Source organism: Oryza glaberrima, chromosome 7 (assembly GCF_000147395.1).
Source record: "Oryza glaberrima chromosome 7, OglaRS2, whole genome shotgun sequence".
Taxonomy (NCBI): Eukaryota; Viridiplantae; Streptophyta; class Magnoliopsida; order Poales; family Poaceae; genus Oryza; species Oryza glaberrima.
The window spans coordinates 7,117,103-7,260,594 of record NC_068332.1 but is presented as its reverse complement, the minus strand read 5'-3'; the positions used below and the strand labels follow the sequence as shown (position 1 = coordinate 7,260,594).

Genomic DNA, 143,492 nt, shown 5'->3' with positions numbered 1-143,492 from the left:
AGGTATTGGCTGATTCCCGCTGATACCATCGGATACTCATCAATAGTAGAGCGATACCTACCAGATATCAGGTGATTTCTACTAGGTATCAGGAGCCAGGCACCGAGGCATCATCGTCAGTGGTCGTGTCCTCCGCGTTTGAGCATGTCCTTCACCGTCACTCCACATGCTGGAGCTCGGTGGTGGCGGCCCTACATCCCATGACCGAGATCATCACCGGTGCAGCCACATCCTCCGCCATCCACATTCCACGCCAGAGCTCGTCACCAGCGGCCGCGTTCTCCTCCACCACGCTCCACGCCAGGCTCGTCGCCGATGGCCGCGTCCTCCGCTGTCCATGCCCCACGCCGGAGCTCGTCGCTAAGGCTGCATCCTCCGCTGTACACACCCCACATCATCGAGTGTTTGCATCGGCACGGTCATAGGCGGTAGCTACGAGCAAGCCACAACCACGACCATGAAGCCATCATCATATCGTCTTGTCACCGACTCGCCATGCGCATACTCATTCTCTTGCCGTATCGCCCCGCTGGGCATCGTCAACGCTCTTCATCGTCTTGCCGGAGCAGAGCAACAGCAACAACAGGAGTCATGCATCATCAACAGCTCTCACCGAAGCAAAGCAACAACAGGAGGCACAGCATCAGCAGTGGCGCACGCGGAGGAGAAGACATGGCTCAAGGAGATGGTGCGGGAGGAGGCGATACCATCCCACTCGCTCGAGATGGTATCCCGTGGTATAACATACAAGTATGTCACATCATCACCCACAAGCAATTACTATTGTATAGTATATTAAATCTCATACAAACATAACACATATCTAGAATACCTCGTGGTATCTAAATTTTTCACTAAACATTATGATATCTACCAAATTTCATAGTAAAAAATGTAGTATTTTTGGGTAATTTCTTAATGATGATAAAATTGCTTATGCTATAAGTTTTTGTAGCAACAAAATTATAACCATATGAAAGTAAAATGTCAATTCAACGATATTATTTTCAGCAAACAAAATTCAATTCATATTATGATAGTTGTTGGTTAAATATTTTAAAAAGTTGAGACTTAAAATGTGTGTGTGCTTTATATGATTGGGTGTAGGGAGTAGCTATTTGTATTCTGCCTTTGTTGCAATGCTAGTTGCCCGTTAAATGAGGCTGGCTCGGTCGGATGTGCTACTATAATAATAATAATAAATTAACCAGAATAATAATGTTCATAGATTGCACATATAAATGGTATAATAATTTCGGATTTTCCCAAAAAAATTTATTTGAAACACAAACAATCTATCCCAATATAACGATAACATATCGGTTTTGAATTTGAAGTACTAACTCCAGCCGTTCACTAAAATTGTTCATACAATACAATATGTATTCGCCTCTTCTATTTAGTTGCCGATTGATATTTCCCCGAATCTGAAATTTTGGAATGCCATATTAGCCCCTTGTGATCGAAATAACAACCTTTTCTACCTAGTCTCGTATATAAATCCTTGCTCCCCCATTGCATGTCTCGAGACGTTTTTGCTGCATGCATTAGTTCGATTTTTCTTTTGCGTCAATTTGGGCAAAGAAGATGATGTTAACCAATAAAATTTGGGGAAGTCGTTGATATATGACTCTACCGGTAAGAGTTCAATTCTTGGCGAAGTCGTTGTTATATGACTCTACCAATAATAATTTAAATTTTGATAGTACATATAAAGGACGTAACTACACAGCTACCACTAAGTTTATCTAAACCAGCTACCACTCTATCTGTAAGAGACACCATCCACCTATACTTCAAATACAATTTTCTCTTAAACTACTCATCCGATCTACGATCCGACTACACCGTTGTGTTTGTAACAATTAAATCTTTACAACAAGATCTCACATGATTATATTTTGATGAAAAATCAAAAATTACTTTTATAATATGTCTAAATTACTTTTAGATTTCACTAAGTTACTTCTTAGATATATAAAAGTAAATTCAGTAAAACCTAAAAGTAATTTACATATATTATAGAAGTAACTTAGAACAAAACGAAGATAACTTTGGCATATCATTTAAAGTAAATCCGTTGTAGAGATAAAAACATGACTCTATCTAGAAATTGAATTAATCAGCACAAATTATGGAATTAACTAAAAATAAAAACAATAATAAAAGTAATCACCTCAGAGCATTATGAATATATAGGAAGTATTTTAATCAAAAGTAACCTATATATATGATAATTATATATATGATAATTTATTCAATGAAAAAAGGAATTAATTAAAGTTACTTTCTTTTTCTTTTTATTATAAGTTACTTCTATAATATATGTAAATTACGTTTAGGCTTTACTGAATTTACTTTTATATTTCTAAGAAGTAACTTAGTGAAATCTAAATGTAATTTAGACAAATCATAAAAGTAATTTGTGATTTTTCATCAAAATATAATTATGTGAGATCTTGTTGTAAAGATTTTAATTATTACGAACACACCGGTGTAATCAGATGAGTAATTTAAGAGAAAATTTTATTTGAAGCTTAGATGATAGAAATATTTCCCCTACTTACTTCATGGATTAGTGCTATAGTAAAGTAAGATTCTTCAAGTTAGCATATATCTAAATAGAGGTCACTCGTTACGACTAAATCGAGAGTGCTCTCGATTTAGATTTTGCGACATAAAAATATTACTCCGTACGTGAATTTGCCATTTAGTAAACTAACAACAATTGGGCTGGGCCATCTTGGGCCAGAGGGAAAGGCCGAGAGGTAGACCAAAGCCCATCAATCATAGAGGAGGCACAAAAACATAGCCATGAGATCGAATGGTGTCACGCATGGTGTACGTAACCCTAAGCGCCGGCGCGGTCGCGGACAATGTCGCGGCCGATCCTTCGCCGGCCTGCGCAGCCCTCTCCTCTCCCATCTCCGGCGCCCCGTCCGCCGCCACGACGCCACCGACGTCCCAGCATTTCTTCGTCCCCGCCACCTGATCATAGGCCCACGATCAGGCAACTCCTCGGATGCCACAAACGGCGCAGCCGGCGAGATCGCGGCGAAGAAGCACCTGTACCTGGCGATCGATGACCGGAAGAACGCGTACAACAGGACATCTCTACGACGGCGGCGACGCCGTCGACCCATGGTGTTGGCGGAGCTCAGAGCCGAACACGCAGATGTCATGGAGTCCCGTGCGAGAAAAGCACGCCGTACGTGCACCCCGGGGGACGCGCCTAGCTTCTTCCTCTCCGCGATGAACCCGTTTCGGTCGGGCGGCGTCGACGTCGAGGGCACCTTCTTCTACAGCAAGGACAGCGACGTCTGCTGGACGCGCCGCGGCGACTGGCTGCTGCCGTTCAGAGGCCACGGCCACTACGACGGCGAGCTCGGCTCGTGGGTCGGCCTCCACACTACTCCGACACCAACAGGCTACGCACCGACGGGCGCCTCTGCGCCTGCCACGTCGTGTCCGCCTCCGCCGCAGCGAGCGGCGAGCCGGCGCCAGAGGTGAAGGTCGGGAAGGATAAGGTGTTCGTCCAGGTCCCTGCAGGCTGGGTGCACGAAGAGGCAGCGCCCCGAGGGCGACGACGAGGAAAAGTGCCTGTGCGACGGGGACAAGTGCGTGCTCCACCTGACCAGGGTTAAACATATCGGTTTAGCCGATTTGATCGGTGCTCACAAAAATGCTGAAATTTAAAACAAAATTTAGTTGAATTTGAAATAATATTACCAAAATTCAAACAAAAAAAATATGGCCGAAATAATATCGTAACGGAGGGGTCCAAAATGACCGAAATTTTTAAAATTTTGTTCCAGAATTTCCAATCCTACGCCTGACCACGTTGCAGGTGGCGTACGACGGCGACGGCGAGCTCACCGCCACTGATCGCCGGCTCGCTGGCTGCTACAAATTCTCCAAGTATGAGATGAACTCCCATACGAGCGTTCTGGATATAACGGACAGCTACGAGCCTACGACAGTTCACTAAAGAATTTAGTAGCTCACGGTGAATCTGAGGGTTCAAAATTCCGAAACGAAATTTCGGTCTATTGGATCCCTGATATGATATTATAATGGACAAAAAAATATTTTTTTTAATTTGGCGATATTTATTCAAATTTAACTAATTTTTTTTATAAAAAATCAAACAATTTCTGATCAAAATTTTTGAAATTTCGCGATATCGGCACCCACAATACATATGCCGAAAACCAGAGATTGAACCCTAATGGCCATACGTGTATGCCTTATTTGAAGAGTCATTTTAGTGTCAATTAATTTGTAGCAGTGATCCAGTCAAAAGGAACAAAAATTTGCATAGAAAAACACCATTATGGATCCTTATTCCTCAGATCAAAATTGCTCTCAGGGGCCCACCATTTTAGCACCCTGCTGCCTGCTGGACCTAGGCCACCCAGGCTAATGTTGCTTGAGTTGCTTGCTTCCTCGTTAGCTTCCCTGGAGTTTGTGTTTTTCCTCAGTAGCTCTCTTCGTCTTCGCACGCAGCCACGCACCGTGTGTATTCGTTCCTCTTTTTTTTTTTTAGCCGCTGCTGCTAGCAGCTGGCTGGTTGTAAACTAGTACTCCATCTGTTTTAAAATGTTTGACACCGTTGACTTTTTAGCACATGTTTGACCATTCGTCTTATTAAAAAAAGATACATGAACGTATATTTAACAATGAATCAAATGATATGAAAAGAATAAATAATTACTTAAATTTTTTAATAAGACGAATCGTCAAACACGTATTAAAAAAGTTAACGGTGTCAAACATTTTGAAACAGAGGGAGTATTTGCTTCCTTCTAATATGTCGACACGCAAGCTTTTTGCACGTTAAAAAGATCAAAGTTACTCTAGAACAATTAATTTATATTTCATCATTTGTTACTAATATTTATTGACAAAACAATAAGTGCCAGCCTCCTACCATTTAGGTGATTCCTAAACGCATTCTACAGCTCTTTCCGGCTCCTCTCCACTGAATTGCGCCCTATTGTCCTTCTAGGTTCCCACATGCCTCTCTTTCATCGAGTGGCATAGCCAGGAATATAGAGGCCCTAGCAATAGATGGGTGCATATGTCTCCTTTGTTTAGTGCCAAAGCCTACGCATAGAGCCCCCGACTAGAGAGGGACACCTAGAGAGGGAGTACTCCTTCCGTCCCAAATATAATAAATTTTGGTCGGATGTGATATATTCTAGTATTACAAATCTAGACATGACGCATATCCAGATTCGTAGTACTAGGAATTGTTACCTTCAATCAAAATCCCTTGTATTTTAGGACGGGGAAAGTATAACGGAAGATGATACCTGCTCATATAGTTCCTCAAAGACACCTTGTCATTATGACAAAGGACGTGCTCCTACAAGCACAACCAAAACCCATAAAAGCTAGCCGCCAAAAGCGAATTCCTATTGGTTATCAATACTTTTCACTGCAATTGTAATGCATAACCATTTGGGTGGCCAAATTCTTTAAACGAATGAAGGAAATTTTATAAATTTTAGGCTCCTAAAATAACTTTGAGCGTACCGTGGCCATGGCACTAAAGTTAAAAGTAAGTTGTAGATGTGAAATAAAATCTTAATTATAAAGATTTGATTTGAAGGATAAAAGTAAACCATAAATAGACAAAGAATCCCCCGGAGATCAAAATACATAGAAGAACTGATCTCCAAAAATAAGAAAATTGAGATTATGCCATCGTAAAAAATAGGCTTTGCCAAAATGCCATCCTGCAAATAGGATTGGATAAAATGTTGTGAACAGGGTGATTTCACCACCATTCCACCATTTCATACAAATTAATAAAATGATTTTGCTTTTTTTTTACATGAGAACTGACAAAAGTGCCCCTCTCTCCCTATCTATTGTTTACTCTCATTGTGGCCGAGAAATAAGCTAGACTATTGACGCCACGTAGCAGCACCAATGCTGAGTCGCCGCCACCACTCAGCACCTAGCTCGTGCAGAATGTAGACGAGCACATCATCCTGCAGTAGGTTGAGCTTGTCAATCCGTCACTCCTCGGCTTCTTCCATATGAGGCTTAGAATCATCAAATGACAAGGAGCTAGGGCTAGGGTTTGCGACTACAAATTAAGTAGTGTCAGCATTAGGGTTGTTGGGGTTACCGGTACGGTGGTGGTGAAGCTGAAGGAGAATGTGATCGACGGTCACGTCCGATGAGCTTGATGGTACAAGGCAGAGGTACGCAGTTCCTAGCTTCACTACGTACAAGGTCTTGCGGTCTCAGTTGATGTCATTGCGTCACAAACCTAGAAAATGATCTGCTTGGAGGTCCCATAAAAAAATTGACCATGATGAAGGGGCAATAGGAATGGGACGGCCCACGTTTATGTGGCATCCTCACAAGATTTCCACATGTTTTGACCTTGATGACAATGATATAAGCCCATGGCGAGCTCATGCCTCCCTCCCGAAGCTCATACTCAAGCTCTACCGGGGGGCTTAGACCTAGTTGAAAAACCATTTTAATTGGAAAGAAATGGCTTTCTAGCGTAGATGTCTAGCCGTTTAGGTTGTTAATACTAACATTTTATCCAACTCTATTTATGGAATGGTATTTACGTGAAACTCAATTTTTCTAGGCAAAATTTGCCACAGGGCATCCAAAAAACCTGTAATTAGCTGGTGGACACCGCAAAAACACGAAATTGCTGCCGGGCAAAAAAAACTGGTAATTAGCTCTCGGACACTTATGGCCTTATTTTATTATTTTCGGGAAAAACGGAGAGAGAAACTGAGGTGAGAGTACGATTCTACCCCTGTACTACTTCGCTGAAGATGGTCGTCACAATCCATCGCCGCCCTCACCGAAGCTAGTCGGCAGTCCCTCCGTGGCGGCGGAGGTGGCAGCACTGAGGCCGTGAGCGCGAGGATAGTGTGGCAGTGAGCGGCGCCGCGGGTGGGAAGGCCTTGGTGGCGGCGCACCGGAAGGCCTGCGGAGCTCGTCGGCGAGGTACGGCATCTCCCTCTCTTTCTCCAGCTCCTCCTGCGCCCCTCTGGGCCTCCCGCCTCACCTCCTCCTCGCCTCCCCTGACGTCGTCCACGCCGCAGGCGAGGCCGCCCCTGACGAGCTTGTCGCAGACCTTCTCCAGCCGCTCCCTCGACCTCCTTTCCCTCTCCAGCTCCCTCCGGGACGCCGCAAGCTCCCTCTCCGCGTCGGCCAGTGCCTTCCCGAGCTTGGCGTTCACCCTCTCGGCGCGTCGCCTTGATCTCTGCTCGCCGTCGAGCTCCGCCGCCGCCACACGCACCATCGCCGCGACCTTCTCCCTCTGCCGGCTCCTCCACTCCCGCGCCTCCTCGACGAGCTGCGCCCTCATCCGTGCCGTCTCGTCGCCGTGCCGCCGGTCCTCCGTGGCGAGGTGCCGTACGTGGGTGCATGCCAGGTCGAGCTCGGCGCACAGCGCGGAGAGCAGCGACGCCGTCGACGGGTTTAGGCCATCGTCAGGGCCCCAGATGCCGACGAGAGCCTTGACGAGCTCCTTGGACGTGGCAAGGCTGCTGCATATCTCCTTCAGTTGCGGCACATCTCCTTGGACATGTAATCTAAACGGCGGCGGCGACAGGCGCTGCACTCGCTGGCGTGCGGCGCGGTGAGGAAGCACAGGCTGGAAGAGGACAAGAAAAGAAAATAGGTGAGAGACTGACATCCTTGACCCACATAGGACAATCTAGTCTTTTTCGATTGTTTCTCTCTCCATTTTCCCCGAAAATAATAAAATAAGGCTGCGAGTGTCCGATAGCTAATTACCAGTTTTTTTGTGCCTGACAGCAAATTCGTGTTTTTCCGGTGTCCACTAGCTAATTACAAGTTTTTTGGATGCCCCGTAGCAAATTTTGCTATTTTTTTATGTGGCGTAATTCTAAATAGGATTATCTTAAAAAAAACTGCAGCAAGTTTTTTTAAGGAAAAACCTTTTCAATCTAACTATAGTATTATAGTATAATTGTAATATAATTCCACTATAATTGTAATATGACTTATATATAAGTGTTAGAATAATATATACAACTTTATATCTAACTTATATAAAGATAACAATATAGTTATAGTGTAGTTACGTGGTAGTTATAATGTAACTATACTGTAATTGCATTGTAGTTACACTATAACTATTACTATATTTATATTTGAAAGGTTTTTTTTATCAAAAAACTTGTGACAGTTTTTTAATAATTCCGATTCTAAATTTCTCCAAAAAATACTAACCAGCTCGCAGGAGACAGAGACATGACCCATCCGCAGAAGATCTCCAATTGCCAGGTCAGCCTCCCACGGCCCCACCCACCACGCAGCCCCCACCCCGACTACGTTCCTAGACCCTGTCTTCCACGTGATTCAGTGCACCACGTCACTGATAGTTGGGCCCCACCCAACTGTCGGTCCACTGCACCCGTGGACGGGTAACCCGCAGCCTTAAATCCCGGCTTGTGTCAGAGCCGCTCCGAACCCCCCTCTCTCCCGCCGCCGCCGCCGACACAGCCGCTGACCTCGCCGCCGCCGACGCTGATGGAGATGGCCGCCCCCGTCTCCCCCGCGCCGCGCACCGTCGAGGACATCTTCAAGGACTTCTCCGGCCGCCGCGCCGGCCTCGTCCGCGCCCTCACCGTCGGTAAGTAATAACGACGAACACCTCGCCCGCCTTTCTCTCTATCTCTCTTCGGTTGTCTCCTCTTCTGGATCTAACGAGCTCGCCGCCCGTGCGGGGGGTTTTTGTTTGTGCCGCGCAGATGTGGATGAGTTCTACGGATTCTGCGACCCAGGTAAGACCGAACCGGATCGGATCTGATGAGGGTAGAGAGAGTTCGGGTGGTGGTTTTGTGTGTGGGGTTTGATTTGGGGTTTTGGGGATGTGAGCAGAGAAGGAGAATTTGTGCCTGTACGGGCACCCGAACGGGCGGTGGGAGGTGGCGCTGCCGGCGGAGGAGGTGCCGCCGGAGCTGCCGGAGCCGGCGCTCGGGATCAACTTCGCCAGGGACGGGATGCACCGCCGCGACTGGCTCTCGCTCGTCGCCGTCCACTCCGACTCGTGGCTGCTCTCCGTCGCCTTCTTCTTCGGCGCGCGCCTCAACGGCAACGAGAGGTACCAGCCACACGCTTTTCCTCCATTAGATCTCGTGAAAATTGACCATCTATGAAGAAGAAAAGATCACTTACTTGGAGCGTATAATTCGATGGGTGCAAGTGCAATCGAACTCTGTTCTTGCCTTGTGGGTTGTGGGTGCAGTGTAATGCCGTTCTTGTGCTTGCCCCGTGGGGGTTTATGGATTTGCATATTTTATTTCAGCTCAACTGGTCCATGTGTGCGCTTGTGCTGTGTTGCACATGTTTATTGTGCTTTATTTCACCATTCTTTTTTCTCTTTGCTGTGAATGGGGGCCATGTTTCTCACTGTGTTTGCTTTATTTTCTCTCTTTCTTTTCTTCGTTTGCTGAATTGATTTTATTTTTTTCCATAAAATTGCAAAACAGTGCTGTGTGTACTTGGTGATGATTATTACTCCTACCAGTAGTAATTGCCTTTGAAATAAGTTCCCGGGCTGTCTGAAAATTTGATCTTTCACTTGAACATGTTTTGACAGATTTCTTTTCAGTTTTCACATCCTTGTCAGAAGTTGGGGGGCTGACGGTGATAGGCTCTGTGTACTTCACAGTACATTGAAACTTTGAAAGGTCTCAGTGTCTGCACAAATTTTTGTTTCGTGTTACAATTCGAGTGTTGTGCTATATGGATGACCTTTCATCATAATGCTTTTTAGTCATTTGGGTTTTGGATACCTTAATTCATGTTTTTCAAGAGTACCTATTTTATGGACCATGGCAGTAAAAGTGTTCGCAAATTAGGATACAACTAATAAACAATCAAATGGGCAAGTACCATTCTTATTCAACTTAACATGCCATAAATTGAATTCTTTCTTTCTATTGAGCTTCAGTTGTGTTTGCTCTGTTCCTTCGTTCTTCCTTAAGAAACTTTGGGATTACAATTTGCTTTGCGTCCTTAATTTTCAAGTTCTGCAAATACTCGTTGAATATTTTTCTCGCTACATTTTAATTCCTAAAATGCAATGTGTCATATGGAGTCTTTTGATGGATAACCAAAGGGTAGATGAAGTTTTATGTGCCTAAATTATTAGTACTGTTAGGTTGAATCATTAATTGGCCTCTGGTCCTTTTTTAATGTTTTATGCAGGAAGTTTTATGTTTTTTGCTTTGGTCTACTTGAGTACTTGACTGCCATGCAAACCATAAGTCGTAATTCTGTGATATTGCAATTTTTTTCTTAGCAAAAGTTATCTTGTTTATTCTGTTTTTCAGTTTGATTTTTTTTTTGGTTCAGTTAATCTTGCTAGTTTCCTGGTTGAACTTTGCATTTCTATTCCAGCCATTTTTCTCTTCTCTTTTCTCCCTGAGATGAGGCTTTGACGCTTTGTGAGCTTAAGTTTCTATCATTTTGGCATAGTAATTCTGCCTGCTTTCATTGTACTCTAGTATCTATTTTCCTGCACACTTTCCACTTCTATTTGAATTTATTTTTCTTCTGTTTCATCTTACTATCTGTTACTGTATCAGGGCAGTAGAGTGCTAAACTGTGAAGTGCTGCCATCTGTTCTTTCATGTGCTTCGTTTGTGTTGCACAAGGAGCTAAATCAGTCACAAAATTTGTATTATCATTATGTAATGGGAAGCATTATCTGTTCCTTATCTGTTTGTTTATGTTGCTTTCATGTTTGTTTATAGTGTTTCGTTGCTTATCTGTTGTCTTTCGAAGGATTCATATTGTACTCTGGATTATTTTTTAACTCCCAAGGAAATATTGGGTCATGCCTCAAAAGTGTTTTCTTTCTTTATGTACAAATTCTATTTTATTTGTTGCATTACTTCATGGATATCTTATTTCCATATTTTTGTCTATCCTGCCCAGGGCTAACCTGTTGAAACATAAAACTTGTGCCATGTGTATTGGTGTCTTGGATTCATATTCTGATTTGAACATCCCTTTGCATCAACCATTATCTCTGTTAAGAACCCAAAGTATCATATCATGGTTAACAAAATCCTTTTCCTGGATCCAATGTGTTGCTCTCTTGATTGTCAGGAAGCGCTTATTCAGCTTGATCAATGACCATCCAACCGTGCTTGAAGCACTGTCTGATAGGAAGCATGGAAGGGATAATAAATCTGGTGCCGACAATGGCAGCAAATCCAGGCACTCAGGAAAGGTGCCGTGCCAGTGCTCTTAGTTTTTATTTTCATCATGAACCATTTCTGAACTGTGCCCATTTGAGTTTTTACGAACTGAAAGCTGGCTTTGTTATGCAGCGAGCAAATGACGTGCAGACAAAAACCTCGAGGCCAGCAGTTGTTGACGATGGGTACGATGAAGAAGAACACAGTGAAACCCTATGTGGAACCTGCGGTGGCCGCTACAACGCCAACGAGTTTTGGATTGGGTGCGACATTTGCGAGCGGTGGTTCCACGGCAAATGCGTTAGGATAACACCAGCGAAAGCGGATCACATAAAGCACTACAAGTGCCCTGATTGCAGCAGCTCCAAGAAGAGTAGGCAATAAAAACCATGGAGCTGCTGCTGTGGCTCTCTACTGCTGACTCAGCTGATCAATCAAATGATACTTGCCATCCCTCTTCCAGTCCCAAGTTGGCGGCAGATGTGAAGAATTTGCTCTAGAACATTGCGCACTGTTGTGGTAGATGCTGGAAAACAAAAAAGAAGAAACTTTACAGGATAGTTTGTTTCATAAACTGGTCGGTTACTGTTGTGGTTGTTCATTTGAGATATGGATACTGTTACATTGTAGCCTTTAGAGGAAATTTGTTCATGCCTTGTTTCTAATTTGGTATGTCCTTCCCTTGCTGCATGACATTGATTTCTCTCTACAAGTTTCTGTCTGTCACTGTGCATATATACTGTGGTTTGTCTCGGTGTGTACTGTGGAACAGTCCTGTCTGCTGGGATATTTGGTCCTTGGTTCGTCTACTCTGTGGTGCATCAGGGAGGGATTCAGGGTTTCTAGTTTTTGGAGGGAATCTGCAGGCAGGGATATGCTCGTTTTCAGAGCAGAAGCAATTATCAAGATCACGGGAATGCTATTCCCAATCTGATACTCCCTCCTGATAATCTCATAATAAGTTCACTTTTAGCTTTTCCATTTGTTATAAGTTCATTTTTAGAGCAATATTATATCGGAGTTTGTGAACGTTGGGAATATAATTGTATTGGAATATAATTGTATCGAGAGTAGTTAAATTGAAGAATAGTTACATTAGCATTTGATAAAGTAGGGGTATAGTCTTTTTAGTTTTGTATTATATATTAGTATTAGTATGTGTGGGATGGATGAAAAATGAATGGGAGTGCCTAGCAATCATTCGAATGATTTTTTCATTCATCTCACTCGGATTTTTCAACATATGGATTTTTCAACATATGGATGTGCGCCACGTTGCAGAGGGAAACAGGCTAGCTTAATCGTAAGTTCGTAACAACGGACCCAATATGACAGTTATAAGTCCCAAAGATGTTTAATAAAAAAAATAAAAATATCATCAACATATGCATCAGCAAGCGTCAAGCAAATACGTATAATCTTTCCCAAAAAAATGTTTTTGTTTCCTAAACTGAAAATATGAAGCAAAGTAACTGAACGTATAATCTTTCCCAAAAATTTGTTTTGGTTTTCTAAACTGAAAATATGAAGCAAAATAACTTATTAAAAGCCTAAATTTTATCCTCAAAAATTAAAAGTAGACCATTATGTTAAACTACCAACATGATTTCCGTTTTCCTCCGTCAGCGCGCTACCTCCTAGCACTCCCCCTAAGAGCATCTACAATCACTAACTGAGGGTACTCTAGGTGTACTCACATCTACGATGCAGGGCCATGTCTGGGTAGCCCAATGAGTGTCCCAACCCAAAACAGCCCATTTCTCTCATCTTCCTCTCTTTCCTATTCTACCCCTCTCTTCCCTCTCTCTCTCTCCCTCCGCACGACCGCACGCGCATTCCTCTCTCCCTCCACCCGTTGTTCCACTCACAGCCTGCTTCCCTCTCTCCCGCCGCTGCTCCCGCCGCCGCCTGCCACCTCCGCTCGTCTCCTTCTCCCTCTCTCTCTCTCTCTCTCTCTCTCTCACTGCCACCACCGTCTCCCGCCGCCGCCCCCGAATCGAGCGCATGGGACGGAGGCGGCAGTCATCATCGTCGTCGTCTGGTAGCTGGAGCAGCAGATCCGGGGCGGAGGCGACCGACGGCGAGCGGCGCACGGGGCGGAGGTGGCAGTCGTCGTCGTCCGGTGGCCGAAGGCGGCAGATCCGGCCGCTCTCTCCCTCTCTCTCTCTCCCGTGGAAGGTGGCGGCGGCGACCCCGGAGGCGGCAGATCCGGCGCCGCTGTGGCCGGATCTGGCCCCCCGGCGGATGGAGCGGCGCCGGCCGCGCCGCATCGAGACGGTGGTGGTGCCGGCGGTGGCCGCATCGACGATGGCACCGTCATTCTTCACCGCACTCGCCGACGCCGCCCCTCCTCGCCCTCCCTTCTTCTCTCTGACAGCGAGCAGCCGCATCGAGGAGACGGTGGTGGCATCAGCGGTGGCTGCATCGATGATGGCGCCGTCGCCTTCTTCACCGCGCTCGCCACCTCGCTCCTCGCCCTCCCTTCTTCTCTCCGGCGGCAAGCGGCGCCTTCGCCTCGCCCTTGACGCGCGGGCCGGTGACATAGGGGAGAGGGGTGGAAGAGGAAATCAAAGCTCTGGGGTGCGTCGCCTCAAGAACCTACCTACGCAATGGGTTGCTTCGCCCCGTCCCCCTGGAAAAAGCGAGCGAGCGACGCGTCCCCTAGCTAGGGCGTGCGTTCCATCCCAGGGGGACGACGCAGACGAAAAGCCTAATGGACAGCGCTAGGGAGACGGACCGAAGCACTACATTGGTGATGGCCTAAAGCCGCGCTGATCTCCCACGTGCGGGAAAAGCGCTCCCCCCTAAAGCCATGCCGATCGCCCACACGTGGGAAGGAAAGGAGGAAGTACAAGGTGAGAGCGACGATATTGGGAGTGGGCAAGGGCGCCGTTTTCTCCGACATATCAACATAACTCCAAAAATCATGTAGGGGAGTAGGGGATCTGTTGGAGTACTTTTTTTTTCACTAAAATACCTGAAAATTGGTTTTGGAGATGAAATAGGAGGACCATTAGTGATGCTGTAAGAACTTTAAAAAAATTACGATGGTCAAGGAAAATATAGTTTATCTTAAATATAGTTTATCTTATGGCAATAAAATATTTAAATTAAGTTGAGTTGTCTCTACGTATAGCTTAAAATGATACTCCCTCCATTCCTAAATATTTGACGTCGTTGACTTTTTTAAACATGTTTGACCGTTCATCTTATTCAAAAACTTATGTGAATATTATTCAAAAACTTGAGTAGTAGTAGTATAATATTTAACAATGAATCAAACGATAGGAAAAGAATTAGTAATTACTTAATTTTTTTTATAAGACGAACGGTCAAATATGTTTAAAAAAGTTAACTGCGTCAAATATCTAAGTACATAGGAATAGTATTTTTGCATATCCCACCAAAATAAAATGACCAAATGACCCAATTTGTCGGGGGTACCTTCAGCGCATGTTGCTAGATTGTGCAAATTTATCCCCTTTTTTTCAAATAATGAAATAATGGATTAATTCGTACGCTCCCTGAATTTATAAACGGTGTTTAAAAAACTTTCTATACATTAATTTCTAAGAATATTGTTTTAAATCTATTTTCTATCTTCATAACGTTTAATTCATTTATATCCTCAAATAATTATAATAAATCATTCGACTATTCGGTCATTCAGCATAAAAAAATAGAGCCGTGGACATGCGAACCCACATGCTGACATGCATGAACAATAATCTTTCATCAATTTGTGTTATTTGCGAAATCAATTAAATTTTATCCATAAGATGCCTAGTGGCAGCTGTAGATATGTGGTATGGTCTACTCTCTTGCAGATTGCGAATAGTTTATCATTAGGTATTAAGCTTAAAGGGCTGTTTAGATTATAGCCAAAATAAAGCTTACCAAATTTTGTCATTACCAAAAGTTTGATAATATTACTAAGTTTTGGCAGGATTTCTTATGTGTTTACCAAAGTTTGGTAAAAAAAATAAATAGTTGCATATTTTTGGTAACTTTATTAAAAATTGATATAGTTTGAAATATCATGAACAACCTCTAAGTCAATGCTTGCTTCACGTGTTTTACCTGCAAGTTCACACACACACACAAAATGCATATTTGTATCTCAAGTTCAGTAGGCATGCAAGTCAAAACTGAATCCCTCCATGGTTTAAACTTTAAAATGGCATTTATAATTTTACTGCTGTAGGTTGGCATTTGTTATTTGCAATCGCTTTCATACGGTCAGAGATGCTTGTCATATTCTACCCTTTGGCCTCCATCTGTTTCTCGTTTTGCTTTCGTTACGGATAATATGGGAATATTTTAGAGGACAAAGTGGTCATCCGGTGAGCCAAGTTTCATAATTGTTTAACCCGTTTTATGGTGTGGAGTGTACCCTTAGCATTGCGACATGAATGGCTGAAAAATCATAGTTAGATTTTTCTAAAATGCAGTTTAGTCATATTTTAAGCAAACAGCCAACAGAAAAGGCATGTGAAAATGGAAATTTTAATATCCACTCTTCGAAAAATAACATGTAAATAGCATGGGGGTTGAGCTGTCAACAGCAGAGAGAGCACTCCCCTGTTACACCCATAAAAAATTCTATGAAAAAAAGTAAATATTATTGCTACATCCGTCCCATAATAATTATAACTGTAAGATTCAAATTAATTCTAAAATAGTTATTAGTTATTACAATAGAGTAGTAATTATCCCATCAATCACTCTCATTCAAAATTTTCACTATTTTACCATCATTCATCCTCCCAGTCCTACCTATATATATTATTAAACCTTAATATATATTAAACAACCTAGAATTAAAATTATTTTAGGATGGAGATAATATTATACGCGTGTAAAACCTCAAATTTAAATTTAACAATTTTAAGAGTATAAATCTATCATAATTTTATCTTTTTTCTTTCTATTACGATAAATTTCAAGATGAGACTTAGATGAATGTTACTTGTAAAAACAAATATAATTTTTATTGATATCTGTTAATTGGTGTAAAGTTTGTGCATTCATGATACATTCCAATTTTGTAAAAGCTTACTATTTTACTCATGAACTTTAAGCAGCATAGATGAAGGGTGTGTTTAGTTCACGTTGAAATTGGAACAATGTGATGGAAAAGTTGAAAGTTTGTGTGTGTAGGAAAATTTTGATGTGATAAAAAAGTTGGAAATTTGAAGAAAAAAGTTTGGAACTAAACTTAGCCGAATTTTAGGGAACATTTGGTTTGGTATGAACTTTGGAATTCATGATCCGACCCGTTTGTTGCCAATTCAGGTGACCAAATTTCAGTACGCCAACCATTTGCAGTTGTTTTTGACGAACCTAACTTCAAACAAATGCAATTTGGAGCAACAATACTATTATCATAGCCACTATCAGAGCAAAAACAACTACTACCTTAGATGAGGAATTAATAAATAATCCAAACTGGTCCCCTGCTGCTAGGTTGCTGATTAAGATGAGTGATTAAGCATCAATTAAATCAAGACGACTAGCTCCCCACTCACTGCCAGGTGGGCCCACCTTGTCGGATTAGGGGAAAGTCCCTCACTGCCATACACAACCATTGCCGGATTAGCTGTCCATCGATTACAAAAATCCCAAATCTTTTGGCGCCGCCGTCGCTGTCGCCGACGACACCACCGCCGCCGCCGTCCTCGTCATCTCCAGATCGCCCTCTCCTTGATCCCCACTTGCATCGCCCCGGAGGCGCGGTGGACGAGACGACGGCGATGGCCGGAAAGGATGAGGCGGAAGGGCTCGAGGCGAGGCTGCTGCTGCTGCCGCCTGAGGCGGCGGCGGAGGAGCCGACGAGGTGTGGCGGCGGCGACGGCGGCAGCGGCGGGAGGAAGCGGAAGAAGACGTACCTTGATGTCCTTGGCGTGTGCTGCTCCGCGGAGGTCGCGCTGGTGGAGCGGCTGCTCGCGCCGCTCGACGGCGTCCGCGTGGTGTCCGTCGTCGTGGCGTCCCGCACCGTCGTCGTCGAGCACGACCCCGCCGCCGCCCCGGAGTCCGCCATCGGTAAGCCACCGCGCGCGCGCGCGCCATTAATCCTCCACGCGATTCTCGCGCGAGATTCTCACTGAATCGAGTCGTCGTCGTCGTCTTTGTCTTGGAGTGCAGTGAAGGCGCTGAACAAGGCCGGCCTCGAGGCGTCGGTGCGAGCCTACGGCAGCAGCGGCGTGGTCAGCCGGTGGCCGAGCCCGTACATCGTCGCCTCCGGCGTCCTCCTCACGGCGTCCTTCTTCGAGTGGCTCTTCCCTCCCCTGCAGTGCCTGGCCGTGGCGGCCGTCGTCGCCGGCGCGCCGCCGATGGTGCGCCGTGGGTTCGCCGCGGCGAGCCGGCTGTCGCTCGACATCAACGTCCTCATGCTCATCGCCGTCGCCGGCGCGCTCTGCCTCGGCGACTACACGGAGGCCGGCGCCATCGTCTTCCTCTTCACCACCGCAGAATGGCTCGAGACGCTGGCCTGCACAAAGGTAGGAGTACATGTCAATGTCCTCTTCACCAAATCCATGGCGATCTTGGCACGAACCCGGACGAACACTCACGTTGCGAGGTGTGCAGGCGAGCGCCGGGATGTCGTCGTTGATGGGCATGCTGCCGGTGAAGGCGGTCATCGCGACGACGGGCGAGGTTGTCAGCGTGCGCGACGTCCGCGTGGGCGACGTCGTCGCGGTCAGGGCCGGCGAGATCGTCCCCGTCGACGGCGTGGTGGTCGACGGCCAGAGCGAGGTCGACGAGAGGAGCCTCACCGGCGAGTCCTTCCCGGTGCCGAAGCAGCCGCACTCCGAGGTCTGGGCCGGCACAATGAACTTAGACGGTAAACAAACAAACAATCAAAAAAATCTCTCATCTCTTAGTTTCAGAGTTCCCAAATGTACGGAACTCTGAAACGTCCGTGTCGTTGAATTGTCCGTCTTTTCTCATCAGCTTAAGTTCTGGTAAACTGGTTGACGCATCCAACTCAATAGTCACAATAGCACACATTTGTTCATGTCATGATCAATGGGATTGAGAGGCTGTCACGTTTCAGGTTACATTGCTGTGAGAACTACGGCTCTCGCCGAGAACTCGACGGTGGCGAAGATGGAGAGGCTGGTGGAGGCGGCGCAGAACAGCAGGTCGAAGACACAGCGGCTGATCGATTCGTGCGCAAAGTACTACACGCCGGGTGCGCAATCGGCATCGCCTAAACTCTCAACATCTCCAATTTTACAACACAAAATTCATCAGTAACAAAGACATTTCTGTTCTTGGTGCGTTGCAGCCGTGGTGGTTGTTGCAGCAGGAGTGGCCCTGATCCCGGCTCTGCTCGGAGCAGATGGCCTTGAGCAATGGTGGAAGCTGGCTCTGGTGATGCTTGTGAGCGCGTGCCCCTGCGCATTAGTGCTGTCGACACCGGTGGCATCCTTCTGCGCAATGCTGCGCGCTGCGAGGATGGGGATCTTCATCAAGGGTGGAGATGTTCTTGAATCACTTGGGGAGATCAGGGCCGTCGCGTTCGACAAGACCGGGACGATCACCAGAGGAGAGTTCAGCATCGACTCGTTCCATCTGGTTGGGGATCACAAGGTTGAGATGGATCATCTTCTTTACTGGTAAGACTGAGAAAGAAGATTTCATTTCAGCTCTTGGAATGCAGCTGCTACACTGAACAAATTTGACAGATTTTCAACTGTTGTCGGTTTACGACTTGTCGAAAAATCCTTAGTACTTGTGATGGTTTGAATTGACTTGAACAGTGAAATGCTTGGCACAAATTATGTCTTTGGTTATTGCAGGATTGCAAGCATTGAGAGCAAGTCAAGCCACCCAATGGCAGCTGCACTTGTGGAGTATGCTCAATCCAAATCCATCCAACCAAACCCGGAAAATGTCGGCGATTTTCGGACATATCCCGGGGAGGGGATCTATGGAGAGATCCATGGAAAGCACATCTACATTGGGAACAGAAGGACATTGGCAAGAGCGTCATCACCTCAGTCAAGTGAGCAAAACACATCATTTGTAGTAGTAGTACAGTTCCTGACAATTAAGCTTCAGAATTAGCTGATCAGCTGAAGCTGAGCTGACTGAACTGAAATCTGTGACGTTTACAGCTCAAGAAATGGGTGAGATGATCAAGGGCGTGTCGATCGGCTACGTGATCTGCGACGGCGAGCTCGCCGGCGTCTTCTCGCTCTCCGACGACTGCCGGACCGGCGCGGCGGAGGCGATCCGGGAGCTTGGATCGCTGGGCATCAAGTCGGTTATGCTGACCGGGGACAGCAGCGCGGCGGCGACGCACGCGCAGGGCCAGCTCGGCGGCGTCATGGAGGAGCTCCACTCCGAGCTCCTCCCGGAGGACAAGGTCCGGCTCGTCGGCGGCCTCAAGGCGAGGTTCGGCCCGACGATGATGGTCGGCGACGGGATGAACGACGCGGCGGCGCTGGCGGCGGCGGACGTGGGCGTGTCCATGGGCATCTCCGGGTCGGCGGCGGCGATGGAGACCAGCCACGCGACGCTCATGTCGAGCGACGTGCTCAGGGTCCCGGAGGCCGTCAGGCTCGGCCGGCGCGCCCGCCGGACCATCGCCGTCAACGTGGCCGGCTCGGTGGCCGTGAAGGCCGCCGTGCTCGCGCTGGCCGCGGCGTGGCGCCCCGTGCTCTGGGCCGCCGTGCTCGCCGACGTCGGGACGTGCCTCCTCGTCGTGCTCAACAGCATGACGCTGCTCAGGGAGGAGTGGAAGGGCGGCGCCAAGGAGGACGGCGCGTGCCGCGCCACGGCGAGGTCGCTGGCGATGAGGTCCCAGCTCGCCGCCGACTCCCAAGCACCCAACGCCGCAGACGCTGGCGCCGCCGGCCGTGAGCAAACGAACGGCTGCCGTTGCTGTCCGAAGCCGAGCATGTCGCCCGAGCACTCGGTTGTCATCGACATCCGAGCCGACGGCGAGCGTCAAGAAGAGCGGCCGGCCGAGGCGGCCGTCGTTGCCAAATGTTGCGGCGGAGGCGGCGGCGAGGGCATCCGCTGCGGAGCCTCCAAGAAGCCAACTGCAACGGTCGTTGTTGCCAAATGTTGCGGGGGCGGCGGCGGCGGCGAGGGCACCAGGTGCGGCGCGTCCAAGAATCCGGCAACGGCGGCCGTCGTTGCCAAATGTTGCGGCGGAGGCGGCGGCGAGGGCATCGGCTGCGGAGCCTCCAAGAAGCCAACTGCAACGGCCGTTGTTGCCAAATGTTGCGGCGGCGGCGGCGAGGGCACCAGGTGCGCCGCGTCCAAGAAGCCGGCAACGGCGGCCGTCGTTGCCAAATGTTGCGGTGGCGATGGCGGCGAGGGCACCGGATGTGGTGCCTCCAAGAGGTCGCCGCCGGCTGAGGGAAGCTGCAGCGGCGGTGAAGGCGGTACCAATGGTGTTGGTCGTTGCTGCACGAGCGTGAAGAGGCCAACCTGTTGCGACATGGGAGCGGCGGAGGTGTCCGATTCTTCGCCGGAGACGGCGAAAGACTGCAGAAATGGGAGGTGTTGCGCGAAGACGATGAACTCCGGTGAAGTGAAAGGATGATGTTGCAAGATTGACCAGTAATTCACTCTACGAAATGTTAAGTTTTAACTGATCATTATTGTGTCATTTTCCTTGGGCTGAAATCATCTTGTAATGCATCAATGATTGTTGTACAGTACTAGTATCATTGAAAACTGCCAAATAACATGTAACATTCGAAATCCTTTTTTTCAATGTTGATACGTAGTTCACGATTGCATACCAACCCTCGTACATGTACATCGCACTCAATAGCCACAAGCGTGTCCCATTTGAGATAGATTATTGACAGAATTATTGGTTTGGAGTATCTACTTTACTAGATGATGTCCCGTGTCTTGCTACGGGATATATGTTAGATATCTATTCTATTATATACTAAAAGTCCATTAAACTTCCTACAAACGCTCCTAAGCCACCACGTGGCACTCCTACAAACGCTCCTAAGTCGCCACGTGGCACAATCTAATCTCACCGTCGATTTTCACTAAAGTTGGTGGACCCATTATTTTACACCATTAGATTAGATCTATTGTTGATAAATACTTCCTCCGTTTTTTAATAGATGACGCTGTTGACTTTTTCTCACATGTTTGACCATTCGTCTTATTTAAAAATTTTATGCAAATGCATAAGATATAAATCACACTTAGAGTACTATGAGTGATAAAACAACTCATAACAAAATATATTATAATTATGTAAATTTTTTTAATAAGACAAATGGTCAAGCATATGAGAAAAAGTCAACGGCGTCATTGTTAACAGTGAAATTTGGTAAGCCCGGAGTAATCATCGGCTTAGAGTCAACATCAGCTTTGAAGTCCTGAGATTAGCTGATGAGAGTTGTCAAGATGTCAGTTGTCGAATTCTTGCCATATTCGGTTAAGGAAATTGATTAAGGAAGCTTATCTAGAAGAGACCGAGTTCAAATAGGATGCGGCATGGCAAGTTATCTATTAATTAGGAATAGTTTGTTAGTTTCCTTTTATCTTTAGGAAAGTGTGTTTAGTGTCCTATAAGGACTTTATCTTTTCCTTTTATCTTTAGGAAAGTTTCTTTCTTGTCCGACAAGGACTTGTATCAACCCATGGGTATAAATATGTACACCCGGGGTCTATGTAATCTATCCTCACGATTAATACAATTCGGCGCATTGCCACCTTTTACCTTTTCTACTTTATTTTATCGTCCGGTGGGACTTGGCACCTGACGCAGGGCTGCATCAGTGTTCGATCTCCGGCGAAGGGATAAGTCCAATGTTCCGTCGGTCCAGGCAATTGTATCATCTACGTCGGCGTCGTTCAAGGCTGCATCAGTACATTCGACCTCTTGGATTGCTCTGGTTTGAATGATATATTTGCCTACCCATTTATCATATGTCTCTGTTAATCTAGTCTTAGCATATCAATTTAGCTCTATCGGTTGCTTCTCGTTTTAGGGTTTCTACCGATATCGGCTAAATCGCGTTGCTAGATTAGATTAGCTTAGACATCTACCACCCTAAAAATCAGTCAACGGCTTGATTGTCTGGATATTGTGTTTCTTTTCATACTTAGTGCTGCATCAGTTAAGTTTGATCTACTAAGTCGTGCTTAGAACCGTAATCTCTAGCATGCTTTTTGACTGCCAATAAGGGTTTCATCGGGGTTTCAGCCGGTCAGTTATTTGGACGTTGCGTATGTTCCCCCGCCCTCTTCTAGACTTTATACACTTGTAAAAATATGTTCGGCTCATAAGGATTGCATATACATATAAGTTGGATTTAGCCGATGACAACAAAGGTTTCACTGTTTAATCTAATCTCGTAGATTTCATGACATCGGATCACCAGCCGATGTGTGCTTTAATCTTTGGATCAATGCTTATTCTATCATATCAATGCTAGCCGATTGGTTTATACTAGACTATATTATTGTTATATTTTATTATCAGTAGCCGATTGCTTATATATCATTATTTACTAAAGTGTTAGAATCTACATTGGATGTATAGCCGATTGCTTAAACCCTATCGCTATCGGCTGGTATCGGCATCGGCTATTATCGGCTATCGGCTGGAACTACTCCATCGGCTTGTCAGCCGATCGGCTGTTTTATCTGCTGTTTACATATTTTGTCAGTTGCAGGATCAAACTGACTGGCACGCCCGTATCTCATCAAGATTTGGACCTGTACAGAAGCTAAGGAGATCTCCCAGGCCAATGTGTTCGATTTTTTCGTCAACAGTCATCTATTAAAAAACGGAGGTAGTAATAACTTCCTCATGTTTATAACGTACAAGCGCTACTACTGTCCGTACGTATTTGTACGATGCAAATGTTACTGTTGTTCTTTCCATACGTACAAACGTACATGATTGTGAAAACAAAACGATAAAACTTTCCTAGTCTTCACTTGAAGAAAAAAAATACACATGTACATTAAAGACAGGAAAAACATACATTCATAAAAATCAATGGTCTTTAAAATATGATTTTCTACAATATAAAGATATATTACTTCACAAATATAAATATGTTTAGTTAAATTAACATGTATAATAAATATTCAATGAATTTTCTTCCAAATCTATATATTATATACTGAAAGTACATTAAACTGTGTACACACGCCTTTACACCACTACGTGGCTCTTACATAAATTACAGAAATCCTAGTTATTATATACTAAAAATCTGTTAAATGTCCTGCAAACGCTCCTACATTGTCACGTGACGCTCTAATAATGATAGAGAAATCCTAGAAATTTAGAGTAAAAAAAGAAAAGCATCCAACCTTCAATTTTCAATTAAATTAGTGGATCCGTTATTTTAAACATTGGATTAGAGCTCTTAGAATTCCCATGCTGCTAATATCTATCAAAAAAAAAAACATAACGTGCTTACGTCATACGATCGTCTCCCACCTGAAAAAAAAACTTAAATACCTACACCATATACGATCGAGAAAAAGATAAAGCCAAAAAATAAAAAAAAACATGCACACATATATAGGGGTGAAAACGGGTCGGGTTCGATCGAATCTCACCCTTCCCACATCCTAACCCATATTTTATAATTGGAATCGGGTCGGACACGGATAGTGCCGAATACGGATAGAAACTCGGATAATGTCGGGCAAAAATACGGAACTTATACATACCAAAATAGATATGTACACTATCGGTTACGGATATTTATTCCGATATCAAGTCGAAGCAACAATCTTATATATCATATAGGCAATCACTATTTAACAATTTCATATATCACATAATATGATTATATTAGGTCATTAGGACCTTAGGAAATAAATAGGGTACAATACATCATAGTATAACCAATACATAGTACCAAAAAGTACCTCACAAAAACGTAATACGTGTAATATCCGTATAATTATCCGGGTAACACCCGGATTTTTTACCGGATAATCTGTATCCGTCGGATACTATATTCCCGAACCCGATCTCATATCCGTCAAAAAAGTCTCAGGTACTTGAATTTGTCCTGAAAGTAATGTGGCCGGGCGGGCGAGTGGGACATACCCACGCCATTTTCACCCCTACACGTATATAATAGAATGGGAAAGAAATACTAATAAGGAAAAATCATCAGTGCCAGCACTGATTTGTGGTCAACAACCTTTAATCTATGATTTTATTAAAAATAATACTATACAGATATGCATAGTTAAACTTAATCATAAACTTATTGTAGTGATAAATATATCATGACAAATGACGCCAACATGTAATAGCAAATGAGATCATAATGTTTCAAATAATTTCATATCAAATTTTATGGTGTCAAATATCACTTGACAAATATACACCGTTAATTTGAATCTACATATGTAAAAATCAAAATAACAAAACCTAGCATTGTTTTTTAAGTACATCGATCTATTCAGGTTTATTTAATTTTGGGAGAGAATGAGATTCTCAAAGTATTTGGAATTTTCAAAACTTTTCTTATTTGAGCTGTGAGAAGCACAATTAATAGATTTATGAGAAAATAAATTAAAGTTTATCCAGTGATAATAAAATAACAGAATTTAGATTTGGTTAATTTTTAAGTAGATCTTTTTAAGTTTATTTTGGGTGAGATTGAGATTCTAAAAGTATCTGAAATTTTTCAAAACTTTTTTATTGCTATTTGAGGAGTGAGATGCATACATGATAGATAGATATTTCTTATATGCCACTAAAAGTTCACCGGTTTCCTTATATGCCATCGTAAATTAGCTATTCCCGTATATGCCATCAAACGAAATTTTCGCTCACCTATATGGCATCCACGTCACCCAAGAGTAGAAATAGTGTTAGGCTTTTTTGAAAAATGACAAAATTGCCCCTGGACTCCCTTTCCTGCTATGTAAAGAACAAATCAGGATGTGTTGCAGTTAAAACTATGACTATAACTTTAGCAATCATTATTGATTCAACACACAACCAATTTACCAAACAAATCAGGATGTGTTGCATTTAAAACTATGACTATAACTTTAGCAATCATTATTGATTCAACACACAACCAATTTACCAATGACTGGATGCAAAGTTTTATTTCTCTTCCATTTTTATAGTTTATTTATAGATTATAGAAAGAAATAGTTTGTATTCTTTTTTAAATGGCACTAAGAACAATAATTTAATTAGTCCTAATCTAATGTATCTAACTGGATGTAAGCATTCAGTTTAGAAAAAAAAAATCTCTCGGCTTAGCAAACTGATTGTGTGCCTAATTTATTCACAAAAATAGTTATGCTCAACTAAAAAGGTTAAGTGCTTAATTTAGTCTCACCATGGAAGTAAGTAACTTCATGATACCGACATTAGTTGAATAACATCAAAATATGCATCACCTTTTTTAATTCGTGTTAAGAAAACTAAGACAAAAGAAAGGAAAAGAAAGCTAAGGGTAATTTCTTACTTTCAATGCCACCTAAAATAGTCAGATGACGTGGATAACATATGAGGAATTGAAAAAAAATCATTTAGTGGGATATACGGGAATAGCAAATTTTCAATGGAATATGAGGAAACTGGTGAACATTCAATGGCATATAAGGATTTTTTAAATAAATAAATAAGATTTTAGACAGTTATTTTGCTACAATACAACCCTTAATTCATCACGAGAATTACGTATTTGCCAAGTAGTATTGGCAAAACATGAATAATACAATAAAATAAGCATAAAACTACTTATGTTATATTTTTTATGGTTGATAAAAATTCTAATATACCGGGTATAATTGATGGTTATACACCACTAAACCTAACTGTAAGTGCACTCTAGAGAATTAGTTGGTGTAAATAAGTTTGTGAAAATAAGTACATTCTTAGAATTAGTAAATGAGTCTCATATAGTTGAAAACAACATATGATGGAAACAAATCTACCGCTAAAGTATAAATCTTTATCGAAATATAATTAATGATAAGGTGTTTTGCAGATTTTCATGGTGGTACGTCTCTTTAGTTATAGTTTTTATTAAGTACTGTTGAATGATTAACCCCACTCATTTGAAAAACATAATATTGTATGTATTCCTTATAATTTAAGAAGTACTTATTACTAACTTCATATACACATTTTGCCTATTCTCTACCACAAATCGACTCAAAACTTAAAAAAAAACCATTTTTATCACCTCCTTTATGTCCCTCTTTGTCCTTCAATGCAGGGTGCAGTACTTGCTATACCATTGTAAATATTGCATGGGCATGTACATGGTTGTGTTAAAGGTGGTGTCCATGAAAGGCCACCATAGGCAATGTAACTAAAGTGACATAATTACCATATAATCATTTGTGATTGTACCGATATTGAACTAAGTGTTAAAATTGTACTCTAGGATGGTTTTTAGGGGTATGGCTACATCGACGCGGGACCCATATGTTTCAAGGCATTACATACGAAAGCCTTGGTTGGCAGATACAGTCGACTTCATCCATTAAAGAGGCATTCATGTTTATTTTAACGGTGTTATCGTATTATTCGGTAGATATATAAGGTATATTTAGACTATTTATACATAGATGTGAAAATAAGTTATGAACACCGGGTTATGTAGGTAGATGAATTTTTTTAGTATATTAATAATGTGTCATTTGTTTTAGTGATACTAATACAGTTTCATTTATTAAAAAGTGCACCTAACTCGATCTTAAAACAATAACAATGATAGAAAGTAGCGGTGACAAACGATCGGTTTATATATTACCAGGACAAAGGGACTTTTTTTTAAATGTAAGAGATATTCTTATCACATTAGTAGTATACTAAAATCTATCATCTATTTTACGGTAAATATATTTCTTTTTCTATTATAGGATAATCTAAATTCTCTTACAGTATATACATATATAGTGATGTATAATTCCTTTTAGCATTTTTTAATAACAAATAAGATGCCCGTGCATCTGTGCGAAATTCCTTTCCGATTTATGTTCTGGAAACACAAACTATAATACATGCCCGCGCATTCGCAGGGGTTACCTTCCTAGTTGGAGAAATGATACAATGATTTGGTTTGAATATGAATATGATTTAGCATGTTTATGTTTAGTTTAAGAATGAAATAAATTGTAGATATAATTACTATATGCTTGCATGTTGTGTTTTGTGTGTTTAATGGGTTGATGTGGCAGCTTGCATGTATGTTTTAGAAGTGTCAATAAATACTAAGTTTACATGTTGAACTTTAGATGTTTACTGGATATTAACTTTATAGAAAGAAGGGATAATATGAATAGATTAAATATTTTAAAAATAAGCCAAGCAAATAACTTATAAGCGGTCTAAATAATAGAGTGATTTTTTTAGTAAAACATATTTTAGATAAATAGAGAAAATAATCAATAATAATAGGCCCCGAAAAGAACAAGGCATATGACAAGTACATGACACAGCAAAGACACATATTAGAAAAGTACAAGTCATATGACAAATGCATGACACACGATTAATGCAAACACATAGAGTACAAAGGGAAAGGGTAAAAAGGTGCTATATTTATAACATTATATTTTTCACCAAAAAAATTATATTTTTTTAACTCCATAAATTACCTACACTTACATTAACTATATTGTAAATTTAAAAACCTACATTATAAGTTTCAATTTTTACATTGTAATTTTCTAATACATAGAGTAAAAAGAATAGGATTAAAAATAATTTATTATGTACTTAAAAGAGTACATAGAAAATATAGACATATACTTATTATGTAGAAGAGAAAATCACATAGAAAAAAAGGACTCAAATTAAGTGAAAAATAAGTGAATCAAATTTTAGGGCCTGTTCACTTTGATGTCATTTTCAACCTTACCAAATTTTGGTAAAGTTACCAAAAAAGTGGCTACATTTAGTTTGCTACCAAATTTTGGTAACTATATAGGAGATCCTGCCAAAATTTTGGTAAGTTGTCAAAATTTGGTAAGGATTTTTTTAGCATTAAAGTGGACATGCCCATAGTTTTAGCAATCCCGAAGGGGAAAACAAAAAAGATTTCATTGTGGGAATAAGTTCCATGTTTATTTACAACGGATTTTCGGCATGTCATCAGTTGATTTACCGGTTATGAGATTCTCCTTGGGATCCATGCTCAAAATGGATATTGAACTGAAATTCCAAACAATCCCACGTGGATGGGCTGTTATTCAGGCCCATCCAAACAATACCTTAATGGGCTCATTAGCAAACCCCAACAGGCCAACACTGCTACATCAACTCAGCCCAGATACGAAAACAAAGTCCAGAACAGAAGGCCAAACAAGGCTCTGCACTCTGAATCTTACACATCTCCTTTGGTCAGAGTCAAGCTCTGAATCTTAGCAGCCATGTCGTCCATGAATTTCTCATCACTCTCCTGTTGCAGGATCTTCCATCTTTCTGTTGCTTCCTGGACGGGTCAAAAGATATACATCTCCATCAGATTCAGCAGGCGCGGATCTCGTGGACTGCAAAGCATGGCGACACAATGTCGACATTGCTTGATAACCATGCACACATTCTTCAGACTCTCAGAGTTTCAGATTCAACAGAGTCTGCTATCTCGTTTCAAACCCACAAAGTTAGGCAGGTACAGCCTCGATCACAATCAGTACCCCAGTTTTAGTCACACAACAACAAAAAAAAGAAAAAAAAAACTACACACACCTCTACACATTAACAATATATAAGTTCAATCAGAACGCTACAAATACTACAAAATTGCGACGGCGAGTACATTCACTTCCATTTTTTCTTCTCGACCTATAATTTAATTTCCTCTACATTAGTCCCTGAGTGACACTTGTCTAGGCCCATTTGGCGAGCATGGACATGAGGCCGGCGCCGGCGAGCATGGCGAGGTTGATGCCGAGCTGGAGCTTGCCTCTGCTCTGCACCCTGGGGTTCATGAAGTCCTCGGCGAGGAGGTCGACGAGGGCCATGTAGATGAGGATCCCCGCCGCGACGGAGTTGAGGATGCCCTCCACCACCAGCGCCGTCGGGCTGCTCTCGTTGTACACCGACGAGATGCCCACGCCGACGGCGATCCCCACCGGCGTCGTCAGGCAGAAGAAGAGGACCATCGTCACGATCGACCTCACCTTGAACTTCGCCTGCATACATTTTCAGGAGAATTAAATTAACTCATGCTGTGTTATTAAATACATTTTTCAGGAGTAGTATGCAAAAGGTTGATATTGCCGGAACTAGGCAACTTGTAAATTAAGCCATTCCATTTGTATACTTCTTCGGGCCGTTCTAAACAGAGGTTGGAAACCGCTGATTAGCCGCATTGTATATATAATTAAGTATTAATTATTAAAAATTTTAAAAAATAAATTTATTTGATTGCGTAAGCACATTCTATATAAAAAGTTTTCGTACGAAACATATCGTTTGTAGTTTAAAAAATGTGATAAAAGAAATCGAGAAGTAACTAATTAAACCGATCTCTGATTTGAAACAGGCCCTTAAGCCCTATTCATCAGGTTACATTTCAGCTTTTCTGTTCTTTGTCTTATACATATACCAGTCCGAAATACTATCAAATCATGTAAAGTTTCAATGCTTTAGATGATCACTACTTTGACTCATCTCGAGCCAGTTAGTCACATAGCCTTCCTTGGTCAAATCATCAAAGTAATATAGCTCCCTTTTCCCTCTTTACATATATATTGATTTTCAAGAATAAAGTGCCCTATCTTTTCCATAGAATCAAGCAAGTGGATTAGTAGCTTAGTCTTTTTTTTGCCTCTTTTGATGGAGACCATACAATACAAGACCAAATTTCCAGCTTCCAGTGCGCGAAACATAAAAGATTAGCACGAAAACACTAAATCATGCTACGACAAGTTTAGTGTAAATAAGTTTCATTCATCGGACTTTATAGTACAAATAAATTAAATATTTTAAAATATAAATAAATAAATAAATACTTCTAAAAACAAGTGGTGTAAATAATATAGTACTAGAAGATTTTTTTTTATAGAAAAAACATATTTTGAAGACGCTGAGGAAATAATTTATGACAATAATCCGGTGAAACAGCTGAACTACATGAATGATTTGAGCCAACAAGGCTATATCTTTTAAGATGCCGTGCAAGATACCATTTTTACATATATGAATTTTGGGTAAAAAAAAAACACCATGTAGTAAAAGAAAAAGAGAGTAGAAATATACCTGCACGATGCAGCCACCGAGTCCCATGCCCTCGAACATTTGGTGGAAGCTGAGGGCGACCACCAGCGGCTTGATGGTTTCCGGATTCTGTGACGCGCCGAGGGAGATGCCAATGATCACCGAGTGCACCACAATCCCTAGCTCTAGAACCTAATTAAAATCAATCAATTGTATAAGTCAATAATGATACACAATATATATTATTCTGAATATTGCACTCGTTTGTTAAATTCTGTACGCCTTTTTCTTTGCATTTTACATCACCGAAAATGATATATGTACGACACATTGAATTTGAAACCTTTGGGTGCATGTGCCCTCGTTTTTCCGCGATTCGGCTCTTTCTTCTATCACTCCATAATACGGCGAAAATTTGATCTTTGGTATAAATGCTATTTTCGAGAACGCCAATTTATGATATATGGTGGGATCTCTTATGAAAAAAAAAATATATATGCAAAAGAAATGAATACACTTAAATTCCATTTTAATTCTGCAATATTTATTTGAAACGTACGTACTACTCCCTCTATCCCTAAATATAAGGGATTTTGATTGGATGTGACTTATCCTAGTACAATGAACTTGGACAGGATTTATATCTAGATTTGTTGTCTTAGAATGTGTCATATTCAACTAAAATCCCTTATATTTAAGGACGGAGGGAGGGAGTAGTAATGAAAGTGTGGAAAATGACAGTAAAAAAAACAGAAGGTTACTGAGACTGCTGTTTCTTACCTATGGGTTAATTAAACCAGGCTGGCGTCATGAATGAATGAATGCATGGTAATTAGCTAGGTGTTACGTTAATTAAAGGAGGTGGCCTCTCACCTGAGAGATGACACGATGCCGGAGAGTTGTCTCCTTGTCGTCCTCGCCGACGGCCGCGAGGAGCGCCGACGAGCCGTGCGCGTGGCCGTGCGTCGCGTGGGTGTGCACGTGCACCTGTCCCTCGTGCTCCTCGCCGCCGCCGCCGTCGCCGACGACGTAGTGGTGGTTGTGCTGCTGCGTCGTCGCGGCGGCGCTCTGCTTCTCCTCGTCCGCGACGGCGGCGGCGGCGTCCTTCTTGGATTGCGCACGCGTGAAGTAGCCGGTGGCGAGGGTGTCGACGACGAGCGTGCCGATGGCGCCGACCATGGCGCCGAAGCCGGCGAAGGGGAACTCCTTCCACGGCCCGCCGGCGGGGAGGCAGTCGTCGGTGAGGTTGTCGAACGCGTCGGGGAGGATGTGGATGAACCCCGTGGCGAGGATGACGCCCGCCGCGAACGCCTTGACGAGGAAGAACACGTCGCCGTCGGGGCGCAGCGCCGGGACGTGGCGCCCCAGCGAGGGGAGGCCGCACCCCAGCGCGCCGCACACCAGGATCGAGAAGAAGGCCGCGATCTTCAGCCCCCTCGCCCGCGCCTGGTCCCGCCCCGCCGCCGCATCCTCCTTCCCGCACCCGCCGTCGCCGCCGTCGCCGCGCGCCGCCGTGGCGAGCAGCAGCGCCACGGCCGCGGCGAGGAGCACGGTGGCGGTGGTGGTGGTGTTCGTCCGCATGGCCGCTCTGCTGCTGCTGCTGCTGCTATCGCGGGTTTTATAGATTCGGATGGTGAAGGTGAAGGGAGTAATTAGGGTTTTAATCACCTTGGATTAGTCGATCGGTTTGAATTAAAAGGTGAAGGGTAGTAGTAACACAGAGTGACGACACTTACAGTAACTCACGGTGAATTATTTTAGTTGACGGAGATATTTTAATTTTGTTTTGGCAAGTAATTACGGCGTAGAATTACTAATTACGCAAGGATGACGACACTATTTGTCACGAAGTGTTGACATGCTGAGTAGGAGAGAGAAGTGTAGCATTCGAGGGTACGTTTCAGAATTTTAGGCCGTGAAACGCGTAACCTCCGCAAGTGTAGCATTCCACCGCCGTCGCAGTCTTCTCCGCCATATGGATGAAGGTAATGGGTTCGAGGAGTCTCATATATCATTAAGGGTATGTTTAGTTGAGGAAAAGAAAATTTTTAGGTGTCATATAGGATGTTTGACTAGATGTTGGAAGGGGTTTTCGGACACGAATAAGAAAACTAATTTCATAACTCGCCTGGAAACCGCGAGACAAATCTTTTAAGCTTAATTAATCCATCACTATACACGTGGGTTACTGTAACACTTATGGCTAATCATGGACTAATCAGACTCAAAAGATTCATCTCGCGATTTCCTCCCTGACTGTGCAATTAGTTTTTTTTATCTATATTTAATACTCCATGCATATGTCCAAAGATTCGATACGATATTTTTGGGAAAAAATTTTGTGAACTAAACGGGGCCTAAGTAAGTAATACTCTCTCTGTTCCTAAATATTTGATACCGTTGATTTTTTTTTAAAATATGTTTGAAAACTTGTGTGAATATTATTCAACAACTTGAGTAGTAGTAGTATTTAACAATGAATCAAATGATAGAAAAAGAATTAATAATTACTTAAATTTTTTAAATAAAACGAATTGTTAAACATTTTTAAAAAAATCAACAGCATTAAATATTTAAGGATGAATGGAGTATTATATTTTTTTTTGCGAGGAGAGGGAGTATCTATTATATTATTAAAACAGCCTTGAAAAGAGGCACCACGTTCGATGTGGGGCTAGAAATTCTCATATTAATAAGAGAAAAAGAAAATGAGAGTCCAAGTAGAAATACAATCTAAAAATAGCTGAAATTTGCAATTAAAAATAAGCAATATTGAAAGAAGAGTCCATATAAGAACCCAATACGAGATTAATTAAAATTTAAAATAAAAATAAAATAAAATACAAAATTAGAAAAGAAAAGGAGAGCCCAAGTAGCAATACAATTTAAAAATAACTGAAATTCAGAATTGAAAATAAGGAATATTGAGAGAAGAGTTCATATAAGAACCCAATACGAGATTAATTAGTATTAAAATAAAAATGAAAATAAAAATAAAATATGAAATTAACAAAAAGAAAGAAAATTTCAAGTAGGAATATAATTTAAAATTAACTGAAATTCGAAATTAAAAATAAGCAATATTGAAAGAAAAATCCATATAAGAACCCAATACAAGATTAATTAAAATTCAAAATAAAATAATATCCAAAATTAGAAAAATTTAAAAGAGAGTTCAAGTAGGAATACAATTTAAAAACAACTGAAATTCAAAAATAAATAATAAAAATATTAAAAGAACACTATACAGTATTAATTAAAATTTGAAAAAAAAATTCTGAAATTAGAAAAAGAAAAAAGATTTCAATTAGGAATACAATTTATAAATAACAAAAATTGGTGATAAAATATAAAGACTATAGAAAGAAAGACCATCTAAAACACATGACGAGATAAATTAAGTAACAGGCCTATAAAGGAGTAGAGTGGTGGCGGTTGATACGATATATAAAAACTATTAATAAAACGCAAAATAGAATCCTAATGACGATTAAAAGGAGGAATGACAGGCAGGCCGTGAAGCAAACGGGCAAGACATTTGGTGGAATTTCTAGAAAGTAAAAAAATAAACCCCACTAATAATCATATTCGATTTTCAAAATCTCAATGACAATAAAAAGGAGAAGCAGTGGGTGGGGTGTATAGAAGTACAGTTGCAGAGCCGCCGATGGTTAGCGGGACTTTTAGAAAATAAAAAAGAATTACAACGATAGTTATGTTCGATTTTTAGAATCCCACCGACACTAAAGAGTAGACGGCAGATGGGCCGTAGAGGAGTATAGTGGCATCGTTTGATAAGACTTCTAAAAATTATAAAAAATAAAACCCAATAATACAATAAACTCTAAAAACTACATGTTCCAATTTTTAAAGGTTCAGAACTTCTGAAAACTAAAAAAAAAACCCAATAATAATCATGTTCGATTTTAAAATCTTAATGGCAATAAAAAAGGGAGGTAGCAGGTGAGCCATATAGGAGTACAATGGCAAAGCCGTTGACGGTTTGACGAGACTTCTAGAAAGTAAAAAATTAATCCGAACAATAATTATATTCAATTTTTAAAATCCCGTTGACAGTAAAGAGAAAAGACAGTAGACGGGCCGTAGATGAGTATAATGGTAGCATTTGACAGGACTTCTAGAAATTATAAAAACGAAACTGTCAAGGTTATGGATACCACATACCTAATAGTAGTTGACTAAATCTCAGCAGGACCCACCACATACCATGTCCTATACGGAAACAACCTACGGATATAGGAGGAGTTCCGGATAAGGGAAGACAACCAGAGTTCTACATGGAAACGACAAGGACTACTCGGATTGTATCTATATTGGATTCCCTAGTTCTAGTTGGACAAGTGGACACCTATGGGTATAAATACAAGACCCCCTAGGAGGAGAGGGGACACACCCACCATAGAAGACACGGAACAATAGATCAAAACAAAAGCCACAACATACAGGCCAGCATACGCCAAGACAAGACGCCGGATATCGACTTCAGGGATAAGCACGGCTAGTCCCCTATGGTGTCTTCAGGCATAAGCACGACTAGTCCCATAGTAGGAATATCAACATACATAGCGTTGTCTCTGATCTCGCCGGGCATGAACTCGAGGAGGAAGGCTGCCCTGTTGTCAACTACGAGTCAAACCTTCAGACCGCCATATCGACAACAGTTAGATAGGCTACCCCAAATATTGTACTTGTGTGATTATGGTGAATAAGAGCAACGACCGACTTCGGCCAACAGGATGTAGGGTTATTACCTGATAATTCAGGGGCCTGAACCTGTATAAAAATCCTCGTCTCTGTCTCTTTTACCTCAGTCTCGCATATATCCTAGTACCAATGATCCCCATACTATGCAAATACCGGAATCGCGACATCAAACGTCGACAGAAACCCAATGAGACAATAAACTCTAAAAACTATAAGATTATTAAGATTCAATTTTTAAAGGTTTCAATTGTAAGAAAGATATGACAGAAGTAAGAAATATAAATACGGGAATGATAAGGTTTGTTCTTTCAAAGTCTTAAGACAACGAGATAGCTATTTAATAAATTTTAAGTAAAATCATACTGAAAAATATATGATTTTATTTGGGTGCTAGCCATGTAATTGCGCGGGCCACCAAGCTAGTTATATATATGTAGTACTGCAAATGATTTTAGTTTTTCGCATGTCTCTTTTCTTATTCTTCGGCCACCATCCACTTCTCCTCGATTCGGCTATCTGAGCCTTTGTCTTCGAGTAGAAGAATGACTAGGAGGGTAGCAAACAAGTGCTTTGTCTACGTATAGCCCAAACAGATCCAATCTTGTCGATCATCTCGAGTAGTTCTCCTTCTCTCGCCTTTCGAACTGCTCTATAAGCATTGCCGGCAACGAGTAGATCAGCACGGTGCGATTCTTAATTAAAACATCCGTAGCTGCCAAAAACGTTTTCAAATAGGCCCATCTATGTGTCAAATGATATTGTTTTTATATGTCTCTTCCTTAAACTGAAGAGATAAATCTCTAAACTCACGAAATTTCTTAAAGAAACATCCTTGTAAATGCATATAGTTCCAAAATTTCATGCCTTGGGTCATCACAACCGCAAACATATCTCTCCTATTAGGGATTATTGTGGACTCCCAAAGATCGGGTTTCAAACCTTCACATGAATATCCCGCCACGTTGCTGCGAAAAATTAAATTACATAATATGTACAAAACTAAAAAAACAAGTTGATGCAATTTTAAGTCTAAAAGTAATTGAGATTGCATGTTTTTAAGAGAGAAGAAAGAATATAGATCTATCATCCAAACGCTAAAAATAATTGGGGTGATGTGGCTTAATGAGAGAAGAGAGAAATAATATTAACTACACTTAGTGGGGATGAACTATATAAGTATATAGGATTCCGAAATGAGCAACGGTTATAATTATTGCAGAAACGTATATAGCTTTTTTTTTTCTTGAGGAAAAAACGTATGGATATTCAAACAATTGAACGCAACATGAAAGCCAGATGGGGAATCTCATCGCCAGCAAGCCAGATGGCAGCTGGTGTGTATATCTCATCGCCAGCTGGTGTGTACGAGCTATATATATATATGGAGATTTTTCTGCACGTTAACCTCAATCTCCTCGAATCTTTTCCACGGCTGAATGACTTTTTACTCTTGCTGATCTTTTTCATTCTTTGTTTCTGCGCAGCCCGGTCCACCAACCATAGCCACCCAAATCACTTTGGGCCTACTTCAACACAGACTCAACCGGAGCCACAACTTTAGATTCTGGACACACGCAACCCAAAAGACTAGTTTGATAGGTGAGAACCGACCCCACATTTTAAATCGTGCTACCCCATCATTAATTATCGATGTGGAGCTAAACCCAACAATTTCCTCGTTTTCACCTTTTGCAACAGCCTATGTGCTTTCGGGTGTTTACGGGTTGTGCGTTATCCTGTTTACTGTGAGTGTGGCCCACCTTTATTTTCCAAATTACAGTGAAGATGCACACATATCTTAAATTAAATGACACTCTCTTTTCGTATTATAAGTTATTTGAATTTTTTCTTATTCAAATTTCTTTAGATTTGATCAAGTTTATAAAAAAATTAGCAACATGTACAATATCAAATTAGTTTCATTAGATTTAACACTGAATATATATAAATAATATGTTTGTATCGCATTGAAATTGTTAGTATATTTTTTCTACAAACTTATTTAAATTTAAAGAAGTTTGATTAAGAAAAAAATCAAATGACTTATGATATAAAACAGATGGAGCAGAAGTGAGAGGCAAACTTTGATCTCGTTGAAAATTCTATGGACATCGCGCCTATGTGTATACTTGACACTAGTACTCTCTTCGATCCGTTACCAAATACGTTACAATCTGAGCTTAAAATTAATGTTAACTTATTGTTATAAAATTATTAGGATTTAATATATGAAATTAACATTATTAGACTTGTGAAAAAAATTCAATGTAATTATTATATTTTAATGTTTCTTTAGTAATGTATAATTACGAAAGTAATGATTAAACCCATGTTTTAGATTCCTTTCGATGTTGTAAACGACATCTAAAAGGAACATACTACCTCCGTTTTTTAATAGATGACGCCATTGACTTTTTCTCACATGTTTGACCATTCGTCGTATTTAAAAAATTTACGTAATTATAATTTATTTTGTTATGAGTTGTTTTATCACTCATAATACTTTAAGTGTGATTTATATCTTATACATTTGCATAAAATTTTTTAATAAGACGAATGGTCAAACATGTCAGAAAAAGTCAACAGCGTCATATATTAAAAATAGAGGGAGTATATAAATAATGCGGTATGTTTGTGAAAACAACCCCGGTGACCGTATTAATCTCTAGTATGATATACTCACTCCATCTATTTTTGATAGTTATATTTCCAAATCTGAAAAATTTATTTTTGTTAGGCATATTTCAATCCAATAACCTATTATATTAATGACTTTCTCGGATTTAATGCATGACTCTCCATTCTTTCACACAAAATTGGCTAAATGGGCATCGAAAAATATAAATATTAATGAATCGCATGTTTACGAGAAATGACCAGTACAACGTTTAAATGGATGATAAGTAGAATTACTTATCCTTGGTCTATGTGCTAAGATGAAATATGACTATCAAAAATAGATGAAGGGAGTAGTATTAATTTGTGAAACCAAGCAAAAATATACTCCTACGAAATTATTCTATTTTACGAAACTATTCCACTGGTACCCATTCAAGTATCATTTAGTCACGGAGATGAAGTCATGGAGACATTAAAGCTCATAATGCTTGCCTGATTCAACGCCCAAAAAAAGTCACACATCGTTTAATAGAAACATATTTCGGTTGGTTCACCGGATTATTATCATGGATTATTTGCTTCACCTTTCTAAAATTACTAATTTTCAAAATAAAAATTCTTCTACTATGTTGTTTATTTAGATTAGACTACTTGTACAATATTTATTAAGTTTTTTTTAAAATATTTAATTCATGTACATATTCAACTAGCTAGATAATCCGCGACAATAATCCGATCAATAATTTGTTTCGAGCGTTGCCTTAGAAAATATTCTTTTATTTTGGATGGTGAGGCCAGGGTACACATAAGTCGAATGCAACTGTAGAAAATATGACCACGCGTGCTGTTTCAGAAAAAAAACAAAGAAAAGAAAATATGGCCAAAGCGAAGGACAACCAGGACCACACTGAGGAATAGTGACAACAATTCACACCATGCTACTCTCTTAGTACAAAATACACGCATCTTTTCTTGTTAGTAGAGATTAAATTTAAATGAGAAGTAATTGATGAGACAATGGTAAGCTAGGAAGAAATTTAAATTAGAAGTAATCGATGAGATAAATAGTAGTAGTACTTAAACATATTTTAATATAACTTTCAAATGCTACAAATGCTTATTTTTTAGATAATAGGTAAATCCTATCTTTACTTTAGCAGGAGCTAAAAGTGCTTATGAATGGAGAGAGTAGGTTTTTACTGTTTATATGCTTATCTCGATTTCTAAGAAGAAGCGACCCACGAGAGTCTTCCTCGTCTCAATCACAAGTCTCCCCATGGCTCAATCGTCACCAAAAACTGATGCAGAGACAAAGGATTGGTCGTCACGACAAATATGAATCAACAGTGGAATGAAAAGACGGACAATTTTTGTACCTTGCAAAAGTCTTCTCCTGTTGCAAATCTTTGGTCGCCAGAGATAAGTATCAGCTGGTCCTAATCTTAGCACGATCAGTGGTCACATGAACAACAAAGACTACACAGCCAAAGACTTGCAGTACACGAACATAGGCGACCGCAGTGAAAGTTGACCTATAGCTACCATAGACCAAACGCACCAATAATATATATACCAAGGAATCAATCAAATTAAAGCTCTAGATTACATTATATATATTTTGCGTCGTTACTCACCGCAGTTGCACGATAGGCCACCAATACTAGATACTGCTACGAAAACAGTTTTCGCAAGCGACTGAAGGTCTGAAAACAAGTGGGCGGAAATGTACATCATTTTTACGAACGGTTTCTTAGCAATACACAAAAACTTATTCTCATATGCTCAGTTCCTTTTAACCGGTCATCTACGAAGTTCGCACCTGCATTATGTCGTTATCTAAAAGAAATTCTTGAAAATTTTAAATGATTTGTGTGGCAAAGAAAAAGGGTAGCGCATGGTTGGTTGAGTTAGATGTCTTATCAGCCATATAGCTTAACCAAAATCAACGATTAAGTTCAAGAGCTGTAAAAAGAAAACTTAGAGAAAGTCTTTTGCACGACATATGTTACATCTAAGAGGTGACATGGGCAAGGTTGTTCGATTAACATCATCGTAGACTCGTAGACTTGTGGTGGCGTGGTTGCCCGTGTCAATCTCGATCGTACAATTTTTGTCGGAAAGTAAGACAGAACCGGTTGGCTAATTCACGCGTGCGTCCACTTTGTGCCGTCCTATACGCAGGTAGCTAGGAACATGCTGGTCTTGATCAAGTACTCTCTTTGTTCCCACGTTCAAGTATTTTTAAGATTTAAATTTTGTACACACTACATAAGTATTTTTGTAACACTGAATCCAACATTTTTTATGGGAATCAAACATTTCAGCTAATCAGGTGCTTGAAGAATCTAACCAATTCAAATTTTGACCAATAAAATCATTCAAAGAAAGTATTTCTCTATAAGGTTGCACTTGTGAGGGTTGGAAACCCTTTCCCGACATGCAAAAAATGGCGGTAAATTGGCGCATAATTAATTAAATATTAAAAAAAACTTAAAAATAGATTGATATGATTTTATAGTATTTCTTCTATATAAATCTTTTAGAAAAGGAAAAAGTATGAATTACCCCACTGAATTACCGCGATAGTTTAGGGGGCTAATTCGTACTTTTTTCCTTTTAAAAAATATATTGTTTAACGGTGCACGCAAAAAATAAAAGAACAGAAGTTGAGAAAGTGTCCGAAGGAACACAACCTTAACGTTAGGCCTATTTTTGGTTTGATGGATTCGTATAGGAAATCTCAATTCCTTTGGAATAAACACTATTCATGCATTCGGTTCATAGGATTCCGATCACAAATTTTCTATGTAAATCCTATACCAATCCTCCAAAATGGATTGATTCCATGGGAATGAAAGCATCCACTTCATCCTCTTTTGTTAAGCTCATTGAAGGAAAAAATCATTTGTTTTGCACATACATTCCTGCGCTATTCTTGCAATTTTCGTTTTTCCTATTCCTGTGATTTAAAACTCTTGTGAACCGAAGAGGCCCTTAATATTTATTAAACAAACTAAAATACTCATATTAGGACAACACCAATTATGTTTACCAACCAGTAAATAAGATTGGACCCAAGAAAAGTAGCTAGGCATATGTTTTTAAAAGTTTCATAATGTCTTATTAGCAATAAGGTGAGACCCATAATAATATGGGTTAATTGGAACCATGCCATTGCAACTTCGGCTATTTGGAAATATGCCATTACAATTAGCGAAACCGGCTGGGTGCCATCGCAATTTCTTCCAAATTGGAACCATGCCATTATATACGTCTGAATCGCCATCCATGCCGTTTGTCCTCGTACGTATTTCCGTATGGACGCTTGTGCCCCTGGCTGAGACGATACAAGCCAGCCATTCCGGTCTGGCTCAACCATCTCTGTTCCCCATTCCCCATTGTCTGCAAACCCTAGCTCGCCGACGGCGATCGGTGCAGCGCTGGCGACGACGACGGGGGCTAGGGATACGACGGCAGCTGTACCGATAGCTTCTCCCGGCGCAGACGGATCAAGGTGGCAATGAGGTTGGAGGCGGCGATGGAGGCGAGCTATACCAGTGGCGGTGGTCGCTCTGCAATTTCGAGAAGGTGCAGAGTCCCATCAGTGGCTCCTTCAATCCCAGAGCTGAAATGTGCTTGTGGGCATGCCGCTGCGGTGTAGACATTGAACACACCAAGGAATCCAAGGCGGCGGTGGCTGCAGTGTCCTGGGGAGGTGAGAATCCAGTCCTACTTGTGCATATTTGTGTGTGATTTTCTTTCTGAATCCAATCTGGTTTCCTTCTTGTAGAATTGTAGATGTGCCTTGTGGATTTGGGAAGATCTCCTCAACAAATACGTTGAGGAGATGGTCGCTTACTGTCATGCCGGCGAGCACGACTATCGTAGAGAGGCATGCGATAGTTTGCGCCAGTTTATAGCAGATCAAAGACATCATATCTCTCAGTTGTCAGCCCAGGCTGAGGCAAAAGAGTTACAGTTGCAAGCCAATTACGAAGCTTTGAATCAGTCCAAGTTGGAGTGTGCAGACTTAAAGAAGAAATTGGAGTGCGAGAAGGCTTGGACTCGCACAATTGTGTCCATGATGATCTTGTTCTGTGTGTTGTTAGTTGCTGTAATGATAAGGCAGGTTTAGGAGATGTTCTGTGTGATGTCTGGTGTGTGAAATATTGTGATGTACCTTAGTTGTGTGAAATCTGGTGTGTGTATTTATGTTTGTGCAAGTTGGGGAATGCAATGCAAGGGCTATATTTTGGAATCTGGTGCAAATAATCTGCTGCCTAACATAGAAGCTGTTTATGTGCAATGGTGCATTTTGGTGTGTGAAAATAATATGTTGTTCAATCTCTATTAATTGGCTGACATAAATTTGCAATCTCTATATGGCACAAACTTCTTCACATAACTGAAATAAATTTGCTGACATAAATGACATAAACTTACTGACATAAATGACATAACTTTCTCACATAACTGACATAAACTTGTTCAGAAGTGTAGCAACTGACATAACTTGTTCAGGAGTGTAGCATAGACCAACATGCAGCACACAAAAGACAAAACATTTCAGGTTTGGAGCCCATTACCATGGCCAATATCTAACAAGTCCAAGTGGCCATCTACAAGCAGCATAATAAACAAGTTAAAGACAGAACATTCCAGGTTTGGAGCCCATTACCATGGCCAATATCTAACAAGTCCAAATGGCCATCTACAAGCAGCAAAATAAACAAGTTTGGGTTTTTACATCACAGACCAACCCAGTCTGATAATTTTCTAACTACTCTAACGGGTGGAGCAGTAGAAGCAACAAGATTCTTCCTCTTTTGGGGAGTTCTCTTCTTCTTAGGAGTATTTTTCTTCTTGACAGGTGCAGATGAGCTTGCTTCAGCTGCAGCTCCAGGCACTCCTTTCTTCTTAGGAGGGTTTTTCTTCTTGACTGGTGCAGCTTCGGCCTGACCTGCAGCTTCAGCCACTTGCCTCTTCCTGTACACAGATAGTACCATTAGGGAAGTTTTGAGGTAGTCAATTTGTGGACTAAATAGAAAGAAGTCCAAATTACCTTTTTTTGGTTGTTGGCTGGATTGTTTGCTCATCTTGATGAACTGGCTCAGCAAGTTTGCATGTCTTTTCAAAGTGACCAAAACCCTGACATCTCTTGCATGTAACTCTCTTCCTGCCAGGTTGTTCTAAACAACCTCTTATTCTTTGCACTCTAGGTCTTCCAGCACCTCTCTTCTGCCTAGGTGGGTATACCTTGAAGCCAAGATCTACATGTGGCCACTGAGACCTATCAGTCATTGTTGCCACTCTAGCTGCATAAGCTGCCCTGAAGGTCTGAACACTATAGTAGGGACTGACAAAATCTTGGATTCGGCCTCTGTTAGTGCAAATCCAGGCCAATGCATGTTTGCATGGCTTTCCTGTAACTTGCCATACCCTACATGAGCAGTTTTGGTTCTATAAATCAACTGTGTGCCTTCTAGTGTTGTTGTTAGACTCAACAAGTGTCACTTCTGCGAAACCTTCGTCACTTCTAACAACCTTTACCACCCTGAGACAGGCAGTTGCATCATTCAATTCTTTCATTACATTTGGCAGGATGCCATCCACAAGCTTTTTACCAACTTCTCTCCTGAGGGCCATCTTCTCCATGATCATCTCCCTGATCCCATCCACAAGTTCATGCAACAGCAGACCTTTAAGCTTCTTGATCTGGTTATTGAAACTTTCAGAAACATTGTTTGTGAGGTAGTCACACTTGCTAGACTCAGAAAAGCCACATCTGTACCAAATCCTTGAGTGATGCTTCTCAAGATACTCTATTGCATCAGACCTCACTTGGTATATTTGTTGCATGTGCCACCTAAATCCATCCTCAGTATAACTTCTTGCAGTTGGATACAGGTGATCAGTGAAGGCAGGACCTTGAAACTTCTTCATGAAGTTAGCATAGAGATGCCTCATGCATTCTCTGTGCTCAACTTTTTCAAATGCAGCATCAACAGCTTTTTCCAAACCCTTGCAAGCATCTGTTGATATAACTAGGCCCTCTGGATTACCTATGGCCTTATTGAGGTGTCTCATGAACCATAACCAATTTTCATCAGTTTCAGAGTCAAAAATTGCATAGGATACATAGAACAACCAATTATGTCCATCTACACTAGTGGCAGCAGCTAGTTGACCAGTATATTTACCTGTCAATCTTGTTGAATCAACACCAACATAGGGCCTGCAGCCATTGAGGAAGCCATCTATGCAAGGCTTCAGAGCAACAAACATCCTCTTGAAGCACATTTTCTTCCCTATCTTCTGTACATCAATCTCTACAATAGACCCTGGGGACTTCCTCTCCATCTCAGCTTTCCAATTAAAAAGAAATTGGAAGCTCTCTTCATATTTACCATGTATATGTTGCAATGCACACTTGAACCCAGACCATGCCTTCAAATACTTCAACTTTATCTGAAAATCTTCTTCAAGCTTGTGCCTTGCATCACTAGCTCCCTTTTTTGGGTTTTTCTTGACCCAATCCTCAATCCTGTCTGCAATGCAACCTTGAGTTGCCATCTTGTTTTCTTGCAATTTGGTAGATGCACATGTGTGCTCAAAGGGAAGAACTTTGATCTGCATTAAACATGTATAATTAACAAAATTGCATTACACAAACATAATCAAAAGCCTAATCAAAATACATAAATGAAGCAAACCATAGCACCTGTATGGCTTTGGTCCCAGGTAGCTTTGATGCATGAACACGCCAAGGAAACGTGTTGGATCTGTCTTCAAACCAACAAACACAAAACCTTTTTTAACTGCATAGTGCCTTATTGCTTTTCTGAAAGCAATTATATCAGGAAATAATGCATCTTTCTCTATTTTTGGATTCTCAGGGTCATGTATGACATTAAAGACCTGTGGATCTTCATCAGTAACCTGCTCCTCAGGAGCCCTCACCCCTGCAACAGGAGGCTGAGAAGACTGACCAGTGCCAGTGTTTCCATCAGGTTCAGCAAACTGTGGAGGCTATTTAGGTTGTGAGGGAACATACAAATGCTCATCATCGACACCCACATATTCTTCCTCATTGTCAAATATGTCTGGTTCTCTAACAGGTTCTTCCTCTGTTGCAAGCTTTTCAACACCTTCAACATTGGGAGCGGGCTGTTCAGAACCAATGATGGGAGCAGAATTGTCAGGAGGCACAACACAGATGGGTTCTACTTCATTCTCGACAAGGGTGGATAAAGCCTCAGATGTACCATCCATCTTACTGTCAAGCACTGAAACAATAAGATTGAATTAGCTCTCTATTTTGTACATTTCGAATAGGTCAGGTAGCTGACTGTCGTCCACAAGTCTAACATCCTCACCAATCGCCTTGTGAAAAAACCAGATTGAAGGAGATTGATTTGTTCTCAGGTGAACTCAACACTTAAACTATTCATCAGAAATTCCATGGAAAAGCTATCTGAATCCACAACCCAATGCCGAGTAGCTCCTTTTGTGTAAGATTTCCTACCATCTGTTTCTATCATGACATAAGCGCCAACCCTAACCTCTACTGAAAACCAGTGCCTACCATGAAAGGAGAGAACATCAACTGAAAATCTACATGTAAATACGATGAAATACCCAATGCACTTCTACTTCAGCTATCCAAGGAGTATATTCGAGTTCAAGTTACTCACGGTATCGATGAAATAGGAGGAATCGAGCCTCCCAGATCCATCCCCTCCATCGGCAATTTCGTTTGCGCACGATGATGTCGCAGGGGAGCTTGCGATCTTCAGGGGAACTTCTACATCATGGGTCGTCGTCGTCGGCGCCGTATCCCTAGCCCCCATCGTCGTCGCCGGCGCTGCACCGATCGCCGTCGAGATCGCCGTCGGCGAGCTAGGGTTTGCAGACAATGGGGAATGGGGAATGGGGAACAGAGATGGTTGAGCCGGACCGGGATGGCTGGCTTGTATCGTCTCAGCCAGGGGCACAAGCGTCCATACGGAAATACGTACGAGGACAAACGGCATGGATGGCGATTCAGACGTACATAATGGCATGGTTCCAATTTGGAAGAAATTGCGATGGCACCCAGCCGGTTTCGCTAATTGTAATGGCATATTTCTGAATAGCTGAAGTTGCAATGGTATGGTTCTAATTAACCCTAATAATATAAAGTTTAGCAGCAGCAAATAACACGAAGGGAGATGGGTGAGGACCAATGCATAACAAATACCAGGTTGTAATATTATTGTTTAATAAAAGCTATTTACTGATTCGCAATGCTTATTAGTGGATAAGTACCTGGTAGAAGGAATAAATTATTGCCCATAGGGGGTTTTGGGAGCCCATGTCCCGTCACAAGCAACTTGACCAAACTGTCCGGAGATTCGTTTTCGTGTGGTTCCTGGCTTTCTCGTTCAATTTTACATTGGTACATCTTGAGCTGCCCATATTTTCTCATGTATCTTTGGACTGGAGCATATATAAAGATACTCGAGCGTAAAGATCTTCGTAGTCAGAACATGGATGAGACGACTCACTTTCTGTCACTGGCAAAAGCAGCTGGTCTCCCCTCTGTTATGCTTCATCCGTCCAAAAAATAAAAATTTATAATGTTTAAAGTTTATCTTTAAAAGAGTTGATTTCTAACTTCTACCTATCATTAGTCCACAAATCCAGAAGTATCCAATGAAATAAGTATTTTTTTCCTTTAATACTCTTTATCTATCCTCCGAACAATAATGTTTTCTTATGAGCTATACACTTTAGTCTTTTTCTCACTCGCTGCTCAATTCTCTTCAATTGGCTCTATATTAAAGTGTTTTTGATAGAGAGAGTATTATGGAGGGACACTCTAGTTATGGTAGAGCAGTAAATAAAAAGCGATAGATAGTGCTCCCTTCTTAAAAAAAAAGATATATTTTATTTTTGTTAAGACATAATTAATAGAATATAAGGCCCTGTTTGTTTCAGCTTAAGATTATTGTAATCTAGATTATTAAATCAGATTATTCTAAGTTGAATTATAATAAGCTGACATAAAATAAGCTACGAGTTGTTTGTTTCTCTGGATTATTAGAGGCATCTAAGGGTAGTGGGTCTTTAGCCACTCAATAATCTGGAAAAAACTCCTCTAGAGGAGATTATTGGATTATAGTAATCTGGCTTATAGATTATAATAATCTAGCATAATAATCTACTTGTTTGTTTCAGTTTACTCCTAATAATCCAGATTATAATAATCTTAAGCTGAATCAAATAGGGCCTAATTCTTATGACAAACTGATATTATTAGGTTTGTATTTAAAAGTAATTTCTTATTATTATATTTTTTATGACATAGATAAATGGTAAAGTAGTAAGACAACTGCTTCCTTCGTCTAAAATATAATTATTTTTAGGTTGATACAAAATAGGTGAAAATTATTAGAGAAATGTCGTGATTGTTAAGACAAGAAAAGGTTGATGAAGAAATTAAATGAAGAATGGTTATGATTGTGTGAGAGGAGATAATAGGTTAAGAAATAGCTTTATTTTAAAATAGAGATAATCTATGAAATGCCATTGACAAGCGTCTAAGTCCCAGAAATGCCATCGACAAGTGTGAGTTCCAAGAAATGCCATCGTACAGACGATTTTGTCTCAAAAATGCCATCGCTGTTAGGGTTTCATCTATTCCGTGCCGTTAAATACACTGTTTATCCTATAGAACTTAACGGCGCGGAATGGACGGAACCCTAACGACAATGGCATTTTTGGGACAAAATCGACTTTACGATGGCATTTCTTGGAACTCACACTTATCGATGGCATTTCTGGGACTTAGACGCTTGTCAATGGCATTTCATGGATTATCTCTTTAAAATATGTCAATACGCTAGAAATAACTACTAATATTTTGCGGTAGCGCTATTCCGAGCGCTAGAGCGCGGTATATTGTTCCGAGCACCGCACATCGCGCCCAGAGTTTGCAAAAACTAGTGTTCGGTTGTCCACGTTCGATTTGTGTAGATTAGTTCTATTTGAATTCGGGGTAAATCAATTACAGATCCGTAAAATCAGTGGTCAGTTGAAAATAATCGTTGTAATTAGTTTATCTCTATTTCTAATCGAGGTAGTTATGATATGGTGTGCAACAAACTGAGACCAAATCTGGTAGTAATCGAATTACTGTCGATGTAAATGAAAATTGATGGTGCATGTGCCTGTAGTAATTGGATTAACGATAACCATGCTTGTGAAATCTTGTAGTAATCGAGTTACTATCAACATAAATGAAAATTGACGGTGCATGTGCTTGTAGTAGTTGGATTATGAACAACATTGGTTGATCAAATCTCGTAGTATTCGTATTACTGTTGATGTAAATGAAAATTGATGGTGCATTAACTTATAGAAATTGCATTATTGCTAGCCTTGGTTGATGATTTCTTATAGTGAGTGCATCAAGCAAGAAAAAAAAAGGAAAAATAAATAAGGAGGGAGTTACTGGGGCCTAATTAGTTTACCCCAAATAATATGTGAATAATTTTTTTACTTATACATTGAATCACTCCATCCTAAATCACGGGACAAAAAATAAAGATTTTACATGCACATCATAGTAAAAGCACAAGAATAAAAATTTTACACACAAACATAGCAATACACGCCATTGCCAGTTCCTCGTGACGACTGAATGGAGTTTCTATCATGCTAGAGAGAGTAAGAAGACAAAGCGGCGGAGATGCAGGCTAGAGCCGAGGCAGCACCAAGTCTGGCCGTTGCGACCTCGGTAGGAGCCGGATACGGCGACGGAGCCAAAGATGGAGGTCACCGTTGCTGTTGTCACCGCCTCATTGTCATAAACTGGGCAACGACAGATGTGATGAAACAAATCACACTTTCTTGCTGATGTTACCAAATCGATTGACCATCACAAACAAGATCTCCTTCATGCAAGGGAGAATAGAGAAGCACGCCAAGATGAGTGCTCAACCCAATCGAAGTCAGACTGCATAGAATCAAGAAGGATAAAAAATTTAATTAATCATAGATTGTATACTATTCTTGCAATAAATCAAGAATCTCATTAGAAATTACTAAGAGAACTCACCATCCCCACGACGTCCACCTCGTTCGCTATGGGCCAGACATCTCTTCAACATTGATCTGAAGCAGATGCTGCGGCAGCGAGGCCTGAACTAGTGCCTTCGCTTGAAGCGCCATCGGCCACCGCTCGTCGGCCACCGCCATCAACCGCCACGGTGTTGTCGTCCTCCTCCATGGTGTGTCGCTGATCTGTGGGCTGGATGGTGGATCGATTTAGATCAGGAAAAAAATGAAGTGGGGGCGAGAGTGGTTGGTTGGGTATGAGAAAAATAGAATATATACCAGAAGTAGAGAAATTATTTTTATCAGAGTAAATGATTTACTCCGATAATAGTGGGAGCACGATGCGGGACGTGTGGTGGGATCGAAAGAGAAGTTGTTTTTATTATCGAAGTAAATCGTTTACTCCGATAACGGTAGGAGTGGGATGACGGGACGTGGGGTGGGATCGTAACCAGAGAAGTTGTTTTTATCGAAGTAAATTATTTACCCCGATAACGATAGAAGCGGGATGATGGAACGTGGGGTGAGGTGAGCCTGGCTGATACACATTTGGTGCTTAGAATATGGGAGCGCACAACGCTCCCAATACTAGTTCTAAATATTTTGATACTGGAGCAGTATTAATCAAAGTCCAGTTCTTGTTTCTGGATGGGAGGGAGTAGCACTATGTAGCCACGCGCTCGCGACTTTTGAGACAAATTTTCACTGAGCTCTTTTGCTGTATCAATAAATATGAACCATCCATCACACATCCAACGACCCAGAGCATTCGAAATGCCATGCACCGGTGCTCTCTGCCATAGCAGCAGGCATACGGCAGAGGATCCCGATCACCAGACAAGTAGTTGGGACTTGGGAGTCGACTACTGACTACTGAGACATGCCTTGTCACAACTAGAGAAAAAAAAAAAGAGACGCGGATGCACATCTTATCATATGAATAATAATCAATGAAAACATGCACAATGTATAGTGGTTGGTTGAGCTGAAGCTGATTAAATTTTAGGATTTGATTTTAATTAAATTTAGAGGGTCTTTTTTGTTACTTTCTTGCCCCCTCTACATTACTCCTAAGGAGTAAGGACACTCCTTAAAAAATGGTTTTTTCCCTAACGGTTCAGGATTAAAAGAAAACCGTCAGGGCTACTTTATCGTCACGGCCATCGTTAGGATTGGAACAACATGTTAGGAATGTGGCTTTCTCCAGAGACAAGTAAAATATCTACATCAAATATTTTTGAAAATTAGATTTAGAAACTTCAAAGTTAGCTTAGGCATCACAAATTATGTTGTTACATTTCGGATCTTGCAAATGGGCTAGCGAGGAGTAGTTTCACTTTCACCCATTAGCATTTAAACGTGTGTTCGATTAGTGAGCTAATATAGTGGAAATATATATGGTACTTATATTGAAAAAAAAAATAGAAAACTAATGTAATTTTTTTAGATGGGAAAACTAACGTAAATTGTATATGTGAGAACGGCATGTAGGGATCAATTAGGTCTACCGGTCAATATTAATGATATTTTTAAAACTTTATGATTTTTCAATGGTCCTTATTTTTTTATTTTTATCAAGAAACAGTACCTCTAAAAATTTAATGTACAGAAAGATGAAAGAATTAGAATACGAATATATATCACATGATCAATATCCATCACTTCACTTTGGCCAGTGAGCCAGCCAGCGCCCTCATTGCCGGACGTCCATGCGAACAGTATACTTTGAACGCTATTCTTGCTTGCCAGCAGAGGCCAGAAAAACGATATGCTAACATAAAGGCTTGAGCTGGATTTTGCTTAGCTCCTCTTTCTTTCGTGTACCACTCTACAAAATAAGAATAAAATCCTAGAGATACTCTTATGTTTTTGTACCACTCTACAAATCAATGGATTTGGATGATAGGAAAGATCAAGGGACATGACCCTCATAGTTTTTTCTTTCATGCGTACCAGTAAATAAACTAAGCGGTTTTGGATGATATGACATTGTGATTTAAAGATTTTGAATTTTAAAAATTAGTAGATGAACTAAAAAAAATCTTGAGTGGAGGATTTAGAAAACAAACTAAACGGGGACGTGGGGGAGGTGCTAGTTAATTGTATGTATGCATACGTGTCTTATATAATGAAATATCGGAAAAAAGTGGTTGCATCTTATATTTGGGATGGAGAAGTATCACTTATTCTTCATGGCATGTACAAGCTATATTATTTTTGAACTATATAAATAATAGTTTTATTATATGGTAAAGAACTTAAGATCAGTTTTGTAATATGCTGCACAAAATAGTTTTATAATATGGTTAAAGATCAGTTTTTGTGATTGGAATCTTTACTTTGGAATGTGCATAATTTATTTACTTTTGGTATACACAAATGGGCAATTGAAAACATTTCTGAATTGTTTTAGGTAAATAACTATTTTGGACAATTCAAATGCAATCGCATCCGTGGGTTATGTATCTGAATTTTAAAAAATATTATAAATTTCTGCAAGAAACACTAGTTACAAATTGGGCAAATTACATAAACTTGGTCCATTGTGAAATAAAATTTAATTTTATCTTAAAATATGATTTTATTAATATTTAAGCACGTACATGTGCGACTTGTGTGGGCCATTTTATAGTTATCAATTTGTTGGTAGTGCCGAATTATAGACTACTTTTTTTTACTACCAATGTATTTTTTTTCACGGTAGAGTTGTATCTACTGTATTTATTTGGTGAAGTATTGGTTTTTTTTTTTTTTTTTTTTTTTTTTTTTGCAAAGCGTAGTGAACACTGTTGAAGAAATGAAGTTGTCAGACAAGGCAAGTTTCGGCGTCTCTACCAGTATCTTAAAAGCACGGTCATGCTCCTTTCCTCCTCTCCCCAATCCTACGTATAAAAAATCCACTCAAAAAACCTGTATAAAAAAAACTAACCAATCGAGAGAAAAATATGCGATAAGAGAGAAAAAATAAATCACGTTTATGAGATCTTGTCCCATTGTAATGCATAGGCCTATGACTAGTTTTTAGATACGGAATTGCTAAAAATTGTTGCAAGTTTTTTTTGGAAAAAAATTTCAAATGTAACTATGATATAATTATAGTGTAACTAAAATGTAATTACACTATAGTTATATTGTAAGTGCATTGTAATCTCTATATAAGTTAGATATAAGTTGTAAATATTATTTTAATACTTATATACAAGTTATATTATAGTTATAGGGGAATTATATTATAATTATACTCCCTCCGTCCCTAAATATAAGTGATTTTGGTTGGATGTAACTTGTAACCAACATCCCTTATATTTAGAGATAGAGGGAGTACTATAGTTTGATTTAAAAGTTTTCCCTCAAAAAAAACTTGCAACAGTTTTTTGAGATAGTCCCCAAATAGCATTACTACTGCTTGTTTAGTTGAAAAATAAAATTAGAAATCCCTTGCGAGCCTTAGCCTAAGCATCAATTAATGGAGATGCCTGTAGAGGTAGAGTTCCATTTTGTACTACTTAGGAATATTAACCACAAATCGAGCAAGTTGATCAGTAAATAATCGATGAGCATGTTGGATGCTTTTTATCTTGAAAAGGATATGTTGCATGCTTGTAAAGTGCCCCTTGTAAGCATGTAAAATCCTCCATCTAGGATAATAGCGTACGTATGGCCCCATCCAATAAACGTGAGCCATCTCTTTATTTGTTCCTGCCAAGTGAAGTGGAGCTCCAAACAAAAGGCAGATTGGATGGACGGTGTTCATTTCTGAAAGTCAAGATCAGAATCTGATGGAGCCGCTTCTTTGATTTTCTAGCATCTCTGGTCCTGAGGCCCTGCATGAAAGTGGGAGCAATCAGATAAATAAATTAAAGCTAAATTTGATACTCCCTTCTTTCAAAAGTGTTAGATATATATATTACTTTTGCCACCAAGACTAAAAAGAATTTAACTTATCTTGCGTGAAACACAATAAATAAATATTAGGGGCAATTGCAAATTTACCACTACTTTGAATCGTTATTACAAGACTGCCACTAGAAAATTACAAAAATGCTACTAAAACTGTCATTCGAGTGACATCCTTGCAATATTGAGAAAACCGATGATAAATTTACAAATGCCCCTAAATATTAAGATGAATACTTGGGTTTCGGTCAACCATTTAATTTATCTATTTATTTAAATCTTGATGTACGTAAGCTACAAATATGAGTATATGACCACTTTTTTTTATATAAAACAGAAAGTAAAATAAGTCTAATAGTTGAATGGGATTGGTGAAGCCAACAAATGCATTAAATAATCAAATCACGGATAATCTGAGTGAATCTGAACTTTGTACGGGGTAAAATTGATATGTAGGAATCTGTGCATAGAAGAATCTGTGCCAGTTTGGTTAGAACTTAGAGCACGTAAAATAGCAGGCTATATGAACCAACTATAAACATATTTTAAAGAGATAAAAAAAGAGATAGAAAAGCAGCGGGCTACAGATCTGTAGCCAGCTGCAGCATGGACTCCAAGACGTAATGTGTATATGATAGGTGGGACCAGATATTAATAGTATAGTAAGCAACTATTATATAAATTGGCTATTACATTGGCTATAGATGATTTGGAGTTAGCAGTGGGCTATGCTATTAAACTTGCTCTTAGGCCCTCTTTGTTTAGGCTTATAAGCCAACTTATAAGCCAAAAAGTCTAAGCCTAAACAAATAAGTAGCTTTTTCGTTTGGCTTTTTTGAAGCCATAAGCCACTCTTATACTATTAAGCCAAAAGCTAGGTTGGAGAAGCTTTTTTGGTTTATATGAGATATATGTATGACTCCACCACTAAACTTAGGACATTAAATTCACTGACTTATAAATCATATAAGCCAATAAACTGACTTAAAAGTATAAGGCAATAAGCCTAAGCCTAAACAAAGAGGTAGAACCATGGCTGCAGAACGGTCGAACGAAACGTGGGCCGGATTGGGCTGGGAGAAGTCCAACAGTCATCCCTAAAATATTGCTACGTTGGTCAACCGTAAAACTGGGCCAGTTACTCCGCGAGCCAGCAAAACGGCCCACCACAGCACACGGCGGCGCGGCCCAACTCCCGACTCCGAAGGGCGGTGCGAGCGCGAATCCTCTCTCCTCTCTCCTCCCGTGTGCGGCGAATCGTAGCCGCGCCACGCTACCCGTCGCGTCCAACGCCGCCGTCGGCGAGGCCGCCGCTGCTCTCGAGTACGGGCGTGCAGTGAGGAGTTGAAAACATCTTCGGATCTGAGGTGAGATTATTCTAAAACTTTTAGTTTTCCGTGATGAAAGTTTAGGGATTCCAGTATTGGGTTTCCCAACAAATTTCTCCGTTTGTTGCTCGAAACTTGAAAGCCCCTCTTGGAACCTGGTTGGAAAGTTTTTGGTTAAATGTTGAAGAAATTAGGGATGGATGCTACTCGGTGGCTGACGGCTCGACGGCTCGCATTTAGATTTCCTATTTAGATTTTCATCCCTATTGTTTCTCTTATTCATATGTTAAATTCAAATCGCTTATTAATAAATAAAAAAAATATTTGTGAATAAAATTTGTTATACGTGTCTAGCGACTCAAAAGAAAATGCTATAAAATAAACAATAATGAAAAAAAAACAAAAATCCGAATCAAAATCAAGTTCTAAAATTTAAATTTTGGGTTATATGCATAAGCCAATCAATGAGGCCCTTCAAAAAATACAGATGCGGCAGATACTCTACAGTCCAGGTTTATCCTATTTATTGTAATCTGATAATCACAAAAGAGAACATCAGATATAGGAGCACAATGTTTTGTCGCACTAATTTACATTATTAAATAGAAAAAAGAATTAAGTTCTGAACACAATTCGATTAAACTCCGGAACGAAAATATAAGGTATACAGCATAGTTTTGGATATCATTCTGTATTGAATGGAGATGATGACAATTAATCTATCTTTCTAATGTGATGCTTATATTGCTGTCACATGATAAAACATCTGAGCTGCCACTAGACCGGACATAGAAGTAGGCTGGTTGATTTGGTTCGGGCAAGGTCATTCCCTCGCTGTTTAGCATAGTGACCACCTGGTCGATACAAGGCCTGTCATCTGCCCTCTCCTGAACACATAAAAGTGCCACCTGAATGCACCTTTGTATCGATTCATGATTGTTTTCTATACAGCAACAGATCAGCTCATGCCCTTGTCCAGATCTCCAAAGTAGCCAAGCCTATTAGAAAACAATATATGAATGTGTATTTCTGTCAATAAAAACAACAATAAAAAAAAAGAATGATGATATTATGAAAGCAAATGATTCTCAATTTGGAGTATATCCGGACCAACCCGGTTCCACTGTCCATTTCAAAAGGATAATCTGTAGTACATTTTACTCACGTATGAAATGAGATTGTATAGTTTGCCATCGTAAGGATAGAATCCAGAAGTCCTCTTTCCACTTATGATTTCCAAGACCAAGACGCCAAAACTGAAGACGTCCGACTTGATCGAGCAAACCCCATCAAAAATATACTCGGGAGATATGTAGCCACTGAATGTTACAGAAGTAGAATTGTTATATATTACCAAGGCACATGAAGCATAGAAATTTTTATATACAAATTTCATAATTAACTTGAGAAATTTTATAGTCCTTGAGAAAGTACATGGGCATACCAAGATTTTACAGTAAAAATTTTGATACCCCAAGGTACTTTACACCTAGAGGTACCAAATTTTACACTGCAAAATGTGATATCTTCTGGTACCTTCTCAAAGATGGTAAAAGTTACCCAATTAACTTATATGCTGCTTAATTATCTCAATATAAGGAATTGTAGGAACTAATAATTGGATGCAAAATGGAGGTCTCTATGCATTTTCTTATGAGGAAAACATATATAACTATGCATATTCATTTGTACTTACAGTGTGCCAACTATTCTCGTGGTATTTGATTCAATTGTATTTGAATAGAATATTCTGGCCATCCCGAAATCGGAAATTTTTGGAGTCATGTCGCTATCCAAGAGAATGTTACTTGCTTTTAAATCCCTATGAACAACACATAATCGTGAATAATTGTGAAGATATAGAATCCCTTGAGCTATCCCATCAATTATATGTAGACGCTTTGACCAGGTTAATTGTGCTCCTTTCACAGAATCTGCAAAATATGAATGAGGTTATTGAAAATTGCCAAAATACTTGTAACTTCAAACTGTAGTATGTAGAAATATCTAGTCTTATTGGAGACATGCCAAATATGAAGACGTCCAGGCTTTTGTTTTGCAAGTATTCATAGACGAGCATCTTTTCCTGTTCTCCCTCGATACAACAGCCAAGCAACTTAACAAGGTTTTTGTGTTGAAGTCTTGCTATCAGCTGAATTTCGTTTTTGAACTCTAATAAACCTTGTACAGAACATGCTGAAAGTCTTTTAACTGCTACTTCAAGACCACCAGGTAATAGGCCCTGAAAAGAAAGAACATTAGAGCTGCTACTAGAATCATATATTCAGTGGAGGATACAGTTTTTGTTTTTTAATTTTTAAAAACTGACATTGATACAATTACGATGTTCAGTGCCACATTAGCATGTAACATAAATATTTTTGAAAATAAAAATATAAAGGAGTTACAGCAGAAATAGCTGATTAAACAAAAAAACTAAAGTTCATTTGAAAATATAATAAATATAAAAAAGGTTGAATACCAATGCAAGTATGCAATTAGTCAATTACCTTATAAACAGATCCAAAACCACCTTGCCCAATTTTGTTTTCCCTTGAGAAGTCTTGTGTAGCTTCTTTTATCTGAGAGAAATTATACAATGAAAATCCTGAGTTGCCTTCTTCAATCCTCCAAAGATTTATCACATTTTGTATTGCCATCGATACCAGTCGTAGTTTAAATCTTGCTTCTGAAAAAAGAAAACAGTGAAACAGTCTATTCTTGTCACCGTAGCTGATAGCTATATAATCGAATCAGATGCATATATCCTTACACAAAGGAGGAACGCTGTGAGTCTACTATTTAGTTATTTATTTACCTCTTTTTCTCTCCTGTTTGATCCAAATATATACAAAGAAACATGAAAAAGATACCATGAGGAAGAACGATCCAATTGTAACCCAGAGCATGAACTTGCTTTCTGCACATCCATTGATATGAGTTATAACTAGTGGAAACTATAGCAAGGCCATGATACTTTGAAGGTAAAAAATAAATTAGGGAAGGTGAACAATTTCTTGGGTTTTGAAAAATGTTTTTGGTTGATTTTCGCACAAGAATAATTATCAAACCCTTCCAGGAAACATGCAAATTTCTATTGGTGGTGTAATGAAAATCCTGTTTGAATGATGAATTAATCTCATCTTTTGATTTGTTTTCACAGAGATAAGAGGAGGTCAAGACCCAAGATGAAAAAGCATTTCTCTGTTGAATAGTATTCCCCCCGTTTCTAAATATCTGACACCATTGACTTTTTAGTACATGTTTGACCGTTCGTCTTATTCAAAAACTTTTGTGAAATATGTAAAACTATATGTATACATATAAGTATATTTAACAATGAATCAAATGATAGGAAAAAAATTAATAATTACTTAATTTTTTTGAATAAGATAAACGGTCAAACATATTTAAAAAAATCAACAGCATCAAATATTTAGGGAATGAGGGAGTATTAATTAGACAGTGAAGACTGAAGACGAAAGACTGGTTAAACCAAATCAACAAAACACAATTTATTGAAGGTGAAGGCAAGTACGTACCTGTAGGCGTGTACGGTGGCAGGACCACCCTTGGTTCGCCGGCGAAGAACTTGATGTCCGTTTGGTACCACAGGCTGCAGCGCACCCCGAGCACCACGCCGACCGTCAGGCCATTGCCGACCATCCCCTTCCCTTGGGCGGTGATGCTGTCCAGGCAAGTCCGGCAACGCTCCGGCTGCATGCCGTCCGTGCACTGTGCCAGCCCATATACTGTCACTGTCCGTCCACTGAGGTCGTCGAACCACCCCTGGCCCGTCGAGTAGCTCTCCTGTTCACTAATGATCATACTACTGGTGATCGCCTCCATGAGCTCAGAGAAAAGCTCGCTGAACCGCGTGGGAATGGCGTGATCAGCATCTGTCTGAAGGTTCAGATAAGCGCTCACTATGCACTCCGGAGCGTTGCTGAAGTTGGAGATGAAGTCCATGTCAGAGAAGCTTAGCAGCGCCTGGAACTCATGGTCGTACAAGGTTACACTCTTCTGCAACTGGGACTGGGAGTCACTCTCACTACTGGTAGATCCATTATTACTGATGCTGGCTGTGAGATGAAGCACTCTCTGTAGGCGGCTGCTGCAGTTGGTGGAGTCTCCCCGGCAGAGCGCGGCGCCGTAGACGATGTCGGGACCTGTCGTCCCAGCCGTGGCACCGGTGGCCGAGTGCGACCCCGTCTTGGTGACATTGGCGATCAGGTCTTTGGCGAGGTTGAGCAGGTTGGTCTTGTAGGTGCCCTCTGCCATGTAGGCGAGGGTGTTCGCGTTGCTGCTGCTGCTGCTGCAGAAGGGTAGCTGCTGTTGAGCTGCCAACAGCTTTGGGGAAGAGATCAGGAGGAGGGCAACGAGCGGCATCATCATGTTGTTGCGTGCTAGTATGGGTGTGATCAACTCATTCAATTTGTGAATTGTGATGCATGGAACATTGCCTGGATGAATGCTATTAAATAGTACTCCCTCCGTTTCACAATGTAAGTCATTCTAGTATTTCCCATATTCATATTGATATATGTCTAGATTCATTAACATCAATATGTATGTGGGAAATGCTAGAATGACTTACATTGTGAAACAAAGGAAGTACTGTTTGGTAGGTGTCTTGTTCGTCACGACAATGTTTTTGCAGAGTACCAAGGCCGTGTCACATCGAGCGTTGGAACACCTGCAAGAAGTATTAAATATAGGCTAAAAAAATAACTAATTGCACAAATTACGACTAATTTGTGAGATGAATCTTTTAAACCTAATTGCTCCATGATTTGACAATACGGTGCTACAGTAAACATTTGCTAATGACGAATTAGATAGGCTTAATAAATTCGTCTCGCAGTTTACTGACGGATTTTGTAATTAGTTTTGTTATTAGTGGTCGAACACCTCATACGACAACTTATATAATACCTGATGTGACACACTAAAACTTTACGTCCCCTAAACGAGACAGTTTCAGTAGAACGAAAATGACTCAGTAATTTAAGTGGACCAGTACAAATCGAAAGACAGGGAGGAAGATGCGGTGAAATTCCATAGAACACTTTTGTTTACTGAACTAGTTTTGTGGGGCCCAAATATCAGTGGGTGCCTCACCACGACCACCACCACCCCAAGGAACATTTAAAGGAGTAAATATTGTGTCTTTTGGTTATATTTTGTTATGAATTAATCTCTTCCCTTTAGGCCTTGATTTCACTGTGTTATGCCATTGAATTTCGTTGTTATGGTAGTACTTAAATACTTTATGCTAATACCTCTCCCATTTTTCTTTTGCTAATGTTGGGCAAACTTTGTTTTAGGACATTACGACTTCACGATTTTAGCCGGTAAAAATCAATCTTTGATGAAATACACTTTTAAAATATCGTTATTTGCAGTTGGACACTACATTCATTATAACAGGAGAGTATCTCTAAAAACTGCTGTAGGTTTTTTGAGTCAAAAATTTTTAGATGTAAATATAGCATAATTGAAGTATAATTACATTATAACTACATTGCATTATGACGGTACTGTAATGTAACTGTGATATAACTTATATAAAACTTACATTCAATTATGGTTGATTAGTTCACAATGGGATCTTACGTATGACATCTGTGGAAAAACTTTTAGCATTTTTTTTCCTTCATGCACAAATTTCTTGGCGATCCAATGGTCACAAATCTAAAAGTTTTGGGAGAAAAAAACTTGTGAAAGTTTTCTAGCAAATCTGTTATAAAATATTAGATTCCACGAAGTCATGATATCCTACAACAAAATTAAATGCGAAGAATATTAAACTAGTTTCCCAGAGGGACGAAATTCATAATACTTCTACTGGCACCTTTCCATCTGTTTAAAAATATGCATCCGCATTTTCTGCTCAGAATTTTCCATTTCTCCCAAGTTGTACGAAAATCGTTAAACGATTTCGCGCGGCCTGCTCGATCGTTTTCAGAAGTAATTTTGCCAACTTATGCTTTTAATTCAACATTACTATTAAGACGCACAATGTAACTATTCAATAGAAGAGGTAGTTATATACTATGATACGGAGGTGGTACAGTAAATGCTGCACTAGGGCTTAAGGGCTTTCAAATGACAAACATGCGCTCAGGCACATGCTACTTGATTTCATTGTGTTATGCTATTGAATTTCATTGTGTTATGCTATTGAATTTTCGTTGTTATGCTAACAGTGATGTCACCTGACCGAACTGAAAATTTTAGTTGTAGAACTACCGGCCTACGGACATTGGTTTTCCAGATCCGATCGACGACTTAGCCACGCGTTATTCTGTCAAATATTCTAACCAGTTGAGTTAGTGGAGTTGGAACTGTACAAGTAGCCAACAGTGAGAGACCGTGAGATCGTATTGATTTCGATTCCTTCCTCTGCTCTTCTTCACAGGTATAAAGATGGAGAAAGTTCATCCTCCTAACTGCTGACACACATGAATCTCGCTTTGCTATAGCCTACGTGACAAGTGGCTCAACCGCGTACTCCCTCCGTCCTTAAAAAATTAAAATAAACTCTGAATTTCCGTGTCCAATGTTCCGTCTTATATGAAATTTTTATAATTAGTATTTTCATTATTATTAGATGATAAAACATGATTAATACTTTATACGTGACTTGTCTTTTTAATTTTTTTTCATAATTTTTTCAAATAAAACGGACGGTCAAATGTTGAACACAGAAATTCGAGGTTTGTCTTTTTTATTTGGACGGAGGGAGTATATGTTAAGTCAGAGGATCCTTTTTAAAGATGGAGTACTAAGACTGACTAACCTTATCATGAGATGATTGGAATATAAGGAACTTTCATATGACCCTTTTTCTAACTTCATCTGAATTTTTTTTCACAGGTCGATGAAGGCCGAAAGCTCTACCATTCGAATCAATTAACTTTTAGACTGTAGTTGGAATGAGACTAATGTTGAAAATTTGGTCATAATTCGGCATATTTTAATCCAAAATATTAAGACAATATTGCAATATGAGTAGATCTAGTGACAGTGCTAAATGTATACAACTTGAGTATGCTTAATATGAAATAAGCATCAACATTTACATAGTAACGCAATGCTACCATTGCGAAGAGTATTAACAAAGAAACATCTAATAGAATCGGGAGAATGAAAGTATACCCCGAGAACGTCCCACTGCTGGATTTTGAGGCAGTATTGCCTCCGTTGATGTCGTTCATCTTCTTGTCTCCAATCTCCGTTGACATCTTGGTGAAGGCGCCGATGCAGCAGCAGTAGCCGCGAAGAACAAGAGCAGTCGCGCTTGAAGCGCTACCCAAAAACTTGATCGCCTGCCTACCCGTGTAAGTTCTCAAGCGGACGAAGTTCCGGACGCACCTGCTCGTCCCGTACACCTGTGCGCGCAGGTGAACAGAACCGGGGAAGGATTCTGCAGCTCAGGAACAGAGGAGGAACTCGAAGTGCAATAGTTGTGAAGAACTTCGTCCGTCCTTCTGGTCGCTGCGGAGTATATATATGCGAGCGCGAGAGTAACGTTCGGAGTCATCAACCGCGGTGTTTAATTTCGTAACCGACGCGCTCGTTAATACGGAATCAATTCACGGCGTTTAATTCCATAACCGACGGAATCAATTCACGACGTTTAATTCCGTAACCGACGGAATCAATTCACGACGTTTAATTCCGTAACCGACGCGTTCATTGATACGAAATCAATTCTCCGTGTTTATTACCGTCCGTTACAAAACGAGAGAGCGGAGCAGCAGCTGCTGTCTGCCTCGCCTCGCCTTGCCCTGCCTGGTTGTCCGCGCACCATCTCAACCGGTCAACAGAGACTCTCCACTAGCTCCGTATTTAAGTTGAGACCTCTTCACTTAGATTTCCAAGGTGGTGTTATTACCCATAGCACTTAATGTGGGCCAATGGAATTTATTAGGATTTAATTGGGCTTAGCCCATTAATCTAACTATCCCCACCAAATTTCATGGCTCACAGGAAATGCTCTTGGTTCTGGTCTTGTTTGTTATACCAGTGTTTCGGTGGAGACTGTTAAGTTGAACTTCCACCTAGAAAAAGAGCTACACCAGATCACAACTGAACAATGGACTATGCCTTGAATTGTCAGTCTTGTGCGATTCAGGTTTCACTCAAACCCTTAACTGGTACTAGGCTGCCGTTTGCATCCCCTCTGTTTGGAGCGTATAAGTCATACTCCTGGCCTTTTCATGAGTATCTAGAGATCACCCAGATCTCATAGACTGTTACTAGCAGTCGGACTCATATAGGTGTGTTCCTTCTAAGATGTTCTGTAGGCCAACATCTCTGCTTTATGAAAAGCCACTCAGATCACATTAAGGTGTATACCATCCTACCATACAGATTAGAAGAGAAGTGAATCATGAAGATAAGCCCATTTTAGGGTATCTTCTCTCAGTTACACAATAGTTTGTTTCGCCATCCAAATTCACGGGATTTCCGATCACAATGGACAGGTTTCCACCATTGTGCAACTCTAAGTGGGTCTCAAGCCCATCTCCCTCGATGCACAGTTTATCACATTACGTGGTAGCCCCTTGGTAAACTGATCTGCCAGATTTTTAGCCATTTGGACATAGTCCAATGCTATCACTCTGGAGTTTTTCTGCTTTCTGACAGACTTCAGTCTTCTTTTAACATGCCTGGATGACTTCATGTTGTCCTTCGAACTATTCACTTTAATAATCATTGTTTGATTATCACAGTTCATCAGGATTGCTGGTACTGGTTTTTCAACCACCGGCAAGTCCATCAGGAGCTCACGAAGCCGTTCGGCCTCAATTGTGGCAGTATCTAAAGCTGTGAGCTCTACTTCCATTGTTGACCTCGTTAAGATGGTCTGCTTGCAAGACTTCCAGGAAACAGCACCACCTCCAAGTGTGAACACATACCCATTTGTGGCCTTTATCTCATCAGCATCAGATATCCAGTTTGAATCACTATAGCCCTCCAGCACTTTTGGGTACCCGGCGTAGTGAATTCCATAGCTCATTGTCCCTTTTAGATAGCGCATTACTCTTTCAGGAGCATGCCAATGATCATCTCCCAGATTTGAAACAAACCGGCTCAACTTGCTCACAGCAAATGAGATGTCAGGCCTCGTTGCACTAGCTAAGTACATCAATGAACCAATGATCTAGGAGTATCTCAATTGATCCCTTGCTATTCTTCGGTTTTTCCTTAATAGCACACTAGGATCATAAGGAGTAGGAGCTACCTTGCAGTTACTATAACCAAAGCGACTCAAGACCTTATCCACATAATGAGATTGCACAAGTGTAATCCCACCCTCATCTCCTCTCAGTAGTTTAATGTTAAGAATAACATCAGCCACTCCCAAATCCTTCATTTTAAAGCTTTTGGACAGAAAGTCCTTGACCTCCTCAATCACATTGAGGCTGGTCCCAAAGATCAATATGTCATCGACATATAAACACAAGATCACTCCCTCTCCCCCACCATAGCAATAGTACACACATTTGTCAGCTTCTTTCACAACAAAGCCAGCAGATGTAAGTGTATTGTCAAACTTCTCATGCCATTGCTTAGGCGCTTGTTTGAGACCATATAAGGACTTCAACAGCTTGCACACCATTCCATCCTGACCTTCTAGTACATACCTATATGGTTGATCTATATAGATCTCCTTCTCCAACTCTCCATTGAGGAAAGCTGTCTTAACATCCATCTGATGGACGAGTAGACCATGAGAGGCTGCCAGAGCGAGTAGGACTCGAATCGTGGTCAAGCGAGCAATCGGTGAATAAGTGTCGAAAAAAATCCTCGCCTTCTTTTGAGTATAACCCTTGGCCACAAGCCTTGCCTTGTACTTTTCAATTGTACCATCAGGCCTAAGCTTTTTCTTGAAAACCCATTTGCATCCTACAGGCTTGTACCCGTATGGACGCTCGACGACTTCCCAAGTACCATTAGACATAATTGAGTCCATCTCACCACGTACCGCTTCCTTCCAATAGTCAGCATTAGGAGATGAATATGCCTCTTCAATGGTTGTTGGAGTATCATCCACAAGATATACAATGTAGTCATCTCCAAAAGACTTTGCAGTCCTTTGTCTCTTACTCTTTCGAGTTGCTACAATGTTATCCTTCTCAGGATTTTTCTCAAGCGTTTGATCAATGTGTTCTATCGGCATAAAGTGCTCAGGGGATAAAATAGGTTCTTGACTAGAAGTGCTATGTGCATTTTTCATAGGAAATTCATTCTCAAAAAATGTGGCATCTCTGGACTCAGTAATTGTACCAACACGCATGTCGGGTACTCCAGAATTTACTATTAAGAACCTATATCCCACACTGTGGATAGCATAACCAAGGAACACACAATCTACGGTCTTTGGTCCAAGTTTACGCTTTTTGGCTATAGGTACATTTACCTTGGCCAAACAGCCCCATGTGCGCAGGTGAGAGAGATTTAATTTCTTCCTTTCCCATTCCTCGAATGGTGTTACTTCCTTATGCTTAGTAGGAATTCTATTCAGGACATGACATGCAGTCAATATTGCCTCACCCCACCATTCCTTGGAAAGTCCTGTAGTGTCTAACATGACATTCACCATCTCAGTTAGAGTGCGGTTCTTTCTTTCGGCTACCCCGTTTGACTGGGGTGAATAGGGAGGTGTCCTGTGGACCCCCGTTTTTTTATAACAGGAATCATTCGTGTAAACAGTACCATTTCCCTGGATCAAGTAGTCTGGTACACACGAGTTCATAGCTGAAATACCCAAAAGCACATACACGAGAGTCCAGTGCTAATTATTACATCATAAACCCGCAGGCATTCTCCTAAATCATCGAACCGAGCGGTCCGGAATACATCCAAAAGCAGAAATAGATGAGGCAGCGGAATTCAGGCAGCGGCATGCCATTGCCACAGGCAACGACCGTAACTAAGACCTACTGAGCGCCATCGTCTTCTTCTCCCTCCTGGTAGTAGGCATAGGGATCCTCCGAAGCTTCATCTCCCGCTTCTGATTAATTTTATATTTGCAAGGGTGAGTACCAACCGTACTCAGCAAGCCACCACAGCAAGAAATGCACATGATAGGGGTATTCAAAGGATAGCTATGGTTCCTTTGCGCAAAGCCGGTTTTGTAATTCTTTTCACAAGCCTAAGACCTAGCACAGACTAATCAAATTTTAGTACCAGTGTTCATATTAAACAATGACGGTTCTGTCCACCATCCATTGTGATCCCAAGGATAGCTTCCCGCCATTGAGTCGTCATGGTTTTCTGAGGACGTCCACCTTCCTTCCTCTTAGGAAGTGGCTCCATCAGCATAAAAATCATCATGCATTATCCCATCCCACACAGGTTAAGAATTTAGAGTCTAGCCAAGTGTAATACATGTCCCGGTGCTCAATAACCGCGAGCACGGCTATTCGAATAGATTTGGTTTACTCACACTGCAGTGGATGTACACTTTACCCGCACTCCGCAACTGCCCAACACATGAGCCTCGTCCCAACACATGAGACGCGTCACGGCAAAGCTTTTCGATAACCTCGCATTGGCAGTACCCGCTCCATGAACTTAAATCCTCATGCACTCTAGGTGTCCCTGTTTCTAGCAGTGAGAGGAGTTCTGGCGCTCCCGGGAAAGAGAAGTCTCACACACATATTAAATTATAGTTCAAGTTAAGTTCTCTCTCTCACCCACTCATGGCAGTCCTACCAATGGCGACACCGATGTAGGGCACGCCTCTCGGCCCTACCTCAACGGCTGTCCCATCGTAGCGCACCTGCCTCACTCAGGGGTGAACCATCTATGCAGGGATACTGCCTCCGCTCGGCTATCTAATCCGCTAGGTCTATACCCATTCGAGAAGTACGGTTGTACGGGGGTCGTTTCATGCTTAACTTCATGGCTCGGTCCTTAATTGACCGGGGACAGTACTAGCCTTTTCCAGATGCCACCCAAATCCTCCGTCCGCCCCAGTCGAAAATAGTTGTTTAGTTTTATTTTTTTTTTCCTTTCACAAATCATGTCATCAATATCATGGCAATGTGGCGCTCATGTCTCCACATGCCGCATCTCAATTACCTTCCCAAAGGTAATTGCCCAAGCATATAGCATTTGATAAATATGAGTATGCATAATTCTAGAATAGCATTTCTAAGCAATTGTCATAATTGACTAGGGACTCATACGTAAACATGGTTACGAAGGAATAAGGGCAAACAATAATCAAGGCATGGCATAATCACAGGTAGGATGTTCATCATTGCATGCAATTTTATTTGTAAACAAAATAATTTCGCAATTGGGATCAACATGTTCAAGGAATAGTGATGACTTGCCTTGCTCAATGTCTTGCGGGTCTTGACCTTCGCTTGGATCCGCAACTCCCTCGGGCTCTATAGTTACGTGCGAAAATTGATTTGAATTCGGTTAGAATTCAAATTAAAATCCAAATAAATCCAAATGAAAGTCGAATGCGAAGGTCGATTTCTTTATATTAACTTTATTATTCGCGAACTAAGGCAAACCCAATTTCGATTCAAACTATTTTGCGGGTATAAATATTTTGTTGTCATAAGTTTTTAATTTAATCTAACCGAGCATTATATCCATATAATAGGTTAGAAATTTCTATCGCGAGCTAAATATCGGACGGAATCCTAAAAATATTATACGATTTAATTTAGTCTATGACTAAATGATTAAATATAATATACGTCTAAAATTCCTAGCGATTAAATCCGAATTTCTACTGTGAATCGATTACTTATAGAGATTATCCAAAAATGATCCATAATAGTCTATAAAAATTCATCTATTTGCTTAGTTATTAATTACATCTAAATTACTACCGCGAATTGATTTCTTATAGAAATTACCAAGAATAATCCATATTTTATATCAAATTTCACAATCCTACGACTATAACTAATCTATAACTAAATTCTAATTATTTTAGATTTTCTAAACTCCCCTAATCTCCCTTTAATTTCCTATTTATTTCCTTTTCTTTTTCTCCCTTTTTTTTTCTTTTTCTTTCCTTTCTTTTTCTTCCCTTTTTCTCTTCTTCTCTCTTTTCCTTCCTTCTTCCTCCTCCCGGCTCCTCCCTGCCTCTCTCCCTCTCGGCTCCCTCTCTCCCTACCCGAGCGGCGACGGCGGTGGACGCGAAGAGGGAAAGGCGGCTCACCGGCAGTGGCGGCGACGATGACGACGGCGGCGGCGACGCGGACGACGGCGGCGCGGGCGGCGCGGTGGCTCAAAGCGGTGGCGCGGCGGCCTAATGCGGCGGCGCGGTGGCGTGGTGACGGCGGCGTGTGGAGGAGGGGAAGAGGGAGAGGAGGAGGGAATGGAGTGGGGGAGAATGGAGAGGGAGGGGGGGGTATTTGTAGAGAGGGGAGGAGGAGAGGGGGAGGGCGGCGGCTTATGGCGACGCGACGGGCAGCGCGCGGCGCGGCAGGCGGCGATGGCGACGGGCGGGCGGCGCGGCGCGGGACGCGAGGCGGCGATGCGACGGGCGAGCGGCGCGGCAGGGTGCGGGGCGCGAGGCGACGACGCGACGGTCGAGCGACGCGTGGGCGCGGGGCGCAAGGCGGCGATGGCGATGGGCGGGTGGTGCGGCGCGGGACAGCGACGGCGAAGGGACGATGGCGCGGCGACGGGACGAGCGCGCGGCGCGGCGACGGGATGGGCGGGCGGCTCGGGGCGCGAGGCAGCACGGCACGGGGTGACGCGACGGCTGCGGCGACTCGCGATGTGACAGCGGTGGCGGCGGCGCGCGGCGACGGGACGGCGCGCGGCGCGGCGCGGGGCGCGGAGCAGCGACGGCGACGGCTCGGCAGCGACGACGTGATGGCGGGCGGCAGCAGCGGCGATGGGACGGCGCGACGGGATGGCGGCGAGCGACGCGTGACGGCACGGGCGCGGGGCGCGAGGCGGCGGCACGGTTCTCGGGATGACGCGACGGGCGGCAGCGGCGACGCGACGGCGGCGGCTCGAGGTGCGGGACGATGGCGACCCGCGGCGATGGCGACGGCGCGCGGCGCGACAGTGGCGACGCGATGGACGGGCGGCGATGGCGACGGCGCGGCGACGTTGGCGCGGCGCGGCAGGGGCGGCACGGCGCTCGGGGCGGCTCGGCGACGTCGGCGCGGCGGCAGGCGGCGATGGCGACGGCGACGGCATAGGGGAGGCGGAGCGGCGCGCGGCGTGCGGGGCGCGAGGGCAACGCGGCAGAGGAGGGGCTAGGGCTAGGGAACGCGATCGAACACCTAGGGGGCAATGAATAGTGACTTTTCCTATTTATCCCGATTTTAGTGTATTTCCCATATAAATTTGATTCCACAATTCCTAATTTTTGCATATATGCATTTTACTCAATATTTGTGTTATCTCAACTAATGAATTCACCCTAGATTAATATTACTCATATTTTATTTTTATATAATTTATTTGAGTTTTAATTAGGGTTAATTCTTATCCCATCGTATTTAAATTTAATTGATCCAAATATGGTCGCGATAATATTTTATTTATTTCTATCCACACCTAATCTTTATTTTAGTTTATATTTATTTTACTAACTTGTTTTTATGGTTTATTCCTAATTAACTATTCTTTACTCACGGTTAATAAACTTCGAGATCAAATCCAAATAAAATAGGCGAATAGGATCGGCATGATGCAATTAATTTAAAAAGTTTTTGAAAATCCGTATTTTTAGAGTTTAGATTTTTGTCGGTCGAATTTTCAGGGTGTTACATGTCCTCTCATGAATAATTCCAAACTCTTCACAGAAAGAAGTAAATTCATTGGAAAAATACTCTCCACCCCTACCAGACCTCAACCGTTTGATTTTCCTTTCCAGTTGGTTTTCTACCTCAGCCTTATAGATCTTAAAGTAATGCAGTGCTTCATCCTTTGTTTTCAATAAGTACACATAGCAAAATCTAGTGCAATCATCTATCAGTGTCATGAAATATTTCTTTCCCCCTTTAGTCAACACACCGTTCATTTCGCACAGATCGGAATGAACAAGTTCTAGTGGTGCCAAATTCCTCGCCTCAGATGCCTTGTGAGGCTTGCGAGGTTGTTTCGATTGAACACAAGTATGGCACTTAGAGCCTTTGACTAAAGTGAATTTTGGAATTAAACTCATGTTGGCTAAGCGTGTCATACAACCAAAATTCACATGACAAAGTCACGAATGCCACACATTGGACTCATCATCATCATCGCTTACATGGTTCACAACTTTATTACACATATCATCCAAGGAAAAGCGAAACAAACCTCCACTGTCATAACCTTTTCCAATAAACGTTCCATATTTAGATACGACACATTTATTGGATTCAAACACAAGTCTAAAACCATCTCTACACAGTAGAGAGCCGCTAACTAGATTCTTCTTTATTGAAGGGACATGCTGCACGTTCTTCAGCTGCACGATCTTTCCCGAAGTAAACTTCAGATCGACCGTACCAACACCATGAACAGCCGCAAGTGATCCGTTTCCCATCAACTAGGAGGAACCTCTCCCGACTTGATAAGAAGAAAATAGGGCAATGTCCGCACACACATGAATATTAGCACCAGTATCAACCCACCAATCAGGTGAGTGACAGACAGAGAGAACTGTAGGTAAAAATTTACCATACCCCAATGTTCCTCCGTCCTCACTAATAACCATGTTTGCAGACTTCTTGTCCTTGCGCTCAGGACAATCCTTGGCCCAATGCCCAGGCTTGCCACACACAAAGCAATCTCCTTTTGCCTTTCCTTTGCCTTTCTTCTTAAAATTGGTTGTAGCCTTGATTTGACGTCAGGTTTGACTTTCTTGTTGTTGTTGTGGGATGCGTGAGGGTTCTTCTTTTGCACCAAATTGGCGCTAGAACCTCCCTCGATCTTTTTGCCTGGTTGTCCTTTGCCCTCACCTTCTCCTCAATACCCAAAGAGCCAATGAGATCAGTAACACTGAACTCTTGCCTCTTGTGTTTTAGAGAAGTAGCAAAGTCTGACCAAAAAGGTGGCAATTTGGCAATAATGCCTCCAGCCACAAACTTGCCCAGCAACTCGCAGTTGTTGTTCTCAAGTTCCTTTACCAGCATCTGAATCTCATGAGCATATTCCACTACAGAACGGTCATCGACCATCTTGTAGTCATAGAACTGCTCCATGACATACAGCTCGCTGCCGGTGTCGGAAACCCCGAACTTGGCCTCAAGAGCATCCCACATGTCCTTCCCTGAAGGTATGTGCATATACACATCCACAATATTATCGGCGAGCACACTGATCAATGCTCCACGGAACAAGCAATCCGTAGCCTCGAACTTAGCCTCCTCCTCAGGAGAGAGAGGCGGTTCACTCGGGTTGCCCCATGAGACAGAAACAATGCATCACCGTCAACCACAAAAGTGCACGTGCTTTCCATCTTTTATAATTTGAACCATCGAAAGCATGTGGTTTTAGTGATACAGCAAAGCCAACTACCAAAAAAGACCCATCAAGTTTTTGGATTGTTGGAAATTTGGTCATAATTCGGCATATTTTAATCCAAAATATTAAGACAATAAACATGACATTTGCAATATGAGTAGATCTAGTGACAGTGCTAAATGTATACAACTTGAGTATGCTTAATATGAAATAAGCATCAACATTTTCATAGTAACGCAATGCTACCATTGTGAAGAGTATTAACAAATAAACATCTAATAGAATCGGGAGAATGAAAGTATACCCCGAGAATGTCCCATCGCTGGATTTGAGGCAGTATTGCCTCCGTTGATGTCGTTCATCTTCTTGTCTCCAATCTCCGTTGACATCTTGGTGAAGGCGCCGATGCAGCAGCAGTAGCCGCGAAGAACAAGAGCAGTCGCGCTTGAAGCACTACCCAAAAACTTGATCGCCCGCCTACCCGTGCAAGTTCTCAAGCGGACGGAGTTCCGGAGGCACCTGCTCGTCCCGTACACCTGTGTGCACAGGTGAACAGAACCGGGGAAGGATTCTGCAGCTCAGGAACAGAGGAGGAGGAACTCGAAGTGCAATAGTTGTGAAGAACTTCGTCCGTCCTTCTGGTCACTGCGGAGTATATATATGCGAGCGCGAGAGTAACGTTCAGAGTCATCAACCGCGGTGTTTAATTTCGTAACCGACGCGCTCGTTAATACGGAATCAATTCACGGCGTTTAATTCCATAACCGACGGAATCAATTCACGACGTTTAATTTTGTAACCGACGGAATCAATTCACGACGTTTAATTCCGTAACCGACGCGTTCATTGATACGAAATCAATTCTCCGTGTTTATTACCGTCCGTTACAAAACGAGAGAGCGCAGCAGCTGCTGCTGTCTGCCTCGCCTCGCCTCACCCCGCCTAGTTGTCCGCGCACCATCTCAACCGGTCAACAGAGACTCTCCACCAGCTCCGTATTTAAGTTAGACCTCTTCACTTAGATTTCCATGGTGGTGTTATTTCCCATAGCACTTAATGTGGGACAATGGAATTTATTATGATTTAATTGGGCATAGCCCATTAATCTAACAACCAATTTATATGATTTTCTTTTTGAAGTTTATTTGAAATTTTCATCTCTGTTCGAACCAGGAAAGTCCTAGCTACCATTGGAATGCATAAAGTTATAAGACTTCATTAGGAACCAAATTAATTTATACTGTAAAACTTGTATGTGGAAGTTTACGAGAAATTTTCACCTCTCGGTGAAGGCCGAAAGCTGTATATAAGATCACAAACATGAAATCCACTATTGTCTATCTCAACATTGCTGAAAGGATAAGTGTCCATTTTAAATGGATAAAAAGGTTTGATACAAAGTACTCCATCGGTTTCAAAATATAATATAATTATTTATGCATACTTTAAAAAATGTACATGTAATTCTAATATTATTATACCTCTGTAAAGTTTTGGCCTAAATTGGGTAAATTATATTTTAACCGTAACAATATAATTTTCTTTTCATACATGTGATGAGTTTGAAGATGAGATTTTACATGCACATGTAATATTAACTATTAAATGCATATATATACAACTTTACTAGCAATCAACGATCAGGAATTAGGAATGGATTAAAGTCCTTCCTAACCTGCTAGGGAGATGTATCACCACTACTAGAAAAAGCATTTTCGCGCCGACGTTGGGTACGTATTTATTTTTCGCAGGCGAATATAACCTTCGGGGCCAAATGACCGCCTACAAAAATGTAAACCGGGTTAAATCTCGCTGTCCGCCTGCAAAAATACTCTTTATTTTTGAAGGCAGACCTCTTATGTGGTCCACCTAAAAAATAAGTGTGGAATATAAATAGACAAGGCTAGAGAAGATTTTTTTTCTAAGTCCTCAGCATTCTCTCCCTCACTTCTCCTCTCCCTCACCTCTCTCTCCCTCAGATCCCTCACAGCGACAGGCGGCGGGGGAACCAGCGACTGGCGACGAGCGGGGGCAGCGGGATCCACACGCGACGGAGAGGCACGGGGTCGGCGGCGGCACCAGCGAGGCGCAGGTCGGGGCAGCAAACGGCGACGGCGACGGTGATACTCGGGGCCGCTTGGCTCCCTCCCAGATCCGGCTGAGGGGGGAGGGGGGAGGACCTGTGGCGGCAGCGGTGGTTCGCCTCCCTCCCAGATCCAGCTGGAGGGAGTCCGGGGGAGGGCGGCGGCGGTTCCCCTCCCTCCCAGATCCGCCCCCACCCCGGCGGGGGCGGCGGTGCCCCTGCAGTAGATCGACCCTTCCTCTCCCTCTCCCTAACCCTAGATCGGCCGGAGATGGGTAGGGGCACGGGTGGGGGTGGCGGCAATCTTTTTTTGTTTGTCGAGACGATTGTCGCAGGCGGTTCGTTACCAGTCACCGTGTCGGTTTGCAAGTGTCCAAATCTGTTGCTCTTCTTCCGCTATTGCTACGACCCAGACTGCAGAGAATTACATTGTTATCGGTATGAATTATAACTTTATCTTGCGAATTGACCAGAAACAACTGGTACTTGCTGTTGTATATATGGTATATTTAACTGTGCTATTTGACCAAATTCACTGTAAGAAAAATTCGACGATAAATAGAAGGATCTGACCACCGAGTATATTGATTAGAAAGATATTGTACTTTTAATTTAGTATTTTGTTAACTTAGTTCAAATATTTGAAATTTATAAGCACTATGTCCATATATTATAAGCATTTGTACAATGTTACATGTCCCATCAATCACCTCGCAATCAAATTTCTTTGTATTTATGAATTATGGGAATATTGCAGCTTGATATTTATTTTAACCTATGTCCATGATAAAAAAAAATAACATCAACATATGATTAAAATTTTGATATTTATAATATATACTAGAAAAATACTGATGCGTTGCAATATAGGAAACTCTAAATCTACAACATAAACATATCATATTGAATCTTGGAAAACGGTGTCTTATACTAATTGTCTTGTTTAAAAAATGAACAACACTAGATGGTGCAATGTTTTATTAATATAGTAGAGAAAAAAAGTAGTATAAGACTAGAGCCCTGAGAGAGGTTATAATCACAAAGAAAACTAAAAGAAGAAGACAGAAGTTCCAAAAAGAAAGAGAAGAAGACAGAAAAAAAAAACTCAGCTAGCTCAACCATGCGCTGACAACGCTACGCAAGAAACCTAGCATCAAGCTGACTGCCGCTATGTAAGACCCGGTCACCACTAGCCTACAACATAGCCACTCCACTGAATACCGACAAAGTCAAAACACTAAAATGGTGCATGGGCTCCCAATTAACATCCCAAAATTGGATTGCATAGGGAGAACATGAGAGAAGAAAGATCCGCTCGTCCCTTGTACAGACCCATCACCAACATGAAGACATGAGCAATTGCAATCGCCTAAACAACATCAACCTTGCTAGGCAGTTGATCACCAAACATCTTGGGTTGAGGAGGAAGAGAGCGGCAGAGAATAAGATCCACTCTTCCCGCACACATACCCACCCCATCATGACAAACAAAGAGCGCCAGAGCAGTCCAGGACCAACAGTTCAAAGCGGAAAGGCAAAGGGGACCTCCAAAGACGATGCCTCCAAGGAGGTGTAACAACCCGTCAACCAGAACCGTGTAGCCCAGCTCATCTAAGGAGCGGGCTCACTTACATATACCACCCACTTACACTTTCGTCTTCGCTTCATGTAAAACGGTTAATCCGAGAGTGCTATGGTTGGAGGAACAAGCCCTTATATGTTGGTTTCACCCTTGCTAAACTAGCAACGCTGTACTAAAATGCGCACATAGCTTTTATGGACCACACAAGTCACATCCTAATTGACACAGGGTGTCATAGGAGGTTGAGACGCTAGAGTACCACCGCTGCTCAAGGACTCTTGGATAAGATTTTAACATAGAGAAATCCATTGGTGAAGGAAGGAGGGGCACCTCCAAAAGAATCTAGACCCCATGTGATGTTTTGGTGGTTAATGACAATATAATCATGAAAACTAATCTCAGTTGTTAAGTATTAAAAAAAGATTAGGGCTCCGGCGATGGAAGTGTGGACGTTTTGCCTATACCCATAAAAGACAGTCAAGATAAGATCAGCGAGATCATACTACTGCAACTCAAACATCGGTAATGTATTTGAGGAGTTGGGACAAATGTAGTAGAATTAAGTTAAAGACTGCTATAAAGAGGGGTTGAAAACTAGTAGCTTGAAGTTTTTGGGAAATGCTAGAGTTTAGGTGTGGTACATACTAAGTTGTGGCCTCTCAAATCAAGTGGGTAAAAACCTCAGACAGTTGTCAGTGTGCAGGTCTTCCTACAACCATGAACATGTACAAGTTTAATAGTCCAAGTTGTGTCGAACAATCCGAGATAGTACTTGTTCAAGTCGCTAGAGTAACTTGACCGGACAATCCGGTGCAGTGTCGGATTTTCTGGCTAGTTCGTTGTCCAACTGTGGTCATGTGATGGTCGGACAGTGTAAATGAACTAGCCAGATTATCCGATAGATAATCAAGCTGATCTAGCAATTGTTTAACAATCTGACACATTGTCGAACAATTTGGACACATGTTTGTCCGGCTACTACTAGATATTGATTTTGAACGTGGCGTGTTGCTGGATTGCCCGACAGTTTATAGCCCAACGGCTATATGCCTTGTTACTATTGGAAAGTATAAAGGGCCGTCTAGTACCAGATTGTCCGATCCTATGTAACTTCAGCTGGTTTTTGCCAATGGTAGCAAACAGCTAATGAGCTCGATTAAGGCTATAAATACCTCTTGCCTTAGACTACCTAGTGCCTTTTGGAACTCTATTGAGCTAAGCAACCTAAGGGAGGGTCCAAGAGCGCCATTCAGCTATCTGTGATAATTTTCTTCACTCTTTTAGGCCTTGTTCTTAAGGGCTTCAAGTGAAGACTTCTTCCTGTTACTCTTGGCATCTTAGCGTGCCTAGCCAGTGATGTCTCAAGATGATTGTGGGAGACTCGGTGTGATGGTGAAGGTTTCGGGGTTCACCTTCGGGAGTGGAGAAGAACCACAATGATGAGAGCGCCCATGGACTTCATGGCCTTGGGAGGAAGCTATACTCTTGTGTAGATTTCCAATGACGATTAGTAGAGATTGTTGAATATCTGATACCTCGGTTAAAACATGCCAAGTCTTTTGTTTGAACTTTCTTCTCTTTATGTTGAGTTTCTTGTTCCTTTCAATATTTATTTTGCTCTAGAACTGTTAGGAGTTCTAGCTTTAATTTTAAACAATGGGCCACAGTAGTCTTAAACCTAGGCACATTGGTTAGTTTTTATCTTCTGAAATTTAAGTTCAAATTCAGCCAAGTCTCCTAGGAATCCTATTCAACCCCCTCCCCTCTAAGATACCTTCGATCCTACAACCACGACAACACCCCAAGGGGATTCGTGTTGCCTGCAGCGTCACAATTATTGTGTCCTGACTACCATCAGACAAGACTTTCGCCTGGCACCAACCTTCCCTCAACCTTGATGTTGCAGCTCCATCGCCTTCAAAACACCAGCAACATACTGCTAGCACGCAGCCATCCCCATGCCTCTTGCCGTCTTCCCACAAGGGCTCTACCTCCAGTCCATTAGTCATCCTCATCGGATGGATAGCCTTCTCTCGGACCACGTCATGTCCGATCGCCGGTTAGTCCCCACCCATAGCGAGGGCACCAACGTTGTCTCACCACTACACCTGCGTTGCTGTAGGCCACCACACTGTGCCCACCATTATCGTTGAGAACCACCTCAACTAGTCTCCCTTGGTGGAGAGGCCCCAGATCTTGTCGGGAGGATGTCAGATCTGGCCAAGGGGGCGCCAGATCCTATAGCTCCCACCGCTGTCTTGTTATTTGCAGCTCCGCTGCCACCTCCTGTTACCTCGCCGCTACCTTCTGCTGCTATCCTCCTACAACTTCATTATGACAAGGGAAGGGGTAGAATTTAAAGGTTGATAGTGACGAGCAGCAAAAGGGGTGGTTTTGGGAAGGCGGGGTCAGTTGATAAAGGCACCAACATCGAGGAACGACGGATACATGGGAGGTGTAGTCGTGAAGCATAGAGGCTAAGACCGACACGACTGGGGTGTGGTTGAGAGGCACATGAAGATAGAGAGCACTTGATTCTTTAGAGTTTTAGAGTTCCAAAATACTGAGGAAGCAGAGGAGGATGCTAATATTGGTTGGATGGCTGAGATTTAAATATAACAAATGGAGGGGAGATTCTATAAAGATTGTGTTGCTCAAGAGCACCGAGATAGACTGCAGTGTGTATCCTTACGGTACTATAGGCATCACTTTTTGTCTTTTACTCGTGATATACTCAATATAAGCCAACGTGTTGTTTTAGAACTATATCGAAGATCAAAATCATAGTTTTTATTCCATTTTTCTGTTCTTGCGGCCTACTCATATATTTCGTTAATCAAGTTAATTTCAGCAATTATTTCAATTCCTTGCCGTGTTAGGATTCCTAATAGGTAGCTTCCAGCCAAGTTCTGAATTTCGCTGAATATTTTGGGATCGATCGCATCAGATCAGGTCGATCCTAACAGCAGTCCCTAGACCGGCGACGACGGCAACAGCGTGCTTTCCGGCCGGTGGAGAGGTCGCAACTCCGTGCGGAATCTGGATGGCGTCGTTAGGAATATCGCCTGGCGGATGGACGACGATGGTGCGCTTGGGTTTCTCGGATCTGGTCATATGGGATAAATATATGAAGCACATATATCAATATATGCATGAGCCCAAAACGTCTTGTAATGTGAAAGAAACAGAGCACTATGTGTTGGCTGCAAAGAGCCAAAACAGCACCACAGTATCCCTTCATCTAAAACACATGTATCTTCTTGACATTACATTCATATGGATGGAAAAGTTCTTTGTTTTCTTCAGCAATCAATGGTGAAGGAATTTGTACATAACAATGGTGATCAAGTTTCTAACTTTTCTTTTTTTTCTAAAATGTTAAGCAGCATCTATATCTCCTTAGCAATGAAGCAAAACACTTGTTTACATTCCTTAAACTGTCTCCATGTGATGTATACGCATCAGGGACTAGTGTCGCGGACAAGAAAGAGGAAGTGGAGTTCTGGCCTCAGGCTCAATGGAGCATCTACTCATTGGGATCGAGGAATCCAACAAGGCACTTCTCCAGGAGGAATTCAAAATTTACCCATGCATGATATTTGTCTATAGGGGAGTGAAGGAACCATATCAAGAATTATATATTCATGGACAAAACCTCCCTGCAGATATGACAGCTAGCTAGCCTCAAGGTGCACATAAGTTCAACGGTCACAATAAGCACAGAACAGTCGACCTAATATAATGAACAAAGCATGCATGAGTATAGTTAGCATGCAAACATGCATGTCAAAGCATATTTTGATTCTAACTAAAACTCAGTTGAAATTCTACGACAGGCAGCAGGCAACTTTAAAAGTATGTTTGAACAATAATAATAGAAGGATACTGAACAGAGCAGTCGAGTCTTTTCCAGCAGCCTTCATAAGCATATCAACTCCTGCAAATGCCCATAAAAGTACTTGTTACACGTAAAATAGAAGCATATAGCACTCCAAAGTCTGCATAAATTGTGAAGGTGAACAGCAGCTACGAAAAGAACTGAAACAAGTATTCCACATCAGGTTAAAACTTATGGTTACCTCCCGGATGAAATTTCATGTACGGAGCAATGTTGTACACACGACCTTTCAAAACAGTCCAAATACTATCTCCTGTTTTATGCTGTTTAACTTCTTCTAGAGAAATCAACCTTCGGTTTGACTGCCCCTTTAGCCCTATAAAAATGCCACACCAAATGAAAGGAAATCGGTATTATTTCACCAGCAAACATCAATTCATTACAAGTAACACACAGTTAAAAAAGGAGTAAAATTAAAATATTAACAACAGTGGACGCATATGCTTCAGTCAAGCATAAACAGGTTCATGAATTACAGCTGATAGACAGGCGCAAGACACACCAACATATTTTCCCCCTTTGCAGTTATATTCAAAAAAGGTGGATAGCTCACGGGCGATGCTCCAGTCACAAATAATAAAATTGCATTTACATTTTCAGATTTCAACATCTGTAGATAATCATTTATGCTTTAAATTAGGAAAACATCAGTCTACACCATTGGTACTTGGCACTGCTTTTTGCATTCTTTGTTCAATGCCGCTGGAATCACAAACTTCTTCAGATTTTGCCACTGTTCACGCGCTCTTCCCCTAAATGCTGAAATTGTGCATCCCCCACCTGTATTTCCTTTTCTCACCTTTGCATACCAAATCTAAAATGCAATCCAGTGACTAATGACTAAAGGATCTCACAAGCAGGAATCCTGTATCTTAAATAATGTACGAATCCTAATGGTATAGAAAAAAAATCACTATGGATTATCTGAGGATGAAATACATAATATTTTTGTTCATACCACAATTAATTAAATGACATTTTGTCTTATGAATAGCTAGAAGTTCATACCAATTCTTAGGTCCATGAGGTATTAGCTAGAAACAAATTACCCAAAAAATATACCCCCCCCCCCCTCTTCTTTTCTGACCTCATCAATTTTGATAATGCCACATGAAAAAAGAAAGCTGATATAGTAGAAAATGTAGTTCATGACCTTTTGAAGACATTTAACATGGTGCATACTAGTCTGCAAACTCATTCATTTGACCTCACCTATCCAACAATGAAACCAAAAATTGTGTGTACTCTTAAGCTTGTGTTTTTCCTATGGTAACTATGACCATATTAAGATATCCTGAGTTGTCATGATTATAGTGCCTCAGACAGTAACAATACATTAACTAAGAAAGTTTTCAAATGTACACTAGCCATCCAGTAATAATCATACATACAGAGATGAAGAAACAGTAGCAGCTACAATTTACCTGCAAGATCAGGATGTGTACGGGTCAGCTTAAGCCAATCCATTTGGCTATAGCCCTTCTCGAAAGGAACTTTTGCACGCGCTGCAGGTTTCTTTGAAGATTTTGGTTGAGATGATAAATTTGACTGTGTATTCTCTCTGCTAAGAACTGACTCTTTTCCATTAGAGTCTTCGAGTGATACACGATTGATGCTACTAGATATAGAATTAGATGTTTGATCTTTAATTGAATTGTTTGTCTGCATGTTGCCTTCGATCTTCTTAGTCTTTAAGTTATCTGCACCAGCATCACCAGGTGTACTTGCCACAGGGATAGCTTTAGGGAACTCCAGACCACCATCTCCCTCAAAATCGATCTAGAAAACAAAATTGAATATAGAATTTGTTACATCTACACAACAAAAACATAAGTAGAATAACATCAGCAAGTTACCATATCAAGTCACTGAAGATTTGTTTCAATTGTTTGTAAAAGAATATGGTCATTATATAATCAACATAGGAAGTTTAAATTTAGACCATTTGGACAGTAAGTATCCATGAAAATTTAATAAATCCGGTAGATTCAAGACGGCAAACAATCTAGATATATGTCCCTTGTACTCATGATTCCAGATTTAAAATGTAAGTACCATGAAGAAAAGCAGGTAAAATGGGAGTAGCAAATAATTCATGAAAATGGAGCTATATACACAAGTGGGTACCCTGTGCTTACCTAGTTAGCTTAAGCTCACTACATCAGCATAGCTTTTTTTTTATGAAATAGGAAATTCTAAAGCTCATGTATATCAACAACAAAAGGTGGATTTCTTGGTACAGCAGCAACAAGGACAAACTATATGAGATTTGTATACAGCGGAGATGAATCTTTCTTTCCTCTTCCATTCAGTCTCCCTGATTTCTTATGTTACATCTTACCCTTTTTCCTTTTCCTCATATCTATTTTTTTCACTTGTTTGTACCATCCCATGTTAGTCAGATACTACCTATTTGTTTATATTAGTGCCAAAAATGAAGATAATGTTAGTGGAATATATCCCTAACATATTGCTTCTTCCAAGTATTTGTGGTGGTAGAACTTTGTACAAGAAAATATCTCCAGAACCAAGATTGCGCTTAAAAGCAGGTGATTAAATCAGTCAAAGAAGATCGGCAGATTTATTACACAATTGACAGAAATACATAAGTCAAAAAAAAATATATGACTGATCGATTGTAGAAATAACAAGTAGCTGAACATAGAAGCAATAGGGAGGCAAGTTATAAATAAAACCTTGCAAAAGGTGAAGTCAGACGACTCTTCATCCGCCATCGCGAATCCGCCCAAAGCTGTAAAGAGCAACACTAGCTCTAGCTCTGAAACTATGCAGGAATCAAATAGCCCAAGTACCAGCAGCAGGGGCGGATCGGGGAACAAACAAACTGTTACTTGTATTAAGGTTAAGGCTCTGAAATTAAAAAGAAGAGCCTCTTCCAGATCTAGAAGAGAAGCTAGGGTTAACGAAGAACGCAAGCAATATCAAGTGTCCCGATAGGAGAGAGATGAATCAGAAAGAGGATGTGGATGCTCACGAGGATCCCCTCCCCTGCTCTGCTCGCCAGATGGAGATCGCCGCCCCTCCCTCCCTTGTTCTGTTCAGCCGCGACTCGTCGGCGGCGCAAGGAGCGGAGGAGACGAAGAGACGGGAGATTTTCTTTCTTTACGCCGCTAAGGAAGGGACATATTCTACTCGAGAATATTTTGACCTGTTTAGATGCGACTAAATTTTAAGTTTTAAGTAACTGTCACATACATGAATTATAAATATTAAACATAGACTATTAATAAAACACATCTATAATTTTAGACTAATTCGCGAGACGAATCTATTGAGCCTAATTAATCCATAATTAGCCTTTGTGATGCTACCATAAACATTCTCTAATTATAGATTAATTAGGCTTAAAAAAATTGTCTCGCAAAATAAGCTTTCATTATATAATTAGTTTTGTAGGTAGTCTATATTTAATACTCTAAATTAGTATCTAAATACATAGACTAAAGTTAAGTCCCTGGATCCAAACACCACCTTAACTATTTGTCACACTTACTATTAGTAATTAAGAATTTATCACTAGATCCACGTGTACCATATATCTTAAAAGTGATAAAAAAAAGTTAATACGAGTACTCTCACCTTTATCTCAATATTTTTACTACTTTAAAGCTAGCTATTTCTTTATAATGACTAATGACTAGTTGCCCACATATAAAAAATTAACAAACTCGGTTAGCGATTATGTCAATAATAAACCCTTAAGGATGTGTTCTTTCCTTCGAGTTCCTAACCCCTCCCCTGGTTTTCCGCGCGCACGCTTTTCAAACTGTTAAATGGTGCGTTTTTTTTAAAAAGTTTATATACGAAAGTTGTTTAAAAAAATTAAATTAATCCATTTTTAAAAAAAATAGCTAATACTTAATTAATCATGCAATTATGTGTGCTCCGTTTTGCGTGCTACGCAGCCTAACTGTCACTCCACGCACCGCTACCACCACCTAGGGATGAAACTGGTTCGGATAGTTTCCGTCCGTCCAGACCAATTTTCAGATTCGGAAAAATTCGGTCGGAACTATCCGGAATTTCTCGGATTTATAAATGAATTCGGATTTTTTTTCTCGGATACGAAAACGAACAGTAAGTGTGATATCCGACGGAATCGTAAATCGGTCGGAAACTATCTGGGATTTTTCATGAGATATCCGGAGATATTTTTCAGCAAAAAAAACAAAAAAAACAAAAAAATCCCGAAACCCTAGCCGGCCGCCGCGTGGCCGCCGCCAGATCCGCGCCGCTGCGGCCGCCTGCTGCCAGCCGCCACGGGGCCGAGCGCCGAACACCTCCTAGGGCAGCGGATCCGGCCCCTCTCGAGGGCGGCGCCGCTGGATCCGCCGCCCTCGCCGCCTGCCGCTGCCGCCCATCCGAAGCCGTCGCCGCCCACCGAAGCTGTCACCGCAGCCGCTCCCTAGGTCGCGGCAGTCGAGCCCGCCGCCGCCCGCCCCGCCCTGCACCCTGTGGATGAGAGGAAGTGAGAGAGAGAGAGAGTAGAAAGTGTGTGCGAGAGAGAGGAGAGGAAGAGTCAAAGAGAAGATAAGGTTAAGGTGAAAAAAATGGTGGATTTTTTTTTCAATGTAAAAATCGATTTTTTTTTTACATGTGGCTCTTTAAAACGAATTTAAAGGCACTAAATAAACTCATATGAAAAAAGTTGTCAAATACAAAGTTGTATAACTTATTGAGATCTATCATTTTTATTTTGGTCATTTCTCCATCCGAATTTGATTAAACTATATATAATTTGAATTTAAAATATAAGAAATTCAAATAATTTTCCGGGTAGTAAATGATTTCAAATGAAAAAAATGTCAATAACAAAGTTGTATAACGCATCAACATCTACAACTTTTTTTTCGGTCATTTTTCTATATGACTTTGTTTGAACCGTTTGAATTTGAATTTCAAAATATAACAACTTCAAACAATATTTTGAAATACTAAATGATTTTAACTGAAAAAGTCATCAACAACAAAGTTGTATAACTCATCAAGATCTATAACTTTTATTTTAGTTGTTTCTTCATCCGACAAAGTGATAGTAACATTGTTCACAAAATTTACATCTATCTCATTCGGTTCTATAAACTATAAGAGAGAGAAGTAAACTTTGTGAACAATGTTACTATTACTTTATCGGATGAAGAAATAACCAAAATAAAAGTTGTATGTCTTGATGAGCTCTACAACTGATATGTTCATGACTTTTTCAGCTGAAATTAATTACAGCTTCAAAATATTATTTGAAGTTTAGAAATTCAAATTTTTAATTGATAAAACAAAGTCACAAGAGAAAAATGGCCAAAATAATAGCAGATAAGAACACAATAACATGATAGAGCATGATTTTAGAAACATTTAGGGAAAAGAATCATCCAATTTGGAGTTCATATGAGTGAGATAAATTAGTTTCAAATTTTATTTTTGCATACGGATTCTTAAGTCACCCATATGGAAAATTGATTTTTCCATGCGGGTCCTTAACTGGTTCACATACAAACAAATGAAAAAATTCAATTCTGAAAAATAACCACTCAAATTTTTAAAAACTTTCAATTGAAATGTTCAACCCAAAATTTAAAATATTCAACAAATTTTCAAAAATTTCAATGTGCCTGTGAAAATTTCAGTGATACACATTAATTTATTTATTTCATGATAACATAAATTTGTATGGAAAGTAAACATAACATTTTCAATCTCCCCCTTGCCCTTATAAATAGAGATAAAATTTGAAAATACTGACGTTTTGTGTTTGAAAACTAATGGCTACATCTCTTCCTCCTCGTTTTAAGATGCTTATTTTGAGGGGTCTTGATACTTTGATAATTATTCGTTACCGTATTCGTTTCGATTCGTATTCGCTCCGTGTCTGTATTCGATAATATTCGATTCCGTTTTCGTATCCGGGTTTCTGATTCCGATTTCGATTCTGAGAAAAAAAATATGAAAACGAATATGATAGAGCTAGTTTCCGACCGTACTCGATCCGTTTACATCCCTACCACCACCTCCACCGCTCTTTCTCCATAAGCCACCATCGTTCCTCCTCTCCGCCTCTGCATGCGCAATCGCACCCTCTAGTTATCCTCCATGAGCCACTTTTTTTTTTCTCCTCCTCTCTCGTCATGCACACTATCGTTATGGTCGCGTTTGAGGCCGGTGGTGACTATCAGGTATTAGTTCTTTTATATCTGTCACTGGTTGAATGTGTAAACGGTTGGATCTGTTACCGTTGAATGTATAAAATGCAGTTTTGTATAGCTTGGATCCAGCATCATATTGCTCCAAGTGAAGCAAATCTTTACAAGCCAATTTTGCATAGTCCTTGTGCTAGTGAAATCGGCAAGCTGACAGTAGCCCCATCCAAACAAAAGCCACATGATTGATGTTGTTTTCCTCAATGAAGTTCTTTGCTTTGTCAAGCAGTCCAGATCGTCTATAGAGACAAAAAAAAATGGAAACTTTTTTAGAGATAATATTATTTTAATAAAATATTGCAAAAATAGAAGTTGATTGGCTAAAACCATTCCATAGGTACTTGTCAAACTCATGTTGACCTGCGGTTGATCGACAAGGTTGTTAGTCCACTTAAAAAAAATAAAAAGTACATGGAAGAGAGGTGGACTATTGAACTGGGGATGTTCGATAGGTCCTGCATGCTACAGTGGCGCATAGTAGCGCAAAGTGATTTTTCTATTTTATGTTTTTATCCCTTGTCGAACTATAGTTGTTCAATATGTACCCTTGTCGAACATTGGTTATTCGATAGGGTGTTATACTTGCAATTTTAGTCTGACAACCTCTATTTTTGTGATTCCCTATTAAAAAAGTATTATTTCTAAAAAGACAACTGCAGTGCTCAATATTACGTATTCCTCTTGCATCTGCTTACAGTAAAGTTGTTCTTCACTCACCAATCCAACATGGCTACAGGCAGATATAACACTGATCGATAGGATGTTAGAGTTACATCAAGTGGAGTTGCAGGATCACTTTTCAACATTTTTTATATGATTTTTTTGTTGCTTCGTGGGAATGTATTTTATTTTTTCATTTTCCAATTTGATAGAGGTGTGTTGATTTTGTGTCTACCTAGTTATTAATGGTGTCCATGAGTGGGTAAGTTTGTGATTCTTTTTTGTGTGTGTGTGTTGAGTAATATATATTTGGAGGGGACCCTAAGTTTGAGAAACACGGTACAATTGCAAGCGCTCACAATGCGCACGCACTCAACTCTTTCAGCACCTCCGAAAGACTGAGTCAGCATAGTTTGAGATTGACGAAGTCACCATGGGTGACTCGCTGCCGACGGGTTTGTCGCCTACCATTGAAAGAATGATTAGATGTAAATGCACACACCCGTGTCAAGTCTAGAACTTACCCAGGTGGGTTAGTTCCACCACTAGGAACATTACTAGCTGACCTACGCTCACTTCATATAATAACTGATATATTAATACAATACTCAAAAACATGTGTTGTCGGATAGTGCTGATAGGTTTTCGCCCCGGAGGCAGAAACTGCATTATGTATTCACTGATTCACTGAGTGTGGGCACAGCTTCGCTCTCTATAAACAAAGTTGTTTTCCAACTGAAAGGGTCAATTAAGCCTAGAGAGGGGGGGTGAATAGGCTAATTTAAAACATAAGTAAATGCGGAAGCAGGAATTTTTGGAACTTCCGAAAATGATTTTTGGAACTTCCAAAAAATCTCAGAGCAGTCGAAAACAAAGGTAAATTCTAGATCTAGATGCCTACCATAGGATAATCAAAATACAAACAACAACTAGACCTATAGCGACACAACAAGCAAAGCTAGAGGAGATGGAGGAAGAAATATCACCGGAGATGTAGCACACGAAGTTGTTCCCGGAGTTCAAATCCTTGAGGGGATTCTACTCTCCGTTGAGGAGCTCACAAAGAGCAGGGTCTTTGCTAACCCTTTCCTCAAAAGGTTACACAAAGCACTCCTCCTTCCATTAAGGGTATCTCTTTCATTGCGGAGGCGAGATCCGGCCTTCACAAACTTCTCCCGGCCAATCACAAGTAGATCGGTGGCTCGGGAGCGACACCTAGCCGGAACTCCTCTAGGAGTCCTCAACCTCCAAGAGTAAAAGATGATGCAAAGAACTCCCAGAGATGATGCAAGTGCTTACAAATCTTCACGAAGACCACAAGAAGCACCCACACAAACTCGAATCCACACTCTCTCACACACCAAATTGGAATCAAACTCAAGTGGGGAGGGGAAACAAGAAAGCAAGGCTTAAATGACTAGAGAGAGAAGCAAGCCAAGGACACAAGAATATCCAATGTCACCAACAACCCACTCAAAAGGAGAGAGGGGGTATTTATAACTACAGCTCCAGATCTGCCCGTTGGAGCACAATAATTGCGATTTTCGGAACTTCCGAAAATCATTATCGGAACTTCCGAAAATTTCCAGAACAGAAAAACACAAAGTCAATGCCAATTTTTGGAACTTCTGAAAAACATTTTCGGATATATCCAAAAATATCCAGAACCAAAAATGCCTTCTGGAGATTTTTGGAACTTCCAAAAAACACTATCGGAAACATCCGAAATTTTCCAGAAGCATATTTGACTCGCAGACATTTTCAGAAATTCCAAAAAACAGTTTCGGACATTTCCGAAAAAATACCGAACCGTTTTTGCCTTCACAGTCATTTTCGAAACTTTCGAAAATCTTTTTCGGAAACTTCCGAAAATTTCCAGAAGCGAAAAATTGGTTCTGTGTATTTTCGGAACTTCCGAAAATTTCCAGAACACACAAGCAAGGAGAAATGCTTCCAAAAAGTTGATTTTGAGCACACACATCATTCCTTATATGTCAATGCATCATCCCCCTTAATAGTACGGCTTGCAAAGAAAGTAAAATACACAATATACCATTTGCTCATTGCCGTAACTCATCATGACGCCGCTTTCAATGGGGTATGCATCACTCTACAACTCATTGAGGACATAACAACCTTCACACTTGCTTAAATAAAATGTTATTCCTCTCTAATCGCATTGTAATCAATCATTAAAATCATTAGGGGCCTAGATGCACATTCACCGACAAGGACACAAATAGCCCCCTTTTTTGTATTTCGGAATGTTGGTCTCCATAGTATGCTATGCTTACCGATCATGTGACTCCAACATTTGCAGCTGGGGGAACACCATTTTGATATTTTTCTAGTTAATAATGGTTATTTGTACATTAGATGGGGAAACAAGCTAATTTTTTATTTAAATACCAAATTAGTTTTGTCTTGTTCTGAACTCATGATCCATTCTGTTAACTTGGAAGTTGGAAGTGATATACTATTGTTGTCATCTACTAACATAGTTTTGTATGCAATTATTACCTGGTTTTGTTAGTTTATCAGCAATTAGTTTTGTAAGCAAAATAATAAATTAGTTTTGTTAGCCATAAGTTAAATAACTGCAACATGAGGACCTAAGCATCTAAAATATGTTGGTTTTGTTTGTAAACTGAGAAATTATTTCTGTCAGCCATTAGTTAAATAACTGCAGTATGAGGACCTGAGCATCTAATATATGTTAGTTTTGTTTGCAAAGTAAGATATTAGTTTTGTCAGCCATTAATTATTAGATGATTACAGCATGAGGGCCTAATCATCTAAAATATGTTAGTTTTGTTTGCAAAGTAAGATATTAGTTTTGTCAGCCATTAGTTAGATGACTGCAGCATGAGGGCAATCATCTAAAATATATTAGTTTTGTTTGCAGAGTATAGTTTTGTTAGCCATTAGTTAGATAACGACAACATGAGGACCTGCATTGACCATGTAAGTTTTGTCAGCATGTATATATGAGTTTTTAATTGCAAATATCGCCATGTAGTTTCATCAACTATTAACATTGTTAGCATGAGAAATTAAGCAGCACGTCATCCATGGACTTTTTTTTATCAGGTTAGTTAGTGATTTGTCTATTATTTACTGCGAATTAGTAGTCTTGTTTTGCAAATTCACTGCATGTTTGATGTTGGGGAAATCTGAACTTGGGGCTAGTGATGTTGGGGGGAATCTGAAAGATTGGTACCTCATTTTGCTGTGGAATATGAAGAAATTGGGCATACTAGCTTTACGGCATTTTTTACTTGACAAGGTGATATTTCAGCAATAAAATTACAACGATTGACTGATTCTTTTTGTGATACTAGTAATCATACACGTGCAATACACGTTATTCACAATATATATTACGTGCAATTATATTCAGATGCACATTACAAAAAATTTAAGACTATGTTTCCCAAGACTGTATTTACGCGATACTTATATTAGAAAATGACCTTTTTTTTTACAACTACACTGACCATTTGCATAAAATGGTAGGACAAAGTCCAGATTGTTTCATGTAGTACAATTGTTGGATTTGAAATAGTAGTAGCTAATTTATACAGATGTTGTTTGCAAGGTGACATTGTAACAGTATAACTATAAGCAGTAATGTACAAAAGACAGACACATCAACAGGAAGCCAATTTATGTCATTTCAGCTCATTTATTATAGTATATATTACTCGATTCATGTTGGAAATCATATTAGCTGATCCAACTCCATGTTCAGGTCAATAATACATGTACCCGGTGTTAACTAACTGGCAATCATCACAGGTTGTTTCTACAGCAGTGGATCAAAGTTCTTTACATGAAAAATCATGCAAGTAAATAATGTTCTGAAAACATACCTTCAAATCCTTTATCATACCTTAAGTCCTCAACATCCCACAGTACAATTTTTTTTTCACAGAACAGGCCATTGCATTACCTGGCTTTTAAAGAAAGCCCAAACTGAAACAGAGTCTTACACAAACGAAGAACAAACTGAAAGATAAATCTACACAAGGAAAAGTAAAAAGTTCTACTGCTGGAAACTCCAGCTTCCATCCAGCACCATCTTTTCATCTTAGCATCAACCAAAGGACAAAACCATATCTATCCAAAATATAAGCACCAAGTATCTGAACCACCACAGCTTCCAAACCCCTGGGCAGAAAACCAGAGGTCACAATTGAAAGCTCTAGCTTTCAAACAATTTGTCATAAATCATCAGGAAGAACATTCACAGATCTCAATTGATGTGGTATGCCTATCAGAGCTGCATGCATTTTGTCTTGCAACACTGACTCATTATGGAATAGAAGTGTGCCTTCTTGATCAACTCCTCTTATCTCTTGCTTCGACAAATCGACCATGTTGTAGATAAAATATCTTTCTAGTAGCTATTTTATTTTCTAAAATAGATATTCCTTCACTAACTACTGCATCAACTATGATACTAAATTTTCATCGCTTTATACCATGCTTGAACCCAAAACCTGCACATTACATTTGTCAGATGATGACAATATTACTTCAATTAGATGACAATATATCACTATAAACAGGTTAACATAATACTTATTTATCCCATGGGAAAAACATAGAAAGAAAGATGTGGAAGATGAGAATCACCTTGGGTTTTGCATAATCATGTTCAGTTCAGTCGTGCCTGTTGCTGTTTGAGGGGCATCAGGAGCAGGTGAGGTCATGGCGTGCTAGGATATCTTTGTGACCTGATACCGTGTACGAATAAGATATTTGCCCATCCCTTTCACAACTCCGTATGCGAATAAGATATTTGCCCATCACTTTCACAACTCCGTATGTCATGTAAAATCAGGCGTGCAACTAATCTTATAGAAATTACTCATCACTGGGTGTGCTCATCCTGTATAAGAGCATCCATTGTTTTATAGAGAAATTAAGAAAGTAGAGGAGCAGGAACTGCTGTTACCAATTTATTTGCCTGCGCTCTGTCCCTACCGTTGTTGATCTCATGATCTGCAATTCTACACACAGGAGAAATTAGAGATTAAACTTGCTAATACTTAGCCAATATAATTCCAAGCTTATAAGCAATCACCCAATAGGTCAATAACGGGATGTTACCTTGCTTCGTCATGGCGATGATGACTGGGATGAGGTGCGGCGGCACCGTTCTTAGGGTCAGGTGGGAAGAAGGAAGCGCCGTCGAGGCCATCCTCGCGGGAAGGGACTGGTCTTCGTTCCCGGCGGATTTCCGTCGTGCCGCCTCAAACCCCACCGTCAGGCGGATCTCTGGCGAGGCTGCATGCAGTGGTGGTGAAGGAGATGGTCAGCGAGATCGAGAGGAGGAGACTGAGCGATTTTGTGGATGGCAAAATCGTGTGTAGCCTGAGCGATTTTGTGGAGGGCGAGATCAAGGGGAGGAGGAAGCTATTGGCGGTGGGATGAGGGGAAACAACGATGCGGTGACAGAGGGAGTAGGGCGAGGGATTTGCTGCGGTAGGTTAGCGCTTGGAGGAATTTACGGCGGCGGGGACGGGGATTCGGCGCGTCCCCAGGTCGGCCGATTTTTTCGGTGATTTCACCGTACGATTGCAGGGAGCCAACTCCTCCTTTTTATATTAGTATAGATATGTTCAAATAGTTGTTGAACTTTTAGGATGTGTAAAGCCAAGTTAAAGTATTCAACATAGAACTTTTTTTACTTGAATTAAGTTTCAAAGTGATTTCTTGCTTTTCATAACAGTGATTGAGTACATCAATTTCCCGATAAATAGTTATCTAACTTTGTTCAAGTGTGTGTTCAGATATGGTTTCTCACCTGGGATAAAATAGTGAATGAGTACATGCATGAACTCCCCACACTCTAAAATGACTGATATAGGAAAACAAAAAGGCACACATTGAAGCACATGTACTAACTTTGATAATTATTAAATCTTTTTAAAATCATTTTGTTCTGGGGAAGGTGTTAAGCAGTACAGTACAGTTTTTTTGTCCCTATTTTTTCTTGCATTCTGGCATACTGCAATGCACATTCACTGATCCTATCAATGCAAAATGCTTTGCTATTATAAATCCTGGTCTCTAACTGATTCACACATGACATGTTGGTATCTACTAAACATGGCTTCGGTGAGCTAGCTTTAACATGTCATGGAGCTTAATTAATTGACTTCTTGTTGAGCAGAACCATGGAGAGGGATGATCAAGAGGTTCAAGAATGCAAGTGGTGAACATGCCAATGGATGTGACAATGGGAGAGGTAGTTTTGTTTCTGTTTCTGAACGTCATTCTCTATTTTCAGTAGCTTGTTTATTTATAAGCTACTGAGAGTGCCTGTAGAGTTTAACCATTTTATCTGGAACAAAGCTGATATGCTTATTCTACATTCAACTTCTATTATCTTTGTGTCTCTGTTTCTTAGTTGTGTTAGTTAGTGTTATCGCTGCAGTAAGCAGTTTTAGCTACAGAAACAGTAGGAAATTTTACCAAGTACGTAGAGGTTTGTTTTGGCTTTCAACTTTTCGTGCACCTAATGTGAATCTGAAATGTGGATGTGAGAGAAGCATTGTTCGGGATTTTTTTTTCTCATCTACTTTTGCATCTACAATACAAATATGCAGAACCCCATGTTCCACTACTTTTTTGCATCTACATTGCAAATGTTTGATGTTTGCTAATCACCTTCTAAAATCATACAATATTAAAGATTATACATTAATTAATAAACACCATATCCATTAAAATAATAATACCCAATTAAATACAGCCTAAGAAACATATTAGATGTCAGAAATATTCACTTATCTTGCTTGCTAACTCTCCCACCTATCCTCTCTCTTTATTCCCTCTTCCCACGCTACTTACTAACGCCATTCCCTTGACTGTCACTTTCGCCACAGACAATAATCACATATAAAAGCGCTTCCTAACGTTAAGTTAATCAATCATCAGATGACCTCCAATAATGTCATGCCCCTTTCTCACGTTCAGATAATTTTATGCCATTTTTAAAATCATTGTCTCAAAAAATAATATATTTAATTAAAACCAGTGCGCATACCCGTCAAGTTCGACTTCAACACGTACAATAAACAACTCAACCACATACTGGTAGCAATTGCTCATCCACCTCAAATCAAAGAAGGCACTCGTGAAATAATAAAAACCACCAAGCACCAGCAAATAATTAGGATGTATGGTCGCGTTGATAACTGAATTGTATAAAAAGAGAGAATAAAAAAAACTAACATTTGACTTTAAGGATGTTTCCAACATTTCCCAAAATTTATTTTCCTTATTTAATAAGAAACTATTATACTGATAGATGTAATGTTCATAAGCAGACTTCTAATTTTAAAAATACCTTCCAAAAAAACCTTTGTACAGTAAGTTGCAATTAGAACCATAAAATCACGGCATCCTATAACATAATTTCCTAAATGCAAAACAAAAATACAACTAATCATACAATAAATAAGGAATTAAAATTTTCTATATTTTAGGACGGATTCAGAACTGCACAAATTAGTTTATACTCTGACCAACATGGCCATCAATGCACTCACCAGTCCTATGCATCGAAATCACGCAGCATATGCTTTTTTTTTTAAAAAAAAAGATTCGATTCCTTATCCTTATCCGTTACCTTCTCCTTCTCCATATCCACATAAATCTTACTCCCTCCGTCCCAAAAAGACCGAATTTTTCGGTTTTCGTGTCCAACGTTTGACCGTCCGTTTTGTATGAAACTTTTTTATGATTAGCATTTTTATTATTATTAGATGATAAAACATGAATAATACTTTATGCATGACTTATCTTTTTAATTTTTTCATAAATTTTTCAAATAAGACGAACGGTTAAACGTTAGACACGGAAACCCAGGAATTGAGTTTTTTTTTTTTTGACAGAGGGAGTATCTGCTCCTCTCATCTCTTCCACCAACAGCAACGCCCGCAACCTCACCTCTTCCCATCTCTTCCACCAACAGCAACGCCCGCAACCTCACCTCTTCCCATTCGTCTCCACCGCATCCGAAATCTCTTCTCCGAAAAGTCTCTTTCGCCAGCCATCGCACTCCAAAAAAATAGTGAGTTATTCCTCCAACCCCTACCTCCAACGCTACTTCAGCTACCGCGGCAAGCCATCCTTCTCATCTGCTTAAAATCACAACACCCGTAACACCATCACCAAAATCAACACTGAACACTGATTAATCGCTTCTTTAAGCATCTCTCCAATCCCTCCCTTCGCTTTCCCACTCACAGATCTACCCTTGCCGAACCAAGCCCATAAATCATTACTCCATCTCACAGCCTCTTATCTTAACGCTAATATAATTTATCGTTCTTCTTTTTACCCTTTTCTATTATTACCTTTCAACTTACAGATAAGTGACAAATCATATTTTTTATGTCGCAGGATGTAAAAAAATCGTCTATTGCAAGATCTTGGAGTTATTGCACGCAAGTCATCTTTTACTAGGTAATCTAACCATAGATCCATGTTTTTAGATGCAATCTAATATAATTATCTCCTGCGCAAATACAATGACAACTGTTACCCACAATGATAAAAAATGCAAAAAAAAAATGCAGTTATACATAGCGCAGCTAAACATTACATGGATATCTTATTAACTTAGATATTAAAAAATGAAACCAAAATAAAAAAATACCCTTACTTTAAAAATAAAAGCACTTTTTATATCGTTTATATCGAAGGATAAATTAACTGAGACATACTAACTTTTCTTATCAAATCAATTGTAAACTTTATTGTTTATGCTATATGAAGTCCTTTCTTTCAACTTTTTGCGCTTCTCATAATATACAAACTATATAAATTATCACCTGCCCACTACTGCTCATGTAATTTACTTATTATACATAAACTACAATTAATCTATTGCACCATTTCCCAGTTGTCCATAGAGAAGCTAGCTTGTTACAGATTAATTCATACCTTTAAAAACAAACTACTTTTTACTCATATTCCAACTGTTATTTATTTTCGCCCCCGACCTCTTTAAATCTATCTCTACATTGTTTTACCTATAACAACAATGGCATAACATGGTAAACACAGATTCGCATAAAATCCATCCTAAACATACATGGAAATTCATTTGGGCCATCATTTATCTATGTTTACTATGGTTACTTTTTAATAATACAAACATATATCCATTAATTAGTTTATTAGCCACTTTTATGATTATTTACAGTACATAATTATGTTCACTCTGCCTTGACCACTCTTGGTTTTTGCTAAATTTCCAAGTTTTATTCGAATTATATGTATCTCTAACACATTTGACGTGTCATTTTTATCATGACATAATCCTTCCACAGCATCTCAAACACTATACATTCAACGTATCAAAAAACTCAAACAAAATCGATCGTCTCACGCAACATTTCTTACTTATTTAACTATATTGTGATTTTTCATTTTCGTATCTCACTATATACATCCCTCCTAAGTTGCATCCAATATTTTCAATTCAGCACTCAACTTACAACATTGTATTTAATCCAATACTAAGTATTTCAGCTTATTTTATCGACTACTTTTGCCAACTAAACCAACATCCAATTCTTTAAAATAAAAGATAAACACTTCATAATTAAACTGAAAAGTATCATCCAAGCACGCCATGAATTCTTTCTTATTACTCTCTATATATTACACACCTCACTAGAACCATACAATTTGAAGTTACAATCATGCATTCACCAACATTCTCCATGGTCAAAATTAAGACAGCAAGTCAAGACTATCTGGTGAGCTTAACAAGAAATATTTTATATGTCTTGTACAGTATGCTGACTTTACAAGTGCTAATACAAATTTTCAATTATACAGCCTATCCCAGTTGCAGTTACAAAAGCATCTAGGCTTAAGCATGGACGAACTCTCAAGTTAATGACTGCACATGGCTTGAAGATCCGCGTCAAAGTAGCAGAAGCACGTGATAAGCTATACATGACAATAGGATGGAAGGAATTCATACAAGAAACTGGCTTAAAGATGGGAGAATCTAGATCTGTTGTTTTCAGGACCTTATCAAAATCAAGACTCAATGTGATCATATTTAACAAAGAAGGATATAGTAGATGTCCAATTCCAGATAAAGCGGCCAAGGCACTGATCAATAACCAATCATCTTCTGCACCAAGCTTTTCAACCAAATCAACCGCGCCTCGTCATCCATCTTCTACCAACGTTGAAGGTATTAACTTCACTTTTAGTCACTATATTTTCAGCTTTATCTAACTTTCTTGCTATGATTTGCCTTCCAAGTAGAGTCCACAAAACTAAATCGCACAAAAACCAACACATCCAACTCAGGTTCAAGCACCATATTGGATCAACTTCTACAGGTCCAAATACTTTACATATTAATTTCAATGAAATTCATCAATATTTTTTTCTTCTATAGTGAGAAAAATGCTTATCCACTTTTTTTCCCGCAGCCAACACAAAACGCATTGTCAAAGATATGTGCTGCTATAACAAACGGATGAAGCTATCAAGTGAAGTAAAGAACTACGTTAGAGATATTGCACAATTCCTAGACTACTCAAGCAAATTCTACATTGTTACTATAAAAAACATTCATGAAGTAAGACAGGGTGGTAAGATCTTTCACTTGCTATCAATCTACTCTCTTGAAAAATAAATACGTGACATGCAATTTTTATGACAGTACTTCACAAAATAATTTTCAAAGAAATATATTCAGCCACTAGCACAGCGCAAGACAACACAAATTCAAGTACAAATTACAAGAAACACATCAACCACCATGCTTCTTCACAAGTCAACAGATGGACGCTACAACCTAAAGGCAGGATATGGTCAGATTTCGCACAAAATAATTTTCAAAGAAATATATTCAGCCACTAGCACAGCGTAAGACAACACAAATTCAAGTACAAATTACAAGAAACACATCAACCACCATGCTTCTTCACAAGTCAACAGATGGACGCTAAAACCTAAAGGCATGATATGGTCAGATTTTGCAGCAGCCAACAAGATACAAGTGAGAAGAATCTGCATTTTTCACTTCCACAAGACGAATCAGTTGCAGGCAACAGTACATCTCCTGTGAATGCAATGTTCATGCCCTGCACCAGCAACATACTTCTACTGTTATGAAGCGCATAAACATCCATCTTTCTACCATCATGAGACCTACTCTAAGACTAGCACCGCTATGCTGATTACTTAGAACCTTTATATCCTTGTTATGCACAGTTTGTTTCACTGTAAATATTGCGCTCAAGGTATCATCTCTACCTACTACAGTAATGCAATGCTTAGGAAAAAACCTTTCCTAATGCTATATTATGTTTCTAATCCTTACACCGATGAACTGTCATCACCCTCCATATAAACTACTCTGTTATATTATGTTTCTAATCCTTTTGTTACCTTCGTCAACTTTCACTATGCTATTCTATTATATTAAGTTGTGCATAAGGTTACCCTTACACCGGTCATTTTCACTACCCTTACACCGATGAACAGTTCATCACCCTCCATATAAACTACTCTGTTATATTATGTTTCTAATCCTTTTATTACCTTCGTCAACTTTCCTAATGATATTCTAAGTCACTTTATTTTCATAATATTTACTGCACTGATTGAACCAGTAATGCCATAGGATTGCAATTCTATACTCAGCAACCAAGCTCTCTCCAAGCGGCGCGCCAGGGCACGCCTAGATATCTAGTGAAAGATAATGCACCAGCTAATACTCTGATACAACCTTATACACAGAGATATCAATCTAAGTAAATATATATAATGCAAACTAAATATATTTAAATAAGGTGATACATATGTATAAGGGGCAAATATAATATGTAAAACATGACTAAGCTAAGCAAAACATGTTAAAACTACTGTATCAGATAAGATCGGCTGAAACTCTAATTCTACCCTTATCGGCAATCAAGAAACATGCTAGAGCTCATGGTTCTAAGCACGACTTAATAGGTCAAACTCAATTGATGCATCATAAATTATGAAGAGAAACATGGTATCTAAACAATCAAGCTTTGACCAATTTTCAGGGTAGTAGATACCTTAGTCGACAAAACAATTTAGCCGATATTGGCAAAACCATAGAAAAGTTCCAGCCGATACAAGTAAATCGAAATATCAACTTATATTAACTACGATATCTGATAATCAGTGATTATGTTAAGAACATTAACATATCTAAAATGACATAATAACCTCGATAATGCAAACCATTGTGACAAGTGTTACCTCCCATCGGGAGATTGAAACCGATGTCCTAATTCAAAGTAAGAACTCGTCAAAAGTAGAAAAGTAAAAAAGGGTGGCGATGCACTGAGAGTGTATTGAACGATCGTTTTTGTTCTACATGATTCTAGGAATATATTTATACCCGTAGTACAAACTTGTCCATACTGGACACGACTAAAACTTTCCTAAGTTATAAAACATATGAACAAGTCCTCGTGGTGGACTCTTGCCAAAAACACCTGAAGACATAAATATTTCTGTCAGGGTTATGGATACCACATACCTAATAGTAATTGACTAAATCTCGGCAGGATCCACCACATACCATGTCTTATACGGAAACTGACCTCGAGGGAGTTCCGGATAAGGAAAGACAACCAGAGTTCTACATGGAAACGACAAGGACTACTCGGATTGTATCCATATTGGTTTCCCTAGTTCTACTTGGACAAGGAGACACCTATGGGTATAAATATAAGGCCCCTAGGAGGAGAGGGGGGAACCACCATGGAAGACACCCATGACAATCAACATACACCCACCAGAAGCCACAACATACAAGCCAACATACGCCAAGACACGCCGCCGGATATCGACATCAGAGATACGCCTGGATCGATCATATCCAGTACCTTCAGAGGCCGGTCATAGGGATCTAGCACTGTCTCTGATCTCGCCTGGCTCGAGCTCGACGAGCTCGAGGAGGAAGGCTACCCTGTTGTCGACTACGAGTCAAACCTTCAGACCGACATGTCGACAACAGTTAGATAGGCTACCCCACATATTGACTGGTGTGATTATGGTGAATAAAAGCAACTCCGGCTCCGACCAACAGGATGTAGGGTTATTACCTGACAGCTCAGGGGCCCGAACCTGTATAAAAATCCCTGTCTCCATCTCTTTTACCTCAGTCTCGCATATATCCTAGCACCAACGATCCCCATACTGTCCAAATACCGTAGTCGAGACATCAAACGTCGACAAAGGCGTGCCAGGTAGGGGGATTTTGGTGCTTCAGGATTTCGACGAGATGGGTTCAAAAGATGGATTCTCCAACAACAAGCTACTCGACGACTTCGGCTATGGAGATCTAATCCGACCGGAGTATGTCTTCCGATGAGATCGGAACCATCATCATCATCAACAATTCAATCTACTTCATCAATCGGAGTATCTGCTCTGACCGTAGAGGCGACGTCACAAATCAATCCGGCATCGAGCAGGAGGATACGGAGCAAGCATCGACAGGCATCCTGACGAGTTCAAATCGAAGACGGCACCTCCTCTAAATCCAACATTAAAAACACACGTACCATGTCTGGCTAGTTCGGATACGTGTACAACAGTAAGATGGAGGGGAGATCAACGTGCCATGTCCGGCTAGAAGCCAAGACTGATGCTACTCGTATACATGCGCTTGATTAAGGAGTTGATTAGTGGCTTTGATTAGTCACATAACCATTCAAGGACATCTATAATTTATTATGTTTACCTAGAGCATATTTTTTATACAATATCTATTGTGCGGATGTTTCCGACGTTAAACCAACTACGGTCTAACGCTGGGGGCTCGCTCTGTTTTCTTCTGTATAAATCATGCTTGTTCACGGTTTACATAATGCCTGATATTTGCATCTGCTTGTTGTATCCTGATAATACTAGAAGATCCATGCAGTTTTTTGAGTACATACTCGATATTATCTGCTATATATCTTGCCTTCTAGAAAATATTTTTCAGGAACAATTGAGCATTCGAGTAGGTTATGGTCGAGTACACTCCATTATCGAGAACATTTTCGACAAATGTGGAGTTATCGCATCCAACCTACCAACAAAGACCGACGACCTATCTCATAGCACCGGCCATGGCTGGACTACTCGAGAAAATTTTGTTAACAGATAATTCCTCGCGAACGTCGTCGGCCTGATCACCCGACATGATTGCGAACGGACATCCGGATATGCTATAAGTTGGGTACGTGAGTCATGCTGGCCACATGAGATACACTTGCAATAAACCAACTCTAGCACTTCCATTGGTGTTCGAGAGATAATTCTGCTCGCACACTGGTTCTCGCACTAGTACGTAGCAATCTCTCGCACCGCAACTTCCATTAGTGTTCGAGAGATAATTCTGCTCGCACACTGGATCTCGCACCAATACATAGCAATCTCTCGCACCGCAACTTCCATTGGTGTTCGAGAGATAATTCTGCTCGCTCACTGGTTCTCGCACCAGTACGTAGCAATCTCTCGCACTGCAATTTCCATTGGTGTTCGAGAGATAATTCTGCTCACTCACTGGTTCTCGCACTAGTACGCAGCAATCTCTCGCACCGCAACGTCCATTGGTGTTCGAGAGATAATTCCGCTCGCTCACTGGTTCTCGCATCAGTACGCAGCAATCTCTCACACCGCAACTTCCATTGGTGTTCGAGAGATAATTCTGCTCGCTCACTGGTTCTCGCACCAGTACGTAGCAATCTCTCGCACCTTAACTTCAGATGGTCAAGGTACGACTACAGCAGTGTAGCGGTCCTCGTACCACGACTCCATGTGATCGAGGGACACCTACTCACCGGTTCTCAACCAGTTGATCGTAGTGATCTCTTGTACATTTGCTTCAAGTGGTCGAGTTACGACTACTGTCTGGTTCTCGACCAGCGATATAGCGTTTCTCCGGCTACTTCCACTTTCAGTGGTCGAGTTACGACTACTGCCTGGTTCTCGACCAGCGATGTAGCGTTTCTCCCACTATTTCCACTTTAAGTGGTCGAGTTACGACTACTGCCTGGTTCTCGACCAGCGGTGTAGCGTTTCTCCCACTATTTCCACTTCTAGTGGTCGAGTTACGACTACTGTCTGGTTCTCGACCAGCGGTGTAGCGTTTCTCCCACTATTTCCACTTCTAGTGGTCGAGTTACGACTACTGCCTCGTTCTCGACCAGCGATGTAGCGTTTCTCCCACTATTTCCACTTCTAGTGGTCGAGTTACGACTACTACCTGGTCCTCGACCAGCGATGTAGCGTTTCTCCCACTATTTCCACTTCTAGTGGTCGAGTTACGACCAGCGATGTAGCGTTTCTCCCACTATTTCCACTTTAAGTGGTCGAGTTACGACTACCGCCTGGTTCTCGACCAGCGGTGTAGCGTTTCTCCCACTATTTCCACTTCTAGTGGTCGAGTTACGACTACTGTCTGGTTCTCGACCAGCGGTGTAGCGTTTCTCCCACTATTTCCACTTCTAGTGGTCGAGTTACGACTACTGTCTGGTTCTCGACCAGCGGTGTAGCGTTTCTCCCACTATTTCCACTTCTAGTGGTCGAGTTACGACTACTGCCTCGTTCTCGACCAGCGATGTAGCGTTTCTCCCACTATTTCCACTTCTAGTGGTCGAGTTACGACTACTGCCTCGTTCTCGACCAGCGATGTAGCGTTTCTCCCACTATTTCCACTTCTAGTGGTCGAGTTACGACTACTACCTGGTCCTCGACCAGCGATGTAGCGTTTCTCCCACTATTTCCACTTCTAGTGGTCGAGTTACGACTACTGCCTGGTCCTCGACCAGCGATGTAGTGTTTCTTCCACTACTTCCACTTTAAGTGGTCGAGTTACGACTACTGCCTGGTCCTCGACCAGCGATGTAGCGATTCTCCCATTACCTCTACTTCAACAAAGTTGGTAGCAGGTACACAATATCGCCAAGTGTTTTACCCAGAGATCCCTTACCACGACGACACCTAGCGTTGAAACCTATCCTACTGTCCCTTTACGTCGTCTTGACAAGGCCTCCGAGGAACCTAAGGGATCTTCGGCTGGGGACGCCCAGAGCCGATAAGGCCTTGTCGGATCCTGTAGAGACGAAAGACCATGTAAGATCTGGTCGTGTAAGAGTTCTCGCCGTGTGTATTAACCAAGCCGTGTAATCGGAAATTGAGTTTTCCAACTTCATGGCTCGGGGCTAGGATCAGTGCTTATTCAACCAAGGCAGGTCAAGGGTCCAAGAGCCTTATCCTCCGAGAACGATTCTCCGACGACAAGGCTGGGGGCTAGGGAGAGTGTATGACTCTACAAACTGACTGATCAAAGTCGGTAAGAGAGAAGACGCTCATACACAAAACATTGGTTGGTAAATTTAATTCATTTTCAATTTACCATACATATTATAACATGTCACCCTTTGAGCATTCGCTCGGGGGCTATTTCTATCTAATATTCTTTTCTGAGTATTGATTTCAGGAAAATTCTATTCTACATTATCGAAGATCGCATGTCTCTATGGTTCTACACCAAGATCGACTAAGGCGAGTACGACAAATGTCAACAAAGTTCCGTCGCAGACTCTACGCCTTCTCGATCGCTCGAGAACGGTTGCTAGATCTCGACAAGGAATACGGAATGAAGAGATGGTGTACCCGCCGAGATAAAATTTCTTGACTTCAATAAAAATTCTCGATTACAGCAAGACGAGAGACTTAGTCGTACGCTCTGTACTTTCTCGGTCGACATCAGAGATTGACTTAGACAAACTCTTTCGGTGCCCGCACGAGGCTGATAAAGGAAGTCTAACGTTATCTCTAAACTCACCGAGTACGGTCACGTGAGCTCGATAACAGTTCCTCCAAAGTCTGCGGTTGAGAATATGAACTCGTTCATTTGCATCAAAGTCGGGGGCTACTGTCAGGGTTATGGATACCACATACCTTATAGTAATTGACTAAATCTCGGCAGGATCCACCACATACCATGTCTTATACGAAAGCTGACCTCGAGGGAGTTCCGGATAAGGAAAGACAACCAGAGTTCTACATGGAAACGACAAGGACTACTCGGATTGTATCCATATTGGTTTCCCTAGTTCTACTTGGACAAGGGGACACCTATGGGTATAAATACAAGGCCCCCTAGGAGGAGAGGGGGGAACCACCATGGAAGACACCCATGACAATCAACATACACCCACCAGAAGCCACAACATACAAGCCAACATACGCCAAGACACGCCGCCGGATATCGACATCAGAGATACGCCTGGATCGACCATATCCGGTACCTTCAGAGGCCGGGTCATAGGGATCTAGCACTGTCTCTGATCTCGCCTGGCTCGAGCTCGAGGAGGAAGGCTACCTTGTTGTCGACTACGAGTCAGACCTTCAGACTAACATGTCGACAACAGTTAGATAGGCTACCCCACATATTGTACTGGTGTGATTATGGTGAATAAAAGCAACTCCGGCTCCGGCCAACAGGATGTAGGGTTATTACCTGACAGCTCAGGGGCCCGAACCTGTATAAAAATCCCTGTCTCCATCTCTTTTACCTCAGTCTCGCATATATCCTAGCACCAACGATCCCCATACTGTCCAAATACCGTAGTCGAGACATCAAACGTCAACAATTTCTAATTAATAGATACAATTGCCTGCAATGGACTCTAACTATGTATGACAAAAGCGTTGAAATCATGATTCGAGACCAGTTCTACTTGTATCAGCCAACTATATCCGATTCAAACTCAACCGATACAACCTCCTAGCCGATGCACACTTTGTTTCCGGAAAGATTACATCCGCTCCAAATCTGCCTCGGTGTTATCTTTAACTTTGAGCATATCTTACCAAATTTTGTTATTAACACAACCTCAAATAATTAATTTTCCCCGTTGCAACCCACGAGTACTTTGCTAGTTTTTTTAAAAGAAACAAAATTAAAAATAAACGAAAAAAAGAAAGAAAAACCACTTAGAACTGCATAATGGGCCGTGCTACGATGAGGAGCCCATTGGGTTTTATGTAAAAGCGAATTGCAGCAGAGCTAGGGTTTTATGTAGGAAATAGTATACTTGTACTCCCTCAATTATGGTCTGAGTATGATTCATGACCTCTAACCATAAAACCGGGTATATTGACTCATCCAACTATCAAAACCCATGCAAACTATATCCCTGGGTGGTTTTAGAAGCGGTTTTGGTTGATGTGGTACCCACATGGCGGTGTTGACCCGATCTTCGTCCCGCGTGTTGTCGACGTGTCGCTTATGTGGCATTAGAGTAAAAAAATTGTGGGACCGACATATCATTCACACAAAAAGAAAATAATAGGACCACGGATTATGTGGGCCCCACATGTCATCATCACCTCTCCACCCTCTCTCTCTCATCTTTTCCACTCCTCTCACCTTCCAACACTAGAGGCGGGGTGGCAGCGACGTCGACGGCGCACGGGGGAGGAGCCCGCCGGCCGTCCACGCGCGGGGGAGGAGCCAGCCGGCCGTCCGTGCGCAAGGGGAGGAGCTCGCGGGCGTCTGCGTGCGGGGGAGGAGCTTGTCGACCGTCCGCCTGCCGTCCGCGCGCCGGGGAGGAGCTTGCCGGCGTTCGCGCGCGGGTGTGGACTCGCCTGCCGTCTGCGCGCCGGGGGAGAAGATCGCCGGCGTCCGCACGCGGGGGTGGAACTCGCCGGCCGTCCGCGCGCCTGGGGAGGAGCTCGCCGATGGTGACGGTGGGGACGAGGTGGTGGGGAGCAGCGACGGTCGGAAGCGGCGGCGGTGGCGGTGGGGAGCGGCGGAGGCGGTCGGGAGTGGCAGCGGCTGTGGAGGTGGGGAGCAGCGCGGCGCCGTTGAGACAGTTTGCTGCGTCATGTCCTGGGAGCTGGAGCTCCTGCTGTTTTTGCTGGCCCTACGGGTGAGCGGTGACTCGGTGAGATCGTCGCAGGTTCGGCGACGGCAGCGGCGTGGCCCGGGCTGCAGGTGGGGTTCTACCATGCCAAGTTCCCTGTCGCGGAGGACGTCGTGCTGGGCGAGATGAGGATGATCCTCGAGGAGGATCCCACGCTCGCGCCGTCTCTGCACCGGATGTATTACCACGACTGCTTCGTCCAGGTAATTAACAATTTTAATTGCCCAGGCTCAAGCTACTTCCTGCTCGTCCATGGCGATCGATCATCTGAGTGTTGGTTGCAGGGGTGTGACGTATCGATCATGCTGAGGTCGAGGAGCGGGAAGGGGGAGAGGGACGCGACGCCCAACCGGAGCATGCGAGGCTACGACGCCATCAATCGGATCAAGGCGAGGCTGGAGAGCATCTGCCCGCTCACCGCCGTCGCCACCGCTCCCCACTGCCGTCCCAGTCGCTGCTCCGACCAAGAGAAAGGCCGAGGGGAGAGAGATAAGGGAGAGAGAGAGGGGAGGAAGAAGGAAAAGGAGTCCCACAATAATCTTTTTTTTTTTGAATGGCATATGGTCCCACATATATTTTTAATTCTAATGCCACGTAAGCGCCACATAGAATAAAGACTTAGTCAACACCGCCGTGTGGGCGCCACGTCAGCTAAAACCACCTCCAAAATTATCTAGAAATATTGTTTGCACCGGTTTTAATAATTGGAGGAGTCGATATATCTGGTTTTGTAGTTGGAGGTTATAAATCATACTCGTACTCAGGGGATAGTTGAGGGAGTCAAAGTATACATTTTCCTTTTATGCAAAGCGAATTGTTGGGCCTCCGTCTCTTCTGCCTCGTCCTCCGTCCCCTGCCCGTCCTCTTGGGCAAGCCGACAAATCCGCCGCCGCCTCGCCCCGTTGAGCCGTCCCGCATCCTCCTTCAGGCCCTCTCCCGCGCGCCCTTACTAGCCAAGTTGCCAAGGCCGCTCGTGGTGCTGCCCCACGCTGATCGAATGTCTTCTCCAAGTCGAAGCTCTGTGCCCCTCCCTCTTCCAGAGCCCAGCAGCAGATCAGAAACGAGTGCAGGGGGGACCTCTCCTCGTATCGGATCCGTGAGGAGCGAAGGAGATGCTGCTCCTCATAGATCTGAGGAGAAATCTGAAAAACAGAGACCGGGAAGAAGAAAGAGGAAGCGAGGAAAAGGGGGCCCGAGACGCCCGACTATCGCGCTTCTTGCGGAAGAAGCGAAGCAGAGGCTCCTGAGGGTTGTCACGCCGACTTCGCCCGGAACAACTGTCTCACCTTTTGCTCCTGCACCCCGTCGTCCTCAATACCCGCCATTCCCAGAGGATGGCAATGTTGAGGATGTGCGCAAGTGGAACGACGAGTGCCACGAGGTCAGTAAGATCATCAAGAAAATTGAGAAAGGTTAGTTTGCTTCTGAATTTCTGAATTTTCTTTTTCCAGTTTCGCTATTTATTTATCAATCGTCTAAGATTTTGCAAATCCCCAATTTGGGTTCGGTATTTAGGGTTTGGTAGGTGGCCGATGGGGATCGAGCACATGTCTATATTCATATGTCAGTTGATCCAACTTTGGTACTCCAATTTATGAGTATTAGCTGAATACCCGCGTGTTGCAACAGAAATTTAAAAATAAAATCTTATAATGCACATTTTAGAAGCCCTAAATAATTTGTTTTCTTTCAGAACGTGATAAAGATATCCCTATCAAGACTGAGCCCAAGGACCCATACACCACCGAGGCCATACAGAGCTCAAGAGAGAAGGTGGTGGTTTTGCATGCGGCACACGCCATTGTCAGCATTTCGCACATCATGGATGGTATGATTTAGTGACAAAATAATAGCAAGATTCATCCAATCTATTCCTCTTTAGATGATTACAGCATCATACCTGTGTTTGCAGATGGGCAGAGGCGACCACAATGTACTGGCATTATTATTAAACAATGGTCTGATGACACTGGGCATCATCATGCTACCATAGTGACCTATTCTAGGATCGTATGCGAAGCGGGTAGAAAACGTGATCCCTTACCCAAGGTACAAAACTTTCCTTTCACTATAGTGCTTGCATGCTCTATGTAGCTTTTCATTCTGTTCTTCTTATGATGAGTAGCCCCTCCCCATGTATGGGGTAGCTTGGTTTAGCTACCTAGAGCATGCTGCATTTTAGGCGAAAAATTTTCCTTGAATGGTGCATATTCATTGTGCAAGTGTGTGTTTCAATGATGGCTTAACATCCAATTATATTAATGTTTCACTATTGTTTGTAGTAGCCCTAGATGTTTCTTTTTACCTTCATGCTTTAGTAGTATTTCAGTACACTTGCCCTACCTGTTCATTTCTGAATTTTTCTTCCTAGCCCCATTGTTTTGCTTATGGCTATGCTTATTTGTATGGCTTATTAGCAACCCAAAAGTAATTTGTAGGTAATTTTTTTACATACATGTCGTTAGCGATTTGAAAGTAAATGTTGTAAAATAAACTATGATGAAAAAACTTTAAAATCATCTCCGAAATTAAGTTCTAAAAATTCAAAATTTGGATTAAAAGCATGAGCATAAATGAAACGATAGGGCCATATCCTCACAGAGGTTGTGCTGTCCTTTTGATTCTGCCTGCAACTGCTTGCAGATTCTCTTTTTCCTTTTACATTAAGCGAATATTTGTACCTCAGTTTTCATCCTATAGTGCTCTTAAACTTGTTCCATGCCCTTGTTGTGATATTTCAACAGTATCAGGTCTTGTTGCCTTTGCCACATTACAACATCATCAGCTCAGCTTGACCATAGCTAGGGTTTGTCCATTCTGGAGTCCTTGTTTTTGTGGTGCTTTTATGACCAGCTGTTATTTAATCTTGAACGTTGCATGCGGCTTTGCTATTTAACTATATCTGATCAACACCCATCTTAATTTTCAGCTATCTGTTTGCTTACCGAACAAGAAGACTGTCTTGGATGCGGAGCTTATCTACTTCAATGATCATTATGACATTGCCCTATTACATATCAATCTAGAAGTTACCATGGAGCTCCCATCTTTTGGACGTGGCCCAGAGTATGGTCAAGAAGTTTTTGTGTTGGCTAGGGATGGAGAGGCATCCTTGAGGGCTAGGCGAGGAGATATCCAATGGTTAGAAGAATCAGATATTTTAGGGCGTGACCACTACATGTTTCTGAGCTGTGACATCCCTGAGGTAATAATTTTCTTTCTTTGTATTTTATTATTGTTGCTTAATTGCTTATTTAATTCTGTAGTATTTCTTTGATGCAGGGTGGGAATGGAGGAATGGTGATTGACAATGATGGTGTAGTTAGAGGGATGGCAATCTATTGTAGCCCCTATCCTGCTGTTACTTCAATTTCTACTATTGTAAAATGCATTGACATGTTTATGCAGTTCAAGTAAGTTGGCTTTTTCAGTCATCCAATCTATGATCCTCACATTAGAACTTAATTGATCTCTATCTACTGAAATAAATGGCATTATGCTTAGTGAATCCCAGAATTGAATGTGTGTACTGGCTGGTGGCTTTGCTGCCATCCCTTGCATGCTAGTGTGGATAAGTTTCAGTATTAGATGTATAAACCTGGTATGAAATGCTAACTATGCATTGGCATGTTTATGCAGTTCAAGTTGGCTTTTTTCAGTCATCCAATCTATGATTGGCTTTTTTCAGTCATCCAATCTATGATCCTCACATTAGAACTTAATTGATCTCTATATACTGAAATAAATGGCGTTATGCTTAGTGAATCCCACAATTGAATGTGTGTACTGGCTGGTGGCTTTGCTGCCATCCCTTGCATGCTAGTGTGGATAAGTTTCAGTATTAGATGTATAAACCTGGTATGAAATGCTAACTTCTGGTAAACGTCGAGTTCAGTGTAAGATTAAGTACTTAAGATTTAAGTTCTCTTGGGGCTGATGTTTCTTGTAATCAAATCTAACATGTGGAACGATTATGTACTAGAACTAAATCGTATTCTTACGCCATCTCTTGGAATGCTGCTAGAATTTTAGGATAACCTAATGTATCTACCTAATGTATCTAGTCAATGTGCCATTTAGGATAATAAAATGGTATTATAAGGGTGGTTCTACCATTGTCCTGGCATGAAAATGTTTGCAGTTCAATTTTTTTTGCTGTCAACTTGTCAACTTTTCTCAGTCAGGTTGCTCGCCCCCTTTTTGGTATTGGTGTCAGAACAATAGTGCTGTTGGATGTGCAGCTTCAGGAGGATATCAGTGACTTTGGCATCAAGGGTGGTTTCCTTGTAGATAGGGTAATTAAGGCTGTTCAGTCTCTGTATGCATTGTGGATGCTATTGTAATTTATTTTTTTTTTGTCTTTAGGTGTATAATCCTGTCGCGGAGGATCTTGGGATAAAGCGTGGTAATGTAATTACTTCAATAAATGGGAAGGGTGCTCTAACGTTACCTGAGGTGAAGAGAAACATCAGTCTTCATTTTATAGGTAATTTCAATCTTGATGCAAATGCCGTTGCTAAATGTTAAAACTTTATGTGCAGCTGGAAGATTATCTTCTATCACTTGGCTGGAACTATTTGGAGGACAAACTAAATTGCATTAAAGATATCAAGGTATGCTTAGGAGGTGGATTAGTGTATAGTACAACCCTTTTGGGATTCATTACTGTATTGTGGATTAGAGGTATTGTGGATTAGAGTATTGTGGATGGATTAGAGGTATTGTGGATTAGAGTATAGGACAATCCCATTCATTACTGTATTGTGGATTAGAGGTATTGTGGATTAGAGTATAGGACAATCCCAAAATGTCGTGTGGATTAGAGTATAGGACAACGCTTTTGGGATTCATTACTGTCTTTAAACACTAAAATACTTATAAGTCAAAGTTTGGTATTAGTAATTGAAAATAAGGAAGAAAAATACTAACGCTTATTCTTTTTTATCAGCTTAGAGTTTGTGATCTCAAGAGTGGTGTGGAAATAGATGTCACACTGCCTGTTAGATTCTATGATAAATCTGAGGGGGTAAGTCCTTAACCTAATGCTGTGGTTTTGAGAATACTATATTTCACTTCCACAAAAAGGGACATTTTTTCTAAAATAGTATTCTTTTTTTTGGCACACAAGAAATTACGTTTCTGTCATGATGAAGACTGATAGGATAGGATGGGCTCAGATGACACCTCGTAGTGTCATGGCTTCTGGTAACTTTTTCTCCCACTCTTATTTCCAGGTTTTTCTCCCCTTTAGTTTAATTGCAATAGTTATTCATATTGCATCGATCAATAATGATTTTTCTCATCATTTAATTGCAGAGCAGTCTGGATGTTTTGTTTGTGTTCTGTCATGCTGCTGATACTAGTTGCAAGGTAGGTGGTGGAGATTGTTGTAGATTTGTCCTTTGGTCTATCCATCAAGCGATATAATTTGGTTACACAGTAGCTTTAATGTAAAATGGGGTTCTGAATTCTTTTTTTTTTCTAAATATTTTTAGCAGACCAGTATTTTTATCCTTGGTTCCTGAGTGCGAATGACGGCAGAGTTAGTCGTTTATTTTCTCGTTTAATTTTACCACAAGTGCAGCTCACCCTTCAAATAATTCATTTGATCTGAATTTAATTCTATCCCGAATATCGCACCACTTAAATTTTACACCAATTCAAATTCCATCTATTTTATTTTTCTCCATCTTTTTCTTTATCTCCTTGTATATTTTTCCCTCTCGCTTTCTTATTTCTTTCTTTTTCCATCTTTTCTATCATTCTTCCATCTTTTCCCTCTGTTTCCGTCAGGTCGAGCCGTGCTTGAGCCAATCCCACGCACGAGACGGCCGACGGATGAATGCTGTCACAATATCTCCTTGGTCCTTCCACACGAGACTCAACATCGGAGACAAAAGGATCGCATATTCAACCTCTTCCAATCCCTCCAATCCGCACCCACCTTTGCCAACTCAATCACCGTCACGGGAGGAAAAATCCCTGGAACCCTTATCCGGCGCCACTCACTGAGCTTCGAAATTCGTGGCACACATCGCCAATAATCCCAAATTAAAGGTAAAAATGGATTCTCCATGCCAAATACGAAGTATTCCCTTTCCACTCTGTCCCCATCCAATTCGCCGCCGGAATGCCACCGCCGCTGCTCTGTTCGGCCGTTGCCGGCTGCACGGCGTGCCACCGCTCCAGGCCACGTTAGCTTCAGCAGCCACCGCCTTTCGCAAACGGAGGCGGAGGCGACTCCGTTAGTTTTATGCTATTTTGGTAATAAAACATGGTGTTTTCTAATTTACTCTTTTCTTTGGTAAATATACGATTTTCTTTTCAAACGCAAGCTGCTACCAAATGCTTGCAGCCATACATTTTCAAACTTGACCTTGAACATATAGGCCTGTATAGCACAATTTGTTATCTGCAAGGTTTTATAACATTGGAATATCATGTAAATGTCTGGTTCATACCTCAAGAGCTCCCAATATACAGCTCCAAACTCTGGTTCAAAAGTTACAGAAGCTTTCCAAGGGAAAGAGAGTTAAACTTCAAACTAGAGATTTTCAAATGGCATGACAAATACTTACACGTCAGGAACTTTTGAATTCTAAAACTCTGAAATCTTCATAACAGGTAAAACAACTCCTGGTTTTCGACCCAAAAAAAAAAAGAACGAAAAAAAAAAATAGGTACTACAACTACAAGTGACCAATCTTCAGTCTCTCCATATGTTTGCGGCTGCACAAGGGTTACGGGTAATGCCCAATACAATTTTGAATTCCATAACAGAAGCAGACATTCTCAGAGTCTTGATTAAGTAATCATTAAAAAAAATTAAAACAATTTTTAAATATGAAACCAGATGATGACAAATTGGTCTACTCTCTGATGGTGAGACGCAGTAGCTCTCTGAACTCGACCCTCCTGGTCTCAACATGCAGCGTCCTCTTCTTGTTTGGCCAGTACGTCACCCATATCCTCCCCTTCATCTCCCACTCCACCGTCTTGCCCGCCGCCGCGGCGGGCATCCTCCAGCAAACGCTCTCGCCGTACTCGTCGCCGGCGAAGATCACGCCGCCGCCCCTGGTGAACGGCCTGCCCGGGTTGGTGTACCGGTTCCTGAACCATGACCGCGGCTGGAGCAGCTCCCGCTTGTGCGGCTCGCTGGAGAACACCTCCCTGCCCTCCGCGCCGCCGTGCAGGAACCAGTTCAGCGCCGCCGTGTTGCCGTGAACCGAGTGCTCGAACTTCCATGGCCGGAGTGTCCTCGTCACCGTCTCGTGTGCCGACACGGTGATGCCGATGGTCGCCGGTGCTGCGCTGAGCGACGCGTCGAGACCCATCTCTGTGTCGACCTCCTGGGCGGGGTTGTCCGTCGACCGGCTCACCGTCAGGGAAAGGATGTCCGTCTGCACCAGCGGCGTCAGCTGCAGAGATATCCGCGACGGGAAGTGCTTCTCGTCGGAGCCGTAGCCCTGCTTCGCCATCAGCGTCTCCGACACCAGCTGGATCAGGTCGCACCTGCAAAACCACCAGTTCTTGGGTGAACATTGTTGGTGTCCAAGAATCAATTGGCGAAATGGATTAGAGATGAACCTTATGTTGTCGACGTTGACGGTGACGTCGATCCAGTTCTCCCTGAAGGTGACTCTGTAGATGAACTGGATCACGGCCTCCAGATGCTGGTAGTTCAGCGAGAACTGCAGCTTCTCATCTTTCGTCTGATGAGCCGGGTGCTCCATGATCATGGCGACCACTGGGCAGTACAGCTCCACCTTCCACAGCCTGCTCGCCGAGACAGCGTAGGAGAAGACCGTGAAAGGCGACACCGGCGTGCCACCTGACCGGCGAGTCTCCATGATCCAGTTGGTGATGGCGAGGTTCAGCGACCGCATCCACTGCTCCTCCATGTCTGACCCCATGGCAAGCATCAGCTTCTTCGCAGCACCCCACATGTCGCCGCGTATCAGCTGCGCACTGATCGTGCCGATGAGGTCTCGTCGGAGGGTGGACGGAGCTTCGTAGATGCAGACCATGAGTGCAAGAGTGAGTGCTGCCAGGTTGAAGATTTTGCCTGAATCTTCAGATACCTGAAGATTTGGCAGCCTGAAGGGTGACATCTTGTTGGAGTAAGGGCCATACCCGAGGACCCCGCAGATGATATCGTGCAAGAAATGGACAGCAACATCTGAGCCATTAACAGATTTCAGTCTGGAATAATGGGAGCTCCAGAGTGAGACCGGATCATGGTGTTCAGCACAGATGGAGTAAGACAGATTGAAGGATTGGGTTTCAGAGTGCCAGCTGATGATGAGGTTCAGAGACTGGTTTGTGGATGGAGAGTTGCAGATTTGAAGGGAGTAGGATTCTCCCCTCCAGTGCTTAGGGTTGGGGAGGCTTCTGGTCCAGTGCCAGATGTCAGGAGCAACGGCAGAAGCCATGGCTGAAGAAGAGCTCCAGCTCTATGAACTCCATCATTGCTGTCCAAGAAATTAAATACAGATACAAAAAGTGAATTAGAACACAAAAGATCGCACAAGTCAATTTTTTACCAATAAGAAAGCAAGTTGAGGACAACTATAACTCTAGTTTGCCAAGATTGCAAAGTATTTTTCAGATAATGTGTAGATTCAGTGCTCTCAAAACCAGTACATCTTTCAGTAGAGGGAAGCTTGCTTGCTAATGGTACACACCCTATAAATACTGTGAGCTCTTGTCCCACGGTTTGGAAAAGTAGCTCTTTTAGGAAAGATATGCATTGGGGGAATATTTTGGACTTGGATAGGACATGTTCACATAGGATTCACATTTTGATGCTTATTAAAAGGGTGGCAATATTTTACCTTACCTTTTCACAGTAGCCAACTTGCAAGAAAACAAACATGATTATGATAAGTATTTTTCTGCTTATTACAGGCAGTATTTCCAGCTCCAAAGTGAAACTTCTCTCTATGACAGTATAACTGATGCAGCAAATAATGTTTGTGGAATTGAGCCCAACAAAATAATGCTCTCCTACTCAGAAGATTGAAAAAGGATGACTTTGGAGCATCTAAAGGTAGGAGGTAATTCTTATACCTTTACCATGTGGGAATAGAACCAGATCCTTCAATACATGCTTATCCATTTCCATATCAGTTATCCCTCCATTTAAGCTTTTTGCTGAGCTGATGATTCTGCTGAGTTCATCAGGACAAAACGGTATCCCTACAACTCAAAATTGTTGGGTAGCTCGCCAAACATAGAACTCTCACAATTCAGATTGAGATGGCAATATGTCAATTCAGTGGATACTAGTACTTTGCATTCAGTAAGTGCAGCTAACAAAAGTTATTTGCTACTTGCTAGATAGTATTATAAAGCATGTAAATGTAAACATCATTGACCTCACTAGTTGCCATTTCAGAAGAAAACTATTCTAATTCAATGAGCAATTTTAAGTTGTTCCAGCTTGTCCCAGTAATCAAAAGAAGCACTCTCACACAACACAGGACCAATATGTAGCTATTGGCATATTGACCTAACTAAATTCCAATTCGTAGAGTCGCTTCATGGCAAACTGCAATGCTTATCTGCCTATGACAAAAGGCATAATATCCACACCTTTCTTTTCGTTTTAGTATAAAGGCAATCCTACTCCACTGTAAGAATACATTTGAAGGAACACATGCCCAAAGTATCAGTCAGAAACTCGGAGCATTCAACTGAACTGAAATTCAGCTATGGTTTCATAAAGTTCAGTAATAATTTATTGGTTGATGAAATTTGGGAACTAGTGATTACATGAAAGCATGAAAGTTGACATTAAATCCTCAACAGTTCAACAGAATTTTTTTTGTAAACGGTCACTCCTACTTAGATGGTGAACATGTGAATCCTACCTTTACAGTTCACACTTGGACTGTTCGACACACCTACCCATCTAATACAAAAATGATGAATGTGCACTGTGCTGGTATATCAACTGAGTTAACAAACAAATATAAGCATAAACCAAACCACATTGCTCAGGTATGCAATAAGTAATCATAACTCAACAGAAAGATTAATAGAACAAAATTGCTTCATACTCCAGAAAACAAACTGAACACGCGCAGTTCTGGAGTTAACTATATTTGGTGGCTAGTTCCTTTACAGTGCAGCATATCAACAGCAATGAGACATCCTAAGTAAATGTAACAGCATTTAATTTGTATCAGATAGCACATTCATTGCCTCCAAAACTTGATAATAAAAATTTGTATCAGAAAGCACATTCATTGCCTCCAAAACTTGATAATAAAGGTTGTTTACTGGACCAGATTCAGATTTTAGCCTTCTAAGATCAAGTCACTTCTTGGCGACCTGTAAAACCTATCTGCCTATGACAAACTGTATAAGATACACCATGTTCTTTTCATTTTTAGAATAGGGGCAGTCCTATTCCATTGTAAGATCTACATTTTTAGTATAGGCCTATAGGGCCAGTCCTGTTCCATTGTAAGATCTACATTTTTAGTATATAAGGGCAATATGCCCAAAATATAAGTCTGAAACTCAGAGCATTCAACTCAAGAATTTTAACTACGGGTTCATCAAGTTCAGTAACAATTTATTGGTTGACGAAATCAGGGCTAGTGATTGCATCAAAATTCACAATAAGACAACAATAGTCCAACAGATAAATTTATGAAAACTGTCAAGACTACTTCGATGGTGAACATGTGAATCCAAGCATCACAGTTCACAATTTGATGGTCAGGCCAGGCACACCTACCTGTCTATTATGATAAGAAAACAGATGCACTATGTCTATACCAGTATATCAACTGGGTTAACCTATAGTGACAAGCTTACAACCACAAAGCACATAGATATGCAATAAGTAATAATAATAACTCGACAAAAACAATGACAGAACAATATTGCTTCATACTCCACCAACTAACCACAATTTTGGAAGGTAATTATGCTTTTTGACTAGTACCTAATATATAGAGCATATAAACAGCAAGTTGACATACTTACTTCAGATACCTGAGTAAATGTAAGCCACAGTTAATTTGTATAAGAAAGCACAATCACCGCTTCAAGAACTTGATGGTAAAAGATGTTCACTGAAGCAGATTCAGATTCTAGCCTTCTAGACCGAATCACTTCTGGGTAAATTGCAAGGATTATCAACCTATGACAACTGTATGATTGTCATATCTACATTTGAAGAACACGGTCCCAAGTTATGAGCCAGACTCAGAGCATTCAACTCAACAGAATTTCAGCTCTTGCTTCACAAAGTTCAGTAATTTATTGGTCTACCAAATTTGGGTACTTGTGCTACATGAATGTTAACAGCAAGTACCCAATTGTCCAACATACCAATTTATGAAAACTGTCACTCCAACATAGATGGTGAACTCTGAACATGTGAATCCCAGTTTCATAGTTCACAGTTCAACACACGTCTACCGGTATATCCAGTATATATATTTCTTTTTCTGAATGAACCAGCACAAGAATGTGCCTATTTCATTGATAGAGAATAATTTGATTGCAACCCCTATGGGAGCAGGAATAGCTATACACAGTAACATTATATCAGCTGAGTATTAATATATATTTACAACCATAAACTGCATATCTCAGCTCAGCAATAAGTAACTCGATGAGAAAGAAAGAAGAAGAGTAAATGGAACAGGCTTGATTCATATATAGTTGACATCCCACAAAACAAACTAATTAACCACAAAGCATTTCTGAATCTGATTATGCTTGCCGACTAGTACCTTACACATAGAGTAGTTCAACAGCGACGACACATACTTACATCAGACATCCAAACCTTGATTAATTTGGCATAACTAGAGCACTCACTCACTCATCACCTTGATAACTAAATGCTACTCCCTCTGTTTCATAATGTAAGACTTTGTAGCATTGTCCACGTACACATAGATGTTAATGAATCTAATCACATACATATGTCTAGATTCATTAATATCAAAATGAATGTGGGCAATGCTAGAAAGTCTTACATTGTGAAACGGAGGAAGTAAAAAAAAGCTGTTCACCCATCTAGGATCTCCCCTACGATTACGATTTGCGGCCAATGAACTCATCACATCCGGAACCTGGCAACTCCCATGGGGATAGACCACCCGTACATCTGGACATAGTTGCGAACGACTTCCGCGGTTGCACAGCACATGACGAGCAGAGGCAAGACGTACCTAGGGATGACCGTCGGGTCGTCGCGGTAGAGGATGGTGTGGACCAGCGCGCCGAGGCACAGGGCCACCGCGACGGCGGCCGCCACGAAGTTGTTCCTGAACAGCCTGTACCTGGCGGCGGCGTAGGCGTCGGCGCCAGGGCTCGCTTCGGCTCCGCCGCCGCCACCCGACGCGCCGGCAACTGTGCATCCACCTCCGCACCCGCATCCTCCGCCCTTGTCGTCTTCTTCTTCTCCATCGGGAATCGGCCCAGGCGGCCTACCTAGCTAGGGCTAGGGTTTATCGGTCTCGCCGATGGCGGGTTGAGTAGGGATCACTTCCTTGGCGCAACGCTGCGGGGATGTGGCGGCGCCGCCGCCGACGACGACGACGAGGAGATTCGGGGAAGGGCGCCGCCGCCGCGGCGAAACCAAAGCGTGTGCCTCGTGAACTCGGGATTGGGGTCGAAGGGTTTTAGAAAGCGGAACGGATGACAGGTGGGACCCACTAGTTTTGGGCGGTGAGTCGTTCACGAATCGAATCACGAGCATTCGCCTGTCGCGAACGTCTCCGATCCGACCGATGTTGTATTGCGGTGGCAAACCGCCAAAAATTGGAAGAGGCTCATCTGACCGTAAAGTCAGATGGACATCGTTACTATCGTGTGGGCCTATGAAGATGGGCACCACCTGTCAGCGACCCAGGTCAGGTCTCTCTGACTGTACGTTAGATGAGCTCCGTCCACGGAATTAGCATACCGGTTACCTAATCCATTTTAGAAAAATCAAACTCGGTATTTTTTTTAACTAATCTATAACTAATATAAATATTCGTATTTTTCCGGTCGTCACATCTAATTTTTGTCCGTACACAATCCAATTTAGTTAGCAATAGGGATAGAAAAAATTGCAAAAACAAAATATCGACGGCCGCCGACGTCACCACCGCCGACCACCGCTGCCGAAGGGAGAAGAGAGGCGACGGCTCCCAGCGGTGGCGGCGACCGCGGGCGGATCCGGCAGCGGCGGCTCTACCCGTGGACGCTGCAGACGTCGTTGTCGCCGTCGACGCTGCCGTAGGGACGGCCGTCGCCGAGGGAGCGCGGACCCCGACGATGCCGCCGCCGCTCCCCGCCGTCGCCCGCGCCGTGCTGGTGAGACGGGAGGGAGAGGGGAGAGGGAGCGGTCCGACGTCGCCGCCGCACCCCGCCGTCGCCCGCACCGTGCCGGTGAGACGGGAGGGAGAGGGGAAGAGGGAGCGGCGCTGCCGGAGGGGAGGGGAGAGGAAGCGGCATCGGTGGGGAGAGGCGGAGGGGGAGAGGCGGTGTCGGGGGTGGGGGAGGCGGCTGGCTCGGCTGGGGAGAGGGGGCCACCAGAGGGGAGCGGGAAAGGCGGCGTCGGGGGCGGGGGAGGCGGCCGGCTCGGCTGTGGGGGAGGGGGCGCAGGAGGGGAGGGGAGGGGAGGGGAAGCGGCGCCAGAAGGAGAAGGGGAGGGGGAGAGGGAGAGGCGGCGTTGGGGACGTCTCGGCTGGGTGGAGGGGGAGGGTTAGGGTTAGGGTTAGGGTTTTTAACAATTTGGAATTGATCTGAGCCGTTCATCAAAACGAACGGCTCAGATCGATCGAGCGTTGGGCCACACGCGGGCCGGCAGATCAGCAAGCGAGATAAAGAGTATAGGGACATAAATTAGACTTTTGTCGTTTGCGGGCTGAAGAAGAAAGTGGGCTGAAAAAGGCCCATAGAGATAAAAGGATTTTTATTTCGATTTTTATTTAAATAAATGCTAAAATGATGTTTGTATTATCAAAATTAGCAATTAAGCTACGAAAATTCCAAGAAAATTTCAATGAGTGTAATTAATAATATAGAAAATTTAATAAACATTAAATCCAACCATAACATTTTATTTCTCACACTTACTTTAATTAGAAATTAATTTAATTATATAACTAACTACTTAAAAAATATCCAAATATTTCCAACCAGGACATTTTATTTCTCGCACTTACTTTACGTATAAATTAATTTAGTTATATACCTACCTACTTAAAAAATACCCAAATATTTCAGAAAAATACCCAAATACAGCATACAGTAGGTTACATATACTTGCATCTGCTTATGTTAATTCAATCTATCATTTGCAGCCAAATGTTTCCTCGGCTATGTGACCTGCAAATTAAACTCAACTCATCTTTCTCACCAGGTAAGATTGCCTACACATTACGTACCAACAAAGCTTTTATATATAACATGCTTTACAAAACGTGAACTCTTTCAGTAGAGAATTATGTGTGCCCTTCTTACGTACGTACGATGCTATTTTGCTGAAAATCTGCTCAATGTTGGCTGAACACTTCATGAGCTAGAACCATGATGATGCCAATGCAGTCATTGTCCCTGAGTCCCTCATCCTGAAAAGGTCGCACTCCTCAAACAAATATTGCTAGATAGGAGTAGGCTCCTTGGATGTGTGACAACCCCTATCCTGAGCCATTGATTTAACATATGAACTTAGGGGTAAGATTAATCAAACAACTGTCGCTTTTTAAAGATGTTTGCAAACAACATATGTGCATATTTATAATCAAACCATCACATATATATCTGCATGGTTCAGCACTCTTTGCTGAAGACAACTTCTCTCAGGAGACGGAACGGGCAAGTTCACACATCAATCAAACAATCACAATTCACAAAAGCCACAGCAACAGAGGCTTCCATTACAGAATCCACAATCCAGATGGATACGAACTCCATACACCAGAATAGCAGAAAGTTACTTTTATTATTATTTATATTTATATAGTTGGTTATAGGATTAGATTGGAAATCTATTACTGATTGATCGATATAATCTGACAGTTAAACTCTGACAAAGCTAACAGTTGCTCAATATATATAATTATAATTATAAACATCCTATGGCTAAAACTCTGTAAAACTACTCCGGCCAACGGCGGCGAGCTCTAGCCGATCCAAATCCAACGCCGGCCAGCCTTCCGTCGTCTTCTCCACCCCGATGACCTGCAAACAACTCAAAACACAAGAAGCAGCAAAAGAAAATACAATCTGTAGTAAAATATTTGAAGCTGAATTCAGAAATGGTGAACCTAATTGGCGACGACGGCTGGGAGCGGCGGCAGGAAAGCCCCGACGATGCTGTGGCGGCGGCGGCGGCGGCGCTCGTCCTCCCCTTCTTCTCCCCCCACTGCTTCCGCCGCCGTCCTCTTCCTGCTGCGGCTCACGCTCCGATGCAGCGCCTGCTCCATGGCGCCGCAGAACCACCCGAACCTGTCGCTGCGGACGAACAGGCGGTAGTCCACGGCGCGCAGGAAGCGCCTCTCGAGCCCGGCCATCTCCCCCGCGCGGATCGCCGCATCGGAGCTCGTCTCGAACACGGAGGTCCACCTCGTCGGGAGCATGTCGCTGGTGTTCCCGAACTTGGCGCCCACGAAGACCGCGGCGGCGACGAGGCGGTGCGCCGTGGACGGGTCGACGCGGATCCCGGCCTCCACCGCGGCGGCGCTCCCCAAGAACCGGGTGAGGTAGATCCCGGCGAGGACGTAGCACGTGGCCTGGAGCTGGATGTCGTGGCGGACGCTCTCCAGCCGAACGAAGGCGTGGATCCGCTCCAGGAACTCGCCGATCGCGACGGTGGGCGTCGCGCCGCCGCGGAAGGCGCGGACGAGGTCGGACTCGGCGGGCCGTGTGGCGGCGGAGGCGGCGGCGTGGCGGGCGGCGTCGGCCTCCACGATCGCGGCGAGGAGGGAGAGGGATCGAGGGATCCCCCGCTCGTCGTCGCGCAGGACGGGGTGGTCGCCGTCGTCCGAGACCTCCACGGTGGTGGCGGCGGCGGCCATGGCAGAGGGAGAGGAAATCGCGAATCACGAGGGGGATTAGGGTTTCGGGAAAATCGCAAGAGGGGGATTAGGGTTTCGCGGGAGAGATCAGAGGGGATTAGGAGAGGTGCGTACGTATACGGGTATCTTTGATACGTATTATACACAGCGGATGGGCCACTCCGCGTTGCGTACGCCGTACGCGTATTCTTTTTTTTTTTCCTTTTTTGCCCTTCTCTTTTTCTTTTTCAGGAAGCTTTGGGCCTAACTAGCGATCTGGGCTTGCCTGCAAAAAATGAGGGCTTTTTTTTCCTGGATAATAAAGAACTCACTCTTAAAAGACAGGATTTTCCACAATATAAAAACTTAATGAGTCTTAATAAATAAGTACCAAAATATATACAGATTCGTGAATTTTAATATTTTTCAACTTCAGGGATATCTTTTGCATGAAAATCCCAAAATATGCATTCTAATTTTTCAAAACCTGTTCGAGTCACAATTTTTTTTGTTCTCATATTTCTCTCATCCCATTACACATCTCTTCTCCTTGACTCGTAGATGTTATTTCTTCGCAACCAAGCACTACTGAGAAACACAAAGTGTAATCACGGCATAACAGCCTGATGATAATAGAAACAAAAAATGTGCACTTTGCCTGTAGCTTATTTTTCTTCCCAAACATAAAAACATATGAAATTGATTGGACAGCAATATCCATTGCGTCACTGCGTGACACTGGTAATATACATATAACTTACACCACCAAACGATCATTATCGCATAATCGTAGATTCTGGCATCACCTATATTACACATTGTGAACATCAAAGGCAGGAAAAACATCTCATCTCGATGCCTTTGTTCACACTTCCCAGGTTGAACATGTTCTGGAGTTGAATCCTGCATTGTGGTTCTTTGCCATTTGGATCATCAGTCAATGTGAGAAGAGAGCCCTAATGAGCCCGTAGCCCGCAAAACCAAGGCCGAAGAGAAGGAAACCGTAGTCCACCCAACGTCGCCACGGACTCATCGAGGAACCCACAATGCTTAGATGGAAGATCGTAGGCAGCATGAAGGAGAGCAGCGCACAAACGACTCGGACGATGAAGAATCGGATTCGCCTATGCGTGTTGATGCAGCGGAGGAGAATGAGGCGGTAGTGGATCAGATGGAAGTGGAAAACGAGGAATACATTGCGCTTGTAGTGGAAGGAGAAGATACAACACTGTGGGACAACGAAACTAACATACCCGATGATTGGACGACCATATCAATGAGTCGTATGAAGGTAAACGATGGTTTAGATGCCCACTGGTGTTATGATAGTAAGCAGGTGAAAATTGGACAGATGTTTCATGACAAAGGTCACTTACAAGATGCGGTGAAGAGGTGGGCATTTGACCAGAAGCGTGAGTTCAGGGTGAAGGTTTCAAATAGGACGACGTATGACGTGAAGTGCATACAGGGTGGATGTCCTTGAAGAGTGCATGGTTACAAGCCACAACATGACACTTTATGGGTAGCTTCGAGGGTTGAGCAACATACGTGTTTGTTGGAGAATACCCATCTGGTGCACAGAAACATGACAGCAGCATTTGTGGCACAAATGGTATATTCAAAGGTGGTTAGAAAAACATCTTTGTCCCCTTTCACCATAATACATGACGTGGAGAAAGAGTACGGATATGAGATATCGTACGATAAGGCTTGGAGGGCAAAACAGAAAGCATTGGAGATGAGGTTTGGAACTTATGAGGATTCTTATCACAATCTTCCCCCACTATTGGAGGTGATGCAGGCAAGAAACCCGGGCACACACATGGCTATTCTCGATGAGGTGAATGAATATGGGGAGAATGTTCTTCGTCGGGCTTTCTGGTCATTTGGGTGCATGATAGAGGCCTTTAGAAATTGCATTCCTTTGCTCTGTGTTGATGGCACTTTCATGATAGGCAAGTACATAGGAACAATTCTAACTGCGATCGGAGTCGACGCGGATAGCCATGTCGTTCCTGTTGCTTTTGCATTTGTTGAAAGCGAGAACACATCAAGCTGGCTATGGTTTTTGCGGCACATTAAAATGTGTGTTGTTGAAAACAGACCAAATGTGTGTGTTCTGCATGACCGACGCGCTGGTTTGCTATCGGCGATATAGAAGCTTCAAGAAGATGTCACACAGTCCGTGCCATGGCCAGATTTGCATAGCAGATGGTGCATGCGACATCTTGGGGCTAATTTTTATGGACAATTCAGGAGTAAGAGATTGATGGACCTGTTCAAGAAGTTATGCAAGCAGAATCAACAAAGAAAGTTTGATGCCATATGGGATCAACTAGATCGTTTGACCACTACACACATGGAAGAGGTTAGGAAAAAACCCATAGTTGCCAGACAGGAGGAGCCAAAGGGACTTGAACCCATTCCTAATGAAGCACCAAGTATTACTCGATGCAGGAAGCGTGGAAGGGCCACGAAGTGCTTCACGGAGTGGGCAGAATTTGAGCCAAGGGAGAAATGGTCGTTGTTGTACGATACATATGGATCGAGGTATGGTGTGATGACAACAAATCTTGCTAAAGTCTATAACTGGGTTATGAAGAATACACGACCTCTACCACTTGTTGCTATCCTGGAGGGCATCACAAGGGATACACAGAAGTATCTCTGTAAAAGGTATTCCATGGCTAGTCTAAACCGCAGCAAACCCAGTGTTAAGTATAGCCCCGCTATTACACAGTACATGGATGAGAAAAGTAAGAAGGGAGGAATCCACAGAGTGTGGCCTGCTGGGAAGAGAGTTGTTATTTGAGATACGACTTCGTGACAAGAGTGGTGTCGGCATTGGGACTACTGACATCACATTGGAATGCACGTTGTGGCCAGAGTATCATGCTTGCAAATGCAATTGCAACAAGCCTTATCTGTTACATCGGCCATGTTCCCATGTTCTTGCCGCTTCCGCAAAAGGGGGTGTTGATGCAAACATTTTGTTTCTCTGTACTTTACAAAGGAAGCATGGGAGGCAACTTGGCGTGGTGAATTGCGTGGTTGGCGTGCTGTGTGCGATTTCACTCGTCCTCCTCCAGGGCAAGCCAATTGGGTTCCTGACTCAAATTTATTAGTTGATACTAAGGGTCGTCGCCAGTCGCGTAGGATCAAGAACCTTATGGATGAAGCTGAAGCGAAAGATCGTTCTCGTCGTAAGAAAGCTTGCATTCTTTGCGGGGAGAACCATTCCCGTAAAGATTACAGCATGTACAATGTAGGGCAAGATGCCACAGGCGCTGATGTTCGTCGCGTTCCAAAGGGGAAGTCGAAGAAGAAAAATAATCCTTAGTTCGCTATTATCCTTGGTGGTCTTGTACTTTGAAGTTGTTATCGTTCAATTTATGTTTAGTGCGTCTGTAATTTTAATTTGAACTTTCTTGCACTTTTATTACCCGAATCTATTTGTAATGGCCTTGTAATTTTCATTTAGAACTGCACTGCACTTTTAATATCCTAATGTATTTGTATTGGAATTGTAATTTAAATTTAGAACTGCACTGCACTTGTAATATCATAATATATGTGTCGTGGGCTTGTAATTTTAAATTGAAATGTACTGAACTGTTCTTATCTGTATCGATGTGTGCTGGTATTGTAATTTTAAATTGAAATGGCATGCAAATTTGTTAATTGAATTATGTTGCATACATTTACTGTACTGTTACCATACGTGCATTGTACTAATGTGGTTTTCGATCTGCAGGTATGGCTGATCAATATGATGTGCAGCTGATAGACAAGGAGATTGATAGGAACCATCGATCGCGACGTCTTAGTACAGGAACTTTCTGCAATGTGCTGAAGATGCGAGGACCAAATCAATATTGGCGTATTGATCCTCGTTGGGTTCCAAGTTGTGTGAAAATATATTGATTTTACTAATACAAGGTGTTGATATTTTCATGTATTAATAACTTGCGCTCTGTCATGTTGTAGGCTGAGAGCAGCTGGGTTGTTGACGTTTGCACGGTTGGTCCAGCCTTCACGTGCAAGGCCCGAACGAATCCACATTGACGCGGCGCTTCTGAGTGCTCTTGTGGATAGATAGAGGCCTGAGACCCACACTTTCCACCTCACAGTTGGAGAGATGGTGCCCACTCTACAGGATGTGTCTTATTTGTTGGGGCTGCCGATAGCTGGGGCAGCAGTTGGCCCAACAATGGTGAATGCTAGATGGGCAGATGACCTTCTGGCCAGTTTTGGTGGTGTGCTGCCTGTTGCACTGGAGGATCTCACAGATGGGCACGGGCCGACGAAAAGTTGGTTGAATCAGTTTCGACAGGATGTCTTCCCTGATGACCAGGAGGAGTGGATCGTGCAGCGGCACTTAGTCGCTTACCTGTTGTGGTTGTTTGGATGGGTGATGTTCACGGGATCTCACGCTGACTCCGTGGACAAGCACTTCATCCACTATGCGGAGCAGATTGTAGAGTTACTGTCCCCTGAAGTTCTCCTCCCAAGCCTAAAATTTAATTTATAAATCACCCTAAGAAAATGCCAGTGCAAATCAAGAGAAAACCTTAATAAATTAATGCAAATAATAATCGGAATTGGCATGTGGAATTTTTCTTGAGTTCTACATGTCGAAATACGCTAACAAGATTTTTAGTGGAATTTTCAGAGCTCTCGAAATAATTTTAACCAATTAAAATTGAGCACATGCAATTTTAATTCTAGGGAAAATCCTTTTCTTCCTTTTTCTTTTTCTTTTTCCCCCTTTTCTTTTCGAGTGGGCCGCCGGCCCATTCTCCTTCCTCTTCTCCCCTCCGCTGGGCCAGCCGAAGGCCAAGGCCCAACTAGGCCGGCCGCCTCCCTCCTCCCACCCGGGACGCCGACAGGTGGGCCCCACCTGTCGGGCCCGTCTCCTACCTCGCGCCCGCGCCGCCGCGCCCACGCCTCCGCCTCCTCCGGACCACGTCGGTCATGCCCGCGCATGCGCCGCACCTCCCGCGCCCACTCCCCTCTCTCTCCCGCCCGCGCCCGCGCCCGAGATGGCCGGGATTCGATTTTCGAATCCCGCCTCTCTCTCTCCTCTCCCACTCCCCCACGTTGGCCGGCGGAATCTCGCCCCTACCGGCCACGTCCGGGACTCCCCTCCCCTATTTAAGCTCCGCCGTCGCCCCCTCTCTCTTTTTCCCCATTTCGCCGAACTCCCTCGTGCTCCCCATCGCTCCCGCGCCATGCACGCACCCGCCGCCGCCTTTCCCGCCGCTCCGGCCGCCGCTAGCCGCCGCTAGGCTCGCCGCCGCACCGCGCCGTCGCCGCCGTCGGGTTCGCAAGGACGAACTCCACCCCGTCCGCCCTTTCTCCGTCGGGATTCGTCGCCGGAATTCGCATCCCCCGCGCTTCGGTGAGTTCTACCTCTACCGCCGCCTTCGGCCATGGATGCCGGCCGCCGTGGTTCATCTCCCTCTCTCTAATCTCTCTCTCCTCCTTCCATAGGGCACCCCGAAGCCTGTCCGCCGGTTGCCGTCGTCCTCCCGTGGCTTGCCGTCGCTGTTCGCCGTCGTCTTCCTCCGCGCCGGCCACCCTCGGTGAGGCGTCCTCTCCCCTCTACTCCCCTCCCTCTCCTTCCTAGCCGCCGCTTAGCGCCGCCGCCTTCACGTCGCCTTTGCGCCGCCGCCTCCGCCGCCAGTTGCCGTCGCCGGCGACGCGTGCGCGCGCGCCGTCGCCATCGCCGTGGCCGGTCGGCCGGCCTTGAGCCGAGCCGGGTCGTCGCCGCCCGTCCGATCAGCCCCGGGGGCGATCTGGGCCGTCGGTCCCGTGGACCGGCGGTGGACCACCCGCGTGGTCCCGGTCCACGGTGGACCGACCCCCCTTGAGCCGCTGCCGAGTGGGGCCCGCGTGCCGGCGCCCCTTTTCCCTCTCTCCCGAGCCGCTGACCGGTGGGCCCTGCATGTCGGCGCCGCCCCCCTGATGACGTCAGCCCTGGGAATTATTGCGCAACAAATGATTTAAGGACTTTTTGTTATAGTAATAAACACAGTGAATCTTCTAAAATTCATAACTAATCCATCCGAGCTCCGTTTAAGCCCATTCAAGTCTCAGTAAATCAAGAAAAATGTGTAGAATCCATTAAAAATGGTTTTGTTCTCTGTTTCAGTAGTCTTATAGCCTGTTTGTATTGTTTGCTTTGTATGTCGCCTAGATTCCGGTTCTTCCGACGCTCCGGTGTACTTCGAGATAGTCGCCGAGGTTCCTCCAGCTGCAGAGCAAGGCAAGTCATGCCTGTCACTTGAACATGTTGATCCTATATTGCAAATGTTCTATTGTTTTTCTTCAAATACTGCATCGTTTTATAATGTTACTATGGGATGTTTACCTATTGTTACAGCCATGCTATTTTGGTACCCTGCTCCTTTGTTAGCTCGGGTTATAACATGAATAGACGTTGGACTAGGAGTTGCTTAGCCATGCTTAGTTCAACTAGCACATAATGGGGAAATCTCATTTAAAATATAGACTGTAGGTTCATATGATAATGTTGGTTTAGTACCACCGTTTTGGTGTTGGTTAATTAAAATGAATCACATGGTGGGCTGTGGGTACATGGTTTTGCTAGTCGCACCCATGGCAGTTAAGGACCGGTTTGCGAGATGCCCTGGAAGAACTTATCGTACTTACCACAAGTCAGCGTGGGCAACGGCTGGGCTTGTAGTGTAGCTTTTCTCTAGCTGACGCATCCAGGCAAGGGTGGGCGTGATGGAGTTTGGATGGGCCCTGCGACGGCCTATGCGGCTTCCGGATTCACCTAGGCACGAGAGGGGACAGCCCGTCGCCTGCTGGGGACGGGGGTGAAACCTGAGGTGTGGTGTGCTTGGCTAGAGGGGGTTATGCGAAGGGTCCTGTCACGGCCTCTTTCCGGTATGTCGTGGTGGCATGTCGGCGCACGGAAACATGTCGTGGGGCTGTGTCTTGTGGGTACAGTTGTACACCTCTGATCAGAGTAAAACTATTCGAATAGCCGTGCCCGCGGTTATGGGCGGTCAACCAGATTCACCGTGATTAGTCTCACCCTAGTTTAGTCTAATGAAATTGGATAGTATAGGTGGATGGTTGGGCCTGTAGCAACGTGGGATAGCGTTGGACAGAGGATGATCAATATTAACTAATTATTGCAACTATTTAATTCTTTCAATTTCTGTTTATAAATGCTCGCTTTATGCAAATGAATCACTCTAGCTCTCCTTTGATAATTCCCTGCATCATACCCCTATTCCGGTATGACTTGCTGAGTACAGTGGGTAGTACTCAGTCTTGCTCTATTTTTCCCCAACCCCAGAGTACGAGTATGTGTCAGATGGAGGTTTCTCCGAGGAGTAGGCTTCGTCCGTGCCGTCGAGGATGCCTGTGGAGTGGTGTTCCCGCTGCAGTTCTAGTCAAGGCTTAGCTCCTGTTGTCTTTTGTTTTCCGCTGCATTTTTGTAAGACTTTTATGATGTTTGTAAGACGTGGATCTGAATGTCAACATTGTCGTTTGTGTACCCCGGCCGGTCCTGGACGGGGATTTTAATGCACATTCTGCTTGGAATTCTATTCGGGAATTTCTGGGCGTGACAGTACCTATCGCGGAGATTCCACAGTACAGTTGGGGGTCGGCGGTACTTGCGGCGACATATGCCGGACTGTGTGATGCTTGCGTGAGGAACAACAAGCAAAGTTCACTCCCTGGATGCCCGTTGCTACTTATGTTGTGGGCGCACGAGCGCTTCGACATTGGGAGGCCTCAGCTTGACTCGTACGCAAACTACGGTTTGCGAGAGATGTACAAGTTCGGTGTTGATGACATCGACGATCGTCCCACTATGGGATCCTTGTGGACACACCGTGAGGTAATTTTTGTTAAATTCGTTTGTGTTATCATTATGAATACTAGTTGAATACTTTCCTTATATGACTAATGAAAACTACTAACTTCTTGTTACAGCCGCAGTGGGTTAGTGGGACGACACGTCGTGTCTACACTCAGTTTGTAGCTGACTTTGATCAGCTTACGCCTGACCGTGTTCGGTGGACTCCCTACACTCAGCACGATGTCAATGATCGTGCACCGCACGGTCTCGCGGATCTTTGCACGCGAGATATGCAACTCTAGAGGACGACTTGTCACATCGTGCTGGACGTGCACGTCGAGCCACACAATGTCCACAGGGTTCTCAAACAGTTGGGCATGGACTTCCCTCCGAGAGTAGGTCGTCCTTTGGCTGATAGTCTTTATAGGTTAGTTCACATCACAGTTGTTTAATCCTATTTTTTTAAAATAAATCACTGCACAACATTTTTTCTGATGTGTGAATTTGTTGTTGTGCAGGTACTCCAGAAAGGGGCTCGGGCTTTCCTACGAGCTAGTTATTGTGACCACGGTTCAGCCGACGGTACATGAGTGGGAGCACGCAGCTGATAACTTGGCACTTCAGACACCTCCAGACGATGGGAGTTATTATGGAGCTTACCTTCGTTGGTACCGCAGTGTTACACGATGGAGGTGTTTTCCTCCACAAGGAGATAGCACCGTTCCCCACCAGGCGGCGATTACTGACACGTTTGCCCCTCAGACTCGATCAGCTTACAACTCAATGGTACGTGTTTATTTGTGGAATTTGAGCAACTAATTCAATATTTTTAAAAAGTGTGCAAGTAGTTCAGTACGTCTAATAAATGTGCAATTGGTTCAACTAGTTCTTTTTCTTACATAAATGTGGAACTAGTTCAGTATTTATAAATGATGTGCAACTGGTTCATTATTTCTAACAAATGTGCATCTTGTTCAATACTCTTAATAAATGTGCAACTGGTTAAATAATTTTAATTGCCTTGCTTATTTGTGGAACAGGCGGAATTTGTTGAGCACGTTCACGTGGAGTCCGACACCCTGTTGCAAAGACTAGAGGCGAGACCTCCAGTCGTCAGGCCTGACGACGTGGCGAGCGTCCTTCGCAACTTCCGTGCCCGTGCTGCCGCACTACTACGTTGTGTCTCCAGTCGGAGCGCGGCAGATGTGGTGCAGCCGTCGGGCCGACGGCCATCACCACCACTACCCGACGTTCCAGCGTGAATCGGAGTGGTCCATCCACTTCACGTCGCTGGTACGAAGCAGCCCACACATCTCACGGTCGTCCTTCCTTTCAGCACACCCCAGCATCGGAGTACACCAGGGGGTCAGCCGGATCAGGGGTAGCCACGTCGAGCACGGCACCACCACGTCCGCAGGTATTCCAAACTCCACCTTATGTTCACCCTACGCAGGGAGCATCTAGGTCGGCACACTTCCCTTACATGCCAACGAGGGACAACGTGTTGAACACACCAGCATGGGGACTTCATATCACTCCGTGTGTGCCAGTGCAGGGCCACACACAGCACACATGTAAGTCATTTTAAACAATAACACGCTTTAGTTTCTAATTATATGTATCGTTACTAACTATGCCATATTTTTTGGTTTCTCCCTCTTGTGCAAACAGACGATGAGTACGGTTCGGCGTCGACGCATCACGGAATGCCTGCTTACTCCCCTCGCACAGCATTCATTGAGGACTTCTTTTCCACTGATCCTCCTCAAGGGGAAGTAGGGATGGATTACTGGCACGCAGCACCTCAGGTCACACAGCCGACACAGGAGACGGAGGCCGGTCAGGCGCCAGACGTGACACCATAGAAGGCAGCTAGAGATAGGCACCCTCCCTGATAATTTGACATATCCCACTGAGCAGATTAGGCGTAGGAAGAAGGGAGGACCTAGCAAGCGTGCGAAGGGCACTGATCGTCTTTGACTTATCTATTTGTATTAAACTTTTAGTCATTTATGTTCTGTCCGTACTATTTGTGAAACACTTTACGATTAACTTAGTACCTAGCAGTACTATTTCATAAACTTCTTCAGATAATTACTCAGTAGCATACCCTTCGAATGAATCACGGCAAATGATTCGCTTCGTACTTTGCAGCGCACTATAGGACAGGCGCATAAATGCATGCACGTGGTTTGGTATCTACTTTCGGCGCACATGTCACTTTGTGGTCCACCCCATTATCAACTTTATCGACTGCAGAGTTATGAAAGCGACCATGCGAGAGCTCGACTAGTCGTGACCACCTTTCAGTACAGACTGTTCGCTCGTGCCTGTCAAGTCTATCCACACATCAACCCTATCTTCATCACTACGGTTCGTTCAATCGTTACGGCACTATAAATACATACCTTGGCAAACAAGAGCTCATCAAGTCCTTTCCTCTTTACATTTCCCATTGTCTTCAGCCTCCAATTCAACACAATGGAAGCTCCATTCCGCGAGCATTTAGACTGGCGGAGAGATCCACTCGCAGGTCTATTTCCACCATGGTGCGACCGTCCAATCTGCACATGCGGTGATCGATGTATACTCATGACATCACTAACTACTGAAATCCGCGGTAGGAGATCTTTCCAATGCCCAAACATTTACCAGGTATCTGTTCAATGCATCGCAATTTCTACATTTGCACATGTCTAATACATACATCGCTAACCACATGTCTACAATATCTCCAAATTTTCAGACTTACCGTAGTTTGTGCGACTTCGTTGAGTGGGTTGATACGACTAATCCACAACGTGACAGGGCACGCCCATATCCATGCAGCGAACCATTATCAGACTACCTCAGGAGGAAGGATGAGTACGAACGACGAAAAACTGCCGAATCCTTACAATGGCAAGTGAATCCACTGGGACTCCCCACTTGGCGGGAGCGTCCAGAGTGTAGGTGTGGAGACCGTTGCCAGGTGATAAGGTCCGTTCGACAACAAACTCTAGGACAGAGATGCTTCGTGTGTCCTAACATTGTCGACGATGATTTCATCGTAAGTGCACTAATTTCTTACTCACTCCGATTACTTCTGTCATATACCTACATCCGTGTACGGCCATTAATTTCTGGCCACAGGAAGAAGACCGCAAATGTAGTTACGTAAAGTGGATCGATACGGTGCGAAGAACTTCCATCGGATCCACGATAACTCAACCTGAGACGACCACACAATTCATTCAAGCATGGATGGAGTACGAGCGCCAGGTTCAGTCCGCTAGCTTACACTAGAGATCAGATCCATTAGGTATACCTGAATGGTCTGATCGTCCCAAATGCGGTTGTAGAGATCGCTGCCAGGTTGCAACGTCCTTCTCACAAGATACATATGGCAGGCGGTACTTCGTCTGTCCCAACATAGACGACAACTTCGTTGTATGTCACATGCTTAATTACTAATTTACATTTTGCTTCGCGCTCCCATAACAATTATTTTCCCATTATCTAATTTGATTGATTGTTCAGGGGAATCCAAGGATGTGTGCTTTTACTTCATGGATCGACATGGTCAGCCCGATGTATGAAAGCAGAAGAGTAACTGAAGCTAAAACACAAACAGAGTATAAGAGATTGAAGGATCACGAAGTTGCATTACGACACACAACGACGTAGAAGGGGTCAATAGAGAAGCTTATATCCGAATTGCTCTATTTCGGCCTTTTGTTATGTTATGTTGTTGTATGGGTCATGAATGGATTAGGTTTATCTATTTGTTAGCTAATGTTTCCTTTCCTTTTTTCATCTATTAAGCTCATTTCTGCATCCGCTGCAATATCTTCAATCCCCTCCTCTTCTTTATCTGTCCTTACTTAATAAATTGCGACAAAGTCATTAAACCAAAAAAATATACAAATAATGAAACTAAATAATTCAAATATTTTAACCAACAAATAAATACTACAATTTCCCACCAAGCATTATCAAAACCCTAAATCATATACATAAAACATTACAAAAATATTTTCCTTTCTTACACACTAAAATAAATTACATATTATTAAAAAAATAACTTATTATTACAAATAAATGGAGAACACGACCCTGTCGAACTGGCGCAGTTCGACAGCATATCCTGTCGAACGAGGGCAGTTCGACAGGCGGGGGGCAGTTCGACAGCCCCGCCTGTCTCGACAGGGCCTGTCGAACGGCAGCCTTCTGATCTCCTCGCCAGTCGCGCTCTGGCCGTTCGATAGGTGCCTTATCTAACTGCACCCGTTCGACAGGGACCTACTTTCGGGATTTTCCCCAGTTGGCACTACTTTTGCGATTTTCCATAAAAATAATATTAATTCTCAAAAAAATTCTCAAACCATCACATATATATCTGCATGCCTTACATGGTTCAGCACTCTTTACTGAAGACAACTTCTCTCCGGAGACGGAATGGGCAAGTTCACAGATCAATCAAACAATCACAATTCACATAAGCCACAGCACCAGAGGCTTCCATTACAGAATCCACAATCCAGATGGATACGAACTCCATACACCAGAATAGCATAAAGTTACTTTTATTACTATTATTTATTTAGTTGGTATATCGGATTACATTGGAAATCTATTACTGATTGATCGATATAATCTGACATTTAACTCTGACAAAGCTAACAGTTGCTCAATATATATAATTATAATTATAAACATCCTATGGCTAAAACTCTGTAAAACTACTCCGGCGAACGGCGGCGAGCTCTAGCCGATCCAACTCCAACTCCGGCCGGCCTTCCCTCGTCTTTTCCACCCGCCGGTGACCTGCAAAACAACTCAAACACAAGAAGCAGCAAAAGAAAATACAATCTGTAGTGAAATATTTGAAGCTGAATTCAGAAATGGTGAACCTAATTGGCGGCGACGGCTGGGAGCGGCGGCAGGCAAGCCCCGACGCAGCTGTGGCGGCGGCGGCGGCGCTCGTCCTCCCCTTCTTCTGCCCCCACTGCTTCCGCCGCCGTCCTCTTCCTGCCGCGGCTCACGCTCCGATGCAGCGCCTGCTCCATGGCGCCGCAGAACCACCCGAACCTGTCGCCGCGGACGACAGGCGGTAGTCCACGGCGCGCAGGAAGCGCCGCTCGGGCCCGGCCATCTCCCCCGCGCGGATCGCCGCGTCGGAGCTCGTCTCGAACACGGAGGTCCACCTCGTCGGGAGCATGTCGCTGGTGTTCCCGAACTTGGCGCCCACGAAGACCGCTGCGGCGACGAGGCGGTGCGCCGTGGACGGGTCGACGCGGATCCCGGCCTCCACCGCGGCGGCGCTCCCCAAGAACCGGGTGAGGTAGATCCCGGCGAGGACGTAGCACGTGGCCTGGAGCCGGATGTCGTGGCGGACGCTCTCCAGCCGGACGAAGGCGTGGATCCGCTCCAGGAACTCCCCGATCGCGACGGTGGGCGTCGCGCCGCCGCGGAAGGCGCGGACGAGGTCGGACTCGGCGGGCCGTGTGGCGGCGGCGGCGTGGCGGGCGGCGTCGGCCTCCACGATCGCGGCGAGGAGGGAGAGGGATCGAGGGATCCCCCGCTCGTCGTCGCGGAGGACGGGGTGGTCGCCGTCGTCCGAGACCTCCACGGTGGTGGTGGCGGCGGCGGCCATGGCGGAGGGAGAGGGAATCGCGAATCGCGAGAGGGGGATTAGGGTTTCGCGAAAATCGCAAGAGGGGGATTAGGGTTTCGCGGGAGAGAGGGGGATTAGGAGAGGCGTACGTATACGGGTATCTTGATACGTATTATACACAGCGGATGGGGCACCCCGCGTGTAGCGTACGCCGTACGCGTACCTTTTTTTTTTCTTTTTTGCCCTTCCTTTCTTTTTTTTTTTCGGAAGCTTTGGGCCTAGCTAGCGATTTGGGCTTGCCTGTAAAAAATCAGGCCTTTCTTCTTTTTTTTTTTTCTGGATAATACAGAAGTCCCTCTTAAAAGACAGGATTCCACAATATAAAAACTTAACGAGTCTTAATAAATAAGTACCAAAATATATACTAGTTTCGTGAATTTTAATATTTTTCAACTTCAGGGATATCTCTTTTCATGAAAAATTCCAAAACATGCATTCTTAATTTTTCAAAACTTGTTCGGGTCACGATTTCTTTTGTTCTCATCTCTCTCATCCCATCACACAGATGTTATTTCTTCGCAACCAAGCAGTTCTGAGAAACACAAAGTGTTGTCACGGCATAAAAGCCTGATGATAATAGAGACCAAAAACGTGCACTCTGCATGCTGCTTATTTTTCTTCCAAACATAAAAAGTTAAAAACATATGAAAATTGATTGGATAGCATGATCCATTGCGTCACTGCGTGACACTGGTAATATACATATAACTTACACCAACAAAAGATCATTATCACATAATCCTAGATCTTGGCATCACATATATTACACTGTGAACAACAAAGGCAGTAAATATATCTCATCTCAATGCCTTCGTTCCCACTTCCCAGATTGGACATATTCTGCAGTTGAATCCTGCATTGTGGTTCTTTGCCATTTGGATCATCAGTCAATGTGAGAAGAGAGCCGTAATGAGCCCGTAGCCCGCAAAACCAAGGCCGAAGAGAAGGAAACCGTAGTCCCCCCAGCGTCGCCACCGACTCATCGAGGAACCCACAATGCTCAGATGGAAGATCGTAGGCAGCACGAAGGAGAGCAGCGCGCAAACCGTGCTCCCGACAAAGGAGATGAAGGACCCGAACGCAGGTATGAAGGATGCCACCACAGACAGGATAGTTACCATGACGATGCGGCTTGAGTGCAGGCCCACCCATTCAGCCCCGCGAACCTTGTGCGAGAGCTTCTGGAAACATCCACTTGATTGGAATCTTTCCTCGACAATCTCGTGGATTGGGTGCATCATGACTGGAAATGTGAATACCAGTGCTATGCAAAGACCAACCTGTCAGCAGATTTTCAAACTGTCAGGATCCATTACATACCTGAATCAGTGCTAATTGCTATTTTTTAAGTCCAATTTGATGAAAGTGACCCAAATATTTTAATTTCCAAACAGCAGATCTCAGGCAAAATCTGTCAGGTAGTTCATGATCTTATATTCATATCTCCAAATATAAAATAATGAAGTCTCAAGTTGCAACCGCACAAAGTACATGCTGACATTTACTTCAAAAGAAACAACATCAAATAAATTATGACTAGTGCACTAACCTTAACGGCAGCAGAAGACCAACTATTGGGAAGATTAAGTGTTATGATGTCTTTAGTGGCCTCCCCATAGGCTAAGTAACCACAAACTCCAAAACATGCATAGACAATTATGATACCGACAACTGCTTGAGAAAGTACCCAGCGGAATTTTCTCCGTTCTGCCATTGATGATTCTAGTGCCAAAGTCATACTGAATCCTTCGAAGCAGAAGACCGCAACTCCAAAAGTGAATGGTATCGCCCAAAGTCCATTGAAAGCACTTCTATTCGCAACTGGGTGATCAAAAAGCTGAAGATCCTCTTTGATAACAATTGCCATAGCAAGAACATTGCAGACGTCTGCAAATATGCTGAATGGGGAGAGAGAAGATAGTGAACGGATGAATGATAGAGCGATTTGCACAGGCAGGAGAATGGCAAAGATGAAGGCAGCTGGTGACATCAACTGGCTGAAGACAGAATGAAGATTTTGGCCAATGAATATTAGATAAGCTACAGATCCACCTGCTTGGGAAACAAGGATGAGGATTTCTGTCAAGCATCGACCTATAGTGCCAAAACACTTTTCACCCAAATCACCATATGTATAGTGACCATGGTAGGTTTCTTCAGATTCTTTCTCTTCCAATTTATCTCTGCAGTCAACCTTCATGTTGAAAAAGAAAAGCAAGTAATTTTCGTAAGAAGATGAAGCAGGTAATAAAGTTATGAAACTAGCGTTTACAATTACAGATCCTGTTTAATTCACTTATGTTAAACCAAATTCAACACAAGGTAGAAAGAACATTGTAGACTTACGCATCCTGTTTATAATTTATTGATGTTACAATCAAAATTCTACCAGGCAATGCTAAGCAAGACTGAAAGGAACATTATAGACACTTTGATTTCACATTAAAAAACCCAGTTGAACTAGATCAACATGCTAAACGAAAATCAAATAATACATAAGTATAATAGAATATGGAGAGAGAAGAATCATGATGATAAGACATACATATACTGGCGCCCCTTACTTTGGTTTTGAGATCCTCCAATTTCTACTGAATCACTATGAATAGGAGATACTTCTGTGTTTATTGGAACCAAATTTGCGATGTCAAATGAAACAAAAATTGGGCATAGTAACGTCATCTAAAAATGCATGCTAATACAAAACCAGAGTACGCGCTGATTGACTGCGAGAGCTAGCACTATAATTGCAACAACCAACAATTATTATACTTTCAGTTCCAGAGTTTTTGATTGATCACAGCACAACACCATTTCCCTCCCCCACCCAAAAAAAAACAGAGAGAGAGATTCGATTAACAAACAGAGACAAACAGAATCAAGCAAAAAGGGGGAGAAGTCTACTGAAGTAGTAGTAGTGGTAGTGGTGGTGGTGGTGAGGCAACTCACGAGGAGGAGCATGCAGTAGAGCGTGGCGCATCCGGCGGCGGCGACGCCGAGCGAGCCGGCGACCCAGCCGGCGGTGCGGAACGCGTAGGGGAGGCCGAGCACCCCGGTCCCCACGATGGACACCACCACGTTCCCCAGCGTCTGCGCCGACGTCGCCCCGCCCCCTCCCCCGCGCCGCCTCCCCTCCACCACCTCCTCCTCCCCACGCGCCGCCAGAAGCGGCGCCGCCCCCTCCATCCCTCTCGCCGCGCTTGGCTTCCGGAGTCACTCCACTCCCTCGCTCGCAGTTGGCGCACGACGAGGTGGAGCTAGCCGTGGTTGGTGGCTGAAATGGAGGGGAGAGGAGGCGGCGGCGGCGGCGGCGGCGGCGGTGTGTGGATTGGTGCGAGGGAATCGGCGGCGACGACGACGACGAGAGGATTCCAGGGAGGGAGTTAGCCCGGCCCACGTGGGGATTTTTGCCGGTTTGGGATAGCTGTCAGTCAGTCCAGCCGCTAAGCTGTAAAGTGCCTTATCGTTTCAGCTATGCTCGTGCTTATAACATTCTGTAAAATTTAAATTTTAAAACTCAAAATTTAAAGTTTATTTTATAGTATTTTTTCATATTTTATTTTACAATATGTATTTTAAATAGCTAACGACGTTTATATAAAAGTTTTATGGGAGTAGCTATATAAATGGCGTCATATTTTTTTAAAAAAATAGTCAGCATATATTTACATTGTAAGTACCTAAATTACATATGTAAATTTAGTGTATTTATAATTTAAGATTCAAACTTACGTATGTAAGTCTCAAAATTACATAGTAATTACATATATAAGTGGTGTGTATGTAAGTCTTAAAATTACATAGTAATTACATGTGTAAATGGTGTATAAGTGGGATAGAAGTAGGGTGTAACTACAGCGTAAATTTGTATAAAGAATAGAATGCATGCGTGTAAAACCATCATAAGCTTGAAACAATGAAGATGCTAAGTTTTAATTAAGGGGCTGTCTAGAGATCATTTGACAGAAAACCCCATAGAAATCTTGTAAATTTTGGACCATCTGATTGCTTTAAGATTCGTGCAACCAACCAAACCCTAAAGCACCGCCTCCTCTCCTATTTCCTCCTCACGCGGTCACGCCGCCGCTCTCCCTAGCGCGAGCGCGCGCCGCCTCCGCCGCCGCCCCAGCGTACCGCCGCCCGGCCTCGCCGGCTGGCCGGCCTCCTCCCCCTCCCCTCTCGCCTCGTCGTCTTCCTCGTCTCCGGTGACTCCTCGCCGCCAGATCTGCCACCATCGGCCACCACAAGACACAAACTCGCTATGCCCCCGCCACCAACACCGGTCCACCGCCCTCCTCCATCCCCACAGCTCCGGCGCCCCCGGCGCTTCACCGCCCGCCCGTTCCGCCACCCACCACCGGGCCGCCGCCTCCCACGACCATCCCTCTAAGCTCGGCGAACTCCCCCTTCTTCCCCCTCCCCTTCCCACCCCTGAACCCTAATTCGTCGGCCTTCGCCGGAGTTTGGGTTATCGCCGGCGTCGAAGAAGAAGAGGATGAGTTCATCGAAGTTGGAGAAGAAGCAGCTAGAGCACGAATCGCGAAGCATATCTAGTGAACCAAAATTTGCAAGATTTAGAGGTATGTTTTTGTCGACTGATGTTTAGCAATTCCGTTTAATTAATCATGTTATCACAGCCGCAACGTCAGTTGTCACGGCAATATGCACGAACAAGATCACACTGGCACGGGACAAGGAAATCGAACACTGACCGTGACGGAGGAGAAATTGTGTTGACACAAATCTAGCGATTCCGAAGTTTTATTTGTATTTTTTTAAGCTAATATGCAGTGCGAATGGCATGATAAACATAAATGAAACGATGATAATGTTATTTTTATCATTTGTGGATGATATTCCATCTCTCTGGTGAAGGGAGCGAAGAATATTCAAAGCTGGTGTGAACTTATAGTAACTTTAGGCTGCTTTCGTTTGTGTTGATTGGAAACCTTCCCCCTCTTGCATGAAAAAGAGATCAACTCATTAGCATATAATTAATTAAATATTAGCTAAAACTAACTTGAAAAATATATTAATATGATTTTTTAAAAGTAACTTTGCTATATAAATTTTTGAAAAAAAATATATCATTCAATAGTTTGAAAAGCGTACACGGGAAAAACGAGAGAGATGAGATGAAAACACACACAAAATGTATGGTATGTTTGTAAGCCCTGGTTCGTTTTGTTGTCAATTTTTAGCCTTAATAAATATTGATGATTATCAAGTTTTAATAGAAATCAACAAACCAAATATATTATTACCGTTGTCACCCTACTAAAATTTCAAAAATTTCCACCCTTAAAAGCTAGTAAAGAACCATGCCAAGATTTGATAAGGTTAATATCAAAATGTGCCAAATTTTAGTATCGTCAGATTTTGACGGGGATGGTTAAGTTTCTATAACAAATCAAACAAGCTCTATACAATGAATACTTAGCATCATATATGTACGAGCGCACCCCTAAAAAAAAAATCACCCCTCATATATGTACGAGCGCCAAAACTCGTTCTCTCGTATTTATTTTGATATAGTAACTAATTAATCACCCTGTCTTGTAGAATTTCTGACTATGTAGGTGAAATATATACATAGTTATATTTTGGCAAAATTTGATATACGACACTCAAAAAAATGTATATTTAGCTGTGAGACATCACAAAGGCATGAATTTGCCCGAGGACACTTCAAAAATATGGTAATTTGCTGTAGAACGCTGCGCGCATTAAAATATAATATCCACCTAGTTGATGAGAGAGAAACCATATAAAATGACAGTTTTGCCCTTCTTGTTCCTCCTCCAAGTCTTCTTCTGGCTCACTTGGAGTGAGCTCCACCGGCTTACCCATGGCGGACAGCCACTCGGCTTAAGATCACAACGTGTCGAAATATGAATTCGGCAATAATAAAATGGGGTAGCGCACGAGACATAAAAGTGGATGGATACAGAGACAAGGATTTAGACAGGTTCAGGCCCTCTCAATGAGAGTTAATACCATACTCCTGTTTGGGGATTTGAATCCACCGGATGTAGTATAGATCTGACGATCTAGTTGTCTCATGTCCTCTAGAGGGCCTCCTGCCCACCTTATATAGGATAGGGGGCAGGATTACAAGATAGAAACCTTAACCAATACGGTATCGGTTTCCTAAATCTACTTTACAATCTTATCAAATCAGGACTTTAGGCCGTTCCATAATATACAGGGAAATGTAATACCCAAGTCATGATCCGTTACATATTTCATAGATATAAGTTATACCCTATAACCAGTCGAATAACCACGCCGTATGGGTATGGGGTACCCATAATCTCCACAGTAGCCCCTGAGACCTTCACAGTCGAAAAGATAATCTTCTCTCAAACCAGATTACTCCAAAGCCGAGTGCTTCAATCATCTTTGCCATGATCTCCCGAGTACTTTTACCAAATCTGAAGACTGTGGAGGGCTAAAAAATAATTAAATGTAAACTTAGGTGCATCGACTAGATGCACCTAATAGGTGTAACCCCCGACTATGGGGTTAATTAAATAAACCAAGCATATAGTCAGGGAATAAATAATCCAACCAACTGAGTAGTTTTTGATAATTATAGTCAACCAAGTGACTTGATATCAATATATAGCATATGCGGCGTGAATCCCCAAATAACATGATCTAGATGATATACCGACTGCTTTGTAAAATTTGATGTGAGCAACCTAAAGTTGACTACATCATTGAAAATTCACATAGCAAAACATCTATAAAAAAGCTTGAATGCTGTGAATAAAGAAATTTCTAAAGTATTGGGCATAAGCCATGTGCACGCTGCTTTAACAGATGTGCTTAAGTCCCTAAAAGACACATGGTTTCACCACACCTGGAAATATACGGCATATGTGGTGTAAAATCTGAGTAAATAAACTCATAAAGGATTTACCAACCGCCTAGAAAATGTCCATAATATATAATCAGCCTAAGCCATAATATTGGTCAATGAAAAGAGCACTTACGTGGCAAAAAGCAATGATATTGTATCCAATCAATTGCTTAAAAACCCAAACATCACCTTGACTTATATAAAAAAGTCAGCGGGGCAGCTATATAAAGCTTTTACTGTTTGACACCTTTTAAGATGCATTGTACCAACTCCTAAAAAGTTGAGTAACTGCGGTATAAAAGGATTTTAAGGTATTGGGCACTTAATCACGCACACTTTGGCCTAAGAAAAAAGTGCCTAAGTCCCTAAAAGAACGTGACAGGTCACACCTGAAAATATGGGCTACAGACATATTAGGCCTAGGCCAAAAAATATGCCTTCGACACCCTTTAAAGGATGACGCATGTATCATGCTCCCGAGTAATAAATCTTCCGGGGGATATAGACCAAGTGTAGCTTATATGAATAGCTTCTGATTTGAGCGATTATCCCTTATGGGATACTCCAAAATAGATATAACAATTGAATCCCGACTAGCGCAAGTATTCGGTTGATAACCCTTACGGGAATAATAAAAAGTCCAGTCTTTGAGCATAGAAAATAGACCCATGATCATGAATTCATGTTGCATGTATCCGGAACAAGTCTAAATTGAAGGTATGATACTTGTGTTTGAGCTAGTAAGCCCCTGAGCATATAGCTTGTCCTTCTGTCGTAGTCACAATTGTCCATTGATGGTAGCTGACGCAGTTGGCATAGAGACAAGACGACCAATATAGAGATAATATTGCCCAACAGAGGTGGCAAAAATATTGGTGGTAGTGAAGATAGTGATACCAATCAAAAAGTGATGAAATTGCACAGCCGTGGAGGTGAAAAAACCAGTCGGGCGCAGTAGTCAGGTCAGCTAGCAGTGAAGATGAAGGCGCCCAACAACAACGACAGAGCAGTCGGTGGCGACGAAAGCAAGCTGACGATGAAGACGTAGACGCGCATCAACGGTGATGGCGAAATCCACCAATCATGAAGATGAAGAAAATAGTCAGCGACGGCAAACGCATCCGACGGTAATGATGATTAGCGGCAACAGAGATAGCCGGCTATGATGACGAAGTTGCCTATCAACGGCAGCAGAGTAGGCTATGTTGAAGAGGCTTGACAGGATGTTGATGAAGATGACGATGTCAGCGATCCAGTCAATACCGGTGTAACAGCCGATGATAATGACGAAGACGCTCATCAGTGTTTGCATAGTAGGTCAACCGTGAAGGTGAAATAATAAGTCGGCGAAGACATAATCATCCGTTAGCAATAGCGGAAATGTCAGGCCGATGAAGTAGAGGAGCTGGTGATGATGTCAGTGATAAAAATCCATCAAACTGCTATGAAAATATCGAAGCTCGAGTAGTTTCCTTGGTGCAAGCGTGTGCATAGCAAAGATTGATGCAATGCCCCTTGATTTATAAAGATGGCAGTAGAACTTGGTGTCATAGCTATTGCAGAAACTTCACTTGAAGGAAAATAGATGATGTCGTCCAACTCATTGAATCTGAGTTAATTGATTGAACTCCAAACTTCCGAACATGTAGATTAAATCTTGAACTTGATACTTGAGATTTTTGGAGTAGATTATGACAGCGCTGAGAAGCCAAAATTGCCGGTAAAATAATTGGAATTGCTGAATTAGAACGCCTGCTTTGGAGCGAGGACGAAGCTGATGACTCCCAAAGTAGATTCCATAGAATTCGTTGGTTGATTAATTGATTGCTTCATGTTGACATAACATCTGTCGAATTTTGAGTCTTGTATTTGTGTAGGCCCCGACTCTTTGGTTAGTTGGGAAATAACTGAACATAGAGTCGAGAACTGTAGCTTGTCGTTAAGTAGCCATTGCTTGAGTGAAGATACGTATTGAAGATGTCCGAGTAGAATTCATGGTGACAAAGTTGCATAGCCGTGATGAAATGAGCACGAGTCGGCGGCAACAGAAGAAAACCGGTGGCGAAGACGTGTAGTCGTGAAGATAGATACTTCAGTCGGCAGCCGTAGAAGTGAGAGCACTAGTCTGCAGCAGACGAGACGACCGGCAGTGAAAACGATAAGGTCAACCAACACTGGCAGAATCATGCAGTGATGGAAGTGAGGAAACCAATCAGCAGCAGACGTAGACAGCTTGCATTGAAGATGATGACGCCTATTAGCGGTGGCGGCGGCGACGTGGCCAGCCGTGAAGACAATAGCACCAGTTGGCATCATACGAGGCGGCCGGTCGGTGAAAATGTAGACGTCCAACAACGGCGGCATAATAGGCCAGTCGTGAAGGCGGAGACACCAGTTGGCGGCGGCGAAGGCAAACCGGTGGTGAAGACGTAGACGCCCAACAATGGCGGCATAATAGGCCAGTCGTGCAAGCGGAGACACCATTCGGCGGCGGCAAAGGCAAGCCGGCGGTGAAGACGTAGATGCCCAACAACGATGGTGTGACCAACCAACCGTATAGGCGAAGACACCAGTCGGCGGCGGACGAAGCGGCCGGTCGATGAAGACGTAGACGCCCAACAACAGCGGCATAATAGGCCAGCTGTGCAGGCGGAGACACCAGTCGGTAGTGGCGAAGGCAAGCTGGTGGTAATGACGTAGACGCCCAACAACGGTGGTGTGACCAACCAACTGTGTAGGCGAAGACACCAGTCGGCGGCGGCGAAGGCAAGCCGGCGGTGATGTTCTGACTGATCCATTCCTGGAGCATAGGGGATAAGCTTAAAGCCATGAATCCCTTTTATGCATATCTAGATCTGGATCCTATAGAACAAACATATAGGATGAGTAGTATCTTATGTAAATATAATACTCGAGGAAAATTCAGGTATTTTAAAATGTTTATAAATATATATTTCTCCTCTTGTCAATTTTGATTTCCTCGAGCAGATGACTCCTTTCGTTTAAACACTCTGCCCGACTAGTCATAGCCCCCAAGCACTGGGAGTCGGCCTAGGCACTTCCCAAACATGTATATGAGTGACATGAGTTCGTCATTAGTGGAACAAAGTTTCACGGATCGGAGTTTACTACTTAGGTACTTTTGCAATTGTTAAGAGCAGAAAATAGATTCATCTTATCTCTATGCTTTTGATTTATTCCAAA

The 143,492-nt window shown here is 42.4% G+C and overlaps 10 protein-coding genes and 2 pseudogenes across 17 annotated transcripts; 4 read left to right on the top strand and 8 right to left on the bottom strand.

The window, feature by feature from the left end:
- Positions 1-6,740: 6,740 nt before the first annotated feature.
- LOC127779361 (uncharacterized) lies at positions 6,741-7,694 on the bottom strand (annotated as a pseudogene).
- Positions 7,695-8,488: 794 nt separating this feature from the next.
- LOC127780665 (PHD finger protein ALFIN-LIKE 2) lies at positions 8,489-11,955 on the top strand. The gene is made up of 5 exons (XM_052307600.1): positions 8,489-8,644; positions 8,763-8,795; positions 8,893-9,115; positions 11,131-11,254; positions 11,355-11,955. Exons 1-5 carry the CDS (start codon positions 8,542-8,544, stop codon positions 11,604-11,606), a joined length of 735 nt encoding a protein of 244 aa, XP_052163560.1. The 5' UTR covers positions 8,489-8,541; the 3' UTR covers positions 11,607-11,955.
- A 4,879-nt stretch (positions 11,956-16,834) lies between these two features.
- On the top strand, positions 16,835-20,947 carry LOC127780662 (cadmium/zinc-transporting ATPase HMA3). Its single transcript, XM_052307596.1, has 7 exons — positions 16,835-17,264; positions 17,367-17,722; positions 17,811-18,066; positions 18,280-18,417; positions 18,514-18,844; positions 19,028-19,233; positions 19,346-20,947. Exons 1-7 carry the CDS (start codon positions 16,976-16,978, stop codon positions 20,782-20,784), a joined length of 3,015 nt encoding a protein of 1,004 aa, XP_052163556.1. The 5' UTR covers positions 16,835-16,975; the 3' UTR covers positions 20,785-20,947.
- A 7,837-nt stretch (positions 20,948-28,784) lies between these two features.
- LOC127780664 (zinc transporter 8) lies at positions 28,785-31,983 on the bottom strand. Its single transcript, XM_052307598.1, has 3 exons — positions 31,261-31,983; positions 30,430-30,579; positions 28,785-29,360 (listed from the first exon to the last, which is right to left on the bottom strand). Exons 1-3 carry the CDS (start codon positions 31,966-31,968, stop codon positions 29,055-29,057), a joined length of 1,164 nt encoding a protein of 387 aa, XP_052163558.1. The 5' UTR covers positions 31,969-31,983; the 3' UTR covers positions 28,785-29,054.
- A 22,792-nt stretch (positions 31,984-54,775) lies between these two features.
- On the bottom strand, positions 54,776-58,451 carry LOC127780663 (cysteine-rich receptor-like protein kinase 15). The gene is made up of 7 exons (XM_052307597.1): positions 57,599-58,451; positions 56,875-56,976; positions 56,567-56,745; positions 56,085-56,298; positions 55,753-55,990; positions 55,222-55,375; positions 54,776-55,054 (listed from the first exon to the last, which is right to left on the bottom strand). Exons 1-7 carry the CDS (start codon positions 58,449-58,451, stop codon positions 54,776-54,778), a joined length of 2,019 nt encoding a protein of 672 aa, XP_052163557.1.
- An 18,961-nt stretch (positions 58,452-77,412) lies between these two features.
- On the bottom strand, positions 77,413-81,227 carry LOC127780817 (cytochrome b5 domain-containing protein RLF). Of its 2 annotated transcripts, XM_052307791.1 has the most exons (6): positions 81,070-81,227; positions 80,771-80,976; positions 79,499-79,853; positions 78,256-78,390; positions 78,063-78,113; positions 77,413-77,779 (listed from the first exon to the last, which is right to left on the bottom strand). In XM_052307791.1, exons 2-6 carry the CDS (start codon positions 80,807-80,809, stop codon positions 77,703-77,705), a joined length of 657 nt encoding a protein of 218 aa, XP_052163751.1. In that variant the 5' UTR covers positions 80,810-80,976; positions 81,070-81,227; the 3' UTR covers positions 77,413-77,702. The 2 variants fall into 2 exon arrangements, with proteins under 2 accessions (XP_052163751.1, XP_052163752.1); XM_052307792.1 differs by having other exon boundaries at positions 80,771-81,227.
- A 22,496-nt stretch (positions 81,228-103,723) lies between these two features.
- On the top strand, positions 103,724-104,683 carry LOC127779359 (peroxidase 30-like). Its single transcript, XM_052306091.1, has 4 exons — positions 103,724-103,871; positions 103,945-104,111; positions 104,193-104,358; positions 104,673-104,683. The coding sequence occupies exons 1-4, from the start codon at positions 103,724-103,726 to the stop codon at positions 104,681-104,683; spliced, it is 492 nt and encodes a 163-aa protein (XP_052162051.1).
- LOC127779197 (uncharacterized) lies at positions 104,636-113,435 on the top strand. 7 transcript variants are annotated; one of them, XR_008018632.1, is made up of 12 exons: positions 104,636-105,320; positions 105,602-105,736; positions 105,821-105,957; positions 106,838-107,113; positions 107,191-107,321; positions 108,089-108,203; positions 108,274-108,363; positions 108,450-108,521; positions 108,857-108,934; positions 109,037-109,113; positions 109,230-109,278; positions 112,816-113,435. XR_008018632.1 is itself a non-coding variant. In XM_052305924.1 (11 exons), the coding sequence occupies exons 1-10, from the start codon at positions 104,711-104,713 to the stop codon at positions 109,064-109,066; spliced, it is 1,638 nt and encodes a 545-aa protein (XP_052161884.1). In that variant the 5' UTR covers positions 104,636-104,710; the 3' UTR covers positions 109,067-109,113; positions 109,225-109,460. The 7 variants fall into 7 exon arrangements, 3 of the variants coding, with proteins under 3 accessions (XP_052161884.1, XP_052161883.1, XP_052161882.1); XR_008018630.1 differs by having other exon boundaries at positions 109,225-109,278; XR_008018633.1 differs by lacking the exon at positions 112,816-113,435 and adding an exon at positions 109,702-110,109.
- On the bottom strand, positions 110,251-113,109 carry LOC127779198 (uncharacterized). The gene is made up of 3 exons (XM_052305925.1): positions 112,978-113,109; positions 111,496-112,379; positions 110,251-111,420 (listed from the first exon to the last, which is right to left on the bottom strand). Exons 2-3 carry the CDS (start codon positions 112,338-112,340, stop codon positions 110,778-110,780), a joined length of 1,488 nt encoding a protein of 495 aa, XP_052161885.1. The 5' UTR covers positions 112,341-112,379; positions 112,978-113,109; the 3' UTR covers positions 110,251-110,777.
- Positions 113,436-118,751: 5,316 nt separating the features above from the next.
- Positions 118,752-120,105, bottom strand: LOC127779199 (cyclin-P4-1-like). Its single transcript, XM_052305926.1, has one exon. The coding sequence runs from the start codon at positions 119,943-119,945 to the stop codon at positions 119,196-119,198; it is 750 nt and encodes a 249-aa protein (XP_052161886.1). The 5' UTR covers positions 119,946-120,105; the 3' UTR covers positions 118,752-119,195.
- Positions 120,106-132,316: 12,211 nt separating this feature from the next.
- LOC127779907 (cyclin-P4-1-like) lies at positions 132,317-133,525 on the bottom strand (annotated as a pseudogene).
- A 453-nt stretch (positions 133,526-133,978) lies between these two features.
- On the bottom strand, positions 133,979-136,858 carry LOC127778363 (amino acid transporter ANT1-like). Its single transcript, XM_052304948.1, has 3 exons — positions 136,373-136,858; positions 134,973-135,617; positions 133,979-134,703 (listed from the first exon to the last, which is right to left on the bottom strand). Exons 1-3 carry the CDS (start codon positions 136,607-136,609, stop codon positions 134,311-134,313), a joined length of 1,275 nt encoding a protein of 424 aa, XP_052160908.1. The 5' UTR covers positions 136,610-136,858; the 3' UTR covers positions 133,979-134,310.
- Positions 136,859-143,492: the final 6,634 nt, after the last annotated feature.

Coding starts and splice junctions, on each gene's coding strand:
- LOC127780665 (XM_052307600.1), top strand. CDS start 8,542: ATGGAGATGGCCGCCCCCGTCTCCCCCGCGCCGCGCACCGTCGAGGAC. Junction 8,796..8,892: donor CTACGGATTCTGCGACCCAG/GTAAGACCGAAC, acceptor GGATGTGAGCAG/AGAAGGAGAATTTGTGCCTG. Junction 11,255..11,354: donor AATCCAGGCACTCAGGAAAG/GTGCCGTGCCAG, acceptor TTTGTTATGCAG/CGAGCAAATGACGTGCAGAC.
- LOC127780662 (XM_052307596.1), top strand. CDS start 16,976: ATGGCCGGAAAGGATGAGGCGGAAGGGCTCGAGGCGAGGCTGCTGCTG. Junction 18,067..18,279: donor CGGCACAATGAACTTAGACG/GTAAACAAACAA, acceptor GTCACGTTTCAG/GTTACATTGCTGTGAGAACT. Junction 18,845..19,027: donor ATGGATCATCTTCTTTACTG/GTAAGACTGAGA, acceptor TGGTTATTGCAG/GATTGCAAGCATTGAGAGCA.
- LOC127780664 (XM_052307598.1), bottom strand. CDS start 31,968: ATGCGGACGAACACCACCACCACCGCCACCGTGCTCCTCGCCGCGGCC. Junction 30,580..31,260: donor GGCATCGTGTCATCTCTCAG/GTGAGAGGCCAC, acceptor GATTTTAATTAG/GTTCTAGAGCTAGGGATTGT. Junction 29,361..30,429: donor TCGGTGGCTGCATCGTGCAG/GTATATTTCTAC, acceptor AAATGTATGCAG/GCGAAGTTCAAGGTGAGGTC.
- LOC127780663 (XM_052307597.1), bottom strand. CDS start 58,451: ATGATGATGCCGCTCGTTGCCCTCCTCCTGATCTCTTCCCCAAAGCTG. Junction 56,977..57,598: donor GCCACCGTACACGCCTACAG/GTACGTACTTGC, acceptor ATGGATGTGCAG/AAAGCAAGTTCATGCTCTGG. Junction 55,376..55,752: donor ACGAGAATAGTTGGCACACT/GTAAGTACAAAT, acceptor TGTAACATTCAG/TGGCTACATATCTCCCGAGT.
- LOC127780817 (XM_052307792.1), bottom strand. CDS start 80,809: ATGGCGGATGAAGAGTCGTCTGACTTCACCTTTTGCAAG. Junction 78,391..79,498: donor TACACATCCTGATCTTGCAG/GTAAATTGTAGC, acceptor GCATTTTTATAG/GGCTAAAGGGGCAGTCAAAC. Junction 77,780..78,062: donor AGACTCGACTGCTCTGTTCA/GTATCCTTCTAT, acceptor ACTCCCCTATAG/ACAAATATCATGCATGGGTA.
- LOC127779359 (XM_052306091.1), top strand. CDS start 103,724: ATGGTGACGGTGGGGACGAGGTGGTGGGGAGCAGCGACGGTCGGAAGC. Junction 103,872..103,944: donor GAGACAGTTTGCTGCGTCAT/GTCCTGGGAGCT, acceptor AGATCGTCGCAG/GTTCGGCGACGGCAGCGGCG. Junction 104,112..104,192: donor ACCACGACTGCTTCGTCCAG/GTAATTAACAAT, acceptor TGTTGGTTGCAG/GGGTGTGACGTATCGATCAT.
- LOC127779197 (XM_052305923.1), top strand. CDS start 104,711: ATGCAAAGCGAATTGTTGGGCCTCCGTCTCTTCTGCCTCGTCCTCCGT. Junction 105,737..105,820: donor CATTTCGCACATCATGGATG/GTATGATTTAGT, acceptor CTGTGTTTGCAG/ATGGGCAGAGGCGACCACAA. Junction 108,935..109,036: donor TCTATGATAAATCTGAGGGG/GTAAGTCCTTAA, acceptor TTGGCACACAAG/AAATTACGTTTCTGTCATGA.
- LOC127779198 (XM_052305925.1), bottom strand. CDS start 112,340: ATGGCTTCTGCCGTTGCTCCTGACATCTGGCACTGGACCAGAAGCCTC. Junction 111,421..111,495: donor GTCAACGTCGACAACATAAG/GTTCATCTCTAA, acceptor GTGGTTTTGCAG/GTGCGACCTGATCCAGCTGG.
- LOC127779199 (XM_052305926.1), bottom strand. CDS start 119,945: ATGGCCGCCGCCGCCACCACCGTGGAGGTCTCGGACGACGGCGACCAC.
- LOC127778363 (XM_052304948.1), bottom strand. CDS start 136,609: ATGGAGGGGGCGGCGCCGCTTCTGGCGGCGCGTGGGGAGGAGGAGGTG. Junction 135,618..136,372: donor TCTACTGCATGCTCCTCCTC/GTGAGTTGCCTC, acceptor TTCAACATGAAG/GTTGACTGCAGAGATAAATT. Junction 134,704..134,972: donor GGTCTTCTGCTGCCGTTAAG/GTTAGTGCACTA, acceptor ATCTGCTGACAG/GTTGGTCTTTGCATAGCACT.